Genomic DNA, 116,214 nt, shown 5'->3' with positions numbered 1-116,214 from the left:
AACTTTGAGGGCATCCTACGGGCGTCAGAGGTGTCCGGGCAGCTTTCTAGACTCAGGCAAACGAACAACAAGGGTGGCAGGGGAGCAGGCTTGAAAGCAAAGTTTAAGACTGGATGTGTCGAGAGCGAGGTGCCCGTCTCCTTGCCAGAGGTGAGCGCACCTGGATGTCACCTTTTATGGGGAGAAGTTTATTGCTCTCTTTGTGTAACTCTGCCTTTCAAATCAACAAAATAAATCTTAAAAAAAAAAACCTGTTCAGTGCCAAGAGGGACAAATACCCTGTTCTGGTGGGAACTTCTCTCCATGTGTCTGCCCTCATCCCAAGATGACCCCCTTGCTCCTTCTCATCTGGGGGACTGGAGGTCGCTGCTGGGCAGAGGTCTGGGGGTGATTTGAACCCTGGGCACAGCACAATAGGAATTTATTCTCTGTGGTGGGGGGTACAATAGTCCTAATTTAATTTTTACAAAACACGTATGCATTTTGTCTCTTTTTGCTCTGGAGATCCCATTTTTACCCAGCATTTAAAAATTCAGCATCCATGTTGTTCTGTAGCACTGTCATTTTAGGAGGACCTGGCTCTGTCTGTCCCACCGTCTGGCTCTGTGACTAGCAGTGACTTCAGAGTTTGGCTGCCCTGTAAAAGCCCACCCCCCCTGCACGTGACCCTCCTTCCCCTCCCCTGTCTATCGGTGAGTTCCACCTTCCACCACTCTGCCTGGAATAGGGGCCTCTGGGACTTTACCTCTTTCTGCACCGTGCTTGCCACTGAGGATCCCAGGTGGTATAACTTGAGTCCCACTTTCCCATCACAGACAATGCTCCTGCTGTAAGTCCCCCAGGAGGCCCCTCATGGCCCCAGTCCTCCCTGCGGTGATGAGCCCCTCCACCAAGGTCTCGCGGACATGCAGGTGCCTTCCCCAGCTGGTCTGGGCCACGCTGTCTCTGGCCCTGCTCAGGCAAGGTAGCCTGCTCATTCCCCGTTGTCTCCTCTCACCCCGTGTGGGAACGGTCATATCCAGGCAACCGGCATCGTGAGAACACCCTTCTCCTCCTCATCAACCTTTTTTATTTATTTTAAAGATTTATTTATTTATTTCAAAGGCAGAGTTACATCTTCCCTCTGATGATTCACTCCCTACCCAAATGGCCACAACAGCCGGGGCTGGGCCAGGAGCCTGGAACTTCGTCTGGGTTTCCCTCATGGGTGGCAGGGGCCCAAGTAATCGAGCCATCTTCTGCTGCCTTCCCAGGCGCAATAGCAGAGAACTGGATCAGAAGTGGAGCAGCTGGGCCTTGAACCAGCATTCATATTGGATGCCTGCATCACAGGCAGCGGCTTAACCGGTTGTGCCACAACACTGGACCCCCAACACCCTTCTACTCTACAGTTCTTCGTCTCCCAGGGCTGGAAGTGGACCTTCCTCTCTGGTCTTCCTGGCTGCCCAGGAACAGGCACAAGACTGGGGTTCTGCTTGTCAGATGCTCCCTTGTGAGACAGATTCAGAACGCGTGGCCTGGAGAAGCAGGAAAGAGGGAACCAGGTGTGTGGTGTGCGGGGACGTGGTGGGGGAGGAGGCGTGCTCCGGGTGTCCGCTCCTCCACGTCCCGTGTGCCGCCCCCGTGTTGGCAGGACAGGAAGGCGGCCACAGGGCTGAGGCCAGTCACAGCGGCCCTGGCGTTTCTCTGAAGTAGACTCGCGATGGACTTGAGCATCATTTTTGCCTTTGCTCCTTCTGATCCCGACCCTGCAGCCTCCCTTGGAAACTGTCAGCGCCCTACCAGCCTTTAACAAACAGGGAAACTGGGACGGGCCTGGGGCTCCACCACTGCAACAGCTCTGGTGTCGTTTCTTTTTGTTCTACTTTTATTTGTTAATTGACAAAAAAATCGTTGTATAGGTAAATGGTCTAATAATGCAATGTTTTGGCCGGCGCCGCGGCTCACTAGGCTAATCCTCCGCCTTGCAGCGCCGGCACATCGGGTTCTAGTCCTGGTCGGGGCGCCGGATTCTATCCCGGTTGCCCCTCCTCCAGGCCAGCTCTCTGCTATGGCCCAGGAGTGCAGTGGAGGATGGCCCAAGTCCTTGGGCCCTGCACCCCATGGGAGACCAGGAGAAGCCCCTGGCTCCTGCCATCGGATCAGCGCGGTGCGCCGGCCGCAGCGTGCCTACCGCGGCGGCCATTGGAGGGTGAACCAACGGCAAAAGGAAGACCTTTCTCTCTGTCTCTCTCTCACTGTCCACACTACCTGTCAAAAATTAAAAAATTTAAAAAAATAATGCAATGTTTTAATACCTGTTTGCCTTGTGGGATGATTAAATCCTGCTAACAAACCTACCCATCACCTCATGTACCTAATTAGTTTTTGTAATGAGAACATTTTTTTTTTTTTTTGACAGAGTGGACAGTGAGAGAGAGAGACAGAGACAGAGACAGAGAGAAAGGTCTTCCTTTTTCCGTTGGTTCACCCCCCCCCCCCCCCCAATGGCTGCTGCAGCCAGCGCACGGCACTGATCTGAAGCCAGGAGCCAGGTACTTCTCCTGGTCTCCCATGTGGGTGCAGGGCCCAAGCACTTGGGCCATCCTCCACTGCACTCCCGGGCCACAGCAGAGAGCCGGACTGGAAGAGGAGCAACCAGGACAGAATCCGGTGCGCCGACCTGGACTAGAACCTGGTGTGCAGGTGCTGCAGGCAGAGGATTAGCCTAGTGAGCTGCGGCTCTGGCCATAATGAGAACATTTAAAAGCTACTCTTTTGATAATTTTGAGATTTGCAACACATATTTCTTTAAAAAGATTTATTTATTTATTTGAAAGTCAGAGTTACACAGAGAGAGGCAGAGAGAGAGAGAGAGAGAGAGAGGTCTTCCTTCTGTGGTTTCACTCCCTAGATGGCTGCAACAGCCAGAGCTGCACCAATCTGAAGCCAGGAGCCAGGCGCTTCCTCCAGGTCTCCCATGTGGGTGCAGGGGCCCAAGGACTTGGGCCATCTTCTACTGCTTTCCCAGGCCACAGCAGAGAGCTGGATGGGAAGTGGAGTAGCCAGGACTCCAACCGGCACCCATATCAGATGCCGGCACTGCAGGTGGTGGTGGCTTCACCCACTACACCACAACACCAGCCCCCCTTGTTGTTTATTATGGGGAACTTACTGTGTAACAGAACTGTAACATTTATTCCTCTTTTCTGACTGACGTTTTGTATCTGAAATCCCCTCACCACCATTCTACTCTCTGCCACTGTGAATGTGACTTTTTAGGTCCACCTATAAATGAGGTCATGTGGTCCTTGCCTTTCTGTCTGTGTTATCAACAACGGAGCTCACATGGTGCTGTGTGAGGCTGTCTTCTTCCACAGATGCAGACAGAACATGGTGCACAAGAACCCAGTGGTCCTTGCAAACACATGTGAGCGTCTATTGCTCTCCCTTGATGGGTTTAACCAAAAGCAGTGGGTGTGTAGTGAGTGGAGGGGGGAGAGGGTGGTGACCTTGGACATGGGAGCCCACCCTCATCACAACTTTCACCTAGTCCTCTGCCATCACCAGAAGAACTTCCTATTCTTCATATCTGGTAGGAACTCTTCTTAGACCATGTACTCTTCTTACACTATGTCAACTGTTTGGCTTACAGAGGCCCCCACATGACCTTCTCTGAGCAGATTGGGCTCCAGGTATGTTAAATTCCAGTTGGGAGTGTGCAAGTTGTCAGAATGGAGTCGACTCACCATGCTGAAACCCTGGCCAGTGGTGATGATGATGGTGATGATGACGCCTGGAAGTTATGTAAGAGGGCCTTCCTGCATGCATGCCCATGATCAGAACTATTACATAACCCTCTCTGGGGGGCTCCTAGGCACACACACCTGTGCTGAGAGCGTTGGCCAAGGACCTCCCCGACTGCAGCTTGCTACGTGAGTCACAGGGCAGGTAGCTGGTGCACAGCCTGACGTGCTGTCTCCACTAACGCAATGCCCTCAACCCCTGCCAAAGCCCCTATAACCAGTGTTCTCTTGTTCCCAAACAAATGACCTGTACTTTTCTCTTTGCTTGTTGAAGTTCCTCCTTGGTTCTCTCTCCTGGATATGTCCGGGGTCCACCAAGGGACACGAAGTCCAGATTATAATCCTTCTGCTCACTCTCAAATAAACCCATCATCTTTGGCGAGTCTCTCTGTGTTCTTAAGGTGAATGGGAATTTAGAGAAATCCTTTGTCTTTCAGTCTCTACCTGAGAAAAATTAAACATGCTCACCTTCAGAGCGTTATTGTTGTACCTGAGTGAGTATAAACAAAGGAGCACAGCACGTTGATCACATTTGATGGTCCTTTATTGCTGGCGGTGGAGAGTGGGCTCATGCCCTAAAGAACTCTCGTCCCTGAAGCCCAAAGCAACAGAGTTTATAAAGACAAAAACCACAAAATCGGGATGGGAATACATGGTTGCTAGGATCAGGGGGAATACATGGTTACTTGGGTCAAGCTGACCTAAAACCTATGCAAAGCTAGTATCAATTATAATCTTGACAATACCAGCTACAATCTTAACAGTTCCAATTATAATCTCGACATTAATCCAGGTATTGGTTTTAATCATATGTAGGACATAGACAAATTACATTTTTATCATTAACCCAGGTGTAGCCTATCCACTTCCAAGCTTGAGTGATCATGCTAGGGGGTTTCTATGCTCTGCCAAGTGTGATGTAGTGGACTGCTATTGTTCAACTGTTCTAGATCATAGTTTCAGACCAGAGTCTCACGGTGTGGGGGGGCACCTTCCCAGAATGGAGTCTCAGGTGCTCCAAAATGGAGTCCCTACTGTCAAGGTGTTACTTCATTATCTCGCTATGGATTTATATCCACTTCTCTGAAACACATAGTGGACCATTGCTGGCTTCTGTCCTTCTTCAAATGGATTGCTGACGTGGCCACACATTCTCGGCAGTCCCTCAATAATAAGGTTGTGTGTTGTCCCTCCCTGGACTTGTTTGGATCAAGATGACGCTGCAAAGGGATGGAGAACGAGTCTCCAGCGAGGGTGTCTACACGTGTTGGAACTTCTGCTCTTGTCCTGATCATCCTTCTGGCACTGCATCTACAAGCCTTGGCTAGGATTCTGCTGGATGGGTGACCACAGGGAGAAAGGCTCTGGCCATCTCAGCCATCCTGAGCCAGCTGTACCAGTTTGGGGGAAATCACAGATCACGGCCCAGAACAAGATAGCCAAGCTAAGCCTCATATAAAATACCAACCACAAAGAGAAACCACAGAGAAGCAGCACATGGTCATATAAAGCCCTAAAGTTCAAGGTGGTTTGTTATACAACAAAAGATTGAATTCATTTCCCCATGGAATCAACAGGAGCCAGCCAGGAGCTAAGCATCAATCTGTGTGAGAACACACTGGTTTTAGATCTAGTGTCTAAAAACAACCCCTGTTACGTGTTACTTTCTAAATCAGATTAAGTGTGATCTGAGCTCCCAGAGTCCAGGATTGGTGAAAACCATAAATTGGGTTAACTCTTGAAAGGGCCTGCCCCTTCTAGGAGTAACGTTCCAAAGTCCTTATTTGTGATACATCCTCCTGTTTGGAAAGGCCGGGGAGCAAACTGCGAAAGGCTCAGGAAGGAATTCTTTCTCTTTGAAGCTAATGAGTTTCGTGAAATTCTAATAGGAATATTTATGGTCCAACTTGCAAAAAGGAAGTTATTAGCTTGGGTTCCCAGGAAAAGATAATTTATGAAGTCACTGACTGTCATAGCAGTGAAATCATAAATTAGCGTAACAGCCACTTACTTTTGATGGGATTTTTTTATTTTTATTTTTTGACAGGCAGAGTAGACAGTGAGAGAAAGAGAGACAGAGAGAAAGGTCTTCCTTTGGCCATTGGTTTACCCTCCAATGGCCGCCGCGGTAGGCGCGCTGTGGCTGGCGCACGGCGCTGATCCGAAGGCAGGAGCCAGGTGCTTCTCCTGGTCTCCCATGGGGTGCAGGGCCCAAGCACTTGGGCCATCCTCCACTGCACTCCCTGGCCACAGCAGAGAGCTGGCCTGGAAGAGGGGCGACCGGGACAGAATCCGGCACCCCGACCGGGGCTAGAAGCCGGTGTGCCAGCGCTACAGGCGGAGGATCAGCCTAGTGAGCTGCAGCCCTTCCTTTCTTTCTTTCTTTCTTTCTTTCTTTCTTTCTTTCTTTCTTTCTTTCTTTCTTTCTGTCAGGTGAACATATAAAAGTATATTTGGAAACAGTCAGTAAAGGGTTGGGTTTTAGAGTTGAGAGTAATGTATCATTTCAATCAAAAGCAATTTTTTTTTTTTTTTTTTTTTTGCCAACAGAGGCTGACTTTGAATAGATTGATGATTGCTTGAGCCCAAGCTCTGTGCCCAGGGCAGTTGGAGTTGCTTCTCTGTGCTATGCTGAGCCAGCACACTCCACCACATTCAAGCCCCACTCTGCTGTTGGTGGGCACACAGGTTTTTGAGACTGTCTTGGGGAAACCCAGTATACAAGAGCTATCTGCCAAAAGTGGGAGTGGTAATAAGACTGAAGAAAGAGGTGTACAAATCCAAGATTACATGGAATATAATTTATTAGGGACTTATAGGCAGAAACGTAGCATTGGGTAACTGCAAGAATAGTGGATCCAAGGGCCCCAAGACAGGATGCTGTATACACAAAGGTGACTCGTGGCTAACCAGAGTGCACCAGGACTTTCTCCAGAAATAGTAGCATTCCAGGTACGAGACATTCCATCGCATTTGAGGGCAAGATGGTGGTTATGTCCAGGACGGCAGCGTTGTGTCAAGCCGGATTCCTGCAGAGCCCCGCCTCTGGCCAGACACAGTTCCAGCTGTGGAAATGCGGCAATGAGCAAGACTTACCCTCAGAAAATCAGTGTACACAACCCAGGACACACATAGCATAAACACAATTGTAAAGAAGATGAAGTAGTGCAGTGGGCTAAGCGTAGACTAAGACATTTCTTTGGGGTATCCACAGACAGGCCCTTGGGGTCAGGTTTGAGCCGAGACAGGATTGATGAGGAACCACTGTGCAATAAGTGGTTCCTGTTCAGGGGACAGGAATGAGGTTGGTGTGCTTGGAGCCCAGAGGTCAAGGAGGGGTGTGGTCTGAGGCTGTGGAGAGGAGGGCAGCTCCAGTCACCTGAATGTTAGCTGCACAGAGCAAAGACTGGGGACTTCCCTCTAATTGCAAAGGGCAGCCTTTGGAGAACTGAGCTCTGCACGAGAGCAAGACGCATATCACAAGGACAGCAGGTGGAAGCTATCCAGGGAGCCAGGTATGCATCAGGCCCACAGGTAGGGGGCACTGTTGGAGAAATAGAAACAAAATCTCAACCCAGAAAATCTCTCCACAAAGATCAGAAAGAAAGCACCCTTGTTATTGAATGGACACAAAAGCAGAATGTGACGTTACCCAGGCAATCCTCTCACAGGTGGCCAAGGCAGACAGGACTCTCACCCGAGCGCCGTTCATCATACCTCGTTCACCCTACCTTCACCTGGGCGTTGGGATGACCAGCTGTGTTGTCTAACCGGCCTTATCCAGAGGAAAAACCCAAACTTTCCACGTCTTTACGATGGGAGGCATGTTTGAAACTTGGAGCCAAGTGCCCCCCAAGGTCAGGCTCCCACCATTCCACAGAAACTGGGGCACACTCACCCCTGATGTTGCTGTTTCAAGCAGACAGTGCCTAAGTCCTTGACAAATGCCTCCCTGGGTTGTGAAACTGACAGAAATCCTATCCAGTCTTCCCAACGGTTGTGTATACATTTCAAAGATGGGAGAAAGCTCTTGAGATGCCAAGTTGTCCTAGGTTAAGGGTCTGGGGGAAAAGGAGCAGAGGGGAATCTGCACCCCCATTTTCAATGAGGTGAAGCCTCTTGGTTTCAAGTTGTATTTGTCCTTTCATGCCCCCGGGGTGTTGGAAACTGCCTGGGAGTTGGGGGGAGTGGCTGTCTGGCGCCATTGGGCTCCCTGGGTCTGTGGATGAAAGTCCAAGAGGAAGTGGAAAGTGGAGGCCAAAGGGCATGGGGGTGCCCCGGGGCGGAGCAAAGTGGAGCCCAGCAGGTGGCGGAGGACCTGCAGAGGCAGGAGCTGGGCCCCTGGGGACCTCGGAGAGCTCCTCTCTACCTTTCCTTGTGCTAATGTGGGCTCCTTGGCTGGAGCTAAGAACTCCATCAACACGACCGCTGATTCACAAGAGAAAAGCATACAGGTTTTATTAAATGTACACACACACACAAGAATCTTCACAGGCACATGAAGTCTGAAGACCCGGCCAACATTCTTTTCCGAAAAAACAAAGCAGGGACTCTGTGAAGGAGTGACGGGACAAACGGTTCTCTGGGCCAGGGCAGTGGAGCTCTGGGGACGTCGCTAGGAGATCCTCGGGGGAGGGGGTAGAAGATGGAGGAGGGAGGACCAGGGTCATTCAGGTCCACGGCAGCCTCCATGCGGAGTCTCCGGGATGTGAAGGAACCTCCTCCGTGCTAATCGTTAGGACTGGCCGCATGGGGACAAACACGGAAAGCACAGCTCCTCAAAGGAGTTTGGCTTGAGATAATCAACAGAGCACCACCGTGTAACCCCACACAGCGGCGAGGCTTCACTCCTTCAAGGGTCAGGCTGCCTCTGCTTTGAGTCTCCGCAGTCTGCTTCCCCGGTCTACTGCTTCCCCAGTCCACAGACTCTGGGCAGGACTCTCAGCGGTGCCGGCAGCAAACGCTCACAGAGGCTCACTGCTTCCTCCCTCCCTCCCTCCCTCCCTCCCTCCATCCTTCCCTCCCTCCTTCCCTCCCTCCTTTTTAATTTTTTTTTGTTTGTTTTCTTAAGGATTCTTTTTTTTTGCTCTAAAATGTACATAACAAGAAATGCCATTTTAACCATTGTTAAGTGTGCAGTTCAGTGGCATCAAGCACACCCACGATGTTGTGTAATCATGACCATTATCTTTTTCCAGAATCTTTTCGTCATCCCAAACAGAAACTCTGTACCGAATGAACAGTAACTCCCCATTTTCCTCTCCCTGCTAGCTCCTGCTGACCTCTATCCTCCTTTCTGTCTGTATGAATTTCACCAGTCAGATACCTTATATAAGCAGGATCACACGATATTTGTCCTTTTGTGACTGGCTTATTCAACTTAATAAAATGTACTCATCTTTGATAGAGTTTGTGTTATGATTTAGCATCCTTCTTTTTTTTTTGACAGGCAGAGTGGACAGTGAGAGAGAGAGACAGAGAGAAAGGTCTTCCTTTTGCCGTTGGTTCACCCTCCAATGGCCGCCGAGGTTGGCGCACTGCAGCTGGTGCACCGTGCTGATCCGATGGCAGGAGCCAGGTGCTTCTCCTGGTCTCCCATGGGGTGCAGGGCCCAAGCACTTGGGCCATCCTCCACTGCACTCCCTAGCCACAGCAGAGAGCTGGCCTGGAAGAGGGGCAACCGGGACAGAATCCAGTGCCCCGACCGGGACTAGAACCCGGTGTGCCGGTGCCGCAAGGTGGAGGATTAGCCTAGTGAGCTGCAGCGCCGGCCAGCATCCTTCTTTTTTAAGGGCTGAATACTATCCCATTGCACAAATATATAGTGCACTATACTTTAAAAAATATTTCTTTATTTTGAAAGTTAGAGTTAAAGGGACAGAGAGAGAGAGAGAGAGAGAGAGGTCTTCCATCCACTGGTTCACTCCCCAGCTGACCTCAATGGCCAGGGCTGGGCCAGGCAGAAGCCAGGAGCCAGGAGCTTCATCTGGATCTCTCTCATGAGAGCAGTGGCCCGAGTACTTGGGTGATCTTTCGCTGCTTTTCTTAGGCCATTTGTAGGGAGCTGGATTCCATGACTCCAACCTGTGCCCAAATAGGATGCTGGTGTTGCATAAAAATGAATTCACAGCAACGTGGATAAGCCTGAAGGACATCACATTTAGTGAAAAGCAAGGCACGGGGTGGCAAATCCTGTGCTGCGTTAACTAATTAAATATTCACAACAACCCACAAAGCAGGAACTTCTCTACCAGGGATTGTAGAAGATATGTAAACATGTCAGAGGTGGTCTCTGACCTCAATGAAAAAGAATAGAATGCCAGAGCAAAACTAATGTGTGTTCTGAAAGGGCTGTAGTGCAAATAGTATACACTGCTCTAGCATCCATTTCTCTGCTACATTCCCTGTTACAAAGAATGAAAGTGAGGCATAGGTGAGAAATGCTTGGGTGACCTGCAGAGCAAAAGTCTTAGCAAGTGACATCATTGGATTGTCGCTGCTATTATGTTCTGGCTACAGCTCTCCCTCTCTCTTTTTTAAGTACTTTATTGAGCCCCTGAGTTTTGCTTTGTGCTTTTTCTTTTTTAAAGATTTATTTATTTATTTGAAAGGCAGAGTTACAGGGAGAGAGAGGGAGAAACAGACAGAAAAATCTTCCATCTGCTGGTTCATTCCCCAAATAGTCGCAATGAGCAGAGCTGGGCCAGGCTGAAGCCAGGAGCCAGGAGTTTCTTCCAGGTCTCCCATGTAGGTGCAGGGGCCCAAGGACTTGGGCCATCTTCCACTGCTTTCCCAGGCACATTAGCCAGGAGCTGGTTCAGAAGTGGAGCACCCGGAAATTGAACCGCTGCCCATATGGGATGCTGGCCCACAGGTGGCGGCTTTATCTGATATGCCACTGTGCCAGCCCTACTGGTTACATCTTAGTATATATAAATATTACCTCTCCAACATGACCTCAGACCCTTGAAGGTAAGAAAACGTCCTACGTGTCTCCCTGGGCACTCAACATTTCCCGAAAGATGAGAACTGTTGATTCCTTAGCAGTGGACAGGACTTGTCCTGTTTCCACCCAGCCACAGTGACTTTGAGGGTAGAACTCTGATTGACCTTTGTGTACTCTCCTTGGTTATTTATGGTTTCTATTTCTCCTTGGGCCTTCAGTTTCGTTAGAAACTTATGCATGTTGCTTAGGTTTTCCCTCTCGCTGGCATGAAGATGCATAAGGTATGCTTTCAATTGTCTAACCTCCTCTGTAACTGCAGTGTGTTTACATGTGCTCAGTCATAATTTGTTGACAGTCTGATTGATGGCTTCCGGTGACAACCATGGATCAACCAAATGGGGGGATTGGATACTTGCCTCCTGGGGAGGACATCTGGGGTTCACAGTTAGGATGCTTGGTATCATGAGCTGGCCTGGGGGGTTGCCAGAATGAGTTAAGGCATGAGCAGAAACTCCTGGGAAAGAGATCTTCCATGTCTGAGTGGGAGGGAAGGGGGTTGTGCTTTTCTCTTGCCTAGAATCTTCTGGAGGCAAGAGGGTCCTCTCTGGGCCTCAGGGTCACCTCTGAGCAACACCGGTGTGATGTGAGGGCCCTCCATAGTTCACTGGGTTGCTAATTTCCCACCATCTTGCCAAAATGCTACCCCATGTAGAAAACAGGCATGGCAATCTTGACTCCAGAAGACCATCCTTCACGGGAGAGGGTGAAGGGGGCGCTTTCCTTCCTCACCCAGATTCTTTATTCCTCACTCAGACAGCCCTGGCGTGTTGTTGCTAAGCCCTGAGAGACAGGATGCAATGGTGTGGGGTGGGAAGGAAAGGGTTGGGGAGATACGGTGGCCAGCTTCCCTCAGGGGGGCCCTGTTGAAGGGGGCAAGCATGATGCCGGGGGTCGCCAGAACCACCCCCAGTAGACCAAGTTGGAGTGATGTACACAGAGGACCCTTTGCTCACGTATAGGGTGGGGGTGTTTGCAAAGGATGGTAGCAGAGATGCTCTCACGTGTAGACTCCTCACTGTTGATTAAAGATTTGTGAATGGAAGGGGAGAGCGAGCGGGAAAGGGGAGGGTTGCAGGTGGGAGGGAAGTTATGGGGGGGAAGCCATTGTAATCCATAAGCTGTACTTTGGAAATTTATATTCATTAAATAAAAGTTTAAAAAAAAGATTTAGTGCAGTAATGTAAGTGGTCCATCAAGCTAGATTTTTGTTTCATTTTAAGCATTTTAGCCACAAACCAAGTAGACCCCTTTCCCACCTTAGCCAGGAATGACACCTGATAAACTCTAGTATTTATTAAATTATAAACCTTGTAATCAAAAAGAAAAATGCAGACCAAGAGAAATCTCAAACTACAAAGACTAGACAGCAAAGCATATGGGAATGAACGCCATGAAGTGTGTTACAAAGATTCTGAAATGTAAGTGATTAGCTGTTTTCTTTACATTTCCATTTCAGTAACTTTACTATAAAATAGCTGTTATTTTTCTATTTTAAAATCCCAAATTCATTTCTAATCTTATATTAAGCTTCCTGTTCATAATGATAGCAAACATCTCATGGTACCAAATTTTAGTAATGGTTTTATGCCAATCCATGCAGAAAAGTAAGATAATGAAAGAGTCAGATGATGACCATTAATGCACAGGTAATACACAAAAGAACTGGCCAAAAGAACAAAAAACTTAAAACACAAAACTATAAACAGACCTCAAGAAAACTGGGTTATTACTAAACAGCTTTCAACTATTAACACCCAAGCTCCTTAAATAAATTTCTCAACAGTGACATGTTAGACATTTTAATTTCAGATCTATCCTTCCCATACCCCTTCCCACCCCAACTCCCAAAATGCACTACGAGGGATGAGTATAATGTTATACTCATGTCTTTGTGTCCAGTTAGCTTAACGAGTCACCATGGGACCATCTATAGGGCAGCTGGTCTTTCATTAAGATGAGTAAAGCAGCGGTTGTGGCTATTACTCCTCTCAGCAGTGTGCAGCCAGCAGGAGTCCCGTAGCTCTCTACGCAGTGGCTGGCCGGAAGTCTTGGCGGTGATTGGGGAATCCCAGTGACGCGTGTACCATTGGCTCCGCTTAGCAGCCATTCCTAGTTACCCTGCTGTGAGTGGCCTCCCCATTCCACCCCGAAGTCTCCGCTCCTCACTCACAGTAGGAAGGCATTAACTAGTATCTCTCTTTCCAAATTTCTTGGCAATGCTCTCCACAGAGGAGGCTTGAACATTAAATAAATATCACTTCTGGAACTCAGTATTTACAACTCAGGCCCACAAGGACAGCATTGTTTCATCACAGCTATGAAGCTTTGGTGGGAAAAGGATGACAACATTTTCCATTTGGACAGCCATTCCTTATCTAAACTTATTAAATGATGAGCAGAACTGTTTGGTGTACACTCTCCCCAATGGCAAGCACCAAAGCAAACACACAGAGTTCAGAGCGGTGACACGTTGGCTGCAGTAGTATTCGTGCAAATAAGTCTGCATGGACAGAATAGATTTGGAAACAGTACTTTCTGTCTCTGTGCTCCTTGGACCTTACTCTACTGACACATAAAAAGCACCCCAGGCCTGGCCACCACCATCCCCAGCAACAACACAGAGGATACCTGAGAATTTGCTGTTTCAAATCAGAATTCTTTTATTCAGATTTATGGGACTAGTGATGACTTTTTATTGAAAAGCCAATTTAATTCCTTAGTCAATTTTTAAATATGATCCGGTTAAATCATTTTTATTTTTCTGAATGTTAATTGATGAAGCATTTTCTATTTTTACTACTCAAAAGTAATTTTCATCAGAATAAATTATTTTCCATGTGAAGTTTACCAGGAAGAGCTGATTGACCAGTTAGCTTTTGCCCTCCCCAAGCTTTCCTGGTGATGGCTTCTGCTGCTGAGCGTTTGCTTTATGGTCAGACCCCAGGTTTCCTTCCCGTTTTCCCCTCCCACCCTTACTGCCCTCCACTTCCGGCAGTGGAGTCCAACGTCCAAGGCTCAGATTTTACAGATGTGAACTTTGCCAATGGCATTATTTTAAATTAAGCTTTCATCAGTGACCCAGTTTTTTTTTTTTTTTTAAGATTTATTTATTTTACTTGAAAGTCAGAGTTATACAGAGAGAGAAGGAGAGGCAGAGGAGAGAGAAGGAGGGAGAGAGGTCTTCTGTCCACTGGTTCACTTCCCCAATTGGCTGGATGGCCAGAGCTGTGCTGATCCAAAGCCAGAAGCCAGGAGCCAGGAGCTTCTTTCAGGTCTCCGACATGGGTGCAGGGGCCCAAGGACTTGGACCATCTTCCACTGCTTTCCCAGGCCATAGCAGAGAGCTGGATAGGAAGTGGAGCAGCTGGGTCTCGAACCGGCACCCATATAGGATTCCGGCACTGCAGGCAGCGGCTTTATCCACTACACCACAGCATTGGCCCCAGTGACCCGGTTTTTAATACACAGTTCTAGTCGCTGTCCTGTGGACCGTTTCTGCCTGTGATACACATTATGAGTTGGATAAAATGTGTCATCTAAGTTTTTTTTGTTATGATTATGTTCAGAATTCCCTGATGGTCACCCTTTCCTATAGGGAAGAAATATAAAAACTAAGCAGGTGCTGTAAGTACAGCAGATGTTTCCAAAGCTAATTTTTAAGTGAGAAGATGATATCCAGTGTAGATCTCAGCACCTCTGTCATCGACGGTCTGAACCAATGGAACAGATTGGGCTTCAGCTGGTTTTTTCTATAAAGCAACAGGTAGTATACCTGTGGGGCTTGGCAGTTCACACATTCTCTACTGCAACCTCTCAATTCTGCTGTCATAGCAGGAAAGCATCTGTAGACAGTGGGTGAACTGATGAGCGTGTCTATGTTCCAATAAAACTTTATTTACACAGCAGATGGTGTCATTTTGGCTCATGGGCTGTAGTTTGCCAGTCCTTAGAATAGATGAATGTTCATTCTGCTGCTTGTATATGTCAAGATTGATCACGGACTGCCATAACGAGAGAGTTTCTGGAGTGCACACTAGAAATGTTCTTTTCCTGCCCAGTTCTCCAGGATCACAGCTGTTCAAAGCAGCTTGGTGGGCCGGCGCCATGGCTCACTTGGTTAATCCTCCACCTTGCGGCACATGGGGGCGCTGGGTTCTAGTCCCAGTTGCTCCTCTTCCAGTCCAGCTCTCTGCTGTTGCCTGGGAGTGCAGTGGAGGATGGCCTAAGTGCTTGGGCCCTGCCACCCACATGGGAGATCAGGAGGAAGCACCTGGCTCCTGGATTCGGATCAGCGCAGCACCGGCTGTAGCAGCCATTTGGGAAGTGAACCAGTGGAAGGAAGACCTTTCTCTCTCTCTCTCTCTCTAACTCTACCTGTCAAATAAAAAAAATCAGCTCTGTGTACCAAGAATGTACAGCTCATTGGGGTCATCCAATTAAATTAGAACCAGGAAACTTTGGGGAATGGGGAATGAGAAGGTAGCTGTTTTCCCATATCACTGGAAATGGAAGCAAAAAGACCACAGAGACAGACAGGACGGGGTAACTATCAATGGGCCATGTCATACATAAAGCAAAAACGAATCCCAAAGCAAAGCAAGGCATTAATCTTGTTATTCAGTTACAGCTTAGACTCACTAACCCCATCCAGGCATGGCAGACAAATTTTGGACTTAATTGGGAAATTTTTACACTCTACACTTTACTACGTAAAACCAAAGCTAATAAAAAAAAAGTGTAAAACTCAAATTTAAGTTTGGCCCATTACAAAGAGGCCAAAATTCAGCAGGAAAGTGCCAGCAATGTGGTATAGTGGGCTAAGCCTTCATCTGCGGAGTCGGCATCCCATATAGGTGCCGGTTCGTGTCCTGGCTGCTCCTCTTCCCATCCAGCTCCTGGCGAATGTGCCTGTGAAAGCAGAGGAAGATGCCCCAAGTTCTTGGGCCCCTGCACCCACATGGGAGACCTAGAAAAACTCCTGGATCCTGGCTTCAGATCAGCCCAGCTCTGGCAGTTGAGACCATTTGGGGAGTGAAGCTGTAGATGGAAGACCCTTCTCTCTGTCTCTTCTCTCTGTAACTCTACCTCTCAAATACATACATACAATCTTTTAAAAAAAAATTCAGCAGGCTTTTCTGCCCTGGCGCTGAGGGAAATGGGCACTGGAAGCTGTCAGCCGTGCAGTGTTGCGGCAGCAGAGTTTAAGGGCCCATGGCACATCGGTTTGAGGTGCTGCGAAGCCGGTGTGTTTTGAGGATGTAAGAAGGTTGTAACAAGCGTGTCGCACACCTGTCACAGAAGATGGCTGCGAATTAACTAGTAGGACCCACCTGAATGTACTGAAGTGCCAGGAGTTCATGGTAAGCGTGTCGGCAGCTGCCGGAGAGCACTCAGCTCCTTAGGCTGTGGTGTTAAAAAATACTTCATTGCCTCAGGTGTGGTGTGCAACAGTTTGGGAGGAAAAATGAACTGCTCAAGAAAACAAGAACAGAAATGAATGATGAAAATTTATGCTTTATTTTTTAATACTTCATAGTAAATTATATAGAAAAATACATACTTTCAATTGCTGTCCAATAAAGTCTTTGAATAATGTATTCTGATAATCACCAGTGAGATTTTTTTTTTTTTTTTTTTTTTTTTTGCATTAGGGATAACGTGCTCTGGCAGCAGTGAGTTCACTTGTGGGTGCTGAGTCCCTGAGTTGGGCAGCTGAGGAGACAAATGACTGCAATCTATTGCCTGCTATTCATGAAAAGTGGGCGACTGGAATCGCCTTACACTGGAGCTCCTTACGTGCTTGGTAATCAAATTCCGCATTATAGGTAACAGCTTCACCTTTTTGTGACCTATTGATTTTACCTTAAATTTAAATTTAATTCTTCATTTGACTTACATCGTTGTGAACAAAAAACTAAGCCTAATCCTAGTACAAAAATCATAATATGCCACATTAAGGAAAGTAGTGATTGGGCAGGCTGATCTTTCTAGGACTAGAGCTTAGACAATAGAGTTCTGACAAGTGAATTCCTTCGGAGTTAAGACTTAAGTTTAGCTAAATCTTTGTGGAGTCCTAGTTGAAAAGTTCTGTACCCTCGCTATAAAGCCAGAAATGTTTTGAGATACAATATATCTCAAAGCACAGAATAAAGGTCTTAACAATACAGGTTTATAATATGTAAAAAGATTTTTGATAAAACTACTTCTCTCTCTCTTTCTTTTCTTTCTTTCTTTTTATTTTAAAGATTTATTTTACTTGAAAGGCAGAGTTAAGAGAGGGCAGAGGTAGAGACAGAGAGAGAGGTCCTCCATCCACTGGTTCACTCCCCAGATGGAGCAACAGCTGGAGCTGTGCTGATCCCGAGCCAGGAGCCAAGAGCTTCTTCTGGTCTCCCACACAGGTGCAGAGGCCCAAGCACTTGGGCCATCTTCTGTTACTTTCTCAGGTGCTTTAGCAGGGAGCCAGATCAAAAGTGGAGCAGCCAGGACTTGAACCGGTGCCCATATGGTGTCCCAGTGGACTCTTTCCCGACCCTGGTTTCTAGGAAATGGTGTGTCCAGTGGCCACATGCCTTCCACTAGGTGTGCTCATGGGAGGGCAGTTCTGATCCAGGCAAAAACAAGTCCCCTGTGCAACAATTAGTTTATGCTTTCTGCGATCTTTGCCTCATACGACTGATTACAAGTCTGATTGCATCACAGATGGAAATGCAGACTCTCCTGCTATCCTGGTTGGGTTGGGTTTTACTATAGAGTAGGAGTTTGTGTGTGTTTGTCCTATTCCTAGCTGGACGGTCAGGTGATTGGAGAGTAGGAGTTCCAGTTTAGTCCAAGTTTCTTCTCAGTAAACAGAATGGAACTGACCCAAAAGCGATGAGAGGGTGGATGCCTGGTGCAGCAGTTAAGACACTGCCTGGAACACGCATCTCACACTGGAGTACCTAGGTTTGAGTCTCCATTCTGCTTCCGAGGTCAGTTTCCTGCTACAGTGCACCATGGGACACAGCAGGTGATGGCTTGAGTACTTGGGTCCCTGCCAGCCACGTGGGAGACTGGTATTAGGTTCCAGGCTTCTGGCTTCATCCTGGCCCAGCCCCAGGTGTTGCGGGTATCTGGAGAGTTAACTAGTAGATGACATTTTTCTCTTTCTCTGTCTGCCTCAAATAAATAAAAATGAATAAATATTTTTTAAAAGGACATGTTAAAAAAAATGCTGAAGGCACCTGCCTGATCCATGCATCACAGTGGTCAACTCTGCCAATGCCATAACTGGCAGGCTTCAGGGATCCCATTCTGAGCCACAGCTCAGTCAGTTTCTATACTTGCCACTGACTTTTCATTCAACCCTCTTTGTTTAGCCACAGATAAACACTGCTCCTAACTTCCCTTGATGGAAGTAACATGAAATAACTCCTGTTGGGAAGAAAATTGCCACGGATCTGAGCAGGGTTACAAGTCCATGATCTGCTGAACGGCTGTTCCTTCTGGGAATCATTTACTTCCCTGAGAAAATGTTCTAGTGATTTTCTGATTTATTTTAATGATCGTAAAAGCCTTACATAGAAGACCCACCACGCTGATAGCCCTGGGAGTGGATTCAGCCAGTGTTGCAAAGCAGGCATTGCTTCCAGTCTAATGGTGCTTATTTCCTTATTTTCTCACCTTCACCAGTAACCTGTCATTAGGAGGAGGTCGGCTTGCTCAGAAGCCTCTCCCTTTGTATAAGATTTGCAGTGCTCACTCCTGATGCTGTCCCCTATCCCCACGTCACTGGTGACCACTGGCTCCCGCTGACCATCCCCAAGGCTGTTGTGGAGCTCTCTCAAGATGACTATGAAGGCAACCCTTACTGTGGGAAGATGTGCATTACGATTCCTGTCCTGGTTATGTTAAATTTTCTGTTTGGAATATTCACGGCATAGGCTTAGCTCCACACGCCTCCCAGCTGCATCTTCTCTCAAACTCTGTGGGCTGTCCAGCAGGGCACACTCCGAGTGTGTTATCTTCTTCAGTGTCAGCCAATCCCTGCCTTCTATACCTGGACACCAGTGGAGAGGACAGCAAGGGCATGGGCTGAGGGAAACAAGTGGCCTCATTGTCCCAGGAATGAGCCTCGCTTGTCTGGCGTGGCTGAAGTTTGACCTCATAGAACAGAACATCACTGCACTGATTTGAGGCAAGAAGGGGCATCAGCAATGAGGACCCCTTAGTTCACACAGCAATGCTTTTGCAACTTCTTGGGAGAGATAGGACAGTTGCCTGTTGCTGTGGATTCGTTCTGAGAGGAGGAGTGTCGTGGGGGCAAGAGGCGCGGAGTCACCACACAGACCCCAGGAGTCGGGTAAAAGTGGGCCAGAGGCGAGCAACCCGCAGACTCGTTTATTTCAGTTGGTACAGCAGCTTAAATAGCCAAGGCAGCCAATCCGGTCAAGGGGTGGTTTATGCCCTAACCAATCACAGCTTGTTGCCAGGCAGTATCTGAAGCCATCCAATCACAGCCTGTTGCCAGGCAGGCTCCGTTGCCATGTGGTTTCCAAAGCCATCCAATCACAGCCTGTTGCCAGGCAGGCTCTGTTGCCAGGTGGGTTTCAAAGCCATTCCTGAGTAACTGACGCTTGCTTGCCAGCGACCGTCTTGGCATGGCCTTCTCATTCCACCACAGTTGCCCTTGGAGGATGGCCTGAGACTGGGACTCAGATCTCCTTGGGGACATGTGGTGACCATTCCAAGGGTCAGAGGCAGGGGAAACACAGGGAGAAGAATGCTGGCTGCCATCCACATCCTTGGGTGCTGCAGAGCAGAGGGGACCCCAAGGAACACAGGTGGATGAGAGCAGACACCTGAGCCCATACACAAGCATGAGGGCCGGCAGGGGCTATTGGCAGCTCAGAGCTACAAAGTCCTGCCTGCAACACCAGTGTCACCTGAAAGGAACACATCACCACCGTTCTGGAGGCCAGTTTTATGTGCTCTTGCTGCTTACTACCAGTGAGAGAAACCCTGTGCCAGCTAGTGAACACAATCTGATTAGCAGACTGCTCTCCCGGAACACTGGGATGTCCCACAGGCAAAAGTCCCAGAGTGACTGCACATCTGGTCAACCCCGGTGCAGCTTGGGGATGCATAGAGGACAGGGGAGGGGGACTAACGGGGAGAAACAAGAACCAAGGACCACATGGCTCCCAGGCACCAGGGGGCACTTGTAAAATGTAGAGGAAACTGCCCTCAGGCACAGTTTGGGGGTGTAAGGGTAGTACAGTTGGAAGGCTTCTGGCAGCTCCACAGTCTGTCCCATGCCTTAACTTACCCCCATCACTGGATTGTTTGTGCATGATACAGAGAAATCTGGTTATCCGTATACTTCAGGTTAAGGGCCCCTTCCCTAAACTTCAAAAGTTCAGTTAAAAAGTATACAGCATGGTCTAGAGAGTGAGTGTCCTCCCATTCCTCAAATTTGTCATTTTTATAAGAATTTGAGGTCTTTCGGAGAGCTGGGGTAAGACTCCTTATCAGAAATTGAGCTTCGGGGCCGGCGCCGTGGCTTATTAGGTTAATCCTCCAGCTTTGGCGCCGGCATCCCCTAGGTGCGCTGGTTCTAGTCTCGGTTGCTCCTCTTCCAGGCCAGCTCTCTGTTGTGGCCCAGGAAGGCAGTGGCGGATGGCCCAAGTGCTTGGGCCCTGCACCCGTGTGGGAGATCAGGAGGGGCGCCTGGCTCCTGACTTCGGATCAGCACAGCGCCGGCCGTGGCAGCCATTTGGGGAGTGAATCAACGGAAGGAAGACCTTTCTCTCTCTCTCTCTCTCTCTGTCTGTAACTTTACCTGTCAAATAAATTAAAAAAAAAATTGAGCTTCAATTCCACATCAACAAATTTAGATTTTAGTAAAATGTAGATTTCACTTCTGAAACGCAAACCACCTACTGGAAGGGAGGCAGATCCCCCAAACAACCTGAAGAAGAACACCTTCCCCAGGCTTGACCTTCCCCTGAGCTGGGCTCCTGTTCTCTTAGAGGATAATCCAAAGGATTGGTCAAGTTTGCTGATGTTCATGGTCACTCAGGGCAACTGGGGCTTTGTCTAATGGGGGCAGGTTGAGGGACAAAGACCAGCATGGAAGACTGCACCATCCCTGTCTCTGGGTGTGTTTTTGGGAAAACCATGGGCCATTGGGCCTTGGAAGGGCCATGGAGACCGCCCTGGCCCCAACAATAGTGTCCTGGAGCTGCTCCTGCTCATGTGCAAGGTCTGACTTCTCCTTTCCCTAGGCCAGTCTTTCTCCACCACTCAGGCTGGGTCAGCTTCCTGTCTTAGACCGAGGGTGCTCACTGCTCCCTCCCTTCCTAATATTTATTCCAACCATAATGCAGTCGCTGTGGCAGTCATTGATGAATTCCTACTCCCTATGGAACTGTAGCCTTCATTTTCTTCCTGGGTGCCGCTCAGCAAGTAGCTGCACTTCTTTGGGCCCGAGTTTCCGGTCCCCAGACCTAGCCCCAGCGATCTCAATCAGCTCCAGACTCCTCACTTCCCAAAACTCTGCCCCTTGCTTCTGCAGCGTCATCTCCTGGGTCCTGCACGGCCCCTCCACTGCTCCTGGATTTCCATCCTCCATCCTCCTCTCCCTGGTAAAACGTCTCCACGCACGGACTTACCCAGTGACGCATTTGCCTTCCCGTAGAAGAGCCTGTCTCTCCACTCACAACACTCTGACACCCCGTGAGCGGGCTTTTGTCCCACACCAACCAACTCTCCACACACCGGCGGGGTATCCTACACATCACTTCTAATACTGACTTCCCAGAATGAATGCAGGTCCCATAGGGGAAAGGCTTGGTCCCAGAGGATTGTCCCCCTGCTTCAGACACAAAGCGTGAGTAGTGGGTCCCCAGGTTAACAATCATTCTGAGAAACTTGGCTATAAATTAGGGGTTCTCCCAGCCCCCTCCTCAGTTTGGTGGGTGGCTCACAGACACCAGGGCGACACTGTGCTAGGGTCTGGCTGTGATTTACATTCAGGCGTTGGAGGCTTGGTCCTCAGTGTGGCGACAGAGGAGGTGGTGGGCTCTGTACGAGGTGGGTCCTGGTGCAAAATGATGAGGTCAAGGGCATAGCCCTTGGAGGAAGTTAAGGTCATTCTCAGGAGACCCAGTTGCTTCCCTGAGAGTAGGTTGTTACACAAGAGCAAGGCGGCCCCTCCCGGTCTCTCTCTAGCTTCCTGTCTCACACAGGTGAACTCCCCCTCCCTCTTGCACATGCTCTCATCATTGTGATTCCAATCATGAGGACAGGATGTCACCCAAGAGAGTCCTCATCAGAGGCCTCCAATCAATGAGGCTGCCCAATCTGGGGCTTTCAGTCTCCAAAAACTGTACATTAACTAACTGTTGTATAAAGCACCCAGCCTCAGGGGCCGGCGCTGTGGTGGGCTAAGCCTCTGCCTGCGGTGCTGGCATCCCATGTTGGCGCAGGTTCCAGTCTTGGCTGCTCCTCTTCTGATCCAGCTCTGCAGTGGCCTGGGAAAGCAGCAGAAGATGGCCCAAGTCCTTGGGCTCCTGCACATGTGTGGGAGACCCAGAAGAAGCTCCTGGCTTCAAATTGGCTCAGCTCCAGCTGTTGCATCCATTTGGAGAGTAAACCAGCAGATGGAAGATCTCTCTCTCTAACTCTACCTCTCAAATCAATAAATAAAATCTTTAAAAAAAAATAAAGTACCCAGCCTCAGGCATTTTGTCATAGCTGTAGAAAATGGATGAATACATCACTTGTGTTGCTGGTTTATTATGAGTGACACGAATGAACATCCAGGTGAATCAGTACATAGAGCAAGTTCTGGAAGAGTGCTGAGCACAGGCACGGCTGCGTCCATGTAGTTCCCCCGCGTGCATTTGCTCACCTGCGTGGAAGGTCCCTGACCTCCTCTGTGTGAGATTTTTATTAAGACTCCGTTACATAGGCGTGGTTGAGCACATCATTGGCCATTGCGATTGAACTCCATCTCAGCACCTGTGTCCTCCTGGAGGTCACAGAGTGGCCAAAAGAGCCGGCCCTCTAATCACACGGTTGGGTCCCCTGACGGTTGGACTCAATCCTAAAGCTCTCTGGGGACTTGGAGCCACCAGTCATCTCATGAGCAGACCAAGACACTCTTGGCACTCTGGAGAGGTCAAGGATCATACAAAAGCTCTAGTGACAGGCAGGGGGGTCTGAGGCCACGCATTAGAAATAAGAGGCTCCTATCTCATCCTTAACACTCAGAAAGTTACAAGAGTTTTGGAAGCTCTTTGCCAGGAATCCGGGCATAGAGACCAAACGTTCATTTCTTATCAGGTCACATCGCAGTCCTGTGTCTCCACCCAAACCTGGCTCCTGAGCCTCCGGACTGTGTACCCAGGTACTCACACCGGCTCCAGCAGCTCCTCAGAAGAAACTCAGCCAAAAATCCAACCTTCTCCTCTGTCCCCACAGCTCTCATGCTTCCCATGCCTACTTGGCTATTGGCTTTGCTGTTCTCCATGTGCCCCGAGGCTGGAGCCTTGATGACTTCAGCACGGCTCCTCCACCTGCCTCTCACCGCGTCCTTCCAAAAACAGTTTTTAAAGGAGACATCCAGCAGCACGTCACTCCCTCAGGCTGCTGCCCAGACGCCTTCAGTCCCTCCCTGGTGACATGGATTCCTCCTCCTGAGCATGATGTCCAAGAGCTTCTGTTACCCAGTGCCAGCCGGCCTCCCTTCCTAGCCCCCTTGCTTCTCACCCCCTGGATCTGGATGGTCAGCAGCTTTCCTCTTGTGTGTCCACTCCAAATCCCTGGAGGCTGGCCTGCAGCTCTGGGTCTCAGGCAGGAAAGACTGTGGTGACCACATAAGCTTTGTCATGGTCTGTGGCTGGCAGGTGCGGGCAGCAGCAGCAATTGGCCAGGCTGTGGCGACCACAGTTCTGCCTTCCAGCACCTGAGCTTGACTGTGTTCCCCAACCATCTGTGCGCTTTTCCACCTCTGTTCATGTCACAGCCAGCTCTTCTTTCTTTTTATTTATTTATTTATTATTTATTTTTTGACAGGCAGAGTGGACAGTGAGAGAGAAAGACAGAGAGAAAGGTCTCCCTTTGCCGTTGGTTCACTCTCCAATGGCTGTCGCACTGATCCGAAGGCAGGAGCCAGGTGCCTCTCCTGGTCTCCCATGCAGGTGCAGGACCCAAGCACTTGGGCCATCCTCCACTGCACTCCCTGGCCACAGCAGAGAGCTGGCCTGGAAGAGGGGCAACCGGGACAGAATCTGGCGCCCCGACCGGGACAAGAACCCGGTGTGCCGGCGCCGCAAGGCAGAGGATTAGCCTATTGAGCCATGGCGCCGGCAGCCTTCTTCAACCCACCATACCAGGCCTGACCCCAGCGCCACACACCCCAGAACCTCCCACAGCTTTAACAGCCTGCACTACGCCACACGCTGAAGGCATTTTGTCTGTGCCCTTCAGTCTGCTTGCACCACTCTTGGTATTTTACACTTTCCCCGACTAAGGGAGGAGCTCTCGGAAAGTGCTTTTCACTCACTTGGGTGCATCTCCCAAAGCCTATTAGAGGCCCCTGCACGGCATAGGTGCCTGCGTGGCCTTTTGGAGCTGCCCAAGGCCACACAGCCCACAAGCAGGCAGCAGGCACAGGAGCAGCCCCAGGGACAGGCATTTGGCACAGTGGTTAAGCTGCCACTAGTAACACTCGCACCCCATGGCGGAGTGCCTGGGTTCAGGTCCTGGCTTCGCTCTCTGTTTCAGCTTCCTGCTAATGTGCACCCAGGGAGGCAGCAGCTGGGCTGCTGCCACCCATGTAGGAAACCCACACTAAGTTCTCAGCTCCTTGGGCCGGCACCGCGGCTCACTAGGCTAATCCTCCGCCTGTGATGCCGGTACCCCGGGTTCTAGTCCCGGTTGGGGCGCTGGATTCTGTCCTGGTTGCTCCTCTTCCAGTCCAGCTCTCTGCTGTGGCCCAGGAAGGCAGTGGAGGATAGCCCAAGTGCTTGGGCCCTGCACCCGCATGGGAGACCAGGAGAAGCACCTGGCTCCTGGCTTCAGATCGGTGCAGTGAGCCAGTCATGGGGCCATTTGGGGGGTGAACCAACAGAAGGAAGACCTTTCTCTGTGTCTCTCTCTCTCACTGTCTAACTCTGCTTGCCAAAAAACAAACAAACAAAAAACAAATAAGTTCTCGACTCCTGGCTTTGGTTTAACCAGCCCTGGCTGTTACACACACTTGTGGAGTAAACCAACAGATGCGAGATATCTCCCCATCTGTTTCTCTGTGTCTCCCTTTCTCTGTCTCTCTGCCTCTCATATACAATGAAAGTAAACTGATTTTTTTTTAACAGAAAGAAGCAGCTGCCAGGTCCCCTGAGTACAGCTCTTCTCCCTGCCTTGTCCCCACCCCCACCGCTGCGTGTCCTGTGGTCTCACAGAAGCACACATCAGGGGAGGCTCCTGTAAGTCCAGTAAATGGGTAACTCAGCGCTGTCCCAGCTCATTCTGTGCAGCAGGGCCACAGCATCGATCTCTAGGACTTCCTGGAAACCGCCCAGTGTGAGAGTCATGGCCAGGCTTGGCTGCCTGTGGCTCCCACCCCCACCCCCACCCAGCAGGCTGGCCAAGTGGTGCAATCCCCTCTCCAGCCTGCACACGGAGCAGCCTGGGAACTGCTCCATGTCTGCCCCTCGGGTATAAAGACAGCCTTCTGGGAGGCCAGCCGGGAGAAGAGGCTGGGCTGGCTCTGGGGACGGACGCAGCAGGTAAGCCGGGGCCCTCTCAGCCAGGGTAGCTAAAATGACCTTCGGGACCCAGGAAGGGACACAGGTGACAGTGCCTCACCATAAGACAGACACCCAGACATGGGCCACCTGTCCCTCAGCTGCCACGCTGGGTGTCACCAGAGGACGGAAAGGGCAGGGTGGCTGGGTCTTCCCGCTTCCTCTGAACATTGCTGGGGTCCTCAGGGTGGAGGGCACAGACACAGCACCAGAGTCACTGTGGCCAAGAGTCTACCAGGTTCTCTCCCCACACGGGTGAAGAGCAAGGCTGCCCTCGAATGTGCACCTGTGGGTGCACAAAAACAGAACGTGGTGTACTTAGGAGCATGATAGAAATAAGAAAACAGATCAAAGCACAGAATGGGGTAAACACAAGGGAGCTGGGGAGGCCGCCTGGGGCACAGCAGTGCAGGAGGGAGCACCAGAAAGGGAGAGAAATTCAGAGAAGCGCAGGTGAACGGTGTTCTTGTGAGCACTTGGCCATGGGCTGCAGAAGAGGTCTCCAGGCTGGTGAAGAGGCAGCGCCAGGTGGGGTGAGGTTGGGGGCGAAGGAGCCCAGGGAGGGGGCGTCAGCCTGCCATGCCCAAGCGCCCCTCTATCCTCACTTAGCCCAGCTCGCAGATCACAGGAGGCAGCAAACAACCACCTCTGCCTTGAGAGCCGTAGAATTTCCTATTGTTTCTGCCTGGGTGCAGGAGCGGCAGGGGAGGAGGGGCTACGCTTACCCTTGTAAGTGCAAGGCAGGGTTGGTCCCCGCGGGTTCCCCTGTCTGTTGGATTCAATTCCGTGTCTGGATTGGGAAGGAACTGGCAATGTAGGCTCACAGGAAGGCCTGCAAGGAGGGGGCAGAGTCTTGGGTCCCATTTGTCCTCACTGAGTGGCTTTTTGTGAGAACTGTCAACAAAGTCAAATGCAGAGGAGGAGGGGGAGGTGGTGGCTGAGGTCAGGGGTCAAAGTTCCCGTGGTGATCGGATGACTAGAGCACAACCAAAGACAGCACACGCCTTAGTTGAACGTGCTGTGCAACCCAGCAGAGGAGCAAGGAAAGATGGCGGCCCGGCCCAGAACGCGCAAGTAAGGCAGGGAAATTGTCCAGGATGTGACTGCCCACAGCCCTGCGGGCGCTGAGGGGACAGGGCGAGTGAGGCCCAGGCCGTGACATGGCTGTACGGGATACCCCTACTGCCAGAAATGGGTGAGATGCAGTAGAAACCGTGGGAACTGGATGAACCAATAGAACCTGCTTGCCTTCGATAGAGAACAGTCAAGCCAAATAAATTAGCAGGCCAGCCTCAGACCCCCTTGTCCAGGATCTCAGGCTAGCTCCTTTGTGCTCTGGTGGGCATTTGGTGAGAGAAAGGGGCCGGAGCGCCTGTGGGGTTCAAACCCTGGCTACTCATCAGTCAACTGAGCAGTTAGGAAAAATCCTGTACCCAGCCCCAGCTCAGGCCCACGAGGCAGACTCCTGGTGAATGGGGCTGGAGCGCTGTGGGGGACAACGTGACGCAGGCACAGCGGAGAGCTTGTTTCGGGGCTGAGACAGGTGGGCAATGCCCGGCTTCAGCTGAACTTGTGCTGCTTAATTCTTTTTCATGTTAGGACCGCAGGGAAACTAAACCCTCCTTGCCAGGCCACACCACAAGGCCATTTGGAGCCAGGAGGCTCCACAGAGACTGGCTGGCTGGCACACAATGGATTTTTTTTTTTTTTTTTTAGCATTTTGAGATGTTTTTATTGGGGTGAGGACACAGGGTGGGAAAAAGTACCCTGGTACGGGGATTTTTTTTTTTTTTTTACACACTTGATTTTTTTTTTTTTTTTTTTTTTGACAGGCAGAGTGAGACAGGACAGTGAGAGAGAGAGACAGAGAGAAAGGTCTTCCTTCTGCCGTTGGTTCACCCTCCAATGGCCGCCGCGGCCGGCGCACCGCGCTGATCCGAAGGCAGGAGCCAGGTGCTTCTCCTGGTCTCCCATGGGGTGCAGGGCCCAAGCACTTGAGCCATCCTCCACTGCACTCCCTGGCCACAGCAGAGAGCTGGCCTGGAAGAGGGGGCAACCGGGACAGAATCCGGTGCCCCGACCGGGACTAGAACCCAGTGTGCCGGTGCCGCAAGGCGGAGGATTAGCCTGTTGAGCCATGGCACCAGCCACACACTTGATTCTTTACAGCAGAACTTCTGGCCATAGGCAAGCGTGTGTTTCAGTTGAGCTGCCTGGGCGGCTTTGAGAGACACAATTCTTTGCTCACAGTCCCCGAGGCTGGAAGCCTCAAGAGCAAGGCTGTGCCCCGAGGTCTGTCTCCTTGGCTAGCTGACTGCCGTCTTCTCCCCGCCTACTCATTCTTCCCTCTGTGTGCCTCTGTACTGGTTTGCCACCTCTTCGCACAGGATCACCAGTGAGCCTGGGTCAGGGCCCGGCCTGTGCCTCATTTTCTCTTCATCACCTCTGTAAGACCCTGTCTCCAAACACAGTCCCAGGCTGCAGGGCTGTGGGTTAGGCCTTCAACAGAGACTATGGGGGAGACACAGCTCAGGCTCCCTGCTGCCTCGGCCCAGCTCACAGATCACACGAGGCAGCAAACAACCACCTCTGCCTTGGGATCCACAGCATTGTTCCCGGGGGACCCACACCAGGGTCTGTGTGCAGGAGCGGCCGAGGAGGAGGGGCTGCACTTGGAGCCCCTGAATGTTTTCCAAGGAGCTCTGCTCTTGTTTCTTCTCTCCTTTCATTGTAGACACAGGTGGGTTTCTCCCGGGCTAAATAGTTGCAGGAAACAGTGGGACAACTCAAAGTCTGGCTAGAGGACACTTAATGATGGCTTAATAATCACCTTTCACCCTTCACCAAATGATATTTCAGGCTACACAGAAGCGGGCACCTTGATCGGAGATGACTCCTGCCAGCATGGGCCTGGGAGCCACCATCGTTTGCCTCTTGGCCTGGGCTGGCCTGGCCGCGGGTGACCGGGTGTACATCCACCCCTTTCACCTCCTCTTCTACAGCAAGAGCAGCTGTGAGCAGCTGGAGAAAGCCGACGTGGAGACGCCCAAAGAGCCGACCTTCACACCCGTCCCCATTCAGGCCAAGACGTCCCCCGTGGATGAGGCGGCCCTGCACGACCAGCTGGTGCTGGCCGCCGAGAAGCTAGGGGATGAAGACAGGTTGCGGGCTGCGAAGGTCGGGATGCTGGTGGACGTCCTGGGCCTGCGCATGTACAGGACCCTGAGCGAGACGGGGACTGACCCCAGCGGGGCTGTCCTCTCCCCAGTGGCTCTCTTCGGCACTCTGGCCTCTTTCTACCTGGGCGCCTCAGGCTCCACGGCCACCCAGCTGCAGGCGTTCCTGGGCGTCCCTGGGGAGGACCAGGGCTGCACCTCCCGGCTGGACGGGCACAAGGTCCTGTCGGCCCTGCAGACCATCCAGAGCCTGCTGGTAGCCCAGGGTGGGCCAGGCAGCCAGGCCCCACTGCTGCTGTCCACGGTGCTGGGCCTGTTCACGGCCCCCAGCCTGCGCCTGAGGCAGCCGTTCATGCAGAGCCTGGCTCCCTTTGCTCCTATCATCCTCGCACGCTCTCTGGACCTGGCCACGGACCCGGATCTTGCTGCTGAGAAGATCAACAGGTTCATGCAGGCCGTGACTGGCTGGAAAATGCATAGACCCCTGACGGGAGCCAGTGCAGACAGCACCCTGCTCTTCAATGCCTACGTCCACTTCCAAGGTAAGGCAAAGCCTTTGGTCAGTTCTGGCCCTGGGCCTGTGCCTCGGGGTGGCAGTTCTCCGCATGGCGTTAGTGTTCATTGCATAGCTGAGTTTGGTGGACCAGGCCTTGGAAGTGGACTGGGGCAGTGTGAGGAAGGACTGGGAGACCACCTTGCAGGAGGGCAGTGGCTGCTCCATCGGGTGACTGGATGAGCAGCTTCCCACTCACCTGCTGCCCTACTATGTGCAGCTACAGGGAGAGGCTGTCCAAAGAATACAGGTATTTACTTGGGACCATAGCCGTGGGAACACACGTGCTATGGTGAACTATGAGTGTATTCCCAGAAGCTTTGGCCAGGGGAGGTTTGAAAGGCAGAAATGTGGAGGATTCCCTAAGATATTTTGAAACAACCATCTCTGGCCATGAGGACTGATACCCAGAACACCACCAGCTCGACGTTGGACACAGTTGCTGGGCAGGCATCCTTGTAGAAGTATTTTTTGTGTAAGGTGCGGTGGCCTCTGTGCAAGGGTAGGGTTCTGCCAGCCTTTGTGATAGTCGCTGTCAAGCCATCAAGCACGAGAACCCTTCCTTCACAACCTCCCAGCTGTTTTTTTGTGTTAGGGTTGACACAAGTGACTCCATTTTGGTCCTGACAACCTTCACGCTACAGCCTCTCCTCTCGCCATTGAATGCCCTTCTGAGGCGGCTGAAGAGGCATCGGTGCCTTTGCTTCCTGCAGGCAACTGGTGATGGAGAGGTCAGAGAAGCAGCACAGCTTGCTGGAGATGGCACAGCCACCAGTGGCGATCCTGGGATGCAAACCCCCATCTCCTGGCCCCATAGGCCAGCTCTGTGCTCAGAAGGGACAGAGACTAGAGTCTCTGGCCCCTGCAGAAACGACCAATTTGCAGAAATCTCTTTCGTGTTGAGGAAAGGTATTACCAAAAAAATTCCTGGTTCAATGATCTTTTATTCATTCGACGGCGCTCTTTGAGGATTTGTTATGCACTTGTAAGACCTGAGCTGGAAGTCTCAGAGGGAGCCTGAAGAAGGGTGTACAGGGTGATTCCATCCCGCTGGGTCAAGGCCAGCATGGGAGGGAGACCCAACGGGCGAGGTGCAGGCAGGAGCAGAGAGCTGGGAGCCCTTGGAGAGAAGGGGTCACAGGGGAGCAGAGGCCGGGGAAGGCAGCGCTGCAGAGACGTGGGGGCCCATGGAGGTGGGTGCTGGAACGAGGGAGAGGGTGTCGTGGCGGACTGTGGTGTGTGGACAGAGGCTGGGAGGGCCGTCTGAGCGTCATGTTACAGGGAACGTGCGCCAACACAGTGGCTCTGAGAGTGGGGTGGGTGTGTCTCATAGACATTGACAAGGCTCCCACAGGGGGACGCTCACCTTGTAGGGGATGAGAGCTAAACGGGCAGCTGAGAGATGGAGCCTGGATACAGCGGGAGGACCCGTCCTGCATGATGGTTTTCCCAGCATGCTTTTGCACTTCAATCACAAAGGGAAAAAGGCCTTGGGCTTGTTTTTGGGTACAGGGGGAAGTGGCAGCCTGGGGGATGGCAGCCAGCCATGGAGGCAGAGGCCAGCCCAGGGCGGGTCTCCTAGTTGAGGTGGTCACACTCTGTGCAAGGCAGAGTGGGGACTGGCGGGTTCAGCCCACTGTCCCTAAGGGGAGCCCATTGAGAAAGGAGCACCCCCCAAAGCAAAGGCGTCTGAAATAGGGCCTCCCTTGGAGACAGGCCCTGCAATTCTGACCACAGAGGCAGACAGGGCTGGCAAGAGGAAGAAGAAAGCAAAGCATAGCAGGACCCGGAAGGACCCGGAAGGACCCGGAAGGACCCGGAAGCCCTGACGCTCGCCGTCTCCTCCACACCCTGTCCTGCTTGGTCCGGCTTCCCGATCTTTCCTGGCCCCAGCTCCCCTCAAGGGGAGACCCTTCCTCCCTGCTGCCCACCACCATCTGTTCATCAGTGAGACTGGCAGCTGTCGCGAGAGCTCCAGGCTCCCCTCACAGTGCAATGGTGCTCCAGTCGAGTGACCTCAGTGACTGAGGGCTGTGTCCAACCAGCAAAGGCCCAGGGGCGTGCAGCCAGCGAGTGCCAGGGTGCGCTGTGCCTGGCACTGGCTGTCCCCCAGGGCTGGTGACGCTGGTCCTGGAAAGTTCTGTGACTCAGTTTACTTAACCTGGAGGGATTTATCTAACCTCTGGTGGAGGGTGGTGAGCCACGCGAGGCAGACAGGTAGTGGGAGGGTGGCCACTCTCATGCCAGATCCCAGGGTCGCTTTGGAGATGGCGTCTCTTTCCTGTCTCAGGTTGTTGGAGGGGGGCAGAATGTAGTCCTTGTGTCCCTTGGAACACAGAGGCCCCCTGCCAGCCTGGTGGGCCAGCATGAGGAATATTTGAGGAGTGAGGCCGCGTTGCTGGGTTTGCACACGCTCTGGTTTCCGGCCGGCATGTTGCTGGGACTAAGGACAAAGCCACTCTGTTCTCACAAGACCCAGATCATGGGCCTGCTCTTAGGCAGCCTCATATTGAGTGTTTCACCCTCTTCTGTCCCAAAATGTCCACAAAAATGATGGTTCAAGATGGGTGAGAGGACTGAAGAGTACGTGGGGGTGTGCAAGTGTGTAACAATGCCTTGGACATGACCATGTGTCCGCACCCATGTGGGGTCCCAAGGGGCAGCTTAGCTCTCCACTCCAGCTGCCCTTTGTCCCGCCTCCTGAGCTCAAGGTCTTGTCCACAGCCCAGCAAGTGGGAGGGGAGAGAGCGAGCTGGCCCCTGTCCCCAAGGCCCAGTGCTCAAGTCCACGGGTCGCAGTGAGGTTGTGTGTCTGTGTCTCGTGCCAAGGGGTGCTGACAAGGTGGAGCCTTCGTCCCCTGAGCCTGTGCACCGGCTCTGTGTCCTGGGCCCGTGAGAAGGGAGTGTGGGGACTGCCGACACCAAATGCAGATGAGAAAGTGAGCATTGAAACAACACTGGGTGGAGCTCCAGCGATGGGTCCATGTCATTTCCCATTCGCCCCACCCCAGAGCGTGAGTGCCCAGCACCAAGACTGAGCCGTGCTGTGAACTGTGCACTCAGGGTGACCGTGATGTGGCCATGTAGGCCCATCAGTTTTCCAGCTTCCTGCTGCCGCGAACCCTGGGAGGCAGCAAGGGATGGCTCAAGTGCCTGGGTCCCTGCTACCCGCATGATAGTCCTGGATACAGTTCCCAGCTCTTGGCTTGGGACACACCCAGCCTCAGCTGTTGTGGGCTTGGGGGGATACATACCAAAGAATGGGGAATATGTATCCATTTCTGCCTTTCAAATAAAGATAAACAAGTAATTTTAAAGCAGTAAGAAATGTCCACTGTGAAGCATCGCATCGACAATCAGGAGTGGCTGCAGGGAGTCGGCAGGTGCATAGGGAGCAATAGGAAATCTCAATTTTTTGTGAACCTAAAACAGCTCTAGAAGATAATGCCTATCTAACAGCCACAACACGGTGAGTGCGGTAAACCTCCGGCTGGGTCTGAGCTTGCCTGGTGGGGTCCGAGTAAGGGAAGTCCCTGAAAGTGACAGCTGTGAAACCTCAAGTTCAGAGCCCGGTGCGTTCCATGCCTTCGACATCGGCGGCTTGTGCCTCTGCCATGATCTCACATGGCTGGGTTGTGCAGGAGGAAGACTTGAGCAGCACTTGGGGCTCTGTGGCTGGAGAGACCCTGAGGCTAGGGGAAGGCAGAGTGGCCTGGGGGTCTGGGAGTGGGGACAAGGACGGCAGCTGGCTGGTCGGGCCTGCGCTCCGCCAACCCCAGTGACCCCTCTTTCCTCCCCTCCTTGTCTGAATTGCAGGGAAGATGAAGGGTTTCTCGCTGCTGCCCGGGGCCCGGGAGTTCCGGGTGGACAACAGCACCTCAGTGTCCGTCCCCATGCTCTCGGGCACGGGCACCTTCCTGCACGGGAGCGACGCCGAGAACAACTTCTCCATGACCCGCGTGCCCTTGGGCGGGAGCGCCTGCCTGCTGCTGATCCAGCCCCACTGCGCCTCTGACCTGGACCGAGTTGAGGCCCTGGTCTTCCAGCACGACTTCCGGAGCCGGATGAAGAACCTGTCTCCCCGGTACGAACCTCCCGGGTCTCCCCAGGAAAGCCAGGGTGCTGCACTGCCCTCCTGTGCAGGGTGGGGAGGGCGAGGACAGACACACGCCTCGGGTGCCTGGTGGGGCGGGGCTGCCAGGAGGCGTGGCCTCTGTGTCCCTGCAGGTGCCAGTGAGGCACAAGAGAGATGGCAGCTTTTCCTGCCCTTCTATTGTCCCCATTTCTGCGGGGAAGAAAACATTTCAATGAGAGAGGAACTTTGAACCCCTGCCCCCCATACATGAACATGCACAGCACCCAAGGGCCTCTTGGGACTGACACCAGGAGGGTGGGGGTGGGGCTTTCTTGGGGAGCCTTCCCCTGTTTGAGGCTGGCAGCCTCTGGGATGAGGTGTCCTTAGCTCTTCTTTGTCGCTGTGACAAAAAGAAAGCATCTCTTTCCATAGAGCACTAGAGTGAGCTTCAGAGCACACCCAGCTCTGTGGGCCTGGAAACCTGCTCCCTAGACAGGCACTAAGGAACACAGGCAGCCTCCTGCTGTTGGCTCTGGGTTTTTAAAGAGTGGGTATTTTTGTTGAGGTAAAATGTACGTAAGATAAAATTTGCACTGTTAACCACTTTTCAGCATACAGTTCAGCGGCATTATGTCCATTCCTATCGTGCAGCCATCACCACCGTCCACCTCCAGAACTTTGCTGTGTTCCCACACTGGAACTCTGTACCCGTTCAACAATCAGCATAGTATCTCAGGGTTCATGCATGCTGTAGCCTGGCTCCAGGTTTTTTTTTTTTTTTTTACCTTTTTGGAGGCTCAGCAGTACCCCTGGGCATTAGGCACAGCCACGTTGTGTTTTTCCATGCATCCGTAGATGGACACTCGAGTCACTTCCACCCCTTGGCTGCTATGAACGGTGCAGCTGAAATGTGGGTATAGCGTCACCCTGGGTAGGCATGACATGTCACTGGAAACATGTATGAGCTCCTGGGGAGGCCAAAGGAAGGAAGAGCTTCCATGTGAAGTTCATGTGCCCAGCCCAGGGGCTGACACGTATGTTCCCTTCCAGGGGATTCTCTCTAGTGAGAACACCAGTGACGGGTAGCTAGTGAGACACAGTGCATTAATGGAGAGAAAGGCATTTTTGATTTTTACTTATCCAAGTAGCATGCTCCTACTCTTTCAATGCAACCAATCCTAAAACGAGAACTCAACCCAGAAGCACCAGTGACAGTCAAGCACCCGGGACCATCACCGGCACCTGCCCTTCTCAAGTGATTCAGATGACATGAAGGTTTCTTATCGTCTGTGTGGCTGACGTTTTTCCTAAGGGCGAGAATGACCCAGCAGGGGGAGGGTCGAACATCTCCTTCATCAGGCACAGGTGCAAGGAGCCAACCCCCGCCTGGTTTCCCGGCAAGCTCTGGCCTTTGTGGCCATCCCCGAACCTTCCTAACTGTGCCTCGTCTCCCCAGGGCCATCCGCCTGACCATGCCCCAGCTGATGCTGCGAGGCTCCTACAACCTGCAGGACCTGCTCACCCAGGCCAAGCTGCCCACCCTGCTGGGTGCTGAGGCGAACCTGGGCAAAATCAGCGATGCCAGCGTCACAGTGGGACAGGTCTGTGGCTGCCGTGGTTCCAACTGTTCAGGGGGTGGGAGGCGTACGTCGCAGGACACAGAGGGAGTTGTGGGTGAGGGACCTGCAGGGCAGGAGGGGGACAGGTGCACAGTGAGGTGCGTGTGAGAGAAAGGCTGGAGCTTTCTGGGCTTTCCAGAGGCAGAGACTCCTCCCACCCCACTCTGCTGCCTGCTGAGGCTGCCCAGCCTGGCCTAGCCTCAGAGTGCTCCCCAGATGCTACAGCAGGTGCAGGACTGGGAGGAGGTGCCCCCGGCCTGGAAAGTGAGAGTCCCTAGGCCTAGTGCCCTGTGCTACAGCGCCTCCTTCAGCCCAAGACAGACTGTCCACAAGCTCCGAGGATGCATTCGGATGCTGTGGGCGCCAGGGTAGCTATGGGAAGAAGGGGCACACAGCAGGGGGCACCGACCCTCTGCGCTAAATTCGCTAGGCTCTGGCCTGCCGCAGTGGAGGGAGCCAGGGACTCTGCCTGGGACAGCAAGGTGAAGGGTAGAGACAGGAGGGTGCAGGGTCACATCAGAGAGGAGCCACCATGTGAGTTGGACCACAGTGGGTGTTAAGCATCATCGACACTGCGGGGCACGCAAGCGGGCATCCTCCTGGCAGGCTGGGTGCTGTCCTCCTCCGGGTCAGCACGGCCCAGCCATCCCCTTGTCTGCTGCTTTGCAGGTGCTGAACAGTGTTCTTTTTGAACTCAAAGCAGACGACAGAGAGCAGCCCACGGAGTCCGCCCCACAGCCCGCTGGGCCTGAGGTTCTGGAGGTGACCCTGAGCAGCCCCTTCCTGTTTGCAGTTTACGAGCGTGAGGCCAGCACCCTGCACTTTCTGGGCCGCGTGGTCAGCCCTCTGCACAAGGCCTGAGGCTGGGCCTTGCACAGCGGCTGCCCTTGACCTGTGAGACAAAGGCCAGCAGCCAACCTGGGCAAAGGCAGCGATTTGTCAGCACTCTTCTGAGTCCACTGGGAGCTGGCAAGCATCCGTCTCTCCTCGGGAAAGGGTGCTGTGTATACTGAGCAGCAGAAACCCACCCAGCACACACACGGCGCTGAGCTTATTTGGGAGAATGGGGGAGGGGAGCCATGCACCAGAGTTCAGCCCAGGACCACAGTGTTCTGGAAGGAATCTGATCAGATCATGTTGCCTGTGAAACCAAAAGCGTTCCCTTTTTAATGGAGAATGGAGATTGGGCTTAAAAATGCAAATATACATTTTGCATTGTCTTCGGTTTATATTTAGCTTATTGAATGGGACCAAATGATTTTCATGTAGTTTCCACTTATCTTAGCTTTGAGAAACATTAGGAAAGACGAAAGCATCTGAATTTGTGCTGCGATTCATGTAACACCAATTGCTGGCTATGTCTTGTGTTATTAATAAATGACTTGAGATGATAGGCCTGGAAAATTCCTAGCAGCAGAACTTGGCTCTGAGCAGCCCAGCTGACAGGCGGTGCAAATCGAAGTGCTTCCTAGGGCTTGGGATAAGACGTCCTGGGAGTGCCCCGGCCAGTACCTAGCAGTCTGCTGATGTCTGGGGTGATGTCGTTTCTCCAGACACTTCCATCTGTAAACACTAGCGCCCAAAGGTGTGATGCACAGGGGTTGCCCAGGGGAGGCTCTGCACCCTACCAGCAAAAGGAGCTGGGCACACGGGTGCTTCTTCCTTTCTGGGGACCCACGGTCATTTTACTGGGGAGTGGGAGACGGAGAAATAAACACTCATATTTTCAAGTTCCTTTCCATCGTTTGAGTGTCTCTGCCAGGTTCCCCCTGGGGAGGACCAGACCCAGCGCTTCGAGATTTAGGCCACACAGACAAGCAGGTGTGCAGCCAGTAGGCCCGTGCCATTGGTTGGGCACGATGATGGCGCCTCGTGTGTGTAAAGCACTTTGTCTCCTCCCCTGGCATGGACTTTGAGAGGAGTCAGCTCCTGATACGCACTGGGGAGAAAGCTACTATTTGGAAGGGACAGGGTAGGGAAGGGGACAAGGGTCTCAAGTTCAGCCGATGTCTGAGACCACACGGGCTTATGCTGAGGGGTCCATGCTGTGCTTGCATGGGAACTGTCCCGCCCTCTCATGCCCAGGACTTGTCCATCCCTCAGACAAGGCCATTAGTGGCCACGCTCCCAGGGCTCAGAGGCTGCACCACAGCGTGCATGGGGCACAGGAGGAGTTTGCTCCTGGGACTGAGGCCTGGGCCAGCACAGACGACAGCAGTGACGGCCTTCAGGTCTTAACTTCTGCTTACATTCCTGAGAGTCTCTAACCTTGCACATGGCTCCCTGGCTTTGACATCAAGACCTCCCCTCCCCTCTCGCCCCTCAGCTGTGGGCGCAGCCTGGTCTGACCAAGCTCGTACCCTGCTGTGTGTGGCACACGAAAGGCAGTGTGGCCGGGGGGTTGGAGCCTGGATTCCAGAGGTGGATGGACCAGACAAGGAGCCCTGTGCCACTGCTCACGGCTCTGCCTCTGGGAGCAAGCTACTCAGTCTCTCTGGGTCTCACTGTCCCTATTTGTGAAACAAGAGATGCTGAGATGAATACATTAGCAGGAACCACCATTAGAAGGGATCATGATCCCAGCCCCCTCCAGAAGTCCTGTTCCGTGGATATGCAGTACCCTAGGTGTGTACAGGCTACCGTGGCACCTGCGACCATCACCTTATGGGCAAAGAGGACTTGGCAGGTGTGGCTAAGGATCTAGATGGTCTGGATAGGCCCCAAATATAATCTCAAGGATTCTCCATAAGAGGGAGCAGAGGGTGAAGACAGAAGATGGAAAGTCGACACAAACTTGGGAACGGGGAGAGAGGCCAATAATTTGTGGGCCAGAGGCTCAGGAAAGCAAACAGCCTCAGACGCTGGCAAAGACAAGGTGGGGGACTCCTCCTCCGGTGGGAGCACCACCCCGCCACACCCAGCCAAATCCATTTTGTACTGCTGGTCACAGGACTGCAAAAGGAAACATTTGTGCATCTGCTGAGTTTGCAGCCGTAGGAAACTCACACAGCAGCCTCACACACACACACACACACACTCAGACGTGGTTGATCAATGTGGTCCACTGGAGACTTTCCAAGCTGCTCCTGATCGCCTGGGGAAGCACTGTCCCAGGCTCCTCAGAAATGATTTAGGGACTGGTGTCGTGGCTCACTGGGTTAAGCTGTCGCTTGGGATGCCCGCATCCCATCTTGGAGTGCCTGCGTTTGAATCCTGGCTCCTCTGCTTCCTATCCAGCTTCCTGCTAATGTACCTGGGAGGCAGAGGGTGATGATCTAAGTACTTGGGCCTCTGCCACCCAGATGGGAGACCCAGATGGAGTTTCTGGCACCCGGCATTTTGACCTGGCCTAGGCCTGGCTGCTGTGGGCATTTGGGAAGTAAATCTTGCTATTCAAAGTACAGCAGCAGCAATGCTGAGAGCTTGTGGGAAATGCAGCCTCCCAGACCCTGCCTAGACCTGCCGAACCAGAACCTGCCATTGCCCCAGGAGGCCGGAGGATGCACAGCAGCGTCTGGGAGGCACTGCTTCCAGTGGTGCGCACTCTCCACTGCGAGCACGGGCTTCAGGAAGGGGCTCAGGCCAGTCTGCAAACCCGTGGTTCCAGCTCAGAGCTGCAGCCGTGGCAGCTTCTTCGGTACTTCCTAACTCTCCGGACAATGCAAAGCAGTCTGGGCGTGTGTTGGCCGTTGGATTCAGAGCTGCTTTTCCGAGCCTTCAGCCCACCCCTTCCCTCATTTCACAGGGTTTGGGAGGGCCCGCTGCGTCCAGACAGCAGAGAACTGTCAGGGCCCTGCCCTCCTGGCTCCCGGGTCCCTGAGATGGAGACCACAGCCATGATCTGTGACCGATCTGCCATGAGCAGGAGGGGCAGAGTCCAGGCTGCTGGCTGTAGACTGGCCGATTTATTCTGCTTAGCTGCCTGCACGTCTGGAAGCTGCTAGGGCCACGGCGGTGCCAGCTGACTGTGCTCTTGGGTCAAGTCTTCCATGCAGTGCTGCTGATGGGAAGCTGGATCGGGGAGGTTCCAAGCGTACAAAGTCACTGACATTTCACAGACTGCTTAGCACAGAAATACCAGTTCTCAGGCCTTCTTCTAAAGAGTTCTTCCCTAGGGGACAGTGCTGCGGCGCATTGGGTTAAAGTGACAGCCTGCAATGCTGGCATCCCATATGGGCCAGTTTGAGTCCCAGCTGCTCCTCTTCTGATCCAGCACCCTGCTTATGGCCTAGGAAAGCAGTAGAAGATGGCCCAAGTCTTTGGGCCCCTGCACCCATGTGGGAGACCTGGAAGAAGCTCCTGGCTCTTTGCTGCAGATCAGCCCAGCTCCAGCCATTGCGGCCATTTTGGGAGTAAACCAGTGGATGGAAGACCTTTCTCTCTGTCCCTCCCTCTCTCTGTAACTCTTTCAAATAAATAAAATAATTTTTTTTAGTTTCTTTTTTTTATCTTTTATTTAAGGATTATAAATTTACGAAGTACAGTTTATGGATTACAATGGCTTCCCCCCCTTAACTTCCCTCCCACCCGCAACCCTCCCCTTTCCCACTCGCTCTCCCCTTCCATTCACATCAAGATTCATTTTCAATTTTCTTTATATAGAGAAAATCAGTTTAGTATATATGAAAATTTCAACAGTTTGCCCTCACATAGCAGCACAAAGTGAAAAAATACTGTTGGAGTACTAGTTATAGCATTAAATAACAGTGTACAGCACATTAATGACAGAGATCCTGCATGATTTTTTTTTAAATAATAAAATAATTTTTTAAAGATTTATTTGAAAGGCAGTTACAGAGAGGCAAAGGCAGAGAGAGAGAAAGAGAGAGAGACAGAGAGAGAGAGAGAGAGAGAAAGTCTTCCATTCGCTGGTTCACTCCCCAGATGGCCGCAACAGCTGGAGCTGCGCCGATCCAAAGCCAGGAGCCAGGAGCTTCCTCCAGATCTCCCATGTGGGTGTAAGGGCCCAAGGACTTGGGCCATCTTGTACTGCTTTCCCAGGCCATAGCAGAGAGCTGGATCAGAAGTGGAGCAGCCGGGACTTGAACTGGCGCCCATATGGGATGCCGGCACCGCAGGAGGCAGCTTTACCCACTATTGCCACAATGCCGGCTCCCAATTATTATTTTTTTTTAAAGAGCTCTTCACCAAATTCCAAGGCTTCCTGGGGTTGCAAAGTGCCTGTCCACTGAGGAAGCTGGCCAGGCTCTGCCTGCTTCTGGCCTTTGGCCTGGAGCCCTCTACTCGGGACCCTGGACCACCGCAGGCCACTCTAGCTGCCCTCTTCTCTTTGGGCCCCTGCACTGCCATGCCCTGTGGCCGGGCAGGGCAGGTTCATACACTGGGCTTGTTTCTCCAGTTGGATGGGGAAACCAGGTGCCGTCAGTGTGGCAAGATGGGCCGTTGTAAAAGTTTAAAACCTCAAGATAGTAAAAGTAGAGGTGTGTGGGTTGTGTTGATTGAGCATTAAGAAACCTCTGGTACCAGAGGGCATCAGATGCCGAACACCTGGCGCAGCCACTGATGGCCAGCGGGAAGAGGTGTTGATTGCTGATTGGCTCCCTGCTCCCTCTTGCTCACCAGGCCCACGCGATTAACTGCTCCTAACAGAACATGGCTTTGCCTTTAAGAACCCCTCGTGACTGCAACTCGCTGCTGTCTTCTCCGGACTTGCTTGGTGAGAAAGGCAGTCGCCAGCTGGCTATAAAGACTCCTAATTTGATCTCAAAGTCTCGCTGTGTTTTAATCAGTACACCCCAGCAAGATTGTTCCCCATCCCTCTTGGGATGAGTGGATTGACGCCGACGCCGTGTTCCAGGGCGAGAGGAAGGCTCAGGGGGCGGCCGCTGAGAGACGAGCCTCAGCCCCGAGCTGACTTCCGGCTTTTCAAGACTGTTTTCAGAATCTCCAAATTTAATCCGAAAGAGTCGTCTGTAGTAGAAGAGTCACCGGTGAGTAGAAATTGCTTGGATTTCTCCTGGTTTCTGGGTCGACCTGTCAGGGGCTGGTGGAAGGCCAGACCTCTGGAATCTGTCAGCCTTCCTGTTTGTAAAGTCGCCTTTGTTTGTTCACTGTGGTGTCTTGGGGGCTCAGCGTTTAACTCGTTGAGGGACAGAGGTCTTCTCTTCCAGCTGAACCCCTTTGGGTTTCTCCCTGCAAAACTTTGATGAAGTCAAAAGGCGCGCTACTGGATCCTTTGGATAGGATATAAATGCTCTTGATTTCCAACTTTTTTGTGGGTGGGAGTGGGAAACCTTTAATGTTGGGTGGCCACCGGAAGGAACCACTAATCTCTCTACAACTTTACAGGTTCAAAGGGTGATTTTCAGGAAACCAGGTCATCCTGAGGAGGCCCTGTTCATTGAGGTCTGGATGTGTCACCAGAGGAAAGGCCATGGGAGCCATGGGGTTTTTGTCTTTACACAAGAAAGAATTGGGGCGTGAGGCAGAGAGCAGAGTGATAAGGCTTTATTGGGGATAGGGCATCCATCAGAACGGAAGGGATAGGGAGTGAGCACCCAGTCACTGGACTGGGGGAGAGCGAGGTTACATGGTTGAGTGGGGAGAATACACCTGGGCAGGCCAGGTGGGCGGCTCAGAGGCAGAGCTGAGCGTGCAGTCTGTTTGGACTCCTAGGTTTTTTTACTTTTTTAAAAAGGTTTTATTATTTGAGAGGTAGAGTTACAGACAGTGAGTGGGAGAGACAGAGAGAAAGGTCTTCCTTCCATTAGTTTAGTCCCCAGATGGCCACAATGGCTGGAGCTACGCTGATCCAAAGCCAGAAGCCAGGTGATTCTTCCCAGTTTCCCACATGGGTGCAGGGGCCCAAGGACTTGGGCCATCCTCCACTGCCCTCCGAGGCCACAGCAGAGAGCTGGACTGGAAGAGGAGCAGCTGGGACTAGAATTGGTGCCCAGGTTGGTGCCGCAGGCGGAGGATTAACCTACTGCAACACGGCACCGGGTCCCGTGGACTCCCTAGGTATTTAAGGGAGTCTGTTTACCCACTCTCCCCACTCCTCCAGGACAAAGGATGGTGAGTCCTAGCAGAAGGGTTTGTTGGAAAAAAATTAGCAAATTCCTCCCCAGATTTGCTAGCACAGGGCAGAGTAGGGGGGCTTCCCTTAGGGCATCAGTGAAGGTTTTATTGTCCCATGTTACCAAGTAACCCATATCCGTGCAAAATGCTGGGCTTCTGGAGTCTCCACAGTAGGTGCTGGTCTTCAGTAGGTGCTGGTCTAAGTGTGTCTCACACACACTTAGGCTAAATTTCTGACTTTTTACCCAACAGATGGGCTTCCTCTCCAACCGCCCAACATGGCTGAAAGCCAGGATAAGTTATCAAAAGGAAAGAGTGTTTTGGCGGCCTGAGGGAAGGATGAACCACCCCCTCCAGTCATTCCAAGTCTGCCAGAGGACCCTCCCCGTATGGGACCCTGCGGCGGCCCTGACTGCCCCTGAGTCTTCCACTCCAACGTCCCCTGCGGGCCCGTCGACACCTGTAACCCCAAGAGCATTCCCAGTCCACTGATCAGGGTCAGGAGAAGACCAGCCTCATTGGCCCTCTGCACACGTGGTGTGGGTTAAGGTACCAGCTTTACCCGCAGGTGCCGGAGGCTCCAGATTCCACCCAACTCTCTAGTGCTCTAGTGCTCCCTCTACATCACACCCCCTCCCTGTTAGGGGAAGGCAGACCTCCCTTCATGGTCTAGGATCACTTTTCTGCTAGTGATCTGTATAACTGGAAACAGCAAAACCCCTCTTTCTCAGAAAAACCAGAGTTTAATCTCTCTTCTTGACCGATTTGGGACGACTGCCAGCAGCTTCTTCAGACCCTTTCCACCTTGGAAGAGAGATCCTCTCTGGTAAGAGGACTAAAAATTGGTCTTGAGCTCCGATATACAGCCTTCCTCCCAACCCATCAGACAGCAGAGAGTATTTCCCCTTAGCCGCCCTGGTTGGGCCCCAAATGATGATAGCATTAAGGAGGCTGTCAATCAGTATCACCAGATTCTCATAAGGGGAGTACGTGCGGCACCAAAGAAGCCAACTAATTTAAGGTAAGCAAGACCATCCAAAAGCCAGGTGAGTCCCTGGTGGCTTTTCTTGAGTGCCTCTTTGAAGCATAGCAGGTGACTACCCCCGTAGACCCGGAGCACCTGAGAATAGCAGCACTACTGATGTGGCGTTTGTGTCCCAGTCGCCCCCAATAGATGTAAGTTACAAAGACTGGAAGGGTTTGAGGGAAAGCTTCTTTCTGAATTGGTAGAGGTGGCTCAATGGGTCTATAATGATACATCTATAATACTGTCTGTTACTACCCAGACAAGAAAGATGGCCAGCATTATGGTGGTAACCTTTAAAGAACAGGAAAGAAACCCCAGCGGTTAGGCCAAACAAGGGCCCCCTAAGGCGAGATCGTCCTAAGATCAGTGTGTTTACTGCAAGAAAGATGGACATTGGAAAAATGAGAGCCCCAAAAGGAGACAAAGGGAGCACAGATCAAAGCCTGCCCCAACCTTGGAGGAGGGTGACTGATGGGGCCGGGGATCCATATCTTTAAGCCCCTGGGAGCCTGTGGTCACGTTAGAAGTATGGGGCAAGCCTATTAGATTTTAGTAGACCGGAGCAACTCATTCAGTGTTAGAAAAGCGGAGGGACAAGTTACGGAGAAAAAGGTCCTTATTCTATAGGAAAAACCAAAAAATATCCATGGACGAGCACTCAGATCACCAGTCTGGGAAAGGGAACTAGCACTCTTTCCTCCTTGGTGATGCCGGACTGCCCCTCTCCCCTGCTGGGAAGGGACTTGCTCAGAAAACTACAGGCCACCATATCTTCCCACCGAGACTTGGCTGAACTTTTAACTCGGGTCCACCCTCCATCTTGCTTACATGGCCCCTGTCTGAGAAGTATCTTCTAACAACTAAAGCTGATTCTACTCCACCAAACACTGATTGCCTCCAGAGATTAAATAATCTGTGAAGTCTAGGTAGAGGACAATCCCCCTGGACTGGCTGAGACCATCCTTCCCACAGTGCCTCACCCGCATACGCTTCTAAGTCTCTTGCCTCCTGGCCACCAGATGTGCTCCGTCCTGGGTTTAAAGGATGCCTTCTTCAGTCCTCTGGCTGCTGTAAGCCAGCCTATGTATGCCTTTGAATGGACAGTTCCTGAAGGGAGTTTCTTGGGACAACTGACCGGGACTAGATTGCCACAGGGGTTTAAAAATCCCCCCATCCTATTTGATGAGGCTTTGAGCCAAGACCTGACCTGCCTCAGACAGCAATACCCAGAGGTCGTGCTGCTACAGTGCATAGATGACCTCCTCTTGGCAGCAACAACTGAGGCCGAGTGCTCCCAGGCCACTGAGGACCTGCTCCAAGAATTGGTGGATCTGGGGTACCGCATATCTGCTTGGAAGGCCCAGCTCTGTACGCCTACGTCCACCTCCCTGGGATATGAGTTAAAAGAAGGGAGCAGGACATTGTCATCCAGCCACATAGAGACTATCCTTAAGATAACCCAACCAAAAACATGTCGGAGTTCTTAGGGGCCATAGGCTACTTACTGTTGCCTTTGGATTCCGAGCTTTGCAGAAATGGCCTGGCCCCTATATGCCAGCACCTGAAGAAAGCCCTTAAGAGTGCCCTGGCCCTCCCAGACTTGTCAATTTCTTTCAGTTGCATGTGGCATAAGTTCGGGGTATTGCAAAGGGGGGTCCTAACCCAAGCCCTGGGACCATGGGAAACACCTGTGGCCTATCTACCTAAAAGATTGGGCTATGTAGCTGCCTGGTGGCTGGGATGTTTGAGGGCTGTGGCAGCTATGGCTAGCCTCAAAGCTGACTCTGGGTCAATAAAGCAGGGCCTCCCAGAGAGCTGGCTCTCCAATGCATGGATCCCCCAGTACCAGGTGCTGCTCCTAGACCCACCAAGAATCAAATTCCTCTAAACTACTGCTTTAAATCCTGCCACCTTGCTTCCTGATGATGACCCTTCGGAGCCCATCCACGATTGTAAGGAGGTGCTGGAGTCCTTAACCAACCTGAGGGCGGATCTGACTGACGCCCCGCTGAAAGACCCAGATGCTGTTGTGTTCGCCGTGGGAGCACCTTCATCTCCAAAGGAGTAAGTATGCAGGTGCGGCCGTAGTCACCTCCTCAGAAGTCATTTGGGTCCAAGCATTGGGACACGGAGTTCTGCTTACAGGGCTGGGTTAATAGCACTAACTCAGGCTTTAAGATGGAGCAGAGAAAAACCTGTCAACATCTACACAGATGGCAGGTATGCTTTTGCCACTGCCCATGTTTACAGGGCTCTGTATAAAGACGGGCCTTCTAACATCTGGAGTAAGACAGATTTAAAAAAATGTCCGAAATCTTGGCCCTGTTAGCAGTGTGGCTACCAAGGAAAGCAGCCCTCATTCACTGCAAGGGACATCAGAAGTCCCCAGAGGACAAAGGAAATGCATTTGCAGATAAAACAGCTCGGGAAGCTGCCTTAAAGCCAGTGGGGGCCCTCCAGATTCTCCCTATTGCACCCGTCCAAACTCCGCAAAAGCCTCCCATCTACACAGAAGAGGAAGTCAAAGGACCATCACTAGGGGCAGAGATGGACCATGAGGGATGGATGTGCCTTCCTGATGGGACGCTGTGCCTACCAACAGCAATTGGCAAAAAGCTGATAGGACAAGTCCATCATAGCACCCATCTAGGAAGTACAAAATTAACTGAGTTACACAATGCCACTCTTACATCCCTGGACTGGATCAGCAGACATGTCATATCTGCACCCATGTAAACCTAGGACGAACAGGTGAGTTAGCCCAAGGGATACGGTTATGGGTAAAGGCTCCTGGAGAACATTGGGAAGTGGACTTTACTGAAATATTACCTGGAAAATATGGTTACCATTATCTTCTGGTTTTTGTTGACACATTTTCTGGGTGGGTGGAAGCCTACCCTACCAAGACAGAAATAGCCCAAGTAGTAGTAAAGAAATTAGTTTCTGAGATTGTCCCCAGATTCAGCCTCCCACTGACAATGGGGTCCAACAATGGTCTCACATTCATCACCAGGTGACTCAATTACTAGCTAAGGTGTTATAGATAAGTTGGAAGTTTACAGACCAAAGAGTTCAGGTCAAGTAGAAAAAATGAATAGGAACCTAAAGGAAACTTTGACAAAATTAAAGCTAGAAATAGATGAGAACTGGATGAGCCTCCTTCCCTTTGTTCTATTACAGGCATGGTGTATTCCTTTTGTAAAAGGTCTAACCCTTTGGCCGGTGCTGCGGCTCACTTGGCTTATCCTCTGCCTGTGGCGCCAGTACCCCGGGTTCTAGTCCTGGTTGCTCCTCTTCCAGTCCAGCTCTCTGCTGTGGCCCAGGAAGGCAGTGGAGGAGGACCCAAGTGCTTGAGCACCTGCACTCACGTGGGAAACCCAGAAGAAGCTCCTGGTTTCGGATTGTTGCAGCCATTTGGAGAGTGAACTAGCTGATGGAGGATTGATCTCTCTCTCTCTGCCTCTCAAATAAGATGAATCTCTTAAAACAAAAAATAAAGGTCTAAACCCTATGAGATAATGTTTGGAAGGTCGCCACCCCTACTCCCCAAAGTAGGGGAGGAATGGCTGGCAAAACTGGATAACGAGTCCCTTCTTAAGTCCTTACAGGCTCTGCAAACGATCCTCCAACAAGCCCACACCCTGGAGAGCCATGTGACCAGATTTTCCCCAATCAACCTCTGGTGCTGACATCTGGGAACTGGTGTGGATAAAAAAAAACACAACCCCTCAACCCTCGCGGCGCGGTGGACTGGACCTCTGCCTATAATCTTGAACACGCCAACAGCAGTCAAAGTGGTGGGAAAATGCCGTTGGATCCACCACACCAGTTGAAAAGAGCTTCATCGGCCGAAGCCTCATCATCTGGAGTGATGGACCGCCAGCCCTGCCAGAGACTGGCTACAGATAAAACTTCCCCATGCTTCTTAACGTGCTAACAACAGGGAAGGGTGCGGACTCTCTTCACCCACACCAATTAGTAAGTTACACTTGGGAATTAAAAAGAACATCTGATGGTATTGTTAGTGCAGCTAACTATTCAGTGGGAAATCCCACTTTCTACGTTGATTTATGTAAACTGGCAGGGGATAATTGGTTAAATGAGCGTGATCTGGACGGAGGGCAGGCTATGGGTGTGGTGAAATACATATGTTCAGCTCTGGGAAGCCCTGGTTGTGAGGGAGATGGCCATCTCCACTGTGCTGCCAGGGGTCATGAAACCACAGTGGACTGGATGGAAAACAGGGGAAGGGACCACCATAGAAGCCTTCCCCGCGGGGGGGGGGGGTGGGGGGTGGGGGGGGGGGACACGAAAAGCTGTAGCAGTCTTGCCACTTGTAACCCTGTCGCAGTAACAGTAACCAAGGGGAAGGTTGGCAGACTGGATGCACCTTGGCCGTGAGACTATGTCTCCCTGTACAACCCTGGGTTTGAGTTTACCGTACAGAGGATGTGGCCCAAACCCCTGCTTAATCCTATGAGTCCAGTGAGGGGAGTGATGCCTCAGTAAGACCCCCACAACCAGGACCACCATCAGTAACCACACCTCGGCAGTAAGCGCCCTGGAAAATCTTAACACCCCCATGGCCTTGTTGCCTCTGAGGGTTTGTAGACCCCTACTGGACCCCGTGTGTCTCAAATGCTGGGTTTACTAGAACCAACGAGACTGAGTTATGTGTTCCTGTGAGAGTCAACGATTTGACTCCCAAGTGAAACCAGCAGGAAATGTGACAAGGTGGGGTGTTCTAAAAGTGTGAAACCTCAAGATGGTAAAAGTAAAGGTGTGTGGGTTGTGTTGATTGAGCATTAAGGAAACCTCTGGTACCAGAGGGCATCAGATGCCGGACACCTGGAGCAGCCACTGATGGCCAGCGGGAAGAGGTGTTGATTGCTGATTGGCTCCCCGCTCTCTCCCCTCTTGCTCACCAGGCCCACGCGATTAACTGCTCATAACAGAATGCGGCTTAGCCTTTAAAACCCCCCGTGACTGCAACTTGCTGCTGTCTTCTCCGGACTTGCTTGGTGAGAAAGGCAGTCGCCAGCTGGCTATAAAGACTCCTAATTTGATCTCAAATCCTCACTGTTTTAATTGTGTGCCCCGTAACAATCACTCCATTGAATTTAGACAATCAAAATACCCCCCCCCCCGAAAGACAGATTATAGTACATCTTAGTGCAATTAGTGAGAGCTAAGAATAAAAGGACAACCCTGATGGTTGAAGTTCGACCTCAAATGAAAGCTATTTGAGGTGCTGGAACTGTGGCACAGCAGGTAAAGCAGCTGCCTGCGGTGCTGGCATCCCATATGGGCGCCGGTTTGAGCCCCAGCTGCTCCATTTCCCATTCAGCTCTCTGCTATGCCTGGGAAAGCAGCAGAAGATGGCCCAAATGCTTCAGCCCCTGCACCCACATGGGAGACCAGGAAGAAGCTCCTGGCTCTTGGGTCCTATGTGGGTGCAAGGGCCCAACCACTTGGGCCATCTTCCACTGCTACCCCAGGTCATAAGCAGAGAGCTGGATCGGAAGAGGAGCAGCCGGGACTTGAACCAGTACCCTGGGATGCTAGCACCGCAGACAGAGGCCTACCCAACCATGCCGCAGCGCTGGCCCCGACCCCGGCATCTTGCTTAAACACTACTACAGTTGCCTCAGATCTGAAGTGCATCACTGCTCTTGAGCTCTGAACATGGACACAGCCTGAAGGCCTATGTGTCCCAAGGCATGGGCATGGGACAACGGTCATGCTGGCCCCCGTTCCTGCACCCCCGGAGCTGATGCTGCAGTTTCAGTAACTTCAGAATCCGATACCAGAGAGCTTCAGGGTATGTTACAAAGGGAACCCAGACTTAACCCTTTGCTTGCAGACTTCCTGAGTTCTCGCCACTCCTAGTTCATCACCAGGGTTAGTGATCCATGGGGGCAGCGCTGTCCTGTCACTGTGACTGTGCGGTTCTCGCACAGGCAACTCCACATCGTTCAAAGGAGCTGCAGACAATCCTTGATAAAGACCTCAGGGAGCAGGCTGGAACATTCTGAAGCTCCAAGTCCCTTTTCTCCCAGGATGCACAGGTGGACTGCTGTTTCTACCCTGTGACTGAGCTCCTGAGTGGGCATATTGCAGGCTCCCTCATGCTGGGGCCCCAACCATGCCTTGGGGTTCCCCTCACCTTTTTCTGGTTGGCTGCAGAGAGTGAGGAGTGGGCTAAATGGTGTCCTCCAAAAAGATACGCCCACGCTCCAACACCTGGAACTTTACTGGGAAGAAGGGTCTCTGCAGATATCAACTAGGGATCTAGAGAGGAGCTCATCATGGCTTAACTGGGTGGGTATTACGTCCCATCTAGGGAGGGACACGTGTCCATGTAAGAATCAGAAGGGGACAAGCCACAGAGAGAAGGCCACACAAAGATGAGGCCGAGATAGAGGTCTGCTGCCCCAAGCCAAGGACTACTTCCAGCCACAGAAAATGGAGGGGGCAGGCAAAGAGCTTCCCCTAGCACCTGCAGAGGGAGCACAGCCCAGCCCACACCCTCTGAACTTTTGCCCCCAGGACCGTGAGAGAACCCCCTTCTATTTTCTAGCCACCACCTTGTGGTAACTTCCCAGGGCAGCCCTGGGAAGTGACTACAGGAGGCTGCCCCAGGGTGAACTTGGAAGCCAGAGGCTGGAGATGGCCGCCTTCCAGCCAGCTGGGGTCCCCGCACGGCCTATTCACCACCTCCCTAGCAGCATTCTGTTGTACCAGCAAGAAACCACTCTGTGTCTGAGATCCTTTTTGAGCTTCTGTATTATAAAGTTGAAACCAGTTAGTTTTGCAGCAAAGGAGTATTATATCATTCCCAAACTTTATTCAATCATGATTCCCCAGAGCAATACTATTAAACACCTTTCAATGGAGAGAAGTAATGGGGGTAGCTACAGGCCAGTGCTCTGAAACTATTCTTATTTTTTAAGGATTTATTTATTTGAAAGGCAGAGGCAGAGAGAGAGAGAGGTTTTGCATCTGCTGGTTCACTACCCAATTGGCTGCAATGACTGGAGCTGCGCCGATCCGAAGCCAGGGGCCGGAAGCTTCTTCCGGGTCTCCCACGCGGGTGCAGGAGCCCAAGGACTTGGGCCACCTCTTACTGCTCTCCCAGGCCATAGCAGAGAGCTGGATTGGAAGTGGAGCAGCTGGGACTTGAACTGGAACCCATATGGGATGCCGGCACTGCAGGCGGCAGCTTTACCTGTTACGCCATGGCACCAGCCCCAAAACTATTAGCTTTTAACAGAAATATTTGCTCAAGCCCAAGAAAGATACGACATCAACGCTGTTGCTAAGTGAGACAAGTTCAGAAAGGCAGTGTTAGTGAATCTCATTTGAGCCTGGACTTCACAGGGGCCAAGGAATCGACATGGGTTCCAATCCTGAACTATTCACTTCTCTACTCCGGTGCTGTTAGGCAGAATCACTAAGCAGTTGGCAACTTGAGCTCCGGAACTACCTTGCCCGGGTTTAAATCCCACTTAACGGTTATCTCTGTGACCTAACTTGTCTAAGTTCCTTCTGTAAATGGGAACAATGCTGGAGTTGCAGCAGTCAGGGGGATGGGGACACAGGGTGTCTGTCCTCTTGACACGGGCTGAGGTAGCTTTCCACTGGGTCACTTAGCAAGGCTGGAACTACATTCCCTGCAATGCCCTTGCTCACGTGGTTTGAGGTCCAGGTCGGCTCCCAGAGCAATCTGCACAGGATTTGGAAGACGCACCCAAGCAGCCACACATCTGCACTCAGCAGGCTGCCGCAGGGCCAGGGGAGCACTGCTGTCACTCATACAGAACAGAGCTGTGGGCCCGCCTGGTGACAGGGGACAGTGGTAGGCCTGCAGCTCCTTCAGCCCCCATTGGAGCTCTTCCTTCAGCTTCCTCAAGCCCTGGCCACACACTTGTACAGTTTCTAGAAGCGGCCAGCTTCCCTTGCAGCTTGCCTCGTCACTGAACTTGGGAGGCACGCTCTGCTTACCCGAGGTCAACTCTCCCACTTCCCATCCATCTCTCCTTTCTGACAGTGCCCCTGCTGGCTGCAGGTCCAGCACCGCAGCCCACAGCAGCCTTGCGAAGGCTGGTGAGCCAGCTCCCACACTGTTCAGGCCAAGCCCTTAGAATAACCCCCTTCTGCCTTGTCTCTTCTATGGTCCTGTGGCTGACCATGCCCAACACTGAGCTGCACAACCAGACACTTCCCCACCCAGGGGCAGGGCCTTGGCTGCTGTCTATACAGGGAGCAGGAAACGGCCCAGGGTGCCATTGCCTGAGGCCCGCCTCCCAGGAACAGGAAGTGGAAGCCCTGCCTGGGTAGGGGCTGGGGCACTGGGAAGCTCCTGGGCTCCATACAGCCATGGCTGTCGGTGCTTTCACTGGGGTCCCCTCTTCATGCTCCCTCTCACTTCCCTAGCCAGGGCTCAGCACTGTGCTAAAACATCCTTCCCTCCAACTCCAGGATCTGCATTCTCAATTCTCTCATTATCTCTTCTTTCCCTTTCTCTCTTTGCAGCTAACCTTTGAACAAGGAGGAGACTGAGATGTGAAGAAATGTAAGGCTATGGGAATCAAAGCTGCTGTTGTCATGTTACCATCAAGTTGAAAGCACAGGTGCCAGAGCTAGGACGGGGTCCACGCGGTGCGCTGACTGCATGTGTAACTAGGTGAGTGAAGGAACCACCTACTCCCAACTCCTGCCTTAGCTGCCTTCTGTGGACCACGCACCTGTTATTTTTCCATGGAACAGAAATCCCACAGGTCTAAAGGGAGGCTCTGAGCTGGACAGACCCTTCCCACAGGTGTCTCTAAAAGCGAGGCATTCGCCTCTAAGGGAACAGGTGCACAGCCTGGCTCGAGTGATGAGGAACACTTCACGTGTCTGAATTCACAAGTAACAGGTGCAGACGATCGTGGCAGACTCTTTTATTTAGGAAGCAGATCCTTCCTGCTGGGCCTAGCTCCTGACAGGCCTGCGTGCCGAGCATGATCAGCAGCCCTGCCTTACAGAGCTGGGGAGCGCGGGGACCCGCCCTCAGGAGGGGCCGTCCTCCCCATCTGCAGCGCAGCACTGCAGCTGTCACTCCCGACGGCAGGATCACGGAGACCTTCTATATTCGTACATATATATTTACTTTAATCATGTTTTAGAAATCGGCTCTTCCACGCTAAGATTTACAATAAAAATAAAATAATTTGTTCTGTAAACTATAGTAGAAAGTTTCAAACGTCTTAAAAACTGTCTTCCATACAATGGAAAAAGGCGTTAGTGTTCTTTTTGGGCAAAAGAAGTCCCAAATTCGCTGGGAAGACGCACGGCGCTGCCGGGGTGACGCTGGCAGTACCCGCTGGCTGCGCAGGCTTGCTGGGAGAACAGAGCCGCCTTCTTCCCTTCGGGCTCGGAGTCAACGTTCCTCTCCCCTGGGGCCGTCCCAGATGCTTACGGCTGCTCTGCTGTTGCCTGGTCCTTGGCAGTAACAACAAGCTCGGACAGAGCTGGGAAGCTTTTTATGCTGCTTGTTTGCAGGCCCATCTTTTGTATCTGCAAAGGCCACAGAATGAATTCTGTTACTGCAAATTTAAACCGAACGTGGAAAACCAGACCTGCATAAAAAACGGAACCACAATATCCACCCCACGCTCTACTAAACCAGGATAAGACAGTTCCCGAAGACTGGCAGGACACTTTCTCCTTTACAACCAACAGTTCACCCTGTTGCAAAATGTTACTGTTCTGGGGTCAAACACTGCATCTTAAGAAGCTACTATGCTGATTTATCTCGGTCTATCAAATCAGACTGCATCAGGATAAAAGCCTCTTTTGTGGACTTGAAAAAAATGTGCTAGTGGAGAAAATTTCCCACTGAAAGAAATATAAAAGTGATTCTTTTAAGTGGAAGATTTTCAAAAAAAGTATTAGCCTGAGCTTGCTTTCTTAACATACCACTAGCAATCTTTTCTTAGAAACTGACAAATTGAAGAGACTGACACAGCAACTACTGGGGCGTATTATGGTGACCAAGACACGACATAGTATGTTCCAACTTTTGTATAAAAGCAGCAGCACCTCCACACCCCACACACACACCCCAGGGGAGATCTGTCCACACTCGGTGACCAGCTCTGGGCCCCAGGACCATGGGACTGTCTCTGCTCTTGCTCCTCCTCTCCATCCCTCCCTTCTTCCATTTCTCTTTAGCTTTTTCGCTCCTCATGTTTCAAACAACAAGCTTTCCTGCTTGTCAAAAGATTTTAAGTTTCTTTTTCTTTTCTTTTTTTTTTTTTTTTTGACAGGCAGAGTGGATAGTGAGAGAGAGACAGAGAGAAAGGTCTTCCTTTTTCCGTTGGTTCACCCCCACAATGGCCGCTGCGGCCGGCGCACCGCGCTGATCTGAAGCCAGGAGCCAGGTGCTTCTCCTGGTCTCCTATGCAGGTGTAGGGCCCAAGCTCTTGGGCCATCCTCCACTGCACTCCCGGGCCATAGCAGAGAGCTGGACAGGAAGAGGAGCGACTGGGACAGAATCCGGCGCCCTGACCGGGACTAGAACCCGGTGTGCCCGCGCCACAAGGCAGAGGATTAGCCTATTGAGCCGCGGCGCTGGCCTTGTTTCTTTTGTGACAAAGAAACAAAGCCAGTGCCTTCTGCCAGGATATATCTCTAAAGTCATCTCACAGCAGAAAAAACATTTTCAGTGATGACTCATGTATAAAAGAAATTCCTTAGTGAGCTTGAAAACCAAGTATCTTCTGATGGAGAGTTTACGGTTTCATTCCCTTTTCTCTGGCAAAGGTCTTCCTTTTTTTTTTAGGTTTATTTATTCTGTTGTTTATTTACTTATTTGAAAGTCAGAGGGATAGAGATAGTGAGACAGAGATCTTCATTCTGCTGGTTCACTCCCCAGATGGCTGCAACAACAGGGCCGAGGCAGGACGAAGCCAGGAGCCCAGTGGGACTCCATCGGGGTCTCCCATGTGAGTTTCAAGGGCTCAAGTGCTTGGGCCATCATTCACTGACCTCCCAGGCACGTTAGCAGGGAGCTGAATTGAAGCAGAGCAGCTGGACTTGAACCAGAACTCTGATAGGGGATGCTGCTGTCACAACACCTGCCCTCGAAGGTCTTCCGAGGCTGAGAAGCTAGAGTTTCTGAACAGCTGAAAGCTGTATGATCCTATGAGGACGTCAGCTCAGTAAGAAGGCAAGGCACTGCATGCTCTCCACACTGCCTCCCAAGTGACGATACACTCAGTATTAGCCAGCCATATGCAATGATTCTAAACCTGGGTTTTTTTTTTTTTTTTTTTTTTTTTGACAGGCAAAGTGGACAGAGAGACAGAGAGAAAGGTCTTCCTTTGCCGTTGGTTCACCTTCCAATGGCCGCTGCGGCCGGCGCACCGCGCTGATCCGAAGCCAGGAGCCAGGTGCTTCTCCTGGTCTCCCATGGGGTGCAGGGCCCAAGCACTTGGGCCATCCTCCACTGCACTCCTGGGCCACAGCAGAGAGCTGGCCTGGAAGAGGGGCAACCAGGACAGAATCCGGCGCCCAGACCGGGACTAGAACCCGGTGTGCCGGCGCCGCTAGGCGGAGGATTAGCCTGTTGAGCCGCGGCGCCGGCCCAAACCTTGGGTATTAACTCAGGCAGAGAAGCAAAGCTGTGCTCAGACGCCTCACGTACCGCAAGAGGAATGCTTGCTTTCAGAGTTATTCTAAGTACTTCAAAAGCCCAATTACGCGGCAGGCAGTGGAAAAAAGGGCACTGTCTGTCATGGGCTCGAACTTCAGTGGCTTCATGGACCCGCAGACGTCAACAGCAGCGAAGCTCAAGCCATCCGACTGCAGAAGGGATTTCCCAGTATTCCTCTTTCGCTTTCTCACAATCCCTAGGTATAAACCCCGAACCTTTCAGGGTAATCTGGGGCATGACTCTCACTCGACACCACAACAGCACCTCTAAGCTCAGAGAGCCACCAGGCACCGGCTGGGCCCTCAGACTTTGGTTTTGGACTCGCGGTCAGTGCCAGCAGCTGATGAGTTACCTGCTCTCCCAGGTACCCCACATCCAAGGCCAGCTGCAGCCTGATCTTGTCGTCGTCGCTCATGCCGCCGCTGGGACCGACAGGGGTGGTGGGAGTGGTTTTTCTGGCTTGTTTCAGCCTTTTTAGGCTCTCTTCCATTTTCCTCACAGAGTTCAGGACATCAGACACAGTTTCATAATACCTTGGGCACAAGACAGTCACCGGTGAAAGGGAGGCTGTGCAACACCAGAGTTACTGGCAGTGCAGACAAAAAAAAAAGGGTTTTAAGATTAAAAACCCCTTCCCCATAAACATTTAATCATGGGAAATATTTAACACTTCTTCAGATTGTATGAAAAATAGGGTCTTAAGTCTCCAGGATGGTATTCTCCTAAGAACCTAAAAGAAATACATGCATGGACTGTTTGAAATTTTAATCCTGAATGCTAAGAGAAAATCACAGACCAATCTGACTTTCACGTCCTGAGGGTGGACAAGTGCCACTCATTCTCCATATCAAGCAACAACTTCATTCGCAATCAATTCTAGGAACAGTTCATCTTTTAAAGCATAAGTATTTCAGAATTTTAAATAAAATTCATTGCCTTCAAAATATTCTGGACATAATTTTCAAATTATAAATGAGCTATGTTTCAAAACTTTGTCCATAAGCTGGTGACATTGCATTTGGAATACATTTACCCGAAAGAGCAATAGTAGACATGACTGTTAAGGTTCAAATGGCTGCTTAACACAAAAGCAATGAAATAAAATAATACTGTGAAATTAACTATTAATAAGCAATCAATAATTAAATAATATACTTTTCTGATGCAACTCAATGCTGCCATTTGGGGAAATGTAGATTTAACTGGAAATGACTAGACAATGAAGGATTATAGAAATCAATTCTCTGTCAGCTGAAATTACACTTAAAGATGCATGGTTTTCAAATTTGTATTCCTTAAAAAATAAATTAATTCATTAATTTAAAAAAATGCATGGTTTTCTTCCTTGGTTCCAAGCATCTCACCAGCGGAAGTCCCTTGGTTGTCTGCGTGGTCCGTGCTGCTCTGGACTGAAGCCCAAGGAGAGGAGGGGAATGTGATCGACTTGGGAATGGCAGCTGCAGTGAGATGGCAGCAGGGACAGTGAAGGCAGGCAGGGCCCAGCAATCACCAACCAGACCAGGTGGAGGCAGGCGGCCCAGAGGGTGTGTGTGTGTGTGTGTATGTGTGTGAGAGAGAGACATGACACCGTTCACATTCATCCAGGGACAAAGTGCCCTCACGTTCCCGCTACCTTATCTACATGCAACGCCTGCCTTGGACTCTTCAGGCAAGCCCCAGGAGGTCCACTTTTAAGTTACTTACTTATGCGTGCTCTCTGACAGAGCTCCTTCCAGCCACTGCTGAATTACTGCAGGCTTGAGCTTATCCTTGTGTCCACACTGAAGCTGGTGGAATGGCTTCAAGGCACTGTCCACGTAGGAGGAAGCTGCAGTTGGGACCTCCTGGAATGGTTTTGGTAGGGGTGAAATATGCACAAAAATAAAGAGAGGGAGAGAGAGAAGGGGAGGAAGGGGAGGGGAGAGAGACACAGAAAGAAAAATGTTTTAACTTCAAGTTAAAAAATAAAGATATTACTACTTTTTCAGTTTTGAGAGCATTCAACCTCTACCCCTCCCCCAAAGTACACAGATGTCATAGACAGCTGCCCGGAGAACAGGAGGGGGTCAAGAAAGTAAGCAAGAGAGCACACCTGAAGCCAGACCGCCTTCAATGCTGCAGTCACCTGCAGCCAGCCCCCAGGGTGAGCCTGCCGTCACTGCATGCCCTCGCTGATGACCTGGCCATCTGGCTAAATTAAATTCAGTTTCTAATTCCATGGGGATGTGAATGGGGTGTGGCTGACTTCTGAGATTGTGCACTTCTGACAAGCTCCCATGGGGTGATGCTAATGTTGCCAGGCAATAAAACATCATTTGAGAAGCAAGGATCTAGGATGAGTAATTACAGCTTTTTTAGCTTTGCTTTCTTCATCCGTAAATAAGGATGTTAGCAGCCACTTCCTAGGAAGAGTAACGTGTATGTAAAAGGTTTAGCAGAGAGTCTGATCCACAATGCAGACTCAATAACTATACTATTCTAACAGCCTCACATAATAGGAAGGGAAAGTTGACAGATCACTGAAAGAAAAATAATGTATTTTGCAATATAAAACAAACAGGTCTCTCCCTTCTAGCTTCAAGTCAAACCAGAAAGAGCAATTTAGATGACAAGGGGCTTCTGTTACAAGCATTCATTCTACTGCACGTTCCATATTTTTAAAAAGGAGATTTATTTATTTATTTATTTGAAAGGCAGAGTGATAGCATGCATGTGAGTATATGAGTGTGAATGTGTGTGTGTGTATGTGGGCATACTTCCCTCCACTGGCTCACTCTCCAAATGGCTGCAAGAGCCAAGTCTAGCCCAGGCCAAAGCTAGGAGCCAGAAACTCTACCTGGGTCTCCTATATGGATGGCAGGGCCCACACACTTGGGCCATCGTCTGCTACTTTCCCAGGAACATTAGCAGGGAGCTAGATTGGAAGCAGAGCAGCTGGGACGTGAACTGGCACTCAGATATAGGATGCTAGTATTTCAAGCAGTGGCTTAATCTACTGCACCCTTATGCTGGGCCTTGCCTGTCCCAGAATTTTTTTTTAATTTATTTGACAGGTAGAGTTCACAGACAGAGAGAGAGAGAGACAGAGAGAAAGGTCTTCCCTCCATTGGTTCACTCTCCAAATGGCTGCCACGGCCGGAGCTGCGCCAATTCAAAGTCAGGAGCCAGGAGTCCCATCCTGGTCTCCCATGTGGGTACAGGAGCCCAAGCACTTGGGCCATCCTCCACTGCTATCCCAGGCCACAGCAGAGAGCTAGACTGGAAGAGGAGCAACTGGGACCAGAACCTGGCACCCATATGGGATGCTGGCACTGCAGGCAGTGGAAGATTAACCTAGTGCGCCACAGTGCCGCCCCCCCCAGAATTTAAAATGAAGGATGAAACAGCCATAGAGGAAACTGGCACTAATCTCAGTAACGCAAATAGCAGACAAGGACTCCACATTTAGCACGTAAGCAAAAGGTCGGATTTAAGCCAGGTATGTTTACAGGAACTCCATATACACTCCAAAATAGCTCCATGTTTTCCAACATTTTCACAGGTCCTGAGTCTAAAGTAAACAGGTCCCAAAGCCTTGAAGTTAACTTACTTGAAGACTTTAAGTCTAAAATCCAACTCTACGGCTGAGAAAAAATAAAATTACAGGGAGAATTACGTGAAATCTAGCAATGAAATGAAATGGGAATACATGTATAAAAATGAGCATTCAATAGGGAAAATGAAAAACTGGTAAAAATTCCCCAAATCATTTCATATAAAATAAGTAACCAGAAGGCTTCACTTTGAACATTCATGCCAACGTTTCTTATAAATGCCCTGCATACACACATATATATTAAACACAGCTCTTCACATGTTATTTAAAAAGAGGACAAGATGAAGGGAAAATTTTAAATTAAATTTTTTTTGGAATACAAGACATGAAGATGAACAAGTACAGGGCTTATAAATGTTATTAAAAGGATTTCATTTAAAAAAAAAAAGAAAAACCTATTCAAAAGAATCCAGAAAAAGTCCATACTATACAGACCAAATGATCTCCTCTGTTCTGCTCGAGGCACCTGACCACTCACTTGCAGAAATGTCCCTCTCCTCACACACAATATTCTGAATGGGCTGGATTAAGTCTGCCTCAAGCCACGCTGGAGAACCCATTCCTGTGACTCATCTGACCATGCCCCCCACTGCCCGCCTTCAGCTTTTCTAATAAACATTTCCCCGCCTCAACGTTCATTCAGCGAACGGTGCTGACCTTGTTGGTTCTTCGGTAAAGCCTAGGAACCTCCAGGGCACTTTTCAGGTAACTGAAGCAAGACTCACTTAAGTCTTGGATGATCTTGCTGCTCAGGGGAGGAATACAGGCTGACAAAGAACTCTGGGAGTCCTCGAGGGCCGCTGTGGAGATAGAAAACCGGGTCTAGTTTTTTTTATTCAGGTTCAGTACATTCTATTTTTTTTAATATTTATTTTTATTTTTTGACAGGCAGAGTGGACAGTAAGAGAGAGAGAGACAGAGAGAAAGGTCTTCCCTCTGCCGTTGGTTCATCCTCCAATGGCTGCCGCAGCCGGCGCACTACGGCCGGCGCACCGCGCTGATCCGAAGCCAGGAGCCAGGTGCTTCTCCTGGTCTCCCATGGGGTGCAGGGCCCAAGGACCTGGGCCATCCTCCACTGCACTCCCGGGCCACAGCAGAGAGCTGGACTGGAAGAGGAGCCACCGGGACAGAACCCGGCGCCCCGACTGGGACTAGAACCCGGTGTGCCGGTGCCGCAAGGCGGAGGATTAGCCTAGTGAGCCGCGGTGCCAGCCTAGTACATTCTATTTTAAATATTATCAGAGAACTTAGAGCATGTCCTATAATATGTCAAATTATTAAACAGAAGATCTTATTTGGGAAAGTTAAACCCCCAGAACAGAATACAGAGATAATCAAAGCTTTACAACTAGGAAAGAAAATGTTAACCTAAATACACCCTACAGTCTCTGAAATTTGATTTTAAATTACTTCTTACTCAAAGAGTTGTTGATCTTACCTGAGATAGAAGAAAAATTGCTAAATCCAATCATTTCAAGTTTGGGCTTGATTATTTCCAGGAGTTCTGGAAGCTGAAATAAAAATACACTTTATATACTTATTTACTTTTGTATAAATCAAAGGAAGAGGCAATATTAAATACTGTTAATTGAATATTGTTAATGGTGAAATGAAGATCGGGACTTTTCCTGTTATTCATTAAAGGAAAGCAACAATCCTAATGCTTTCACCATAAAAGATCTGAACAACATGGGAACAACAGTTGAATAGCTATGAACAGGCTTAGAGAATAAGCAAAAGTTTTGTATTCTGTGGCTCTCCATGACATCAAAAAAAGCTCACTAGAAAGTCCCTATCTTGGTCAAAACATACAACTGCATTTGTTCAAGCACCACCGAAGTATTTAAACTTGAGGAAAGCAAAATTATGTATCAGAGGACTTAAACAGTAGATTCATCTCTCAAAGTCCTCTCAGTGTTAAAAGCAAAAATATATGTAACCATACAGAGAAAATAAGAGGAAGAAGCTTTCAATTTTCAGTACTTTCAAAGTCTGGCTGAAGACTAGATATTAACAGAAAAATCTTCAAGCAAGGGAATTAAAATAATTAAAATCCAGACCATCCAAGGTCATGTCTGAGCAAAGCTGAGTTACTGACAGAAGTGGGAGGAGCCAGGATTCATGGGGAGCTTGTCACACCACGACTGGGGGCAACAGGTCAACAGGACACTGGAGAGCAGGCATGAGCTGGAGCAGTGTTCCCAGTGTTCTCAGAAACCTGGGGTGGAGGCCGTCTGCTGGAGAAACAGCGGGACGAGGAATGAAGTGTTCTTTCTCGGAGCCCCTGTGCGCCCGTGAGGACAAATGGTGTCTGTCTCCTGCTTGTTCTACTCTCTGTGAAAACACAGAACTGAGCACCTCTGATTTTTCTCGAACAGGCTCACCTGCTCCTGCAGCGTGTGCAGGTCTGCGACCACGTAGACGAGCTGAGTGCTGGAAATGGAAACCACAGGCTTTGTGTCTGCCGCACTGCTTCCTGGGTCTTCACTGCTTCCTGGGGACGTGGAAGGGTCTCTGCTACCAGTTATCACAGGTTTTTTGATCTCCTTGGCAGTTTCATTAGATATGGGCCTGAGTGAAAGCTGAAAAAGGATTTCAGTGATTAAATGCTTTTTCGCTAGCAACATACTTGAGTATTTGTATATACGTGGGTGGACAACTGACCAGAAAATGCTAGCTGTCTAGAGAGCACTCAGTAAAAACTAACTGATAAAGAACACTGTATTGTATTTCCATAGGCAGGTGTGAAGAACAAATTACAACCTCAGGTACATTTACCTTTCCTGTTCACATGCCTAATTTCTTGTGATTAAAAAGGAATATGCAAAAAATAAATAAGTCCCCACACCACAAGTTTAAATAAATAATTACCTACATTGACTGCTCCAGTGTGAACATGACTTGGTGCCCCAATTCATGGTGATGGTTGGGTTCCAAAGTCATGGGTTGGAGGTATCAAGAGAGTGAAAGCTTAACCCAATGACTGTGTCTGGGAGGTGGGCCTGGTGGGAGATCCTGGTTGATGGTGGTGGGGGTGGGCCGTGCCCTCAGAAGGTAGTTCTCAGGCTTGGTTACATACACTGGAGGAGGGCCCAGCCATTCTCTCTGCCTCCTGGCTCACCAGATGATTGCTTCTCTGCACATGATCCACCACAGCCACTCTCAGGCCCCACCAGACAGCCAGCCTAGTGGGGCCTGACTGATCTTAGACTGTGCACTCCAAATTCAGGAGCCCAGTAAGCTTCTTTCCTTTTAAGAAGCTTCTCTCAGGTATTTGTTATAGTGACAAAAAGCTAATGCATTAGATAAATAACTCACCAAGTTAGTAACGGTTAAAAAAGAATCAAAATCCAAACCTCATTATGTTTCAAATAAGAAAAGCCACGAAAAAAAAACAATCTAAATGAAAGATTCTGGTGAATAAGACCCCAGCAGAAGGAACAGGCCATCAAGGAGAGAGGCGCCTTTCTCTGAAGGGAGGAAGGAACCTCCACTGTGACACGGCCTTGACTAAACAAGTTCAGAGTTGATGAACTCAAGGGACTTCCATAGCCTAGACAGCTCATAGCAAGAGTCTTGGGTGATTGCTGACGTCATAAATAAGAGTGCCAATTGTTAAATCAACAACGGGAGTCACTGGGTACATGCTCCCCACGTAGGATCTCTATCCTTAATGTGTTTTACTATGAAACTTAAAAACACTACTAGTCGAACAATACCCTATACCTTGTGCGGTTGTGTGAGTACAGCCTGTTGAAATCCTTGCTTAGTATATACTAAGTTGATCTTCAGTATATGAAGGTAATTAAAAATGAAACTCGATAAAGGGCAGGATGGGAGAGGGAGAGGGGAGGGTCAAGGGAGGGAGGGAGGTTGAGGGGGGGAAGCCACAACAATACAAAAGTTGCACTTTGTAAATTCACATTTATGAAATAAAAAATTTTAAAAAAAGAAAAAGAAAAAGAAAAGCCACCAAGTGTTCTTTGTATAATATGTTCTTAAAGGGAAAAAAACCAAAGAGAAGCGCAGTAGCATCAAGAAAAGAGTAGGATAATGAACATTAAAGGCAGAGTAATTTATCAGAGACAAAATGAGAAGAATGACTGATTAACAAGAAGGCCCTACCCAAGAATTCTAACTCCACCATCCCAGGAATTACACAGTGGTCTTCAAAAATGGAAGATGGGTCAGGGCCATCTCTAAGACCCTTCTGAGCAAACAGAAAGCAAAGGGAAAGAAACTAAGTCCCAGTGAGCTCCTGCTATCCAACGGGTACCTCAGTCCACAGATAAAACCTCACAACAGCCAGGCATGCAGGCTGTTTTCTATTTTACAGATTAAGGGTCTGAGACTCATAGCACTTATTTTCTCCAAGTCTACAGAAACCAAACATGACAGAGGCAAGGTTTGATTTTTGTCTTAGGCCAAAATCTACACTCTTTACATTAAAATACAATGACTAGGTTCCTCATCTACTCCAGATAACAAAGACTTCATGTTTTCAATGTGTGCTATCTTCTTCAAGCTGTCTTTCTGTTTTAAATAGATCATTTCTATTGCTCGGCCTTTTGGCTAACATCATGTGTAGTACCTGCTCTTATCAGCTTAACACAACATTTCTCTCTTCCCATACTCCTCACACTGCAGCAGCCAGCTTATGTGAGCATTACTAGGACTGTTCCTGGAGGCGGGTTGCCTATGTAGACCTAGATCCCGGCAAGGACCTGGTGAGGCTGGTGCTCAGCTGAGCACTGATCTGCACCAAGCTCTTGTGGATCAAGAATTTGAGGCCTTATGTAAATACCAATAAATCATCAAAGTCATATAAGTATTTAATACATTTAACTACCTGAATGGGGGGAAGGGTATTTTAAAAAGGAAAGGCTAAGTAATCTTACTATCTTTAAAAAATTGTGTTTTTTTTTTTTTTTAAAGCAGAGAGAACTCCCATCTACTGGTTCACTCCCCTAAATGTTCTCAACAGCTAGGGCTGTGCCAGGCTGAAGCTGGGAGCCAGGAATCCAATCCAGGTGTCTCCTACAGGTGGCAGGGAATACTTGGCCCATCACCTGCTGCCTCCTAAGGTGTGCATTAGGATGAAGCTAAAATCCAGAATGGAGCTGGGGCTTGAACCCAGGAACTCTGATAAACAGCATCTTAAACACTGTTCTGAGCACCCAACCCTTGGGTTTTTTTATTGCAACAATTACACGGTCTTGTAAACCTTCCAAATATTAGTCATTAAAATGCAAATTTTTTGTTTCTAATCCTCTTCATTAAAATGAACATCTTTGTTTTAATTTGGAAGCACCCCAAAGACTCTGGTTTGGAGGAAGGACAACGGACTTCTCAGGGTGTTGTTTTTCAACAAGACAAGACACCCAGTGACACCACTAAAGGCAACACTTGCAAGAGTAAAGATGAAACACAGAGGTCCACACAATGTGGAAGTCAGCATATCGTTGTCCTCTGACCTAACCCTTCACGACAACATGGCATTTTTAAAAATTTCATTTGGGTATTCAGGTTAATATTCTCCTTCACTCTTATCAACATTGATGAACTATACGGCCAGCCCTTACCTCACTAACAAACACAGAGTATCGGGCCAAAATCTGCAGAGTGAGTCTCCACAGACGATGCACCAGCAATGGCAAAAACAGCTCATCTGACCAACACTTCCTAAGACTGCTCCATGTTCTGTGAGAAGCCAAAAGGCAATACGGACTTCCAGCTAGGAAAAAAAAAATACATTTAAGGAATTTCAGACAATTATGGGCTACAATCTAGTTTTACATTTTCAATGTATAAATCAAAAGTAAAGAAAAGTAAAAAAAAAAAAAAAGGCATGGTCAGCAAACATGGTGCTAGTAGAGGGCTATGGATGAACAATACATGTCTCCTGCAATGGCTTTAACGCAATGCATTTGGTAACTCTCCATGATTCCACCTCCCAGGCACCAGGATAACTATAATACATACACAGCATTCAGAAGTAAGGTTTTTAATCAAATTAATAAATACCAGTTGGAGTGGCAGTCATTTGCAAGGGTTTACACTTCGGAACTGACCGTGTCCTGTTTCATTTGTCTATTCTTTTCATCTGCTACCTCAGCATACCTACTATGTATACAGTATATTATGTATAACAGTACACATATACATATACATATACTGTACGTAACCGTATTTGGCAAAGACAGATGAAAACTAACTCTGAAGGGAAAGCAGTGCGGTTCAGATTGACAGTGGACCTCATGTGTAAACTAGAGCAGAAATTTAAGTTGAGGAACTTGGACCCAGTACCAATGTGGCTGTACAGATAAGACAGAGTAATAAACATTCCAGTGGTCACTGGGAATGAAGAGAGCATGATACAGAAACTAACGAGGCCATCAGGGTATGCAAACATACTCTGGGAAGTCTGCATACCCACAATTAATAGCTGCTCAGAGTTCTAAGACGTGGGGGAAGAAGCCGGCAGGGAGCACACTCCAGCTGGGGGTCACTGTCGGAGGGGGGCAGGGACACCCTACACCTGTTACTGTGCAGACCAGCCCTCAGCTTGGAAGGAAGGCTGATGACAGCCAGTTTGCTACACACAGAACTGATCGCATCAGCCACAGGGGCTGTATCCCTACCCTTGACCTGCGATATCCAGGCCTGCTTCCCGTTTCTTAAAGCATTCATTTAATCACTTCCACAAAGCAAGAAGCCCTATAAACTAAAAGATTTGGTTCCTTTTGGAACCAAAGGTTCCTTTTGCTGTCATTGCTGAGCTGGTCTCCAGCGCTGTCCTTTAAGGTCCAACTTACTGAATGACAGGAAAAGATGAAAGTACCCTCTGGGTATCAGGGTCTACAGGACTCGGTGAGTTTAATTAACTCACTTAGTGACACCTTGTCATAGACCACTTTAAGGAAGTTACCTGGGGCGTCTTCCAGAACATCTGTAAGTGCTGCTTCTAAGGATCCCGCTATTTCTCTAAATCTGCGATTTAAAACAAGAATACAAGTCAGTGTTTATGTCTCTGTAGGTGTCTTTCCCTACCCATTCTCCCTTCTTCCTGAGGAGTACAATGTTCTTGGAGATGCCCAATGGCCTCAGAAGGCCTATTCTTTTTCTTCTTCTTCTTTTTTTTTTTTAAACTGTGCAAGAAATAGACTATCTTGATCGAGCCACGATAATGCAGGGTTACTCTGTTATTTGCACCTGGCCTGAAATATAACTTACCCCATGTTTCTCAAACTAAAACAAACTGCCATTTAAGTCTCCATCAAGAGGTAGATCCTGGGAACTGCCCCTGGTTATAGTCAGCTACTCACTTCAAGGCCACCAAACCTGAGTTTCTCCAACCCATCTGTATGGGCACCACCACAGAAACACCAACATCCCCAAGCTAACCAACAGGAAGGCTGTGTTCTGTACTTGTGTTTACAGCTTGAGAATGAATCATGACGAGTGGCCAGTTACACCTGCAACTCACTGCTCGGTGGCTCTGACATCAGCAGGCCCCCTCACAACACATGCTTTCATATGTTTCACTCAGTATCTGCACCCTGGCCTCCTACACAGTGCTCCTTCTCCTCTGATGACAACTGATTGACCTGACATCTCAGATCACCATCACAGACTTTTAATAATGGATACAGATGTGTTTTTATGGCTGTGAAATGTAACTCTTTGTTTCCATACCTCTCCGAACCTGAACACTTTTTTGTCACCTGTTAGTTCCCTTCCTAGCAATAAACTAGACTCATCCTTAAGATGAATTTATCAAACAGATAATCTTAGCTTTTTTATAGTATATTTGGTGTTCTTAAAAAAAAAAAAAAAACAGTTCAGAGACTGAGATAAAGGAAATTTCCTAACAAGTAAAAGGAAGAACATATGGGACAAAAAACTGCAGCCCCAAAGCAACATGGCTGAGAGCATAAGACTCCCAAGGCCCCTTGGCCCACGAAGGATGGCTTCTTCCCAGTGTCTGGCCCTCTGTCATTGCCTAACGAAGCTTAGGACAGGCTGGTCTTCCTGAACTGCAGCCGAGAGGCATGGAAGGAAGAAGTGATCGGAAAGTTGAGGGACAGCGCTGGAGACCAGCTCAGCAAGGACAGCAAAAGGAAGCAGTGATCCTGAGCTGCCCTGCAGCTGGGAGAGCACATTAGCTGCTAGAGGGCAACCTTGCTCCCTCAAGTCTGTGTTTTTCAAAACCTACACAAAGTACAGGAAGTCAGCCCCATACAGAAAAGATAGCCAGTGCAGCATCGTTTGTATCAGGAGAAAACTGGAAGCCACCTAATGGTCAAAAGTAAGGGAATAGTTACATAACCTGGGGTCCCTTCAGTGGACTAGCACACAGTAGTATTAAAGCAGAAAGCCCAATGCGGTTAAGTGACAGAGAAAAGTAGGTATAATGTAGTATCAGCAAAGGCATGCGGTGCAAAGTTATATATACCCTGACAATTCTGAAAATCTCACAAAAAACAAAGAACAAGAATCAAAATGCAGCAGAACCTCGATCCTATACATTGCACACGGATGCTCTGCCTATCTGTAAGCTTCTGCAAGTAGTTGGATCCCTGTACCCCTGTGGGAGATCCAGCAGAAGCTCCTGGCTCCTGGTTTCAGCCTGGCCCGCCCCAGCCATTATGGCCATTTGGGGAGTGAACAAGTGGAGGGAAGATCTCTCTCTCCCTCTGTAATTCTGTCTTTCAAATAAATAAAATACATCTTTTCTAAAAAAAAAAAAAAAAAAAAAGTTCATGGAAAATATGAATCATGAAAAAAGCCCTGTGTATGGATTTCAATTTTTTTTGCACCAAAAATAACATCTCTTGGTTCTATTTTTCCACAAACTTCTTGAGGTATCCTTCAGATCAAACAGCATGTGGACACAGTGGGGTCTCTGGAATAGCAAGGCAAAATGTGTTCCCAAGAGGGGTGGCGGTGGGAGGGTGGAAGCTATCTTTTGCTGTGAAGATGGCCGGCGTGTAAGCATACAGAGCAACAGAGCTTTAATCTGCTTCTGAGAATGCAACTCTACTATTTCTTAAAAAAATGTCAAAACATCTCCACCCCACTGTCTTCAGATTTATTTCACATGACCCTGAAGTGAATCTGACGATGCAACACTGACCCTAACCATGTTTGCAGAACTTTTTGTCACCCCTCAGAGTAAACAATCTAACACATGATAAAAATCAATAGGAAAGTACTACACAGTCTTACTTGAATTTATTTTTTTGGATGGAAAAACAAATGTATCGAAAAAAGAGTTTCACACTTCATAAATCAAATGTATGTTTTAAAATTTCATAAATTTTAAATAAATGTTATAAAGAAAAGTTAAACAGTCCCATTGACTGCGGAAAGATACCATTTGGTAGAGGTAAAAAGTCTTTCAGGCAGCTGATTGTGTTTCAACACAGCTCGAGGCCTAACTAACCAGCTGCGAGGGACGCTGGGGTGAGAAGAGAGGCCTTGGAGGCCAGGCTGGGCTGTCGGCATGGGACGGGGCATGGCAGAGCACACAGCATGGTGCGGAGGCATGTGGGGGAGGAGTTACCAGGCATGGGTTACAGTGCCCGAGGAAAAGGGCTAGAAAAGAAAAGCTTGGAGGCAAGAGGCGGAGGAATACGCCTTTGGTGTGAGGGCTCCAGATGAATGACAGCAGGATGGGAACCTTTTCCTGCCAAAGGCCACCTGGATCTTTCCTCATTCACAAGTCATACAAATTATCAACTTAAAACTATCCTGCTACAGATTTATTGGATTTCAGGTCCTGCCTGCAGTTGTCTTGGCAAGGTCTGACCAAATGATTTCATGGGCCTCACGTGGCCTGCAGGCCAGGTGTCTCCCACCCATCACTAAAGCAACTGAACTCCAAATGTGGACCGCAAATGAAATGGGGAGGTCCTAAATATTCTCTCTATGCTCCACTATTTTTAATTCTGCTCATGAATCAAAAAGGCTTCTTGCCTGGGCTTGATCTTGATGATCCTAAGAATTTGTGTAGTCCATGAATATCCTACATAAACAAGCCCTTTATGGCCGACTTTAAGACAAACTATGTGATAATGTGACCTTGCAACACTCTACATAAAACACAGTATTGTTTTATATTTTCTGAGAAATGTGATTCCATTATCAAAAGATGATTCCACACATTTTCAATCATGTCAAGCAATTATAATCAAGGTTCCTAATTCCTGACGCATTTCTCTCTCTGTAATTTTCCCTCAGCACTCTGGGGGAAAGGACTGAATTACAATTAATGAAAGCATCCAGCAATTTAAACAAAAAAAGGTTAGGTCTCTTCAAAGATCACTTCAACAAAAATGCTCTAATTAATGCCACTGACCTCATTCCAAAGGATCTGCAAAAACGACCATTAACACCTATTTCTGTGGAGAAACATATGGTGCTAAGGGTTTATCCTAAATTCCCCCAAGTATTTTACACAATCACTATCAACATAAATGTGGCATCATCATGAAACCTGGGAGAAAACTGTAACTGCTTTCCAGAATAGGGCGAATGTGACCCAGGACAAGGGGAGCTGGAATAATAACTGGGATTCTCATGAAATAATAGTATTTCATTATTATTATAATAACTGGGATTCTCATGACAGATGGGAGTAAGCTGCAGAGAACACTTACAGGAATGCTTCTCCCACTGCCTCTGCAGAGGAGCAAACCCATGTGTGGGACGGCTCCATCACTAGAGGCAGAGGATGAAACAGGGCAAAGGGGAAGGGCGAGCTGCTGTGCAACTCCTTTCTCCACGTCTCACGACAAACGAGGATGCACTGTGTGGGAATGAAGCTGGCCGAATCCAACTCATTCCAAGTCTAGGTCTGAGCTCCCCAATTATCAGAAATAAAGCTTATCTTTCTGTCCTGCAAGTCAGAGCAACCATGATACCCCCTGTACATTTCCACTTCAACTCCCACCTCCCAAAGAACAAAATGGTGATCACACAGAAGGAGGCAACATCCTTAACTGATACTCAATTCTATTTTAGAAGGGCGGAGGAGGGGTGAATAAACGACTGACCTTATTTGAAAATAAACAGGCAAGTTCCACTTATTATTAAAGCTGTGATAGGCAGGATGTGCTCTTAATCTTTTTACACTGGCCTGTGATCCACACTGTTCTTCAAATCTTCTTAAAAAATCCATACTTATGGTATATTTCTAAAATAAAAACAGAAGTTTCATTATTATCAAACTAGTCAAAATTGGGAACATACACTGAAACCTATAATCAAGATTAAAAAAAGGTCAACATACAGAATCATGGTTTCTAGAGCTGATATTTATCTCACCTTCCTTTCATGGTCCACTTAAGGATAAGGTAATGCCCAAAATGGTTCTGGGATGTGCTCAAAGTCTTACATGGCAAAGTCCATCTGAAACCTAGGTATCTCAAGTATATTGCTTTTTAAATGGCAGTATTTATCTTCCAGGACACACTAACCCCATCCATTTGGAATAGACCCAGATTAAATGGTATAAATTTAACATAGCCTCTCCAGAACAAGAGGAATAAGGAGAAAACTTTAAAAAGGAAAGACAGGAAGAGAAAGACTCAAACTATGTGAGTCATCACATCACTTTTATACATGAGATAGCATGAAAAATGACAGGGGGATCTACAAATACCATTGCGAGGAGAAACTAACAGTATTTACCATCAGCACAAGCTGCTTAGAATTGTAGTATTGTATTTAATCCACAAAATTATCCTACAATGTAACTACTGTTGTCATCCCCATGTCTACAATTTTACAGTCTTCTCTTTGGGCTCAGAGAGAAACTGCCCAAAAGACAAACCTAGGAAGCAGAGGAAATAGAGCCCCAACCTGTCAGTACAGCAAAACTGCAGCTGCACGTTCCTTTTGGGGCATTCTATCATGTGATCATCATTTGGGGTACTCTACTCTCCAAACCCCAGGCTCTAAAAAGCCCGCGGACTTTAATGCCATTCCAACTTAAAAGGGGCACACTCCCAAGCCACCAAGCCATCAACCTAAACATGCTGCAGTCTGTGCTTAGATAGGAATTTCAGTGCAGTGAAAACCACAGGTTGTAGGGCTGGCGCTGTGGTGCAGCAGGGTAAGCTGCATGGGACATCAGCATCATATGGACACCAGTTCGAGTCCCAGCTGCTACACTTTTGATCTAGCTAACTGCTAATGCAGTGGAAGATGGTCCAAGTCCTTGGATCCTGCACCCACTGAGAGACCTGGAAGAAGCTCTTGGCTCCTGGCTTGGGCCTGGCCCAGCCCCAGCCCTTGCGGCCACTTGGGGGAGTGAACCAGTGGATGGAAGATCTTTCTCACTCTCTCCTCTCTAACTCTGCCTTTCAAATAAATAAATTAATCAATTAAAAAAAAAAGTACACTATGTTGTGGTGTCAATAGTTGCGCTCCCCTCACCCCCCTCTCTTGCCCTAGTCATATGTTCAATTCCTAACCTCTAGTACCTCAGGAGGTTTGAAGATAGGCTCTTTAAATAGATCATTATGTTAAAATGAGGTCATTAAGATGGGTCTTCATCCAACATGACCTTAGAAGAGGAGGAAGTTTGGGTACAGACAACATAGAGAGAAGATCCTGCGAAGACATATGGAGGAGACAGCCAGCCAGCTGTAAGCCAAGGAGGCCTTAGAAGAAACCAATTCTGTTGATACCTGTAGAATTGTGAAAAAGTAAGTGGCTGTTGCTCAAGACTCTGGTATTGACTCTAAATATGGTGGCCCCAGCAAGTGAATATGCTCTGTCGTGCCTGTTTTCTCCATTGGTCTCCTTTGACTGTTCCTACACTTACTGATGCCATAAACAAGAGTGTCAAATTGTTAAATCAACAACAGGAGTCACTGTGTACTTATGTCTCATGTGGGATCTGTCCTTAATGTGTTGTCCAATGTGAAGTAATGCTATAACTAGTACTGAAACAGTATTTTTACACTTTGTGTTTCTGTGTGGGTGCAAACTGATGAAATCTTTACTTAGTATATACTGAATCGATCTTCTGTATATAAAGATAATTGAAAATGAAAAAAAAAACTTGGTGTTAAATTGGAAATTGCATAGAAAATTAATCAATTTTTTTTTAAAAAAAATCATGTAGGATCTCTGTCCTTAATGTGCTGTACATTGTGATTTAATGCTATAACTAGTACTCCAACAGTATTTTTCACTTTGTGTTGCTATGTGAGGGCAAACTGTTGAAATCTTTACTTACTATATACTAAACTGATTTTCTGTATATAAAGAGAATTGAAAATGAATCTTGATGTGAATGGAAGGGGAGAGGGAGCGGGAAAGGGGAGGGTTGCAGGTGGGAGGGAAGTTATCAGGGGGAGAAGCCATTGTAATCCATAAGCTGTACTTTGGAAATTTATATTCATTAAATGAAAGCTTTAAAAAAAAAAAAAAAAAAAAAAAAAAAGTACAGGTTCTAAATTTCTTCCATTCGTGTTTTTGGGCAACACATATAGTATCCCCTGAGGTGGTCTAGGTGTTAGAGTTGAGGCAAAGTAAGGTATTATTCCTCTTTCCTGAGATAAAATTATAGCTCTGCATATAATGGATGCTAAGAATACAAGGATATTTCCCTCTTCCCAAGAAACATACTTTATACTAAGACATAAAGCAAAGTGCAAGTTCATGGAAAAATGAAATTAAAAGATGCTTATTTTGCTGCAAAAATACATGCATAGTTTTTTCATAATACTTTTTCCCCATGAACTTTTTGAAGATAGTTTGTATTTCTTGAATGAAATTGACAGCTAACTACTGGAAATAGTGCCTACAGATATTAAGCAATGGTCTAAAATTATAAAGTCAAGGTTGTATTAGTGTAGTGGTTAAGATGCCAGTTGGACAAGTCTGGGTTTGAGTCCTGGCTCTGCTCTCATTCCAGCTCTTGCTAACGCAGACTCTGGGGAGGAACATGTGATGGCTCAGGCAGTTGGGTCCCTGTCAACCCACGTGGATTGAGTTTCTAGCGTTCAGCTTCAGCCTGGACCAACCCTGGCTGTTGTGGGCATTTAGGGAGTAAATCAACGGATGGAAGTTTCTATATCTCTCTTTCTGTATCTCTGCCATTCAAATAAATAAATCTAAAAAAAAAAAAAAAAATTTAAAAAAGATTAATTTCTGAGTTGACACATTTTCCAAGTTTAACATGATCAATAATGTTCTCTAAAGAGCACTTTATAGCAAACTATAAAACATTTTAAATTGCTAGTGCTTAAAAGCATTATTCACTCTGGGTTATTTATAAAGGTGTACTTTTTAAATCACAAATCAAAAATAAATACAAGTAATCATATGCAATATACTGTAACATGAGAAAGGAAAGAAAGCAGATATGTGGGATTACTGGGATAATAAAGCCCTAAATTTGTTATCTTCACTGTTTTGAAGTCTACCAGGCTCCTTATACATATATCATACCTCTCTATACTTGGGAAAAAAATAAATTAATCAATCTATCAGTAGAGGAAACAAATAGAACTTATAGCAATGAAAATTATACTTAAAATTGGAAACTCAACATCCAGGTGAAAAGAGTTTAGATACAAGTGAAGAAGGAAATAGTGAACTAGAAGATAGATCCTGAGAAATTATCCAGAATGCAGCGAATATAAAGTGAGATAGTCTAATCAAGAGTCCTAGAAGGAGATACTAAAGGAATAGAAGAGCACAAATGAAGAGAATTGGTAAAAATGTTCCAGAAAGGAACCTCAGATTCAGGAACCTAAAAAATCCCTGGTATAATAAACAAAAAGAAGTTCATACTAGACACATCACAATGGAACTTAGCACACCAAAGTCAATGACCATAAAAACATCCAGAAAGAAAGGGCATTAACTACAAGAGTAACAATCAGATTAACCCTAACCACTAAGGTTTCTTAATATGAAAGGTCTTCAGAATGTTCATGGAAAATGTGTACTTGCATCAAAATAACAGCTCATGATTCCATTTTTTCACAAACTTTTTGAAGTACCCTTGAATATACAGAAACAAAGGGCATAACTTCTGAACTAGAAGAGGTAGGAAAGCACAGAATACAGGAGGAAAAGAAGTCCTCAAAAGTCTAAAAATACAAAGAAGGTGGAAAAGAAAGGGAGGCAAAAAAAGAGGGAGAAGGAAAAGAGGGAAGAAAAACTGACAAATGGGAAGTACAAAATAAGACCCAAATATATCAGTAACTACAATCAGAGTAAATTTAATAGGCTACCTAATTAAAAGAAAAGGATTGTCTTATTGGATAAGAAAACCAAGATCTAGGACAGGAAAAGGTGGAAAGGTACCAAGAAGGTGAGCAGCAGAGAAGGCAGGAGAGCTGGGGTCAGAACTCTGGCCATCTTAACCATAACTATTTTGAAACGAATGATACAATGGAAAACAAACACATGAAGTTACTTTGAAATCTTAACCACAAAATCTTTTAAGTGATAATTTTTTTGTTGTTGAAAAGAAGGAAATATTAGAGCTTCCTAATTTTTTTTAATTATAAAAAACATTTACACAGCATATCTTAAAATCCAATCAGTATCTTTTTTTTTTTTTTCAAAATTATGCAGTAGAGATACAAAAATAATTTTTCTTGGGTAACAACCGTAAAGATTCTAACTTTTATTGGTCCTTAGGATGTTTTTAAAATGAAAACCTGATTTTTCTGAAGCCTCAGGTTAATCTCTTCAAGAATTAAGATGATAGGGGAAAAGTTACCTCATGAAATGCATCGGGATTCCCAGGATTAAAAAGTGAGGGCAACTTTTCTTCTAATCCTTGTACTATTTCTGGCCAGAGAGAATTCACCAAAAAGTCATACCCAGGAACAATATTGCCTTTTTCACTGCAAAGTAAGAGTACAATTTCAGTCAAATATGCCACAGTATTCTACTTACACAAAGCAAATTTCCACAGTGCTGCTTCTGCTTAAAGGTCCTCAGTCTAAAACTTCTCCCAATCTTTTTCCAAAAAACGACATTTGTCAGCTAGCCTGTTTCTAGACTCAAATTTCTACTTCACTCCTTGATCTCAGTCTCACTGTGAATCTGCAAATCTCCTGGTTCTGACTCCTGCTCTGCTGTCAAGGATAAGATAAAACCACTACATAAAATTACCTAGTACAGCTTTGCCCTCCAACATAGGATGCCACATCTTTGTGCTCTTATCTTGTAAAAAAAAAAAAAAAAAAAACAAACAAACAAACAAAAAAAACCTAGTCTAATTCCATAAGAATAATCTTTGCATTCAGGAAAACACTACTAAACCCTAAAGCAAGCAATGTATATATCATGCTAATTTATCAATTACTAACAGCTTTGTGCTTTACCTAAGACTACTTTCAGTTAGAAAAATCTGAGTGTTTCATGCAAAATCTTGACACAAAAAATTGATAACAGAAAATATTTTCTCTGTGGGCATGTTTTATTTTGCCTTTGTTGGTGCTGCACTTTGCATTTCTAATTCACAGACTTTGACGAAGCAGTGTCAAGATTAAACACAAGCTATGAAGCCTAACTACCTGAGTGTAGCTCTTGGGTCTTAGGCAAAACATGTAACTTCTCTGAGCTTTGGTTTCTTCAACTTTAAAAGGGGGACAGAAACAGTATCAATCTCACAGGGTCATTACAATGTTGAATATTCATAAAGCACTTGAAAGTACCTAGCTCACAGGAAGTGTACGTCAGCAGTAGTTATGAATAAATAAGTAAATAAACAAGGTAGATTCTTTAAGTCAAGTTTCTCTTGAACTTAAAGATCTCTAAGTAGCTTGTAGGCAAATACCATCTCACAGATCTGCCCACCGGTAAAGTATTAACATAAATGGGAGAAAAGTTTTCATACTTTTTCTGCTTGGTAAAAATTATGATCACGAGACAGGTTATCAAGGCGATTTTGCTTCACCATCCAGGAGTAGCTACTAAATAACTTTACAGTTTTTCCTTAGAAGAAATTACTGCGAAAATGGAGGAAGAGTAGAAAGAAGACACCTACCGCCAATCTAATTCCACATGGCTGGTTGGGCATCCCTAATCTGAAACCTGAAATGCTCAGAAATCCCCAACTTTTTTTTTTTTTTTTTTTTTTTTGGACAGGCAGAGTGGACAGTGAGAGAGAGAGACAGAGAGACCTTTTTGCCGTTGGTTCACCCTCCAATGGCTGCTGCGGGCCGGTGCACCGCGCTGATCTGATGGCAGGAGCCAGGTGTTTCTCCTGGTCTCCAATGCAGGTGCAGGGCCCAAGGACTTGGGCCATCCTCCACTGCCTTCCCAGGCCATAGCAGAGAGCTGGCCTGGAAGAGGGGCAACTGGGATAGAATCCGGTGCCCCAACCGGGACTAGAACCCGGTATGCCAACGCCGCAAGGCGGAGGATTAGCCTGTTGAGCCACGGCGCCAGCCAGAAATCCCCAACTTTTAGGGCACAGATATGCCAAAGGTGGAAATTCACACACCTGACTTCATATGACAGGCTGCAGTCAAAACACACGTACACTAGCAGAACTGTATAAAATCACCCTCAGGCTATGTGTTTCGGGTGTATATAAAACATAAATTTTGTGTTTAGACTTGCATCTTTTTACCCAGGATTATCTAACTGTATATCCAAAAATCCAGAATAATGTGAAATCTGAAACTCTTCTGATTCCAAATATAGACTCTCAATCATAATAAGAGTTGATCTGTTATCTGAAGAAGGAAGGGACAGATACTGAGGATTTTAAACTACAGATACACATAATCAAGATGAAATGACAAAATCTCTTCATTCCAAAGCAAATGTCTAACCTAAAGCCCCAAGGGCACATTTTAAATCTGCAAGGTTAATAGCTGACATATAGGGCTGATTAGAAAAGCTAAAAATGAATCCATTTTCTATGCAGGATATATTCCTGAGTGTTGCCAGTTAGAACATTAATGAAGGGAAATACAAACAAAGAGCAAGGGGAGCCTCACACCTTTGGAAACCTGAGGCCAGGAGCTGGCCACGGTTAGGTGAGGGATATGCGGCAGATGGAGCTGAGGCAGGTAAAGATGCCTAGCAGGCTACGGTTTAGATCCCTCAATTTCAAGCCTCCCCCATGAATTCAGTTCCACTGAAAACCAGTAGAAAGACTTCTAAAGCTTGGAAACTTGACATTTCAGGACCAAAGACTTATCCTGCCAAACCTAATGCCGGGTTGTCTTGTAACTATGGCTTCTTCAATTTTACATGATTTCTATATTCTTATCCCCAAATATAAATCCTCATAACTAGATAAAAATGGTAAAATGAGCCTTCACTTGAAATAATACAGTAAAAATAGAGAGTACCTAAAAGATCAAGCACACATTAATGACTCATCTTTTTTTCTTTTTCTTTTTTTGCAAAGCACAAAACTTCAAGACCAAATGTATTACTTGCTCCGTGAAGGAACTTTATTTGCCTTTCCATCACTAAAACAGCTGAGCTCTTGCACTGTGCAAACAGTGATCAGGAAGCTCCCATCTTTAAGACGCTATCAAGAGGTGAGGGAAAATGCGGGCAGTGCAGGAAGCAATCGCATTGCAAGACAGGAGCAAAAGCAATGTGTCCTGGAATCCAGAGGACATGGTCAATGTTGAACACAGGTTACAGGATGGTCTCTTGAAGAAGTGGTTCTGAGTTGCAGCTTCAAGGGGAGCAATACCTCAACAGGAAGTCAAAGCACATGGGAAGCACAGGGGCAAGAAGAGGGGAAACACAGATGCTCACGAGTACAAAGATGTTGGGGGAAGGCAACCAATCCTATGTGGCAAGAGCACCATGGGGTAGCAACCGTAAAATTCCACAGCAGTGCTTTAGTGAAGACTGCCAGGTTCAGATCATACAGGCTTTTAAACACTGTTTCAAAAAGCTTGGCCTTCCCCTATGAACACAAAGAAGCCAGTAGATGGATGAGGAGGGCAGTCTATGAAGGCATCCAGGTAAATGTAGTCCCAATGCTGACTGCAGAGGGTGAACCAGAAGCAAGAAGACCAGGTGGGGAGATCTTATTATCCTGCATGACAGATGCCAAGGCCTGGACTGGGACAACAGCACAGGTGAAAAGCAAGAGGATATTTTTTTTTTTTGACAGGCAGAGTGGACAGTGAGAGAGAGAGACAGAGAGAAAAGTCTTCCTTTTTGCCGTTGGTTCACCCTCCAATGGCCGCCGCGGCTGGCGCGCTGTGGCCAGCGCACCGCGCTGATCTGATGGCAGGAGCCAGGTGCCTATCCTGATCTCCAATGCGGGTGCAGGGCCCAAGCACTTGGGCCATCCTCCACTGCACTCCCTGGCCACAGCAGAGAGCTGGCCTGGAAGAGGGGCAACCGGGACAGAATCCGGTGCCCCGACCGGGACTAGAACCTGGTGTGCCGGCGCCGCAAGGCGGAGGATTAGCCTAGTGAGCCACGGCGCCGGCCTAAGCAAGAGGATATTTATGAAAGAATTAGAAAGATGTGGAAACGACATAAATTGATGGAAAAGTGCATACTACTTCATAGTTAGTCTGTAACTTGGATTACACTGAATTGATACTTATACAGATTATGACATTAGAAGCATGGAAGGAAAGCCACTTTTATATCAAACTAACTTTAAGAATAAGATCATGCAGGGAAGAAGAAAGGATAGGCTCTGTATTCAAAGATGCAGCCGTCAGTCCCAGACTCAAGTTTCCTCATTGTGAGGATGAGGAAGGCTCCTAGGGACCACCTCCCAGTGTTGCAGGAGGCAACAATGAAATAAGCAGGTTCATGATGGTTCCACTCACAAGACGGCTGTCATCAATCCTGCACTAGCAGTTAACAGGTGTGCTCCCCGACACCGAGAGGGAGTCTAATACGCAGGGCTGTGTAAATTACCTAGAGATGGCTCCTCCCGTGACTTCTCGAAGAAGGCGGCAGTGGTGAGGAACGAACTCCAGGAGTTTATCATACATCATCTGAAGGCCACTGGGATGAGACTCAACAAAGTGCTCCACAATCACCTAGGGAAAGGATATTATCTTCTTAAGAAGTATTTAAATGAGAACTATAAACTATACACTACAGAGAAAACAAGGAAAACCTTAAGTACATTCTCTGTCCACCTGTCTCTCAATTGACATTAATGCAAGTTATAGGTCATGTTCAAAATTATTTCCTAGGATTTAGCTGCACCATGCTAACCATGGGGGAGACAGAGGATGGGTGACAGAATTTAGCTGGGAGCTGACAAATCATCCACATCCTCTTGCTTCCCTTCTCAACTTGAAAGTAAACACTCGTTTAAAAAATTTAAATCAGAGCATATGCCCCTCTGCAGTTCCCTACTGTCTTAACTCTGGCCTTTTTTCTTATCGTCATCTAAATTATGAGGTTTGAGATACAGAAAGAGGAGAGAAAATATACTTCATTTTATTGTTTTTTTGTGATAAGGTTGGGAGCCAGAGATGATGTGAAAGATAAGTATTCAAGGTTAAATAAAATAAAATATGGCAATGGTTTATTTAATTTGCCACAAACTTCAAATCAGCACGTCAAACTCAGCTCAATGAAAAAGACATAAATTATGGGTGTTGTGGTGCAGCAGGTTAAGCTGCTGCTTGGGATACATGCAATTTCTTATCAAAGTGCTGGTTTGATTCCTGGTTATTCTGTGTTTCCAACACAGCTACCTGTTAATGTGCCTGGTAAGACAGCAGTCGATGGCTCAAATGCATGGGCCCCTGCCACCCACGTGGGCGACCAAAATGATGGGGTTCCTGGCTCCTGGCTTCAGCCTGACCCAGCCCTGGCTGTTGTGGGCATTTGGGGAATAAGCCAGAAGAAGGAAGATCTCTCTCTCTGTTACTTTGCCTTTTAATTAAAACAAAACAAAACAAAACAAAACAAACCTTTTGTAAAAAAAGGCAATAACTAAAGTATTTTCACTTATTAATATAGAAATAGTTGGTCTTTTTTTACCCCACATAGATCTCTGGAATACAAGAGATGAGGGGAAAGAATTGATAGATCATTCATTTTTAGCAATCTTAGCAAAAACCAACAGCATTTCTGGAAATAACTCCTACATCTCATTTTTATCTTTGGGACCTGATTTTTGCCTTTAGAAAATAAAAGACTTTCACCCTGGCGCTATGAGTATACTTTTGTACTTACTGGACAGAAAGAACACTTACACTGAGGGGGTGAAGACACTCTAAACTCTGAGGGAGGCCTCTGTGACTTCCCTTGGTTTGAGCCACATGAAGCTGTCACATTTTTAATGCCAGAAATCGCTGAATTTCAGCAACTTCATGTGGCAACTTCATGTGGCTGGCAGCTCAAAGGCAGGATGTGCTTCCTTCCTGTATTTTAACTGCATCCTAAGAGGGGAAGGGTACTAGCGAATGAAGTTCTGGACTTAAGGAGTTCCTCTGCTCATGTGCTGTAATGCTCCTTCATCCTTGCACAGTCCCCCTATCATCTTTCTGGGCCAGCAAACCCCTCTGCATTTTTCAAGATTTGTGCTAAATGTCAGGAACCCCCTGAAAATCTGTTGGTGATCCACCGTCTTTCCCTAATCACAAACCTCTCCATGTCCACAGAGCTCTCTGCACAGGCTTTGTACACTGTAGAGTTGTTACTTGCTTACTTCCTTCATTCCACCCACAAGAACAGTGGTTCAAAAATGTTTTTTAACAACTTCATTGAAATATAATTTGAATACCATAATTTACACTGACCTAAAAACCATTGCAATGCATACCTTCTTTCTCGATGAGACATTCAGCCCTACTGACTTAGGATAATACCTGAGTCACAGAATCACCAGAACACACTAGACAGCACGACCAATTCCGGGTGTGTCGACTGTAACCAACAAGGACCAGCAGTTTCTTATGGCTGATACTGCAGTAACTACCGGAGTGTTTATAGGAGTTTCTCTGTTCTATCTTCTTGCAACCTCCACACCCAGAAAAGAGTCAAAGACAAAAGATGCCCCGTGAGTGCCTGTTGACAGGAGTACAGACCTCATCTATGTATGGTTTCACCAGTACTTGGCCAACTAAGGCCTCCGCATCCCGGGTCTTGTCGATGGTGGCATAAGTCCGCAAGCAGTGCCGCACTATGTCCACATTGGAAGTCTGAAGGCCTTCTAACAGGAGACCTTCCAGTGACTGCTGTAACATGGCCGTAATACCAGCTATACGCTGTGAGAAAATATGGATGAGAAATGAAAGCTCTAGTTGGAGTAATTTCTGAACATTCAGAGATACACATAACAAGTATCTTACCCTAATAGAATATATGTAAAATTAAAATATCAACATTTCCTGGAGAGCAAGACTGAATTCCCCTTCTCGTCACAATCTTGGTGTAAATGAATCTCTGCTTTATTGAAGAAGAACTTAGATAAAATCACAAAATGCTATTTTCCTCCTAAGCTATAGAGTAAATCTTTATGATAGACATTGTGGATTTAAAGCTCAGTCAAGGACTTTGGGTAAATTAAATCTGTCCACATTGTCTGTCAATTACATGAAATTCAGAATTTTACTCCTATAGGTTAAAGAATGTGTCTGAATCTTTACATAAAATACGTAATGTGTGACACCTATGAGGCAGGAGCCTAAAAACCAAAAACAAATTCAAGTCTGGCTTTAAAATCCTATAGATTAACAATATCAGGTACATTATTAGGTCAAACCAAAATTATTTAGCAAATTCTGAAACACCAACCTAAAACCACTTACTGGTCTTATTTTGTCCAAAAGAGGCATGCCTTTGCTTTGAACAGCATGGAACTGTAACTGGTTAAATTCTGTGGCAATTCTCTCCAAAATCTGTCCTGTTAAAAGTGGGCTAGGAGAGATAAGAATTATAGAAATTTAATCCCTAAAGTTTTTATTCCCAAGATAATCTAACACATGATTAGCAAATGCAATGCTTTAACATCCACTGTGTAACTTTCATTAGAGTCTTCCTATATGGTCACCTTTTTACAAGGTGAAATCTACAGCATCCTTTATGCCAAGTCCCCTATAAGGCACATACATAGCATGTCACAGATATGGTAGGGAATCAGTTAAGTACAAGAGAGTGATGCTGCCTGACCTTGAGCCACAGGGCCCAGACAGAAGTAGGGCTGAACTAGGCCAGTGTAGGAACAAATACACGTTTATACTTTTTGCAACTCTCCCATTCAGGACCTCTCTCTCTCTCTCTCTCTTCCTCCCTCCCCCCCCCCACCCTCTCCCTCTCTCTCTCTCTCTGCTTATCCTATTACTTATATCTGAATCATCTTATATCTCTCTACCTGTCTCATTCTCCCTTTTCCTAAAATATCCTAACTGCTGTCTCAGTAAACAAACCTGGCTCTCCGGCAGCAACAAATACAGTATCTCAAAATAGTTTACTTAAAAATTACCTTTACCAAATAGCTAAAGGAACAGTCAAGCCATATGCTCCGGTCTCAGTGAAAAGCTGTTCACTGTGTATTTTGCCAGAAAGTGTGATTAATGCACTGTTTTTCGAAAGCTCAGTATAAAGGACCACTACCACTCCAAAGGACATAAAAAGAGCAAAGGAGAAGTACTGAAGCACCCACTGGGCTTTGCTGAGGCTTCCTGAATCTGATGATGACAAACCAGTTAGTGAGGAAAACGTCCACACCATAAGGGGATATGCAATGTGATACTGAAGCCACCAGTGGTCTACCCAGTTCTGTATTCACCCAAACCAGTACTGAGGGAGAGGAAAGTAACTGCCCAGCACGACCAACCCGAAAGTCAGCTCTGGATATCCCTCCTCTTTCCTGAATATAACCCAGTGTGGATGTATTCTTTGTGTTTGTTTTTTTTTAAGATTTATTTTATTTTATTTGAAAGAGTTACAAAGAGATGTAGAGCAGAGAGAGAGGTCTTCCGTTTGTTGGTTCACACCCTGATGACCACAATGGCCAGAGCTGTGCCGATCCGAAGCCAGGAGCCAGGAGCTTCTTCTGAGCCTCCCACGTGGGTGCAGGGGCCCAAGGAATTGGGCCATATTCTACTGCTTTCCCAGGCCATAGCAGAGAGCTGGATCAGAAGAGGAGCAGCAAGGACTACAACCGGCGCCCATATGGGATGCCGGCACTGCAGGCCAGGGCATTAACCCGCTGCACCACAGTGCTGGCCCCATGGATGTATTCTTTGTAAATTATCTAAATGTAGGTGCCAGCGCTATGACATAGTGGGTTAAGCAGCCACCTGCAATGGTGGCATTCCATATGGGTGCTGGTTCTATTCCTGGTTGCTCCACTTTCTATCCAGCTCCCTGCTAATGGTCTGGGAAAATCAGCAGGAGATGGCTCAAGTGCTTGGGCCCCTACACCCCACATGAGAGACCCAGAGGAAGCTCCTGGCTCCTAGCTTCAGACTGGACCAGCCCCAGCCATTGCATACATTTGAAGAGTGAACCCAGTGAAAGGAAGATATCACTCTCTCTCTCTCTCTCTCTCTAACTTTGCCTTTCAAATAAAATAAATAAATCTTTAAAAAAATTATCTAAATGTTTATGGCCTATACCATGATAAATTTACTAGTAACTAATACGGCTCTGGTTTTTACCTTCTCTATAGTTCAATATTGCTGATATGAGTCAAAGAAAAGCTCAAACTTGATTCAGGGCAAGGAGTAGTGTAATATCTATTATATTTAAAGTGGAACATTCCAAAGGAATAGCATGTACAGTAAAGAAATCGCTGAAGTAATCAGAAGCTCATTCCTCACTAGTTGATGATACCTGGTTACTTTTGAGGTACCTATTAGCTCCAGACACTGGCTATAGTGAGGAAGACCAGGCCTCTGATGCCAGGGACCTTACAGATGATGGGAAAAGGACACAAGCCAACCAACTTGCAGTCCCACATCCCAGTACTCAGCTAGATGGCCCAGAGGCCTGATAGAAGCAGCAAGAAGGAGAATCTAAGTGATGGGAGACTTTCTGGAGAAGGTGGTCCTGCAATTGAGTTGTACAGAAGGTAACTTTTTTAGTTCTTATTTATTCATTCTGTATAGAACTGACTGGAACAGAGTTTAAAGCAAGCAGATAGAAGCAAGAGTATCCAATACAACAGAGAATCATTTTACAAGTTCATATTGTTTTGTATGGTTTTCTCCCCACTTAGGACAGCAGCTTGAAAACTAACTACCTTTCCACAGCGTGAGCATGTTCTGTGCTAGATCTGCAAGGAGTGAAAGGCAACCAGGCTGCTGAAGAGGAGGCGGAAGTGACAGAAAGGGCCATTGGCACAGATGGACGACTGTACACAGGATGGGCACATCAATCAGCAATCTTTATGGAAGTCAGGGAAGCACACGCAGTTCCGAACAAACAATGAAGAGCACAGGACAGGCGGCACAGAGTGGCTCAGGAGTTAAACTTTATCCAGAAAACACTGGGGCACCATGAAAAGACTTTATCAAGGGCGAGATGTGATCAGACAAATCCGAAGATCCATCTGGCTGCTTAGAGCTTGTGTAAGTCCAGGAGAGGTCAGCGTGGAGGCCGCTGCCCGAGAGCAAGAGACTGAGAGGATACGGCAGCAGACTCCACTGGACTTGCCTGGCCCATGGACGAGGGAGATGAGGGGAGAAGAGGAGGAAAGTGACTTGCCCAAGATTCCTAGCCAGGTCCTGAGGGAAATGGAGGTGCCACAGGTTAAGACAGGAAGGAAAGGAACAGTGAGGTTTTTGGCTGGTGGAGACATATAGGAAAATAAAATAATGAATTCCGCTTTCGACAGGATTGGTGTGAGGCACCAGCAGAACTTCCAAGAGCCTCCCACTGGTCAGAATGGCATGAGCCTGAGTCCTAGGGAAGCTAGTCTGGAGATAGAGATCAGCACCCGAGAGGTAGCCAGGTGGGTAGGTTGCTCAAGAGAGTGCTGACTAAGAGCACAGCACTGAGAGCAGCACTCTGGCAAAGCTGCCATTAAAGGGGACGGTAAAGTCCATGAAAACAGACGGAATGGGCAAACGATGGAAGGAAAACTGCCTGGTATTACGGATGCTGAGTGAGGGCACGGTTGGGGGGGATGTGAGCGCCACTGAGTGTAACCAAGAAGCAGAGCAGTTAAAGACAAACAGGGGGCGCCACTGGACTTCGCAGAGGGGCATCAGTGGTGACTGACAGACGCAGATGAAGAGGAATGGAAGGGCCCGGGCATGAGTAAAGCAGGCTGAGAAACAATGGCAGGGACTGACCACTCATGTATACAGCTTAATAATGACAGGGAGTAGACGCAAGATGGTAGAATCACTTCCTTTTTGGATGTCTCATTTCTTTCTTTCTTTTTTTTTTTTTAAAGATTGATTTATTTATTTGAAAGTCAGAGTTACACAGAGAGGGAGAGAGAGAGAGGGAGAGGGAGAGGGAGAGGAGGAGAGGGGGAGAGAGAGAGAGAGAAGAGAGAGAGAGAGAGAGAGAGGCCTTCCATCTGCTGGTTCACTCCCCAGTTGGTTGCAACAGCCAGAGCTGTGCCAATCTGAAGCCAGGAGCCAGGAGCTTCTTCTGGGTCTCACACGAGGATGCAGGGTCCCAAGGACTTGGGCCATCTTCTACTGCTTTCCCAGGCCATAGCAGAGAGCTAGATCGTAAGTGGAGCAGCCGGGACTCTAACTGGCGCCCATATGGGATGTCGGCACTGCAGGTGGCGGCTTTCCCCGCTACACCACAGTGCTGGCCCCGATGTCTCATTTCTTAATCTACAAAATGAGAGGTATGGAGCATGGTGTCTCTAAGTTTCTTCTCAATCTAAAAATTCTGGTTCCTAAAACTAAGAAATCCAACATGCTTTTACAGTCTGATCGGGACTATGGACAAGTATATGCAATTTGGTCTTGGCTGGTTTTCCAGCAGTTTATCACATATTAATTGCAGAAAAATGTTACGGCTGTACTAGCTGATGGTCTCTCACAAGGCTGCCAAACAACCCTACCAAGTGGAGTTACGATGAACCTTACATTACAGATGACAATACTAAGATACAGAGAGTGGAAATAACTTGACCCAGGCTACCCAGCTGGCTCAGGCAATATAAACCATGATCTTTCCATCACACCTGGGCTTCCAGATTGTGTTGATACCAGCTTTTCAACTCATTTTGAGCCACTCATCTGGCTGTTTTTAAATTCAGAATAGGAAGGTAATAAGAAAGTTACAGTAAAACAAAGGAAATGGCCATCATTTCATTTCATAAGCTTTTTCTTTGCTGTTTATGCATTTTAACTAAATATGCTCCATCCTCTTTCTTAATGATAAAATGCTAGCTCATTTTGAACCTCAAGGCACATCACCTGTAATACTCTGGCCTGTCTAAAACCTTGAATATCAATAAGGATTTGCTAGTCCATAGAGAAAAATATTCCACACAAAGCACGCTGCCTCTGATTCACTCAAGATGAGTGTTGGAACTGAAGCCTATAACCACAAAGGCTTTGAAGGAACATGTATCATAAACTTTAACATGTCATACACCCCACTTTTCTGAAGTTATACTTGCATTTAAAACAAAGGGCCACAGACTTAAATTTTCTTTTTTTTTTTTTCCAGATCAGAGATAAAGTATTAGTTCATGCTTTATTCCGTAAAGAATCCTTACCTGCTTGCTTCTAGTGCAGATGTTTCTTTAGAATTTTGAGAGTTTAAGATTTTTTCAATTTTCTCAACTGATCGAATAACTTGTATAAGCCTCAACACACACATCTACAAAAAATGAAAACCAAAAAAGTTCACTCTTATGTTATTTTCTCATACTAAATACAAAAGTCAACGTTGAATACTTAGAACATTCCATAAACATGAATTTTTAAAAGTGCAAATCTTAATTTTGGCTTTCTAGAACAAGCTTATTTCAATACTGCAACACAAGTTTATAGTTTAAAAAACAAAGAACAAGATGTGCTTGCTTTCTCACAGTCTTAACTCTTATTCCATCTTTCTTTCCCCATCTTAAATGAACCTTTCTTTTGGCACAACACTTATTTTCTTAAGACCCTTTCTTCACGTTGTAATTTTAGTTTCTGATCATATTTATCCTATTTGTATATGCATGATGCATCCAAGCAGCTAACTGTCAATTCATTGAAGACATTTATTACAGAAGGCAAGCTCTTTAATCATATTTGCCTTTCAAATAAATAAATAAGTCTTAAAAAAAAGAAGTTCTGAAGTCTAAGTCTGCTCTTATGTAATTATAATTATAAAAAAAAAAAACAAGAAGTACAATTAAAACATAGGACCACTAAAAAGTACAGGCACTGCACGCTGAGATATATATAAAAGGGAAAAAGAAAGAAGCAACAGCATAACAAAATGAGAGCAACATCTTCCTTTTTCCAAAACCAAAAACCTGCAGAGGAATATTCAGAGATTGCATTGGAAAGCCCACTCATTCCCTCATCTTTAAAGTATGATTAAGAACACTTTCTTGGCAATGCTGCTAGAAAAATGATATGCTTGCTAAACTTTAAAGTGCTTCACTGTCAGTTACTACTGTTTATTCTTTTAAAATCACAAGGAATTTTAATTTAGTCACCACTTAGGTACCACTAAAATTCTATATTCTTATTTCAAACAGAAAACATGACTAAAAAGGATGAGAAGACAAGAGGAGGAGCCTTTAGTTCATTCCTCAAGCTATCTATGTGAATAAATCTTTTTTTAAAAAAAGATTTATTTTATTTATTTGAAACACAGAGCTACAGATGAAGTAGAGACAGAGAGAGAGGTCCTCCATCCGCTGGTTCACTCCCCGGATGGCTGTAACAGCCAGAGCTGTGCCAATCCAAAGCCAGGAGCCAGGAGCTTCTTCTGGGTCTCCCACACAGGTGCAGGGGCCCAAGGACTTGGGCCATCTTCTACTGCTTTCCCAGGCCATAGCAGAGAACTGGATTGGAAGAGGAACAGCTGGGACCAGAACTGGCACCCTTATGCGATGCCGGCGCTCCAGGCCAGGGCTTTAACCCACTGTGCCACAATGCCAGTCCCATGAATAAATCAAAGCACAAAAAGAATAAGACATTTTCTGTGCCTTTAAAAAAAATTAATTACTTGAGGCTGGCATTGTGGTGCAGCAGGTAAAGCCACTGCCTATGATGCCAACATCCCATATGAGTACTGGGTCCTGTCCCAGCTACTCCACTTCTGATCCAGCCTCCTGGTAAGATGTCTGGGAAAGCAGTGGAAGATGGCCCAAGTCCTTGGGACCCTTTACCCACTTGGCAGACCTGGAAGAAGCGCCTGGCTTTGGTCTGGCCCAGTCCTAGCCATTGTGGCCATTTGGGGAGTGACCCAGCAGATAGAAGAGTTCTCTCTATCTCTCCCTTTCTCTGTATCTGTAACTGTGCTTTTCAAATAAATAAAAATAAAATCCCTTAAAAAATTACTTATCTCCACCCCTCCTATTTACAGGACTTTACTGAGACTGGAGTGAGAAAACCCAAGCTCTGCCCTTCACTAGCCTTGCTAGGCTTCGATCCCTACATACAAGAGACAGCATGCTTTTCTCTGCAGAGGTACCAGGAAGGGCAACTGGGACCACGGGCCTGAAAGCGCTCGGAACGACAAGGTGCAAGAGTGAGTCGACACTTTAATGTTACGATATTTGAGTATACCTTTTTTTTCCTAATGTCCTCTTGTTTAGACATTCGTTCATCTACTGCCCGAATTCCTTCACTGACAGATGATCTAAGACTCTTTAAAAAAAATAAAGAAAATGAACTGCAAGTACTGTCTTGTAACATTATGAAATTTACACATTTAATTCAATTCATAGGACTTAATAGCTACAGATCAGTTTTATGCAGATATTGACAAAATCATAAAATATCAGGTACAACTGCTGTCTAGGAAATTCATGGTTTAGGGGCAAAACGACATATAAAGCAAGGTCATGCAGGATTTACCACCAGAGAAAAATGATGCATACACAATAAACATCACAGATGACACACAGAGAAAGGATAACCTCAGCCAAGAGGGTGCTTAGTTAGCAGAGGGTAGGACGTGAGGAGGACTGAAGATCTGTCACTGCTGACGGGCATGGAGAGGAGACAGAAAACAAAAGGTGCGGCTGGCGCCGCAGCTCACTAGGCTAATCCTCCGCCTGTGGTGCTGGCACCCCGGGTTCTAGTCCTGGTCTGGGAGCCAGATTCTGTCCCGGTTGCTCCTCTTCCAGTCCAGCTCTCTGCTGTGGCCCGAGAAGGCAGTGGAGGATGGCCCAGATCCTTGGGCCCTGCACCCGCATGGGAGACCAGGAGGAAGCACCTGGCTCCTGGCTTCAGATTGGCGCAGAGCGCCGGCTGCAACATGCTGGCCGTAACGGCCACTTGGGGGGTGAACCAATGGAAAAAGGAAGACCTTTCTCTCTGTCTCTCTCTCTAACTCTGCCTGTCAAAAAAATAAATAAAATAAAATATTAAAAAAAGAAAACAAAAGGTGGGAAGACTGAACAGTCAGACAGGTCCAAGGTCAGTGAAGCACACGTCCAGGTGCAGGGCAGTCTATGCCAGAGAAGCAGAAACACAGAGGGGTTGATTTCGGAAGACTCTGCCCAGGAAAGGTCTTCAGATTAGATACTACGCAGTTCAAGCACTGAGGTTGTATCATGACAAAAATAGTTTTATAAAAATTGGGAACCTGGGGCTGGTGCTGTAGTGTAGCAGGGAAAGCTGGTTCGAGCCCTGGCTGCTCCTCTTCTGATCCAGCTCTCTGCTATGGACCAGCTGCTTCACTTCCAATCCAGCTCCCTGCTAATGGGCCTGGGAAAGGAACAGAGGATGGCCCAAGTCCTTGGGCCCCTGCACCCGTGTGGGAGACCCGGAAGAAGCTCCTGGCTCCTGGCTTCAGATCTGTGCAGCTCTGGCCGTTGCAGGCAGTTGAGGAGTGAACTAGAATGGAAGACCTCTCTCTCTCTCTCTCTCTCTGCACCTCTCCTTCTCTTTCTGTATAACTCTGACTTTCAAATAAATAAATAAATCTTAAAAAAAAAAATTGGGAATCAAGAAGCACAGGGTGAATAGGAAGGAGAAGGGAGAGGTCACAGGTGGAAAATATGTCCCGAAGCTCATGAATTAAGCCAAACATGAGGCTAATTAGGAATTGAGGCCAAATGACGGTGACAGATACTGAAATAAACTAGACAAATCACAAATCTTCTATAAAAAAGTGAATTTGGTCACTCATTGAACACCTGTCATGAAATGGCTAGTAAATGCAAACTAATAAGGAAACAATGATGAATAAGACAGAAACAATATCATCCCTCAGTGGTCTCAGAATCTCTTACAGTAGCATTATGAATTGGGTCAAAAAGGAAAGAAAGGCCTGTGGCTAAATCAATTAGAAAAGGTGGCTATCAAGATTGCTGTGGGAAAAGGGAGGGGTGGTGATGCTGGCAAGCAGTAAGGTAAGGCTGAGCCACAAGGCCAGAGGGATGGTAGAGTCTGAGACAGAAGAGTGGCTAAGACTTTTGGGAAACATCTTATCTGCAAGGTTGGAGACTTGGGGATAGGAAAAACACCTAAAAGAAGACAAGAATGCCACAGAGAGCCATGTGGAATCCAACATGCAGAGGTCAATGTGGAATCCAACATTGAACCACAAAAACCATTTTCTTAGAAGAAGTACTTTAACAAGCTTCTTAAAAATACCTGCTAGTTCAAAAAAAAAAAAAAACCTGCTAGTTCAAGATACAGCTCAAGACTTAACTCCTAGAAATTCTGTCTACCCCTCCTATGGACTTCTAAGCACTAACATTTCTGTTATTCTGCATTTTTTTCAGCATTGTACCTGCACTGAATGTTTATTTAAGTCATCTCCTGACTGCCAACTATGTGGCAGGCACTGTTTCAGGTGCTAGATGCCTAAGGCCATTGAAGCTCCACATGATCGTGTAGGGACACATGCAGGTGATGATGGGATGGTACAGTGCACCAAGTTTCTATAGCTCATCAATGCTAAGAGGGCCCTGAAGTCAGGGTACCTGATAGAGAATGGGGGTGGACCAACAGGAAAGCAGCGGGTAATACAGTTTGCTGCTGGAAGTGATGCCAAAACTACTCCCTCAATTACTGTTCATCCAGATGGAGTCTCTGACCCTGTGGCTGAGGGTTAAGGAGCCCCACTGCCATAGCACGCATTGTATCAGAGAAACATTAAAATACAATGTTTACTAGGTACTGCATTAATTTTCTATTACCCTTAAATTATGTTAAGGTTTGAACAGTTTTTGTAGACTGGTCTAGGAATCAAACTACACATAAAATAGAATTTATAATAAAGTTACAAGTATTTAAAATATTGGCATTTGTAAGCTGGTGACTACCTACATACAACAGAGTGGCAGTAACAAGTTGAATTTTCAAACAGCTTTCTTCTCTTTCCTCCACATTTTAAACCTGTCTACTCTGAGAATCTGTCATCTTCGAATCGAACATTGTTTTTCAGGTTGCAGCACCACATATAAAAAATGGAGAATCATTACAACTTTGTTGAGGGTGAATACTGCTATCACTAACAATTCAAAAACAAAACAAGACAAACAAAAGAAAAAAAAAAACCCACCACCTAACAGATCAAAGGAATTTTTCTTTTATTTATTTATTTATTTTTTGACAGGCAGAGTTAGACAGAGAGAGAGAGACAGAGAGAAAGGTCTTCCTTTTCCATTGGTTCACCCCAAATGGTGTGCTGCGCCGATCCAAAGCCAGGAGCCAGGTGCTTCCTCCTGGTATCCGATGCAGGTGCAGGGCCCAAGGACCTGGGCCATCCTCCACTGCCTTCCCGGGCCACAGCAGAGAGCTGGCCTGAAAGAGGGGCAACCGGGACAGAATCCGGCGCCCCGACCGGGACTAGAACCCGGGGTGCCAGCGCCACAGGCAGAGGATTAGCCAAGTGAGCCGCGGCGCCGGCCAGGAATTTTTCTTGGGGGAGGGAAACAAGCATATCAAACTTCAGGGCAGACTGCTTAACATTACTTGGGAAACTTACCAGAACCTCTTCCCGTAACTGCCCCAAAGGCACAGAAAGCTGGTTTAGAGCTTTGTCCATGCCAACCTAAAGGCAAAAATAATGTTGGTAGAAACACATCAAAATCAAGAGTAATAGCTGAGTACCTACTTGATGATCGAAACAGTATTAGACTTGGATTACTCTTTGTGTACAACAAAGGACGTGTGCTAGTAACTAATAACAGAAGTGTTATTTTGCCATAAAATTAAACTATTCCCCCTCCAAAAAAAAAAAAAAAAAACCTGTTGATACACATGAAAGTTCTAAAAATAAGGGAAGTCACAATAAATCAAGGCCTACTCATGCACGATTTGCCCCTGAATGAAATTTTTAAATGAATTTAAAAACTTTTAAACAGGGGGTGAATAGCTATCTGTCTGTAATTGATGACTTTCAACCGGCTGATGTGAAAGTCTAACAGATTGTATCTCTTCCCAACATTATAACCCTTGAGAAAAATCCAAATTAAATAGCACGGAAATAAAATTTTCTGGGCTTCTAATCCTACCGGCACATTTACTGTACTTGTGCATTTCCCCATAAGAAATATGCTTGTTAATTTTAATGCTTCTCAGAATTCACAAGGCAATGGCTACTCTCTCTATTTCTCTGGACAAACATACTTAAAAGCAAAATGAAACATGAGTAAGAAGGCTAAATGGTAAAGATTGGAAGCTTAAGGCTCAAGCATCTCTAAATGACTTACAAATAACTGATATTATCATTACAAATGATTCTTATTTTTTTATAAAACTAAGCCTCCTAAAGATCAATCCTGGCCAATGTTCCCTCAACCTAGCTCTGGCTGGCATGTTTCTGAAAGCAAATTAACTATTTCCTGCAAATGTACTGTAGACCAGTGAGCTTTCATGGTAATCAGCTAGTAGCTAACAATAAACAACCACTCTGCTACTACCATCCTCCGCTCTTCACTAATTCTTAACAACTAGTTCAGAAAATAATCAGGTTAGGACTGTCTGAAAGGAGTGAAAACTCAAAACAAAAATCCCTACCAAGAAAGTCTGGTTCTTTATTAAGATTAGTGAGCTCTTCAAAGTTCTGGGTGAAAATCAACTAAAAGGTTTCTAAAAATGCTCAGCACCTGTAAGAATCAACATGTCAGAGAGACTATGTGTGTATGTGAACTCAGTGACTGGTAGGGATTGTGGATTTAAATGTTACCAAGTTTGTTGAAAGGTTGACAAAGTCTGCGTAATCCTTATTGATGAGTTCGACCATGGCAGTTTTAAGAAGTTTGTAGTAGAGTTCCAGGTCATCTCTCAGTTCTTCCAATTGAACCCGCTTCCTACAGTCAGACACAAAATGATCAACATCGAAATCCTCCTGAAAGGTAAACCAAAAGAGAAAAAAATTACTGCAATCATATCACATTTATATACACACACACACACACACACACACACACACATATATATATATATATATATATATATATATATAGAGAGAGAGAGAGAGAGAGAGAGAGAGAGAGAAGCCATTCCTGTCATTGACAAGGTTATATTGCAGCAGAAAGAAAACACCTCTGGGTTACTACTCATGACAACATAAAGCTGCTTGCTGACTTCATAAACATGTCAAGAAGGCAGCTCCCTAACTATAACATTCTCTCCTGTTGTCTAAATTCCACAACAGAGTTTTTTGTTTTTTTTTTTTAAAGATTTATTTTATGTATTTGAAAGACAGAATTACAGAGCGAGGCAGAGACAGAGAAAGAGGACTTTCATCTGCTGGTTCAATCCCAAGATGGCTGCAATGGCCGGAGCTGAACTGACCAGAAGCCAGGAGCCAGGAGCTTCTTCCGGGTCTCCCATGTGGGTGCAGGGGCCCAAGGGTCCATCTTCTACTGCTTACCCAGGCCATAGCAGAGTGCTGGATAGGAAGAAGAGCACCCAGGACTAGAACCGACTCCCATATGGGATGCCGGCGTTTCAGACCAGGGCTTTAACCTGCTGAGGCAAAGCACCAGCCCCATTCAATGGAGTTTATTTTTAAAAATGATACCTTTCAGTCAGGCTCTTCTCAAAATGGAAACAGGTTTTTAAAAGCAACAAATATTCAATGTAAAACTTTCAAAGAATTTACACAAGGAATAAAAAGGCACTCACACTCTCATGCTCTGGAGATAAGCACTATTAATATTTTTAACACTGTGATTCATATCTCTCCAGATCTCTTTTTTTTTTTTTTTTCACAAACATGCACACATACACACATACTCTCACAAAATCTTAATACTCATGCTGTTATGTAAACTGCTTTTCCCCGTAAAACAATACAATCTGGATGTCTTTGTGATATGTACAAATTTGTATTAATACTTCACATAGATTTTGAGTATTCCACTGAATAGGTTCTCGGAAGCTTGCTGAACCAACTCCTATTGGCCTCACAGGATGAACTGTGCTCTCTGCCTCCCCTCTGTAGCATTTTGATTGCCCTGGCAGGCCGACACACCCATAGCTAGCAGGTTACCTTCTACTTTACCTGTGATTTTGAGCTACTCGATCACCAACAATCACATGTGATGATTCCCAAACTTGCTAATACTGCCTGAACTAATTATCACAATTTCAAAATTGTATTAAACATTGTGTAAACTGACAAAAGATGAAGAAAAAGAGTTGATTCTATGAAAACTAATGCAGGTGCTCTGGAAAAACCTGATACAGGCAAACTGCTAAGAATATTTGTGTTGCATTAGATATGGGTAAGATAACCATAAACGTGGAAGGGACTCTATATCCAAATTCTTATGCCTTCAGGTTGTCACTCAACTTCAAGAAACAGAAACTGCATTCAAAAAGCACAATATGGAAATCCAATCAGGAGATCTGTTCTCAGACAAGAGCACTGTACCACATCAATGAAGACTAAATGTATATACTCTCTCCCTCTCTCTGTAATTCTTCTCAAATAAACAAATCTTTAAAAAATAAAAAGGGGAGGGGGCGGCATTGTGACAGCAGACAAAGCAGCCACGTGCAACACTGGCATCCCAGATGGGCACCGGCTCCGATCCAGCCCCATGCCGATGTTCTGGGAAAAGCAGCAGCACAAACCACCCAGGTGGAAGCTCCAGATGAAACTCCTAGTTTCTGGCTTCAGCTTGGCTCATCCCTGGCTGTTACAGCCATCTGGGGAGTGAAACAGCAGATGGAAGACCTCTCTCTGTCTCTCTCCCTAACTTTTTCAAATAAATAAGTCAACCTTTAAAAAAAGATAAACTATTAGGGTTGTGTACCTGCCCTGATAGTATCAGTTAAGAGGACTTCTTACCAAGCCACCCTTTCACAGCTGCTTACTGTAAAACCACCTGCTTCCCACTACTTGGCATTCTCGATCAGAGTGCCAGCTCGAGTCCTGCTGCTTTGCTTCCAATCCAGCTCCCTGCCATTGCACCCAGGAAGGCAGCAGAAGATGGACCAAGTGCCTGAGACCCTGCCACCCATGTGGGAGACCCGGATGGAGTTCCTGGATCTTGGTTAGCAGCCCTAGCTGTTGTGGCCATTTGGGGAGTGAACTAGTAGATGGAAGATCTCTTGCTCTCTCTGTCTGCCTCTCCCTTTGTCTCTGTTGCTCTACCTTTCAAATAAATATATTAGTAATTTTTAAAAGAAAAAAACCCATCAGCTTCCTTATCTGGGTCTGCACATTCGCTTGCTGGGGTGACCTCAGACAACTCCCTTCATTCACCATTATGTAGCACATTATGGAAAGACAGGAACAGGATTCATCTTCTCATTCTGACCTTATTACTAACCAGTTGTATGATTTTGGGCAAGATCACACTACCTGCCTCAGATAAATATTCTTCGAGATTCTATCCAGATCTGAACTTGATGAAATCATCCTAAAATGTATAACCCAGCTCCAAGGAAAAAAAAAGTCACTACATAATAATAAACTCTATTTGCCACTTACATGTGTGTTTTCAGATAAACCAATGTCACACAGCCTAAGAACTAAGTGACTTAGAACATCTGTGCATCCAGTAGATTTTTTGATGAAAATAACCAACCTCAAAATTGCAGTGGCTGGTAACAATAGACACTTATTTCATTCACCAAAAATACTTCTACTTTACATTACAGATTTATTAAATATTGAAAAAGAACTTTAAACCTGTATATTACAAATGATTTTTGACAAGGGTGCCAGTGGGGAGAATAACAGTGCAGGAACAATTGGACATCTACATGTAAGATAATAAATTTAGACACCAATCTCATACCATTCTTCAAAAAATTTAACACAAATGGGTCAGATGTAAATATAAGTGCTCAAACTGTACAACTCGGGCGCAGCGGTTTAATGCCCTGGCCTGAAGCGCTGGCATCCCATATGGATGCTGGTTCAAGACCCAGCTGCTCCACTTCTGACCCAGCTCTCTGCTTTGGCCTGGGAAAGCAGTGGAAGATGGCCCAAGTTCTTGGGCCCCTGCGCCCACGAGGAAGATCTGGAAGAGGCTCCTGGCTTTGGATCAGCGCAGCTCTGGCCGTTGCGGCCAATTGGGGAGTGAAACATCAGATGGAAGATATGTGTATATATATATACATATATATATATATATATATATATATATATATATATATATATAAAACTCTTAGAAGGAAAGAAAGGTAGAAATGTGCATGGCTTGGGATTAGGCCATGGTTTCTTAGATATGACACGAAAAAGAAAGACAAAAATGGTGCTTAAAGACTTTCATTCATCAAAGGTAAGAACACACAGAGACAACTCACAGAATGAGAGAAAACATCTAAAAATCATGTATGTGACAAGGATCTAGTACGCCAAATACACAAAGAGTTCTTACATCTCTGCAATTAAAAGACCAATAGCCCAATTTTAAAATGGACAAAGGATTTGTATTGATGCTTCTCCAAAGATTATATGAATGGACAAAAAGCACAAGATGCTTGACATAATTTGTTATTAAGAAAATGCAAATCAAAATCACAATGAGATATCATTTCACACCCACCAGGAGGTCTATCATTTTTAAAAGTGGGGGCAAGGAGGGAAGCAGAAAAAGTATTAGTGAATAGGTGGAGAAGCTGGAGCCCTGATACACTCAGAGCGCAAAATCATGCAGCCACTATGGGAACCAGTTTGGTAGTTCCTCAACAAGCTAAACATAGAATTACCCAGTAATTCCATACCTGTGTATATACCCGGGTTGAAAATTGATAACTCTTGGGGTTAGTGTTGTGGCTTAAGCTGCCACTTGCAATGTTGGTATCCCATATGGGTGCTGGTTGAGTCCCACTTGCTGCAGTTCCAAACCAGCTCTCTGCTAATGTGCCTGGGAAAGCAGTGTAAGACAGTCCAAGTACTTGGGCCCTTGTACCCATGTGGGAGACCCAGAGGAAGCTCCTGGCTCCAGGTTCCAGGTTTCAGACTGGCTCAGCCCCAGTTGATGTGGTCATCTGGAGACTACACCAGCAGATGGAATCTCTCTCTCTCTCTCTTTCCCTAAGTTAGCTTTTCAAGTAAATCTTTAAAAATTTTAAATTGATATTCTCATAAAAACATGTATATGAATGTTCATAGCAGCATTAATTCATGACAAGCAAAAAGCGGAAACAAACATTCACCAACTAATAAATGGGAAGACAAACTGTGGTGTATCCTTACAAGAGAGTATTCCTCAACCACAAACAGGAATAAAGCACACATGCTATGCATGAACCCTCAGTGGGGAGGCCTGCACAGGTCCTAGAAATCACTCACAAATGCTGAATTGAAGGTTATGTGAATCATTTCATTTCTTAAACAGAAAGAACTTAAACATTACCATATAAAATGTTCAAATACATTAATAATTTTTATGGAAACAGTAATAGGAAAGCTAAAGTAGCTATATTAATTTCAGACAAAGGGGATTCAAAGCAAGAAAAATTATTAAAGAGGGGAACCACATTATAATAATGTAATGACAATTCTCTAATAAGATATAACAATCTTAAGTGTGTATGTGTTTAACAACAAATTGTCAAATAAGACAAAAACTGACAGCACTTCAAGAAACAAATGAATCCCCTATTATGGTTGGAAGTATCAACACCCCTCTAGAAAATGGGCAGATGCCACAGGCAGAAAACCAGGAAGGTACAGTAGACCACATCATCAATCAACTGGACATGATGAACAGCTTTTGGCTACTTCACTGAGCGACAGCAAGAAACACCATACTCTGGGCCACAACACACCTGCCAAGGTTGTTTATTTGGTGGAGGCCTGGTCCCCAGGGTGGTAATGTTGGGAGGTGGCAGAAGATTTCAGAAGTAAGGCCCGGAGGGGATAAAACTGCTGTCTAGCTTTTATGGAAAACGACGCAGGGGCCGCCACTGTGCCTGCAGTGCCGGCATCCGATATGGGCACCAGTTCCGAGTCCTGGCTGCTCCTCTTCCTATCCAGCTCCCTGCTAATGTGCCTGGGAAAGCAATGGAAGATGGTCCAAGTGCTTGGGCCCTTGCACCCACATGAGACACAGAAGAAGCTTCTAGCTCCTGGCTTCCGATCGGCCCAGTTCTAACCGTCGTGGCCATTTGGGGAGTAAACCAGCGGATGGAAGGTATCTCTCTCCCTCTCTGTCTCTCTGTAACTTTACCTTTAAATAAATCTTTTAAAAAATGACACATGGATTAAAAAAAAAATCTATACCAAACTTACCTTTTAATTCCATTTTCCTATAACCTTTAAAGTGCCCTTGTATATTTTAATGGAAAAAATAAACATGCAAGCAAATAAACGGTAATCAATAGCAATAAGTGCTACAATGAAAATAAAATGAAGTGAAGGCGAGTGACAAAGAGGAGGCACCTTCATTTGGGTGGCCAGGGAAGACCCTTGCTGAATGCTACAAAGGAGTTAGCCATGGGAAACACTGTAGGAAGAGCACCCTGGCTCAGAGAACAGCACATGTGTAAAATGTCCCTGAAGTTCTCCCCTCCATCCCCTGCTCTCAAATCCATTCCTGGCTCCAACACAAGGTGTCCCAGGGGAACATGACATGGTCAAACACTTGTGTTTCCCAAAACTCACTCTAAAATGTTATTTAGTTAGCAAATTATTCAAGCTTGAGAAACTCAAAATGGATACTAAAGAGTTTTCCACATCATCTATGGACAGATCTATGGACATGTGATCTTAGAAGTATCATAAAATAATATTGAAATTCTAAGGAACTTTTACTTGAATGGATTAATCAATCTATGTCTGACTTCTTTGTTTAGTATTATTAGCTATGTCTGACATATTTATGAAAAGGCAAAGAAAATCTATATCCTGTTATAGCCATTTAACAAACATTTGAGTTCATTCTTTATTATTATTATTATTTGAAAGACAGAGTTACAGGGAGAGGTACAGCCAGAGAGAGAAAGAGATCTTCCATCTGCTGCTTCATTCCCTAAATGATCCCAATGGCCGGAGCTGATCTGAAGCCAGGAGCCAGGAGCTTCTTCTGGTCTCCCACACAAGGGTGCAGGCCATAGCAGAGGGTTGGATTGGAAGTGAAGCAGCTGGGACTTGAACTGGCACCCATATGGGATGTCCAAGTTTAACACCAATAATAATCTCTGTGGCGTTTTAGCTTACTTTTCTTGAGCTATTTAGCGGAATGACCTAGTTCTGAAGTGTTCAGTTCTGATTACTACAATCAGAAGTCCAAGCCAGTTTGTGATTAGTCGAATGTGCAGAGAAATTTAATGTTAAATACTGCAAGAAAAAAAAATCTATTTACATCATACTTCTTGCTAATTAATATTAAATAAAGAAATATCACAAGTAATAACTCAAAAGGCTATGAATTAAACATTTTATTCAAGGGGTGAGTTCTACAATATTGCAAGAAGCTAAGTGGAAAGTCAAAAGCAAGGACAATCAAAGAATTTTTTTTCCTGCAAACAAAAGAACTATTTTTTACCAACTGCCAACTGAATAAACTATGTATGTCTAATGTTACATCAAAAAAAGTATTTCACTTAAGACAATTTTGGTTCAAAATCAATTTGTCTGAATTCCAACTACAGGTAATCAGAATTTTTGTGGCAGTTATCAAAAATATTTATTTCTGTCTCAAACTGAGGCTGAACAGAATTCAGGTTTTCCATGAAGAACTGGAGTCAAATAATGAACCTAGACAGTTGTCAGAAAATGATGAAGTCTGAATCGTGTAGGGCACTCAGCAACACTGGACGGGGCTGCTGTCAAACTGCTGCAGGATCTGCTTTCCATCACTTTCCTCTGCTCCTGTTCTGTCGGGCAGCATCTCTTACTTCTGTCAATGAGTACACCCTAAAAGGCCCAGCTACCTCTCCTGTCACATTTACTATATCTGATCTACAGCCCAAGGACCCAGACCACTGGATGGGTTGGAATTTCTTCTAACATGAGAGAGGGCTCTCAACGTTGTCCCTGCTGGTAAAATGTATGAACTGCAACATACAGACCTTGTGACATCTGTATGATTGTATCCTCAATGTCATCCCTCCCAAAGCTCCCACCATCTGAAGAGGAAAGTGGCACATTAATACTTCTTCCAGGACTAAGCCTGCATGGCAGAAGATATAGGCTTGCTTTGCCCCACCCAGCCGTGTGACTTTAGTGGAAATCACAAGACCCTGGGCCTCAGTTTCCTTACCTGCAAACCCACCAAAACAACCAGTTTCTTTTTTTCACAGAAATATAAAATGTTAAGAGCTACAAGAGAGAGCAAAAATTATAGTGCCACCCCAGTAATGAGGAAACTGAAGCTCACAGAGGCCCACAACTTGTATAAAGTCACCCAGGAGCAGTCAGTAAGGCCGAAACTGGGGCCCACATCCCCAGGTCTCTGCTATTCCATCAACAGCACAACACAAAGAGACATGAACAGCTAACCATTTTCTTCTTGGACACACTCCTGTTTGAATATTCCCAATTCATCCAATTAGAATAGGGAGGAGCCTCAGTCACTAGTTTATCTCCTGCTAGTTCATTAACACACTGTGGGTGTCACCAGGAGGACCCCAATTTCTCTTTTCACTAAAAAGGAATTACATGGCAGCCCAGTGAGCCAACAAGGCCAAAAGGAACTGATGAACAGAAGGTCAATGCAGGACAATTTTTTACTCAGCACAGAAACAAAACACATGCCAATAAAAACTGCCTGTAATGGAATGAGCTGCTCTGGAAGATTTCTAAATGCTTTGGGAAATGTGTTCTCATAACCAGGTCAAGACTGGTCGCCTGCTGTAATATACAAGACCAAACAATGCATTGTGGAAAAAAGCATCTGGCCTGCAATGCAGAACATGTACTAGAAAAAGAAAAGAAGGGATGCAAGGAGACTTGGAAGAACAGTTTGTTTATTAGTACAATGGCTTGAGATAAAGGTTACTCAAAAGGAAGATGGGAAAGAGGAGAATGAGAGAAGTGGATAGATTCAAAAGGTATTCGGGAAGTGAAATCACAGGGAATGGTAACAGACTGGGTTTCGGAAAGGTGCAGGAGAGATGTTACCAAGGATGACTTCTGGTTTTCTGACCCACTACTAGATGGGATAACAGAGCATTTACTAAGATACATAATACCAGAAGAAAGATAGATTTGAAGGTCAGTGGTTTGGGTTTTTTGTTTTTGCTTTTCATTCATTCAGTTTGAACCTGCAGAGTTTGAAAAAGAGATGTCAGAGAAGTGGGGACTGGTGATCAGGACATACTTTGGCCAGTGATATGAAAGTATGTCCCCTGCCCACAGGTGGCCATGGGGCTGCACAGCGCAGATCACCCAGGGAACACGTACAGCATGTGACAATGAGAGGACCTGTGACTGAGCCCAGAACCAGCCAGGGAATGGCTGAGAGGAGGAGAATGATTATGCAAAACAGACAAGGACATTGAGAGATCAAAACAAAACAAAACAAAACAAAAAACAGAAGCAGGTGATCTCAGAAAGCAAACAAGGAGGGTCTTTCTTGGAGACAGAAAAATGTCTGTTGCAATGACTAACAGCGATTTAACTTTGGTGAGAACTGTTTAGTGGGACGATGGGGCCAGAGCCAGAATGAAGTGAGTCTAAGAGTGAAAGATGAGAAACTAAAGACAGCTCCTGAGCAGCTGCTTGTGATAAGGAGAGAGCAACAGGGCAATAACTGGAGGTGAGAAGGTGGAGTGGAGAATAAAACAGGAGTGTGTTTGAAAGTTAAAGGAGGGCCGGCGCCATGGCTCAATAGGCTAATCCTCCACCTGCAGCGCTGGCACCCCGGGTTCTAGTCCCGGTTGGGGTGCCGGATTCTGTCCAGGTTGCCCCTCTTCCAGGCCAGCTCTCTGCTGTGGCCTGGGAGTGCAGTGGAGGATGGCCCAGGTCCTTGGGCCCTGCACCCACATGGGAGACAGGAGAAGCACCTGGCTCCTGGCTTCGGATCAGCACGGTGTGCTGGCCGCAGCGGCCATTGGAGGTGAACCAAAGGTAAAGGAAGACCTTTCTTCCTGTCTTTCTCTCTCACTGTCCATTCTGCCTGTCAAAAAAAAAAAAAAAAAAGGAGAAGAAAAGAAAAAGAAAGTTAAAGGAGGGCAGGAGTTGTGGTATAGTGGGTTAAGCCACTACCGGAGATAGATACCAACATCCCATATAGGCATTGGTTCATGTTCGGACTGCTCCACTTCCGATTCAGCTCCTTGCTGATGGCCTAGGAAAAGTAGCAGCAGATGGCCCAAGTGGTTGGGTCCCTGCTACCCACATGGGAAATCCAGATGAAGCTCCTGGCTCCTGGCTTCGGCATGGCCCAGCACAGGCCATTGCAGGCATCTGGGGGAGCAAACCAGTAGATGGAAAATCTCTCTGTGTCTCTTCTCTCTCTTTGTAACTCTGGACTTTCAAAATAAATGAATAAATCTTTTTTTTTTTTAAGTCAATGGTAAAGGGGGAGAGGGAGAGGGGAAGGGAGAGAGGAGAGGGAGGGGGGAAGAGGACAATAGTCCTGAGAGAGGCAAGAGAGGATGGGATCTAAGCATGGATGGCAGACCTTAGGAAGAAGGGGAGCCCCCCAAACAACAGGCAAGGAACAGAGACAGAACAGCTACCAATGCAAGGAGACGGCCACAAGCAAGACAAAGGAGTGCCTCCTTGATGGCCCCTCATTTTTTCTGCAAAGCAGGTGATGGACTCCTATTCTGACATAGAAGGGAAGGGATGTGATTTAACAGTACATGTAGGTAAACAGGTCTAATCCATCCCTGTCAACATTCAACCAATTATCTTTTGCACTATTTTATTTGTTAGTTGGCTGCCACCCCTAAGAGAATAGTAGTCCGCCTCCAGCTACCAGTCAGCTCCAATGCAACAGATTATGCCCGTGTCATTTCCTGCTTTCAATCTAATTATAGTGCCACAACAAATGCTGTACCGAGCTCAAACCCCTTGGTATAGGATCCAAGGCCCTTCACAACTTGCAGCCCCATCCCATCTACCTTTCTGGTCTCACTGCTGGCCCTTCTGCCATACTCCAGCCACTAGGCGCTAAATGCAATCTCTTAACACGCAAGTGCTCCCCGTCACTACACTCTGCGGCCCAGGCCACATCTTATCTATCTCTGTGCCTCTGCGTCTAGACTGCTGGCTGGCACACAGTACACGATCAGCAAGTGCCTGCTGACTGAATGAACAATTGCTCCTGTTACAGCAGCAGGCCATCACCATCTCTGCCAAAGCAATTCCATAGGTTCCAATCAACAGACTAGCTTTCAAATAATTTCAGCTATCCTAATGTCCACCCGTTAACCCAGCATTCTCAAGGGTCCAAAAGCCATCCAGTTACAAAATGTGCTGAACGAGACACAACTCTAGAAATATAACCAGGACAGGAAGCGTACCACCCCACCTTTCCATCACAGAGCCATAAAAAGAAAACGTCTCTTAGAAGGAAACAACCTACAAGGGACCTTTATCTTCTGGTTCCACCTAGAAAATCAACACTTCACCACGGAACAGGTGCTCTATACCTGTTCTTCTACCTAAGAAGCGATCCCACTTACAGCACTACACACTGCAATGGCATATTCAGAGGTTTCAGAGCGATGAAGGGTATGGAATAGCTGGCATTCCAACCACTTCCCCCCATTTGCTCTCTCCCTATTTCTTCTTTACAACTTCTGCTTTGACTTCTACTTCCTGAAGCTGCATTTACCAAAGGCATTCTGTCAGCTCAGGGGGAGAAAGGTGGTAGCAGGGCCAGCAGGTCAGAAAGGGTGCTGGGGGTTGGGCCTGAACGAAGGGATGGGTAAGATTTTTCAGGGCTCTGAGACGAAGTCAGAGCTAGGTCGCGGATCTCCGCTGAGAGCCTTTTCCTCTGGTGCCCTCTCCACTCAGTGTTCTTTCTTTCCACCCTCCTTGAAGGGCAGTTCCTAGGCGGGGGGTGGAACAAAGGGTTTCCAGATCTCTCAGATAGGCCATTCAAGACACATCTTTCACCACACAGCACAAGACACGTGCCACACGTTAAAAACTACAGGGTCATGCTGGGGAAGATCCACAAATACGTGACACTACAGATCTGGAGATGTGATCTGAACACAAATATCAAAAAGAGGCCAATTAACCTAAAAAGAGCAAAAGACAGGTTGCAACTCATAAAGCCATCCAAAAACGCAGGACAGTCACAGATCTAAACTCACTTGTTCAAAACTTTAGGTGTCTACCAGTGGGCCAAAGCTCTTAACTTTTTAAACACTGAAACCAACTACAACGCGATGTCAACTTTCCCAGTCCTTAAAACAACTCTGTTTTTTTAAGATGGGTTTAAGTGCAGACCCAGAGGGAGACACCTCGGTGGGCAAAGATCCTCCTAGCTCTGACTCACAGCCTGGACCTTTTCAAAGCTGTGCCTTTTGCAACTTCGTCAGTGAAATGTTCAGTTTCCAGCTCCTTTCTGTAGGCTCCCGTCCCCCACTCATCTGCAAGTCAACCTCGAGTTCACCTCGTAAGAAGAAATGGGGCAAACTTTAGGAAAAAGAGGAATGAATGGGCTGCCTGGCTGTGCTGCAACGGAGTCAGCAGGAGAGTTCTAAGCTTTCAAATATCGCATTCTGGACGCTCTAGATGAACGCTAGGCCAAGACTTTTAGGTGCTTTTGGTTCCAGACACGACCTCCAGGTAGGTACAAGGGTTTTGTACACGGGTTTAGAAATTTGTTCCCTATACACGTATGCAGCTCCAAGGCGCTGATCAGCAAGCTTCCTTCCGACAAGGGGGGGCCTGACAATCCGATTGCACCGCAGGAGAACACGGCCGGATAACAAGGGCTGTTACAGACAGCTCAAAACCACACGCCCCGCAACTTCCACGCCTTCCACTGAACATGCACGACTCTAGACAGAGATTGAGTGCTCCAGCCTGCACCTGCCAAACCTGCGGGCAACAGACTGCCCAGTGCAGCGAGGAGCTGGCCGAGAGCCCGCGGCGCGGCGTGCGTGGCCCAGGGCGCGGGCAGCAGGAGCAGCCCTAGGAGAGGGCCCCCGAAGGACACAGCGGAGACAGGCACCCCACGGCCCGGCTCCAGGGAGCTGGGACCGCGCGCACCTTCAGAAACTCGTCCTTGTCGAAGCAGAGCGTGTCCGGCCCCTTGGGCAAGTTCATCCTACTTTTCTCCATCTCGCAAGCCGCCGCCTCTCAACAGCGAGACGCGAGCGAGGCGAAGACTCAGGAGGCTGCGCAGACGGACGCGGAGGCCACCGCCACGAACAGTTTCCACTGCACAGGAGGCTCCGCTTCCGCCAACATGGCAGCGCCCGCGCTGCAGCCAATGAGCTAGGGCGCCGCGGGCCGGTCTGCGCCTGGCCGCCGCCAAGAGAGGCTCGCGGATCGCCGCCGCTGGGCTGTCCTGGACGTGCTGCCCCCGTGCGTCAGAGAGCGGCACTGCAGGGTCCTGCGGGCTCCCGTTAGGCCAGTTCCCAGGGAGGGACACCTGAGCCCTAGAAGGGTGGGGCAGAGGGGCAAGCGGGGCTCCCTCCCTGCCCCATCGTTTCTACTGGGAAACATCTCCCTGTAGCTCTGCCAGTGTCTTCGGCCTTGAGATTGCTCCGCTTGGTTATGCAGAGAGCAGTAGCCAAGGCCGACTGTCGGCCGCCTGGTAGTCTGGCCCTCATGCCCAATGGGTTACATCCCCTGAGTCTCATCCCTCCCTGGTGCCTGTGGGCTGGCACTGCTGAAGTTTGGGCACTGAGGCCTCCGGGGCGGGGGCGGGTGTTCCCTGCTGCCCTTCCAGCCTGGGCACCCATAGGCTCAGTTATAGGGAACCCTTGAGAAGAAGGTGGTCAGCTGGGGAGACCTCTGCTCAACTTTGGGCTCAGCCGCAGAGTGGGCAGCCTCAGAGCACAACCCTGGGTCTCCAGAAGGTTCTTCAATGCCTGCTTAGTCAAAACACAGCAAATGAATTTCAGCGTGTGAGTATGCATATTTATTTTTAACTGTAATGAGCAACTTTTGGTGTTGTGGCCAGCGGCAGTACAATCAACCCCCCCCCCCCAATTTTGCACACTGTCTCCTCCTCCCCCCCTCCCCCGACCCCAGTTTTATCCTGAGAAGTTATTCCTTCTGTCTACCCTTGTTTTTTTCTCCTCGTGTCCCTTGCTCTAGCTGTGAATACTGTGGCCTAACGATGATGATTCATTCCGTTTCTTCTCTCTTTGGGGCTTGGTAATTCCAACCACAACCCTCACTTCACACCCTTCCCTCCGCTAATCTCTGCTTCCTGTAGTGCTGTTTTTATAAACTGTTCCTTCTGGTGCTGTTTTCTCCATGGAGACAAACTAACACCACGCTGGCCTTTAGAAAGCAGTGGGACACAGGCAGGCGATGCTTTAACATGAGACGTCTACATTTTAAGTTATCCCACCTAGGAAACTGTTCACTTTTTAAAAATATGGGCATAGCCTCAGGTAATCACTGATGTCATACATAAGGATGTTAATTGTTAAATTCACAACAGGAGTCACTGTGCACTAATTTCTCACGCAGGACCTCTGTCCTCAAAGAGTTGTATTATAGTTATGTCTATGTGCTCACAAAAGATGTATCATTCTTGGGTGCTTCTGTAAACTTAATTAAGTTTCTAAGAAAAAAAAAAGAAGTGAAATTAACTTCGAGATGCAATGACTTCCAACAGCCCTTGTCTCAACCATTGAGGAGCAGTTTGGGTTTGTTTTTTTGTGCAAATTATTGAACTCTTACACTTATTATAGAATTCTACTTAGTATAGAGTTGGTCTTCTGTGGATAAGGTTAATTGAAATTGAATCTTAGTGGAGAATTGGACTGGGAATGGAAGAGGGATGGGGAGTTGGGGTAGGAGTGGGGGTGGGAGGGCAGGTATGGTGGGAAAAATCACTGTTTTGCTAAAGTTGTACTTATGAAATGCATGAAGTTGTATTCCTTAAATGAAAGGTTTCTTTGGGGGAAAAAACTGTAGGCACAGATTCCAAAGACGTACACTCCCTAGTATTGAACCTGGCAAACCTTGCTGAAGCAGGTTTTCCCTGACGGTGTTAAAACATGATGGCTAGGACTGGTGTGGGCTCAGGCTGTTGTCTTGCACCAAGACAAACATTCTAAGTGCAGACATGTAGAAGGGACAAAAGTGGTAAATTTTATTCAAAGGCTGAGAAAGCGGACACACATACACGTGTGAGCGTGGGTTGCCCCAGGTAGAGAAATACCTGTCATGAGTGGTCAGTGGGCAGGAGGATTGCCCAAAAGGAGGAGGGCTGGGAGAAGGAAGAGAGAACAGACACCTACACAGTGCCTGCAGCCCCTCCCAGGAGTTGGCTTCTTTTATGCGGTGGGCGTTGCTACCTCTACAGGGGCGAAGCCACCTGGAAATCTACAATTCCACATGGAACTTAATGTCCCCCACTTAGGTCGATGAAGCAGATGCAACCTGGGAAAAGGGGCATTTTCATTGACAAATAGGAGGCTAGAATTACATTTGGGGGCTTGCAGTGACTTCCAGGCCAGCAGACCTAAACATCCAACCTCACTCCTTGTCCCACATCAGGGCAACAGCTGGGATCTAGCTGGAGACATTGAAATAAACTGCAGAGGAGCCAAGGTGAAAAGTTACCTTTAGTCCCTATTACTTTTATTTGCATGCAAGGAAGGAAAGCCTCATTTTCTGTTTAATTTTTGTTTATTCTCATAGACATTTTCAGCCATATACAAAAGTCTGGGGAGCAGGAGGACCCCCCCCCTTAAATTATTGTCTTGTTGGTGACTCAGCAATCACCAACCTCATTTGTCCTTGCCCTTCCCCCATGAAACATCCACATTTCTTTGGCTGTTGTTTGAATACATACTAAAGCCAATCCCAAATGTCACATCACTTCCTGTTCCCCAATACCCCAGTTTACATGTAAAGCAAAGATATTTCCTTACTTTTTAAAAATTTTTTAAATTTATTTGACAGGTAGAGTTACAGACAGTGAGACAGAGAGAGAGACAGAGGGAAAGGTTTTCCTTCCGTTGGTTCACTCCCCAAGTGGCCACAGCGGACAGAGCTGTGCCGATCCGAAGCCAGGAGCCAGGTGCTTCCTCCCATGCAGGTGCAAGGGCCCAAGCTCTTGGGCCATCCTCCACTGCCTTCCTGGGCCACAGCAGAGAGCTGGACTGGAAGAGCAGCAACCGGGACTAGAACCCTCCATATGGGATGCCAACAGGCGCTGCAGGCAGAGGATTAACTAAGTGAGCCACGGCGCCGGCCCCAAGACATTTCCTTACTTATTTGAGATGCCATCATCACACCTAGCAAAATTAAAAATCCTATTAACCAATCTAGACTGGCTCTGACAGGCCTGGCCTGTAGTCCACAGTCATGTTGTTAACAACCGGCAAGCAGCAAACCCATGTGGCCTACCTTTAAGCTCCAAGAGAGAGGGAGAGGATGCTGGGCAGATCCTGCCTCATTTTTTCAGATGCCAGAGGAAGTCTAGACAAGCTATAACTTGAACTCTTCCCTTCCTTCCTTGTAATTGCCTTCTGACCTAGTTCCCAGGCCTGCAGCAAAGACGTGAACCTAAATTTATACGTGCTGATGTGGTAGACTGAGCTTTGCTGAAGGGGTTGGGTGGCCAAGAAGAATGGAGAAATGAGAGCTCCTGCTCTCTGCTCTCCCAAGATTCAGGAGGGAGCAACCAGGACCCCATGGAGAGGGCTGCCACTTGGAGCGCTGTGACAGTGGTGCAGTCCGCCACAGCCGGGAGAACCAGGAAAGACCTTGATGCTAGCTGAGGAGCCTAGAGAGGTCAAAAGCAAGAGAGAAAGGAAGCCCAAACCTGGGCAGAGGACCTGGCCCACTGCTTACACTCAGGCCTGACACTCAGTCGGACATAACATGTCAGCCATGCTAACATGTCCAAGCCCTACCCTGGCCTCCGATGCAGTCATTAGAAGGTTGATGTGTAGCTCAGCAAGGGTGCCCTGGCCAGCTTCCAGTTGGCTAATGCCTTTTCTGTTAAATATTTGTAGATCACCTCTGGTAATGTCAATTAAAACATAGATATAAGGTCTCTTATCAGACAAGACCCAATAAGCGATCAATATGTCCTGGTTTTCTTCCTCCCATCATTGATCTATACTTGTCTTCAGTGTGAGACTTGAAGTTGATACATTTTTCTATCTTTTTAAGTCCCTCTCTTCTATTCCTTAACTTCATCCTTTCTTATCTGCACTTCTTCATAAAGCATATGCCTGTGATTTCATTTCTAAAGTATATTAACCCCCCCTTTGACTCTGCATCTCTGGAAAATTCTTAGTTCCCTATTTTCAGTGGCATGTGACAAGTCCCAGTTTTTCTTCCCACTCTCCCCTATTTATAGGTTTCCCATTTTTGGCAGGTTTGCTCCCAAGCACTCAAAACTTGTGAAATGAGATATTGTGCTCAGGAAATTCACAGGGCCATTTCCCGCGGTGGTCTTCACCGGGTTCTCATTCTGCTCTCTCTGAGCTGTTGGACTACGGCACTGAGTGTCCCAACAGCAACCGCAGTGGGCCTTGCTCACTGCCGGAAAGAGAGAAGGGTTTCCGTTTCTCAGTGGATCTTGTGCTCGAACTGAAGGCTGGGTATGCAATCTGACAGTGGTGTGTCCAGGGAGGGAGGCAGGCCTGGGGCAGAGCCTCCGCTGTGACTCAGAAAGCTCACACTGATGAACCAACAGGGCCATTTCAACATCTTCCGTGTTTTATTATACCCTGCTTCACTCTAGAGTGCATCTGAGATGATTTGAAAACTGAACATTTCCTGTCCATGTTAAGGGGTTCCAATTCCACCCCTTCTCCCTAAACAGTTAGTAGTATTACAGCAGCACCATGTATATTTTGTAACAGGCCCCACCAATTGAAATAGTAGGGACAAGATATCTTCCGTATTAGCATTAGTGGCAAAATCATGACTTTGAAATGAACCAAAAAGACTTTTGGTGTCTTCCAAGGAAACAGGTGTTGTGTAAACTTTCTGTTTTATGTGATTCTATGGGGTGTTCTGTGCCTCTCCTGTCTTTGACTTATTTTACAACTCAGTGAATTATAGAGAAGTCATAGCAATGCAAATAATAGTTCTTTATCCACATGCAAATAGATTTTGCCCAATGGGGGCAAAATCCTCCTGTGGAAAAGCCCATTTTGCATCTATTTAGCAAATTCATTTGCATGTTCCTAATTGTGTATGTGTCTGCTGTCTGGAGTCTCTCTTGAAGTTGGTGGACCCATTTTACTAATTCCCTAGTTAATTAACAAGTTAAGAAAAATCTTTACAAGTGCTCCTTTTATATGTGTAGAGTGGTTGTGATTTTTCTTTAAATTATCCCTTAGATGCATTTCAAATAATAAACTACAATCCCATCAGAGAGACTTATAGAATTGTCTTCTGTGTCCTCAGCACTGTTCAAAGCCCAAGACCTGGCTTTAGATCTTGAGGAGTTCTGAGTCTGCTTAGACAAGACGTTTGTGCCTGACAAACGTATGTGGCTTCCACATTAGTACTCCCTGGGGCTCTGTTAACCTTTCTCTTCCTGTTGTTTCTTTCCAGGCTGTCCTCTCTATGATCATCTCGACTCTATCCCTACTCTCAGCTCTCACGCACACGCTAACAAGTGTCCTATTATATGGCCTCCAGGAGCGTCTTTCTCCCTTCTAGAGCCGTGTAACCTCCTGTGCACCTGTGCTATTTCACTGGGATGGCCCCCCAGCACCTGAAATGCAGCAACTTCAAACATTGCCTCATAACCTTGTCAGAAAGGCCTGCTTACCCTCCCTCCTTGCTTCTTGACAAATACTCCACCGAATGCCAGAGGCCTGTGCCAGAAACCCAGGAGTCAACCACACAACTGAACCAACTTGTTAACACTGAAAAAATCATTCTTATTTATTTCCACCTATTACACTTTTAACATACTCAACCACAAACCTCAAATGGGTACTCAACACTGACTGCCAACTCCCTTGTCTTTCCAATGGGTTTGCTTTTCCTTTATTAGAGATGACTGTTTCACACTTTCAAGATTCACCTCAATTTCGTACCTCTAGCCCTTAACTGACATTTTGGGCCAGGTTGTTTGGGTGTTATAGAAGCTTAGCAGTATTATCTCTACCCACTTAGTGCCAATAGCACCTCCCCAAATTGTGATAATCACAAGTGTCTGTAGGCACTGCCGAGTCTGTCCTGGAAACTGGATCATTGCCTCCCCAACCCTCTCCACTCTAAGAACCACTGTTCCAGATGAGTCCACCTGGTGTCGTTGATTAAAGCACGTTCTATAAACTTAGTCTTTATAGTTAGATCTCCAATCCTGACTTGGCCATTGAACTTAGACTCATATTTCCCACTGCCTGCAGAATTTCTGCAAGTGGATATGTAAGAGGAGCCTGCTTTTAACCTAATTTCTAACTCACTCCCCCTAGACTTGTTCCTTTCTCATTCTTCTCCATTTTAGTAAATGGCACTCCTACAGATGTCGTGGCCCAAGTCTCAAGCCTCGGGATAGTTCCTCCATTTCTCTATCCCCATGCCTAACCCGTAGCAAGGCTGACTGATTTTGACTCCAAAATAGAACTCAGACTCGATCCCGGCTCTTCATGTCCACTTGCTCCCATTTCAATCCAGACCTTGACTTTTTGTAACCGCAGATCCGTCCATCAGACTTTCACCCTCACTGCTGCATGGAGAGAGCTGTTCTTCAAGGCTGCTAATGACCATGGCATTGCCAGATTCAGTGGCCCATTCTCAGCCCTCGGCTGACTCAACCTGTTTGTACTACCTGACAGAAGAGTCCTCCTGTCTTTCTGGAAATGTGTTTTATTCATTTAGCTTCCAACTCTGTCTTTGGTTTCTGCCCTTGCTGTTGGCCAGCCCTTTCAGTCTTCTCTGTTGTCTTCTCCCGAACCTCCCTACCTTCTACCATGGACGGGTGTACTCCAGGGCTCAGGGTTGTTTCCACCACCTGGGACAGTGTAACAGCCACATCTTACGTGGCTCTAAAAAGCACACAGTGATTGTATCATAGCATAGGCACAAACTGAGTGGGCCAATCCTTCACTCAGAGTCTCTCACACTCAGGGCAGAAATGAAGGTGTCTCCTGGGCTGTGTTCTTATTTTCAGGCTCAGCTGGGGAAGAATCTGCTTTCAAATCACTCAGGATGTTGGCAGAATTCATTTTCTTGCACCTGTAGGTCTGGGGCCCAGCTGTTTTCTAACTGTGGACTGGAGACTGCCCCGCCCCAGCTCCTAGAAGCTAAGCTGCCTGTAGTTCCTCGCCAGAGTGATAGGCACAAAGGCCAGCAGCAGAGTCTCTCGTTTTAATGAGCGAAAGCAGAGTCTCATGTGATATAAAGGAAAATCAGGAATGACAGCCCCTTCCCTTGCCTTATTCTACTGGGCAGAAGCAAGTCCTAGGTCCCGTCCATACTCAAAGAACATAACTCAGGGAGCAGCAATTAAAGGGGCCATATTAAAATGTAGCCTAGCATCCCTTCCCCATCCATACTCCCCATCTCAAGCCCTCACATTTCAACTCTATCCTAATGACTCTCATACTTACATCTCCAGCCTGGGCCTCATCCACGAACTAGACTTGTGTACCCACGACTACCTATTTGTCATCTCCTTGTGGATTCAACAGGCATCTCAAGTTCAACATGTCCAAAACAAAACTCCTGATTTCTTGTCAAAGTCACTCCTTCTATGGTCCTTCCTATCTTGGTCAAGATCAGTGCAGGCAAAAGTCTTTAAATTATCCAAACTCTGACCTTTCCACATGTTCCATACATAATATATCAACAAATCATATGTCTTACCTTCAAAATCTATCCAGAATCTCAATTCTGCCCACCTGCTTTGTCTATCTCTGTGGTCCATGCCAATGTCATCTCCCATCTGGATGAGGACTTCTCAACTAGGGATGGTTTTGCCCACTGTATGCTCCAAGGGAATTTGGCAATGCCAGAAGACATTTCGGTTGGCACAAAAAGGGGAAAGTGGTTAGAGTAGTTAGAGACCACTCTGGTGGTTAGAGACCAGGAGTGCCGCTAAACATCTCACAACCTGCAGGACGTGCTCCGAAATGTCAACAGCACTGAGGTTATGAAACTCTGATCTAGATTAACATAAGTGGCCTCCTGTGATGCTTGTTTGTGTGTGTGTGTACACTTTGGTTTCATCCATGGTTTCTGGTTCATGACTCCCTCTTCAAGGCAGGCCGCAGAAACTAGGATTTCTCTTTCCCAAGTCAGCTCAGAGAAAATTTAATCCTTCCCACCTTTCTGTCTTGAAACTGCCCATTAAGAAATTCTCTGATAGTAGATCATAATACTCCCATTCCAGGGGCTAGCATTGTGATACCATGCATTGAGGCTCTGTTTGTGGCATCAGATGCAGATAGAGTCCCAGCTGTTCTGCTTCTGATCTAGTTTCCCACTAATGATCTTGGGAAGGCAGTGGATGATGGCCCAAGTGCTCAGGTCCCTGCCACTACATTGGAGACCTGCAAGGAGTTCCAAGCTTCTGGCTTTGGCCTGGACCAGCCCCAGCCATTGGGGCCATTGGGGCTATTGGGGCCATTGGGGCCACTTGGGCTATTGGGGAATAAACCAGTGAATAAAGATTCTCTCTCTCTCTCTCTCTTTCTTTCTTTTTTTTTTTTCTTTTTTTGACAGGCAGAGTTGATAGTGAGAGAGAGAGAGAGAGAGAGAGAGAGAGAGACAGAGAGAAAGGTCTTCCTTTTTGCCGTTGGTTCACCCTCCAATGGCCACTGCAGCCGGCGCATCTTGCTGATCCAAAGGCAGGAGCCAGGTGCTTCTCCCGGTCTCCCATGCGGGTGCAGGGCCCAAGCACTTGGGCCATCCTCCACTGCACTCCCGGGCCATAGCAGAGAGCTGGCCTGGAAGAAGGGCAACCAGGATAGAATCCAGCACCCCAACCGGGACTAGAACCCGGTGTGCCAGCGCCGCAAGGCAGAGGATTAGCCTGTTAAGCCACAGCGCCGGCCTCTCTCTCTTTCAAGTAAATAAATAAATATTAGAAAAAATTCCAGAAGGAGGAAGGAGTGCTGTACAGAGAGGTGAAGAAGAATCTGAACAGACTGGCCATACCAGATTCCCTCACCTGGTTTATTGGCAATCATGTTTATGCAATGAATTCTCCATAAAACTCAAAACAAGATCCAGGATAGCTGACCACATGGAGGCTTGTAGGAAGGCAACAAGGGCTCATCCATGTTCTGGGAGGGTGGTACATGGAAGCTTCTGTGATTGGGAACTTCTAGAACTCACCCTATGAATCCTGTGAATCCTTGAGTCCACCCAAGGATCCAAACAGTGGCTAAAGCAGAAGGCAGAGGTTGGCAGGCAGCCCCTCTTGAAGGGGCTTGCCATATTGTGGGAGCTGTTGGCTGTTGCATTGTGCCTGACTGTCTTAGTCTATTTTCTATTGCTAATAGCACAATACTTTGAAATAAACATTTATGGGTCTGGCGCTGTGGCTCACTTGGTTAATCCTCTGCCGGTGGCGCTGGCATCCCATATGGGCACTGGTTCTAGTCCCGATTGCTCCTCTTCCAGTCCAGCTCTCTGCTATGGCCTGGGAAGGCAGTGGAGGATGGCCCAAGTACTTGGGCCCCTACACCCGTATGGGGAGCACCTGGCTTCTGGCTTCGGATCGGTGCAGCGCCAGCCGTAGCAGCCATTTTGGGGGTGAACCAACGGAAGGAAGACCTTTCTCTCTGTCTCTCTCTCTCTCTCACTGTCTGACTCTGCCTGTCAAATAAAAAAAAAAAAGGAAATAAACGTTTATTTATTTTGGCTCACAGTTCTGGTCCAGAGTTGGGAGGCTGCATCTGGTCACAGCCTTCTTGCTGGCAGAGTCTCTGGGCAGTACAGAGAGCACTGCATGGCAAGAGACAGGGAACATGAGCCTGTGTGTCTCCTCTGGCTTATTATACAGAATATTTTAAAGAATACAAAGGAACAGCTAGATGAAGGATTCATAGGGTGAATTCATAGACAGAAATCATTTCAGTGGGACTCTGGAAAATAGACGTGGTGCCCAGTTGTGGGTCCCTGGCTCTGGGATGTTTAGGGCAGAGGAATAAGTGGTCCGATGTGGCAGAGCTCTGGATTGGTTGGTTTGCACATGAGAGGCTGTTTCCCACAGTGAGTCGTTTACCATCTCTACGAATTACCCAGCTCTGGAGGGACAGTCTTTCCAGGGTCAGTGAGACCCCAGGTGTCCAAGTGTCACAGAATATACGGTATGAAAAGCATGGTTTATGCAATCTCCCCTGTTGCTTTTTCAGCCTCTTCTCCTAAGTCAGGTTCAAATATCTTCTCTACAATTCCACAGTACCCTAGCATACTCGTGTCATTGCAGCGGTGGTCATACCAGCAACAATATCTCAACCAACAGCCCAAGAGTCTTTGTCCTTCAATTTTCTTCTTGGGAAATGACTAAGAACGTTAAGCCATTTTCAAGTAGATTTAACAGATATGTGACCTTACTTTGTATTCATAGAGGTGAAACTACACATTTAGTCTCTACTTAAATGTCTTAAAAAGATGTTTCTTCAGTATCGTCCGTTAAAATGATAACAGCATTCCCAGATGTGTTAATACTGAATTTCAACATTTAGAGACCAATGCCGTGGTAGTGTATGCAGGCATGATCCATTAATCTTTGTGTGCATATTATTGAGTAAAACCTTCCTCTGCACTACTGTGCATATACTTGTACTTGATCTTCCAAACATGCAATCAGTTAGGAAAATGGAACTTCTGAACTGTTCTTTAAAAAATTCAGGCCTGTGCATATCCACATATATAAATCTGAATTGCATGACTACACAGCTATACCTCATGCTGCAGGCCACGTGGTGTCTGATGGTCTTATAGGTCAGTCGCCTGCATGTGAATTAGGGGAAGAAGCTCCTTTCTTGGGGCAGAGGCAGCTCTGTGCTGGGCACATGGCATGCGGAGGAGATCAGAGGCTGGCTCTGGTCCCCCTTGCCACCTGCCCAAAGTGCCTTGTGCTGTGCCAGCCTGTAAGACCTTGGGCAAAGATGTTAAATTTAGGCTTGCTTTGCTCAAACAGGCAGGTCTCAGCTCATGTGCTTCTCTGGGATTCTCACACTCTCCACAGAACAGGACGGGCAGTCATGCAACAATAAGCAAGGAGCTAACACCTCATGAAATACATTTTGGGTACTTTCTAGAACATTTTAATGTTTGCATTTAGAATACTAAGCACATGTTAGACA

General features: G+C 47.4%; 2 protein-coding genes across 2 annotated transcripts; one reads left to right on the top strand and one right to left on the bottom strand.

The window, feature by feature from the left end:
- The first annotated feature begins 25,456 nt into the window (after positions 1–25,456).
- AGT (angiotensinogen) lies at positions 25,457–36,739 on the top strand. Its single transcript, XM_062210591.1, has 5 exons — positions 25,457–25,565; positions 28,443–29,301; positions 33,128–33,395; positions 34,843–34,987; positions 35,675–36,739. Exons 2-5 carry the CDS (start codon positions 28,473–28,475, stop codon positions 35,864–35,866), a joined length of 1,434 nt encoding a protein of 477 aa, XP_062066575.1. The 5' UTR covers positions 25,457–25,565; positions 28,443–28,472; the 3' UTR covers positions 35,867–36,739.
- Positions 36,740–51,880: 15,141 nt separating this feature from the next.
- On the bottom strand, positions 51,881–105,194 carry COG2 (component of oligomeric golgi complex 2). Its single transcript, XM_062210589.1, has 18 exons — positions 105,002–105,194; positions 92,600–92,761; positions 91,397–91,462; positions 88,021–88,101; positions 86,007–86,110; positions 81,118–81,226; positions 80,395–80,574; positions 78,263–78,387; positions 74,118–74,244; positions 69,424–69,563; positions 65,295–65,356; positions 63,949–64,100; positions 60,751–60,948; positions 59,805–59,877; positions 59,024–59,166; positions 56,476–56,615; positions 55,124–55,304; positions 51,881–52,631 (listed from the first exon to the last, which is right to left on the bottom strand). The coding sequence occupies exons 1-18, from the start codon at positions 105,071–105,073 to the stop codon at positions 52,530–52,532; spliced, it is 2,217 nt and encodes a 738-aa protein (XP_062066573.1). The 5' UTR covers positions 105,074–105,194; the 3' UTR covers positions 51,881–52,529.
- Between the last annotated feature and the right edge of the window lie 11,020 nt (positions 105,195–116,214).

Source organism: Lepus europaeus, chromosome 14 (genome assembly GCF_033115175.1).
Source record: "Lepus europaeus isolate LE1 chromosome 14, mLepTim1.pri, whole genome shotgun sequence".
Classification (NCBI taxonomy): domain Eukaryota; kingdom Metazoa; phylum Chordata; class Mammalia; order Lagomorpha; family Leporidae; genus Lepus; species Lepus europaeus.
The sequence above is the reverse complement of the archived record's forward strand: the minus strand, read 5'-3'. Positions and strand labels throughout refer to the sequence as shown.

Bases quoted from the DNA above. Each gene is read 5' to 3' on its own strand.
- AGT (XM_062210591.1), top strand. From the start codon at position 28,473: ATGACTCCTGCCAGCATGGGCCTGGGAGCCACCATCGTTTGCCTCTTG. The intron at 29,302-33,127 runs GTAAGGCAAAGC...TCTGAATTGCAG, and splicing joins TGCCTACGTCCACTTCCAAG to GGAAGATGAAGGGTTTCTCG. The intron at 33,396-34,842 runs GTACGAACCTCC...TCGTCTCCCCAG, and splicing joins ATGAAGAACCTGTCTCCCCG to GGCCATCCGCCTGACCATGC.
- COG2 (XM_062210589.1), bottom strand. From the start codon at position 105,073: ATGGAGAAAAGTAGGATGAACTTGCCCAAGGGGCCGGACACGCTCTGC. The intron at 88,102-91,396 runs GTAAGTTTCCCA...TTTTTTTTAAAG, and splicing joins AGTTACGGGAAGAGGTTCTG to AGTCTTAGATCATCTGTCAG. The intron at 64,101-65,294 runs GTAACTTCCTTA...TTTTTTTCCTAG, and splicing joins TGTTCTGGAAGACGCCCCAG to CTGGAAGTCCGTATTGCCTT.